Below are 143,172 nucleotides of genomic sequence, written 5' to 3' on the forward strand. Positions count from 1 at the left end.
GGGGCGGGCGGCTGGGGTGATCAGAACTGGGAGGCTGGAGGAAAATATAAAAAGAGGAGGTGAATCTGACAGTGCACGGGGAAGGAGGGAGCCATGGGGTCAAAGATGCAGGCTGGGTCCTGTGGATGCTTCTTGAAGACAGTGTTTAAATTCCCAGTGTTAACTCCCTTCGTGAGTTCATGGTGGGGCTGTGGAGCTGCAGATGATGAAGGACATGGAAATGACATGGGTCTAACCCAGCTCTGGCTTTTTGATGTCACATTAACGAAACCCTATCCCTGGATGAACTCAGCTATCTGCCTTCACTCCTGCAGCTTGCCCCCTCCCACCCCTGTCTGCCTGTGCCACCGCAGAGGTGTTCCCCTCCTGTCTCAAGTATCCCCACCATTTGGTGCTTTCTGCCTCCCCCATGAAAGCTCCCTCCTCCCTCCGGGAGCCTCCCTCCTCCAGGATCAGATGCTCATCCCTGGCAGCTGGTTCTTCCAGTGGCATTGAATTTGAGAGAAGAATTCTTGAAGATCAAAAAGTCTTCAAAACATGGAGAATAGAGCAGTAATGGTAGAACGGTCGGTATTGGAGCTGGGGGCCCTAGTCCACACGGCCTCAGATCACACAGAATCTGTGTGTGTGTGTGTGTGCGCACGCATGCGCGTGCGCATGTGCTGGGGGAGGATTTGCCTATTCTAGTAATGCTGGTCTACCTCCCAGTCTTGTGTGCTCTAAGTCATTAAATCCACTGGAAATTCACAAACACATGCACACTTGGCAATCACTCATGCTACCTTGCGATTTTTCTTTTATTGTTGCCTCCGGAGTTATTTACCTTTTTGAGAGTGGAATTTGTGGGGAAATAACCTCATATTCAGCTAGTGTTTACCTAGTTCCCCTGAACTCTGAACTGGGCTGGGCGTTGTGAGTCTTGCAGGTTTGTTGCGTTTGTTCTGCTTCCCCGGCAAAGGCACGGTGTCCCCTTCTTCAATATGCTCTATTGCCCCAGATGCCATTGCAGAGAATGAAGGGAAACCAGCTGGGCTGTGGTTGGCAGAGATGACTTCTAGAAGGAGGAAGAGCTCAAGCAGACAGTGGGTCTCCTCGAAGGGGAAGGAGGCAGCAGGAGCCTGGTGAGGCCAGGTGAGGCCAGGTATCCCCGGGGAGGTTGAGCATCAGGCCCTCTGGGGCGCAGGAGGGCGGGTGATGGCTGCCCTGGGGGCGATAGGTGAGCCCCTGGGAAGGGATGGGGCAGGAGATGGGACTGGGGGGGAGGAGGAGAGCCCCTTTGCGCTCTCTGCCAACAGTGTCGCCTCTCTGCCGGGAGGGGAGCCCTGGGGGGGCTGGATGGACTGTGACCTTGCACTTCTGTGAGGGACAGTGAGGCTCTGAAAATGCTTCCAGCTGGGCAGTTTTTGTCCCCTCAAGCATCCTTCAGTGGCCCTCAGGGCAGGAAACAAGTGTTTCCCCAGATCAGGACCCAGTAATGCTTCTTGATGGGGTCCTTTCTTGTGATGGATGGAGCTGGGGAGCAGCAGCTTTGAGAAGGGTGCCAGTAGTGGAGGAGGGGGGGTGTCTGTTTCTGAGATATGGGACGTCAGTGGTTTATTTCTTAGATGCTTTTGGTACACATCCTCTCTAGAACCTGACCGATGCTTTAAGAAATGTTGTGATTTAAAAAAGCAATTGTGTGAAAGATGCCGAAACATCTGGCTTAAGCAGGAGGCGGGGCGGGGCGGGGGGTGGGATTCTGGAAGAAGGGAAAGTGGCTGTTGCCCTCCTCCCTCCCCACTCTTGGTCTGGTTCGGTTTAATCTTCACCGTCCTCCCAGGGACAGTTCCTCCGAGTCCAGCAGGCGCCCAGCTGCTAGAATGTTGCTTCTGGGTTGTCCCTTAGCAAGACTGGGGGCTTCCGGACTTACCCTAGGATCACCTTGCTGGGTGACCCTGAGCAGGCCTCCTAACATCTCTGGGCCCCGGTTTAACACCTGGCTTCTCTTCTGGAAGCATCAGTTTTGTCCTTTAGGTACCTTTTAGGCTCTTTCTAATGATCAAGTCTTTGCTTACCACCCTTCAGATTTCCATCAGGGCCTGAAAGAACATAAGGGGAGTCTGAGGTAGTGAAGTCCAGTGGTCAGGCTCTCAAAGGCAGCGGGCCAGGGAGGGAGGGGAAGGGAAAGGGATGCAGCCTCCGCCTGGGCCTCCACCCCACCGATCTGGGTGTGCTGTGAATACCCATCCTTGTTCGAAGGCCTCAGATTTGACTTTCAAAGGGAAAACGCCTGTCCTGATAAAGTGGGCCTTGTTCCATGCAAGTCAGCTTTGTTCGGGCTCCCGGGCTCAGTTCATGTGTCCCGCTGGTGTGAGGAGGACAGAGGCCGGGCAGGGTCTCTGTGGGGCAGATGATCCCTGCTTTGGGAGAGCCAGAGGGTTTCACACACTTGGTGGTGCCCAGCTGTGCCTTCACGCTGTTCCCCGAGTGCCTCCTGGCACTGGCAGGTATCATCACCTCCGTTTTCTCACTGGGATGTGGAAACTGAGGCACAGAAGGTCACGCAGCTCATGCGGGGTCACCCGGGCCACCCAGGGCAGCTCAGTCAGACTTGACCAGGTCTTCTGACTCCTTGTCCCGTGCTCTCTTCTCACAGACTGTTCATGATGGTCACTACACAGCTGGTTCTCTGCCCCTTCGTGTCACCCCTCATGCTCGGATTTATCCCCCTGAAGTGCCAACTACCACCAGTTAGCGTGGAAATGAATTCACTTTGTGCAGGAAGGAAGATCAGGGACTCGGCATGAAAAGTAAGAGGGAAAAAAAATTCCTCCGATAATTTCCGCTACTCCCCATGACACCTCTCCTCTCCCCAAAGTATCAGCATGTTCCTCAGGCCCTTCCTTAAAGGCCCAAAGAAATGAATCTCTAATGGTAAAATTTCTAGCCTCACAGTATGGAGGTGACCCTTGACTCAAACTGCAGAGGTGACCATTTTTCCACCTCCTTATGTAGATGCCAGTCCAGTCTGACATTCCTGGGCCAAGAAATAAAGGGACCTATCTCCAGGCATGTTTCCACCTTGATGGTACTTCCTGCTTCCCAGTGCTCCGTGGGACACTGTGGGGACGTGATTGGGAGAGGTGTTTTAATCATGGAAATGATTTTTTCCTTTCTCACTTTTCATACAGAGGCCCAGCTTTCCGTGCCTGGGCAGAGTGAATCACTGTCCACAGAAACCAGCGACAGTTCGGGCTTTGGGGGACAGGAAGGGATGGCCAGGGATGGCTGCAGCCAGGGCTCGCACCCACTGTCGCCTGCGTGCTGATCCCACGCTGCTGCCTCTGGTGGGCCCTCTCGGGTTCTGGGCCGGCCTCTGGGCAGGGGTGCAAGCCAGCCTGGAGCCTCAGAGGTGGTCTGGCAGCAGAGGCTCAGGCAGGGCAGGGTTAACTGTTTACAACTTCCTGAGCTCTGGCTGCTCCTTCTTGGGGGCTGATTTGAAGGCACCTATTATTCCCATTCTTCTTTTTTTTTTTTTTTTTGCTGTTCATGGGCCTCTCACTGTTGTGGCCTCTCCCGTTGCGGAGCACAGGCTCCAGATGCTCAGGCTCAGCGGCCCTGGCTCTCGGGCCCAGCCTCTCTGCGGCATGTGGGATCCTCCTGGACCAGGGCATGAACCCATGTCCCCTGCATCGGCAGGCAGACTCTCAACCACTGCGCCACCAGGGAAGCCCTATTATTCCCATTCTTCATGGGGTTTTGAATAATGCATTTTTCCTCAGCCCTTAAAAAAAAAAAAGCCCGTGCTTAATGATACTAGAGTAATGACCTTGTGTCACACTTGAGCCACTGGGGCTCTTAATCCACCGCTGCATTCAAATATTATGAAATGTGTTGCCTCTGACATTAGTTAGCAGGAAAAATACCGTGCCAGCGAGGAGGAAGGAGGATCTGTTTTGCGGTCTACCTCGTAGCCTGCAGCAGCCCCAGCAGAACATCCTCTGTCATAACAATGTTGTACGGGCAGGTGACTTTCTGCACGCCTGCTGTGCACCAGGGCCTTACACATGGGCTCTTGTTAATGCTCGAGACAGACCAATGGCGTAGTCACTCGGGATTATAAAAGCACCCACCCGGAGGCAGATTGTGAAAATTCAGTGGGATGTAAAATGCCCATAAGGGTCTTGGAATAGACCAAGTGCTCAGAAAGAGGGATTTCAAATCAGTGCCATCATCGCCATTTACAGAGGAGGAAAGTGAGGCCTAGAGAGACCTCAGGACTCAAAGCCAGGTCCACCTGACTCCAGGGCCCAGACTCACTCATCACCAGTGGGAATAATTATATGTTACAGAGCTGCCCCCCGAACCTGCCCTCGCCCCCCCCCCCACATCTGAACTCCTCATTGGCTATGGGGCCACTTGTAAAGTCATGTGGGCCCTGTGTCCTTCCCCTTCCCCCTCTGGGCCCCATGTCCTTCTCTGACCCCCAATGTCCTCTAGTCTCCGCTGAAGGTCTGGGCACATGCCAGTCCCCTGCCAGGTCCACGTGACCTCCTTCCTCCTGCCAGTTCACACCTCCCTGGCTCCTTGGCTGCCCCTGACCATTTCCCCCTTGCTTGTGGGGTGTGTTCTTTGGGTAATAATTACATGAAATGGCTCACTTGCCAGTTAGATCAGTAAATAAAATAATTCCCCCCAGTCCTAGTAGGTGAAGCTCAGAGTTAATGATTGCCAGGAAAGATTCTTAGGATGCAGATCATCTGAGGAGGTCAAGCTGAGCTTGATGGCTGAGAGGAGGGGTGCACCCAGGGGCTCCTGTGCCCCCCTCCCTGCCCCCTGCCGTCCTCCCATCTCTTGTGTCTGAATTCAGCACCAGCAGGCCTCCCTGTTTGCAGCCAGCCCATTTCCCCGCGCGGGGTCTTTGCTCTAAAGCTCGTCTCCTTTCCCCTCCTCTCTGCCAGAACAAGTACTCCCCCTCATTTGGGGTCCACTTCTAGCGCTGCCTCCCCCCAGGGGCCTTCACTGACTGTGCTGACATCCTTGCTCTGGGCCCCTTCTCTGGGCTCCTCGGGGCCATTGGGCAGGTCTTTTCTGAGTGTTCTCCACCGTGTCAGGGGCAGTGCTTGGTTCTGGGGACCCAGCAGTGGGCAAGGTGGGGTTGGACATGCTCCCAGAGTACCCACACAGCTTGAGGTGTGGCAGGGAGGCCCCGAGGACCTGGCGGCAGTGGGCAGGTGAGGGGCACTGGAACCTGATGAAGTGGGGCTCGGGCAAGGATGAGGTGGAACTTTCCAGGCAGACACGGAGTGAGGGCAAAGGCATCTCGAAGCCGAGGGGGGGGGGGGAATTAGTACAAAGGCATGATCTGGTGGCTGGATGGATGATGCCTCACCTGCAAATGTGTGGCATTCCAGACACCTGGGAATTGCCCAGGTGGGTGTGTCCAGGAGGCTGGTGGTCCCTTGGAGAAGTCTGTTTCCCTCCCTCCTGTCGCTCCCTCATGGTTTCACTACTGGACATGTCTGGTTTCTCAGAAAGAAGGGATTCTCTGTGTGGGCGGCCGTGCTTTCCTATACTCTGCTCATCAGGGACCTGGGGTTGTAGCACCTGCTCACCGAGCGATGTGGATTCGAACCTAAACTCCTTCAGTGCACAATGGATTCTGGGCCACGTGAAGGTGACCGATCCCAGGAGCTCAGGGCAGTTGCTTCCCCCCTGGGCCATGCGCGGGAATCCCCACCGGCGCTTGATACTGGGGATGATTCCCGGGCTCCCGCACTGGGGATTCTGATTGAAAAAGCACGAGGTGGACTCACCCAGTAGGTTCTGCGTTCACGGCCCCTGGGTTATTTGGATGCACGGTTGGGTTTGGGACTTACTGCTAGAGTGTTTTTCCAGGCTCCTGCCTCTGTCCCTAACTTCACCCCGTCCCCAGAGTCAGCACCTCAGACCCCACCTGGACAGTTTCCGGGTGGGGAGCTCAGTGCCCATAGAGCAGCCCTTCCTCGTTGGGGGACAGTGCCTCTGTGGCTTGAGCTGATGCCTGCCTCCCAAAAGCTCCCATCTGGTGGGGGGGCGGGGGTGTCTTGGTTATGTATGGCCTCCTCCAGGCTTCCAGGGCTGCTAACCCAGGATGTGGGAAGGCGTTCACCCTTGCCCGGGGCCCTCACTGGGTCTCTCCGCCTTCCTTCCTCTGTGGTCTGGGCTCCATCTCACAGGCTGACAGCCTTGTCTCAGACTTTAAGCTTCTGATCAGATTAGCAGCTTGGAAGGAGGGTGGAGATAGGATCGTGCCTTCCTCAGCAGCCTGACATTTCCTGTTGTGGGGAGGGGAACGCCAACAGTCAGGGCCTGGTTCACCTTGCATCAACCTGGCAGGGACTCACCCTTTCCCAACTTTGGGGGAGGGAACTGCCTGCTGTACCCACCCTGGAGGCCAACAAGCTGTGTAGCCTAGGCACCCTGGTCCTGATTCTCCACAGCTCAGTGGAGGACCAGCTCAGCTCTCGCCTTGGCCTAGAATCTTAGCGGCCTCACCCTGGCTGTGCTGTAGAGCCACCTGGGCTCCTCCTTCGCTCCCTGATCTTCGGAGGCCTCAGTTAACTGAGTAGTGGGTCCAGGCATCAGTATGTTTTCAAACTCCCTAGGAAAATAGTCCTTTATATTCTTTATCATATCACTTCTTGTAAGTGCTGAATATATTCCTGTTTAGTTTTCTATGTTGTTTTGTAGCCTTAAGAAGTGTTTCAAACATATCTGAATGTATAAAATAAGAGTAAATGCCCTACATGGTGTGATGCTGCATTATATATAAAACTGTGTGCATATATTAAATTTTGTCTCTTGAAAAAAACCTGAAAAAACTCTCTGGGTAGTTTTAAGGTGCATCCAGAGTTGAGAACCACTGGGCTAGGTGCCCAGCACCCACCTGTCCAGCTCCTACAACGTGTGGAAATAGTTTCACTGGAGTAAAACAGCCAGGGCCGTCTTATTATGTATATCACCTAATACTAAAGTACGTCTTTGTATTTTGTTGTTGCTGTTGGAAGATTTTTAATCACAGCTTCAATTTCATTACTTGTGATTGGTCTGTTCATATTTTCTGTTTCTTCCTGGTTCAGTCTTGGAAGGTGATACCTTTCTAAGCATTTGTCCATTTCTTCCAGGTTGTCCACTTTATTGGCATAGAGTTGCTTGTAGTAGTCTCTTAGGATGCTTTGTATTTCTGCGGTGTCTGTTGTAACTTCTCCTTTTTCATTTCTAATTTTATTGATTTGAGTCTTCTCCCTCTTTTTCGTGATGAGTCTGGCTAGTGGTTTATCTTCTCAAAGAACCAGCTTTTAGTTTTATTGATGTTTGCTATTGTTTTCTTTGTTTCTATTTCACTTATTTCTGCTCTGATCTTTATGATTTCTTTCCTTCTGCTAACTTTGGGTTTTGTTTGTTCTTCTTTCTTTAGTTCCTTTGGGTGTAAGGTTAGATTGTTTACTTGAGATTTCTCTTGTTTCTTGAGGTAGGCTTGTATAACTATAAACTTCCCTCTTAGAACTGCTTTTGCTGAATCCCATAGGTTTTGGATCGTCGTGTTTTCATTGTCATTTTTATCTAGGTATTTTTTGATTTCCTCTTTGATTTCTTCAGTGATCTCTTCGTTATTTAGTAACGTATTGTTTAGCCTCCATGTGTTTGTGTTTTTTATGTTTTTTTCCCTGTAATTGATTTCTAATCTCATAGCGTTGTGGTCAGAAAAGATGCTTGATATGATTTCAATTTTCTTAAATTTACTGAGGCTTGATTTGTGACCCAAGATGTGATCTATCCTGGAGAATGTTCCGTGCGCACTTGAGAAGAAAGTGTAATCTGCTGTTTTCGGATGGAATGTCCTGTAAATATCAATTAAATGTATCTGGTCTACTGTGTCATTAAAGCTTCTGTTTCCTTATTTATTTTCATTTTGGATGATCTGTCCATTGGTGTAAGTGAGGTGTTAAAGTCCCCCACTATTACTGTGTTACTGTCGATATCCTCTTTTATAGCTATTAGCAGTTGCCTTATGTATTGAGGTGCTCCTATGTTGGGTGCATATACATTTATAATTGTTATATCTTCTTCTTGGATTGATCCCTTGATCATTATGTAGTGTCCTTCCTTGTCTCTTGTAACATTCTTTATTTTAAAGTCTCTTTTATCTGATATGAGTATAGCTACTCCAGCTTTCTTTTGATTTCCATTTGCATGGAATATCTTTTTCCATCTCCTCACTTTCAGTCTGTATGTGTCCTTAGGTCTGAAGTGGGTCTCTTGTAGGCACCATATAGATGGGTCTTGTTTTTGTATCCATTCAGCAAGCCTGTGCCTTTTGGTTGGAACATTTAATCCATTCACATTTAAGGTAATTATCGATATGTATGTTCCTATTACCATTTCCTTAATTGTTTTGGGTTTGTTTTTGTAGGTCCTTTTTTGTTGTTGTTGTTGGGGTTTTTTTGCTGTACGCGGGCCTCTCACTGTTGTGGCCTCTCCCGTTGCGGAGCACAAGCTCTGGACATGCAGGCTCAGCGGCCATGGTTCACGGGCCCAGCTGCTCCGCGGCATGTGGGATCTTCCCGGACCGGGACACAAACCCGCGTCCCCTGCATCGGCAGGCGGACTCTCAACCACTGCGCCACCAGGGAAGCCCTGTAGGTCCTTTTCTTCTCTTGTGTTTCCCACTTAGAGAAGTTCCTTTACCATTTGTTGTAGAGCTGGTTTGGTGGTGCTGAATTCTCTTAGCTTTTGCTTGTCTGTAAAGCTTTTGATTTCTCCATCGAATCTGAATGAGATCCTTGCTGGGTAGAGTAATCTTGGTTGTAGGTTCTTCCCTTTCATCACTTTAAGTATATCATGCCGCTCCCTTCTGGTTTGTAGAGTTGCTGCTGAGAAATCAACTGTTAACCTTATGGGAGTTCCCTTGTACATTATTTGTCATATTTCCCTTGCTGCTTTCAATAATTTTTCTTTGTCTTTAATGTTTGCTAATTTGATTACTATGTGTCTCGGCTTGTTTCTCCTTGCGTTTATCCTGTATAGGACTCGCTGTGCTTCCTGAACTTGGGTGGCTATTTCCTTTCCCATGTTAGGGAAGTTTTTGACTATAATCTCTTCAAATATTTTCTCGGGTCCTTTCTCTCTCTCTCTTCTCCTTCTGGGACCCCTATAATGCGAATGTTTTTGTGTTTAATGTTGTCCCAGAGGTCTCTTAGGCTGTCTTCATTTCTTTTCATTCTTTTTTCTTTATTCTGTTCCACAGCAGTGAATTCCACCATTCTGTCTTCCAGGTCACTTATCCGTTCTTCTGCCTCAGTTGTTCTGCTATTGATTCCTTCTAGTGTAGTTTTCATTTCAGTTATCGTATTGTTCATCTCTGTTTGTTTGTTCTTTAATTCTTCTATGTCTTTGTTAAACATTTCTTGCATCTTCTTGATCTTTGCCTCCATTGTTTTTTGGAGGTCCTGGATCATCTTCACAATCATTATTCTGAATTCTGTTTCTGGAAGGTTGCCTATCTCCACTTCATTTAGTTATTTTTCTGGGGTTTTATCTTGTTCCTTCATCTGGTACATAGCCCTCTGCCTTTTCATCTTGTCTGTCTTTCTGTGAATGTGGGTTTTGTTCCACAGGCTGCAGGATTGTAGTTCTTCTTGCTTCCGCTCTCCGCCCTCTGGTGGATGAGGCTCTATCTTTGTATTTTATAAGAAGTTATTTAAAAATTTAAATCAGTAAAAGTAAGTATTTAGTAATTTTAAAGACAAAAAATGTGTGACATTTTGGAACCTCAAGTAAATATAAACTTATAAAAACAGACCTTGTAATTCTGGTCTATATTAGCAGATAAACAAAAATGAAGTATTCAAAACATTGAAATCTGCACACTTCAAAAACATAAAATCTGGGGCTTCGCTGGTGGTGCAGTGGTTAAGAATCGCCTGCCAGTGCAGGAGACATGGGTTTGAGCCCTGGTCCGGGAAGATCCCACATGCTGTGGAGCAACTAAGTCCGTGCACCCAACTACTGAGCCTGTGCTGTAGAGCCTATGAGCCACAACTGCTGAGCCCTTGTGCCTAGAGCCCATGCTCCCAACAAGAGAAGCCACCACAATGGCTTGCACACCACAACGAAGAGTAGCCCCCGCTCGCCGCAACCAGAGAAAAGCCCGCGTGTAGCAACGGAGACCCAACGCAGCCAAAGATAAAAATAAAAATAAATTTATAAAAAAAAAAAGATCTTAAAAAAGGGTAGATATATGTATACGTATGACCAATTCACTTTGCTGTACAGCAAGAAACTAACACAACATTGTAAAGCAACTATACTCCAATAAATTTAATTAAAAAAAACAAAACAAACCCCAAAGCATAAAATCTAGTCATGAAAAATGGAAGATGAATTATTTGATCCCTTTTAGAGGAGAATCTTAAAATCAAAGTTAGCAGTATAATTATGTCACAAGTATTTTTTTTCTGTAACATTTTCTAGAAAAAGATTTCCCTGACTCTACCCTAGTTTGGGAATGGTAAGAAGATATATTTGTGAGATAACTTCGAACATTTTCCACTGACAAGGCCTTTTGGCTTTTTTTTTTCTGGGACTGCAGTCTTTTATTTATAAGGAGCCATAGTTTTTGTTTCTAAAGCATTTCTGGTTTGTCCTTAAGTTCTTTAGTTTTATCTTGTTCAGATGGAGATTCTGATGCAATACTTCCTGTGTCAGTTTCAAAACTGTCGTGTTGATATTCCACATGTTAGGAAAGTCTGTGAATAGAGTAATAATTATTCTTGCAACAGCATTTTGCTTTGTCTACTGCTGTGCAATGTCTGAAAAGGACTTAAGACATATTTCACATTTCAGCGCTTTTTTGTTTTTTTTTTTACATTGTGATTGTCTCTTTTAAGAACATACCAAAATTGAGAGATGAGTACAATGAATTTCCATGCCTGGCCTCAACAGTTATCAACTCATGGACAACCTTATTTCACCTATACCCGTACCCATACACCCTGCTCCTGCCAGATTCTTTTGAAGCCGATTCAAGACATCATCTCATCTCTTCTGTGACTACTTCAGTATACATCTCTAAGTGAAAAGGGCCCTTTAAAAAATTTAACCATCATCCTATTATTATATCTTACAAATTGATCATTTCTTGTTATAAAAAATTCTGTGTTCAGGGCTTCCCTGGTGGCGCAGTGGTTGAGAGTCCGCCTGCCGATGCAGGGGACACGGGTTCGTGCCCCGATCCCGGAAGATCCCACATGCCGCGGAGCGGCTGGGCCCGCGAGCCATGGCCGCGGAGCCTGTGTGTCCGGAGCCTGTGCTCCGCAACGGGAGAGGCCACAGCAGTGAGAGGCCCGCGTACAGCAAAAAAAAAAAAAAAAAAAAAAAAAAAAAAATTCTGTGTTCAGATTTTTCCAGTTGTTTCATACATTTTTTTCACAGTTGGTTTGAGATTTCAGATCTTAAAAATTCTGAAATACAGCAGAAACTAACACAACACTGTAAAGCAATTATACTCCAATAAAGATGTTTAAAAAAAATTCCGAAATAAAAATTTTAGACCAAGCAAAAGAGACCATTTTGGCATGGAAGTGCAGGATTCACCAACAGAGCCTGCAACCACTGGGTAGAAGTTTCTAGACAAGTGGGTCAGACCCTGTCTCTAGGTTTCAGAGTGCAGTGGACGGCAGTATCGTTCAGTCATTCAGTAAACATGTGTTCATTCCACAGTGACGCGGGGCCCAGTCCTGCGCTGGGCACCTCGGACAGAGCAGTGAACAAGACAGACTGGGCCAGTCTTGAGGGGAGCCAAAGCTCATTTCACCGTGAGGTTTGCAAAGGGGATGATATAGACCCTTGCAGGTGGTATTGAGCGTAGCCCGGAGCAATGGGTAGAATTCCCTCAAGAAGAGAGTGTGGAGGGAGTGGTGTCTCTCCCCGAGTAATAAACAAGGGCAAAAGCATGGAAGTGTGAAAGCCTGGTGCATGCGAGGAGAGTGATGGGTGGTGGGCGTCGGGGGTGTCTCAAGGCTGGGGACGGGTGAGGCTACTGCGGGCTCGAGGATATGCCTTATAAGGAGCGGGGGCCTCTGGGGCCTTCCAGAAGGGACCCCACAGTTTTGTGGTAGGAGCCTAAGGTGTGGACCATGAGTCTGGGAGCCTTGCAGGAACTCTGAGGAGTTACTTGGAGTTCCTGGCCCTTCGCGGGGCGGGGCCTCCGCGAGACTGGAGCCCCTCCCCTGGGGGCTGCCAGTGTCTGCCTGGACCTCCACGTGCCTCCAGGGCAAGCACGGTGCCCTGCACGCAGAACGGGCTCACTGTGTGTCTACTACTGATGACCTTCCGGCACTCCCAGTGCAGGGCACCCCTGTCCCCCTCCCCCTTCACCATGGCCGGCACATAGGGAGCCCCCTAAGGCCTTCGGCTTGGGGAAAGGTGGTGGCTTTTCCAAAACGTGTCAGCTATTTGGCTTTGGAACCTGGGCCCCAGCGACCCTGAATGGGGGACTGCAAGGCCAGCGTTGCCCCAGGGCCAGCAGGCAGGCGGGGGGCACGTGGAGGAGCCCCTGGGCTGGCTCGCATAGCTAGTTTATCCAAGACTGGCCAACGGTTGGAGGACTCATTCATTTATTTCATTTTAATAGCATTGGCGCTTTGGTAAAAAAAAAAAAAAAAAAGAATGAATAAACAAATAAATAAATAGTTTGTTTGGGGTTTTTTTTGCGGTACGCCGGCCTCTCACTGTTGTGGCCTCTCCCATTGCGGAGCACAGGCTCCAGACGTGCAGGCTCAGCGGCCATGGCTCACGGGCCCAGCTGCTCCGCGGCATGTGGGATCTTCCCAGACCCGGGCACGAACCTGTGTCTCCTGCATCGGCAGGCGGACTCTCAACCACTGCGCCACCAGGGAAGCCCACAAATAAATAAATAGTAATGCACATGCTCATTGTGGGCAAATTCTAATGTTATAGAAAAGTAGAAGCGAGAGAATAAAGCAAATCCCAAGAGCTAAACCCTACCGTCTAGAGAGAACAACTGTGAACACTTTGTGGAATCCTTTCAAACACTTTTCTGTCCATAAATACAAGCACTTAAATGGAACACAGTTTTATATAGATGGCATTACAAGATTTATGCTGTTCCATAACCTGCTTTTTTCATTCAATAGCATGTCACGACACCGTTTCCTGTCCATAACCACAGATCTGTAACATTTTTGTAGCCCACAGTACAATTTACATGGATGTACCATAACTTACCCAGCCAGCTCTCTATTGCCAGAAATTTGGATTGTTTCCAGTTTTTCTCTACAACGTGCTAAAGAGTATCATTCAGCTTTTTTTAGATGTGCGATAATTGCCTCGCAGTAAATATCTAGAATAGCTGGGATAGCTGGAACAAAGGAAAGATTCCTTTCATGCTGCACAGGAGGTCACCATGGCAACCCCACCGCAGCGTGGCGCACCCATTAGCCTAAGCTCCAGCCAGGGAGGTAGGTCAGAGACAAGGGGAAACAATCCATTTTCAAGCAGAATTACAAGCCAACACAGAAGCAGCATGAAGGAGCATTAATGCAGAATTGAGATGGTTTAGGATGCAGGAGTGGTAGACACCTTGGCTTTTCATTCTCACAAGAGCCATCAATACTTTTATTATCCTCATTTAGCTGATAAGAGAAATTCAAGTTGAAGAGGTTAAGTAATCTGCCCGAGGGCTCACAGTAAATGATGGAGCCAGGGTTTGAAAGTGGCCTGCATCCACTCCTCGTAATTCTCGTTACCTGACCTAGGGTCGCCAGCCACCCTCTCTTCCCTTACCATCCCTGAGACTTCCAGTCCTGACTCCGCACCCCTCCAGTGCGTTCATTCCTGCCGCATCAGACGGGGTCCGCACTGAACCTTCATCTGGGCTCTTCCCAGGCTCCGCCCTGGCCACCTGCCACTCCACACCCTATGCCACCTCCACACTGAACTATAGACAGCTCTTTCTTCCTCCATGCCTTGGCTTCTGCTACACCCTCAGCTTAGAATGCTCGCTCCTCCGTGGCTGCTGGGCTCCTGTTTATTCTTTTTCTTTTTTAATAAATTTAGTTATTTTTTATTTTTAATTTTGGCTGCATTGGGTCTTTGTTGCTGTGTGCGGACTTTCTCTAGTTGTGGTGAGTGGGGGCTATTCTTGTTGCGGTGCGCGGGTTTCTCATTGCGGTGGTTTCTATTATTGCAGAGCACGGGCTCGTGCGCAGGCTTCAGTAGTTGTGGCTCGCGAGCGCCAGAGCGCAGGCTCAGTAGTTGTGGCACATGGGCGTAGTGACTCCGTGGCATGTGGGATCTTCCCGGACCAGGGCTCGAACCTGTGTCCCCTACGTTGGCAGGCGGATTCTTAACCACTGCGCCACCAGGGAAGCCCTCCTGTTCATTCTTCGAGGCTTAGCTCAAGCTTCGTTTCTTCAAGAGGTCTTTCCTGACTCCCTAATGTGATGTCTCTTCTCTGTGTTCCCCTGGAAGCATCTGGTTCTAACTACAGTTTGACCATCAGATGTACTTTGTGTCAGTTGTCAGTGCCGAGCTCCTAAAACGTGAGCTCTTAAGGGGTGGAATCATCATATTCGTTTCTCCATCCCCACATCCTACCATAGCCTTGGACACAGAGTGGGTATTCAGTAAATGTATGCTGAGTGAATGAGTAAATAATCAAGCATCTTCCCGTTCACCCTCCATTTCTGCTTCCAGCCCCAGGGACTACTTTAACCCAAGCAGATTGGATGAGCACCCTGCTCACCAGGGGCCGCTCGCTGCTTCCCCGCCTCTCACCTGGCTGGTTCCCCAGTGTTGCCCGACAACAGCTAGCCCCAAGCTCCATCCTCCTTAAGCCCCAGTCACCTCTTTTCCTACCCTTGCCTTGCCAGGGACACTGAGGTACTGGGCGAATCCTTTATATCACTGCCTCTGCCCCACCTCCCCATCCCAACTTTGTTAGTTTTGCCCCATTAGTCCTAGGAACCCTTTTCTCATTCCTTGGGCTCCTCTGCCTGTGGCTCCTCTCCTTGAGAAACCTCAAGTGCTTTGCAAGTCACCTGTCTCTGCCTCCTAAATTGATATGTAGCCTCAACTTCTCCTCCAATATGTGGTCACATTTTTAAATTGCAATCTATGCGAATCCAACTTGACTGAAAACTGCCCTGGTCTTCCTCCCTCCCTTCATGGGTGTCACCATTTCCCAGCCCTTGGGACATAACCCTCTGAGACCCCTGTGATGAGAAACCTGACCCTTATCACCAGGTCTCCAAACGCAGAGCTCCCGGCCAGGCCTGGTTGGCACATGGGGGCTACCGTGAACCTCAGAGGCTTCCCTCGCTTTCCCCATGGGAAGGGACAGCCAGCTGCTGCCATGGGCGAATTTGAACCAGGGCTGTAGATCTTTAGATTTGTCAAGAGAAACTGGAGTCCAGTGAGGTCCCTTGATTTTTTAATATTGGCCTAGGTTTTTTTTTCTTAATAGACTTTTTTTTTTTTTTTTTTTTTGCGTTACACGGGCCTCTCACTGTTGTGGCCTCTCCCGTTGTGGAGCATAGGCTCCGGACGCGCAAGCTCAGCGGCCATGGCTCAGGGGCCCAGCCGCTCCGCGGCATGTGGGATTTCCTGGACCGGGGCACGAACCCGTGTCCCCGGCACCGGCAGGCGGGCTCTCAACCACTGCGCCACCAGGGAAGCCCTAGACTTTTTTTTTTTGAGTGCCGTTTTAGATTTCTAGAAAAACTGTGCAGAAAGTAAAGGGTTCCCAGTGCCCCTTCCCTCCCCCCACAGTTTCTTCTATTATTAATATCTTGCATTAGTGTGGTACATCTGTTACAAGTGATGAACCATATTGACACATGACTGTTAACTAATGTTAGGGTTCACTCTTTGTGTTGTATATTCTGCGGGCCTTCACAAGTGCATACTGTCATGTATCCATCACAGCAGTGTCATGCCATTTAAGTCTGCTTTCCACACTCTCCTCCCACTATGCCCCTCCTTTGCATTGTCTCTACCCAGCCCTGTACGCAGGTCTTCTCACCTCTCTGGATTCCTTGGAGCTCACTATCCCTGATCATGGACAGTTTCCTGTCCCTCTCACCTTTCCATCAGACTGTAAGTTCCCTGAGGCCCTCAGAGAAGGCTAAGAAGTCTAGAAGGCTGAGTCTCCCCAGCGCCTGGGGCAGGGGCTTGAATGCTTTGGGGACTCACTATAGCCTGTGTCAATGCTTGCTTATGGGCCGGGTCTGGGGCTTCCAGGGAAAATGCTTTGGGTGCAGTTGACGACAGGGAGAGGGCAGGGGGCAAGCAACGGAGACTCGGGCAAATCTCAAGTGTCAGTGGCTGCACGGAGGGGAGGGAGAAGAGATGTCCCAGTAAGTCCAGTTTTAGAGAGGGGAACGTTGAGGACAAACACAGCTCTGGGTGGTGGGATGTTTGAATACTTAGCAGGAGTGAGCAGAGGTCTCCAGGGAGCAGGGAAGGAGATGCCCCCAGAGAATGCCCCCCTGCTCCCCCCACCTGTCCCTTCCCCTCCCGCCCAAGCAGCTGCCTCCTGTGGGGAAATGGGTGAGCAAGCAAGTATGGGAAAACAGATCAAAAACACCTCCCTAGGGAAGCTGACCTTCCCCCGACCCCTCACCCCCAGCTGCGATGGCAACCCTGGGGTCCCTCCTACTGGCACCTGCCCAACTCTGCCCCCAGTTAGGCAGAAGAGGACACACACCTCCCACTCCGCTGACGGAGCCCAAAGCAGTAACTTACTGTTCCTGTAACATGCCTCTGGGCCTTTGCACGAGCTGCTCCTCCTGCCAGCTGTGCCCTCTCCAAACTGACGGATCCTCTCTGACCTCTTATGCCCCAAACAAACATCACCTCCTCTGTAAAGTTGACCCTAACTTTCTCCCCAAGCCTGACAGCACCCCATCCTCCCCCAGATGCTTCCACAGAATTGTTTCCATTGTCCACGTAGCATCTAACCCACTGGGTTACTGGTTTGTGCGCCTCCCTTGTTCTGTGTGTGCCTCCCACAAGGCGCAGCTTGTGGTTACACCCTGCATCCCAGCTCTCAGTGGAGTGCCAGCACCTAGCAGCCTCATTTCATGGATAAAAATGGATGGACACATGAATGAATGGACCCCTTCTTTTGGTTTGTTTTTGGGCTGTGCCATGTGGCTTGCAGGATATTGGTTCCCTGACCAGGGATTGAACCCGGGCACAGTGAAGACGCCAAGTCCTAACCACTAGACCGCCAGGGAATTCCCAATGGACCACCTCAGAGTAGAACAGTCAACATGCTTCAACATGCTATTACTGGGTCTCTTCTTTTATATTAAAACAGATCCAGGCCCTGTCTTCAAGGAATCTAAATTGTGGCTGCCTAAACAACCACACCTAAAAGAGAGGGCTTCCCTCTGGTTGAGAGTCCGCCTACCGATGCAGGGGATGCGGGTTCGTGCCCCGGTCCGGGAAGATCCCACATGCCGCGGAGCGGCTGGGCCCGTGAGCCATGGCCGCTGAGCCTGCGCATCTGGAGCCTGTGCTTTGCAACGGGAGAGGCCACAACAGTGAGCGGCCCGCGTACCGCAAAAAAAAAGAATCAGAGAACAATATACAACCGGGCGCTGGGACTGGAGCCCAGGTCTGCCTGAGCCCAGAGTCTGTGATTGCCACTCCCTCACTTCGACTAGAGGTGCTCAGGGAAAGGAGCGAGAGGGGGTGGGCGGCGCGGTCTGGGGAAGGCTCCTTCCTGGAGGAGCCCTGCTGTGGCGATGCTGGAGGCTCAGGGGCGGGCCTGAAACCTAGACAGTGTGGAGAGACCCCAGGAGTTTCAGGGCCTGGGGTCGGAGTGGCCCCGCCCCAGCCTGTGCTCACTCGGGGGCGCCCACAGAGGTAGCGGTACTAGCAGTGCCCTGCTGGGTCCTGGTGGCCTTCCCCTGGCCGGCCCCGGGGAGAGCCGGGTCTGTGTGAGCGGCACACTCCCTGCGCCCGTGGGGTGGGGCTGTGTGTGTAGGCGTTCCCACGTCGGAGGCTGCAGAGCCGGCTCCTCTGGGGAGCACACCTCCTGAGGGCGTGCCCTGCCCAGCCCATGGGGCCAGTTTCCAGGGTGGGGCGGCGGGAGCAGGAACAGCTTTCTGGAAGGAACACGGCCCTCATACACTGACTGGTAGACACACCCAGAGGGTCCAACTGTTTCCTACGGCTTGGAGCCACTCCTGGCCTGCGGAGGGAGGGGGCGGATCCTCGGAGGAGCTGGCGTGCAGCCTTCCAAACATCCATCAAGCTCAGGCCGTCCGGGGGGCTTGTTACAGTATATCAAGGGGGGTGGGCTTCCCTGGTGGTGCAGTGGTTTAGAGTCCGCCTGCCGATGCAGGGGACACGGGTTCGTGCCCCGGTCCAGGTCCGGGAAGATCCCACATGCCGCGGAGCGGCTGGGCCCATGAGCCATGGCCGCTGAGCCTGCGCGTCCAGAGCCTGTGCTCCGCAACGGGAGAGGCCACAGCAGTGAGAGGCCCGCGTACTGCAAAAAAAAAAAAAGGGGGGGGGCGCTTCTGGTCCAGCTGTTCTTCTGTCTAGATACCTGGCAGCCTTGGTCCCCCCTAAACTCCATGGACACGTCACGGTGTGTGTGACTCTAGATGAAAAAAAGCCATAGCCCCCCAAAATCAGTATAGGTGACCTGTGACATTAGAAACTTTTTTGACTGTGACCTTCAAGAAGAAATACCTTTGTGGCTGGGCTGGGCGGTGGAGAGAAGACATGAGGATGTGTTTGTCAAGGGCTACAAATTTTCAGTTATGCAAGATGAATAAATTCTGGATATCTACTGTGCAATACTGAGACTGTAGTTAACAGTACAGTATTGTACACTTGAATTTGCTGAGGGGAGATCTCGTTAAGTGCTCACATCATAAAAAAATATATGGTAACTGAGGTGATGGATATGTTAACTAGCTTTATTGTGGTGATTATTTCATGATGAATATGTAGAGCGAATCAAGTTCTACACCTTGAATATATATAATTTTTAATTGTTAATTATACCTCAATAAAGCTGGAAAAAATAATTAGTAAAAAAAAGAAATACCTTTTATGTTACAACCCAGTACACACATATGGTCATATGTAATACCACAAATATACATAACATACATAACAGAAATATCACAAAATGATACTTATCTGTACTCTATGCAATACGCTGATATTTTCTGTTCTTTTATTTTGCAAACTATTCTATTTTTAAATGCTAGTCATGATCCACGAAATTGATTTTATGATCTACTGACAGGTTGTGACCTTCAGTTTGGAAAACACTGCATTAACAGACTCGGTAATCGTGGTTTTAATTACTAGCGAGCTATCTGGAAGTTGTGTGTATTTTGCTGAGGTGGGCATGTGACCCTGGCCGTGGGCAGGCTGGAGTTCATCCAGCTAAGGAGAGACGCTCTCACTCTCCTGGGATTTGGTTCTCCTCTCCCTGTGTTGGGTTTCGGAACTGGCACTGGGACTGCTGGTCTTTCAAATCCTGTTGTCCACCTATGTATGTGTTCCCACTGTTCTTTACAGACCTCGTTTCATCCTGACCTTGCCAAGCCTACGTTGAGTGACCTCAGACAAGTCATTTCCTATCTGGGGTCTTTATCAATAGAATAGGATTAAGGGTGGTTTTACTAGTCTGTGCTTCTCAAAGAAGGAGGGATTTTGCAGCAGTAAGTTGTATATAATTCCTCTGTATGTATATGTGTGTGTATGCATGCTATGGTCTGAATATTTACATCCCCCCAGAATTCGTATGTTGGAATCCTAACGCTAGTGTGTTGGTATTAGGAGGTGGGGCATTTGGGAGGTAATTAGGCAGAACCTTCATGAATGGGTTTAGTGCCTTTATAAAAGAGGCCCAAGAGAGCCCCCTTGCCCCTTCTGCCATGTGAGGACACAGCACGAAGTTGGGAGTCTGCAACCTGGAAGAGGGCCTTCACCAGAGCCCAGCCATGCTGGTACACTGGTCTTGAACTTCCAGCCTCTAGAACTGTGAGGAATAAATATTCGTTGTTTATAAGTTACCCGGGTAATGGTATTTTGTTATAGCAACCTGTAGGGGCTAAGACAATATGTATATTTATGATTTATACTTTTTCTGGAAGATTTGGAGAAAATAAAATTTTATATTAATACAAACATAGCTAGGTTATGGAGCAGACTGTAAAACTCACAATGCTTTTTTAAAAATATACTTCTTTTTATTGCAGTAAAATATACACAAGATAAACTTTAACATTTTAACTTTTTTTTTTTTTTTTTTTTTTGCGGTAGGCAGGCCTCTCACTGTTGTGGCCTCTCCTGTTGCAGAGCACAGGCTCCGGACGTGCAGGCTCAGCAGCCATGGCTCACGGGCCCAGCCGCTCTGCAGCATGTGGGATCTTCCCGGACCGGGGCACAAACCCGTGTCCCCTGCATCGACAGGCGGACTCCCAACCACTGCCCCACCAGGGAAGCCCTTAACTATTCTTAAGTGTACAATTCAGTGACACAAAGTACATTCACAGTGTTGTGCAACCATCACCACTATCCATTTCCAGAACTTTTTCATCATCCCAAACAGAGACTCTTGTACCCATTAAACAATTACTCCCCATTCCTTCCTCCCCTAGCCTCTGGCAACCACCACTCTACTTTCTCTCTCTATGGATTTGACTTTGTACCGGATATAAGTGAAGTCATACAATATTTGTCCTTTGGTGTCTGGCTTATTTTACTTAGCATGGTTTCAAGGTTCATCCATGTTGTAGCATGTGTCAGAATTTCACTCCATTTTGAGGCTGAATAATATTCCATTGTATGTATATACCACATCTTGCTTATCCATTCATCTGTTGATGGACACTTAGATCGTCTCTACATTTTGACTATTGTAAGTAATGCTGCTATGAACATGGGTGTACAAGCATCTGTTTGGTCCCTGCTTTCTATTCTTTTGCATATATACTGAGGAGTGGAATTGCTGGATCATATGGTAATTCTATGTTTAACCAGTTGAAGAACTACCATACTGTTTTCCACAGCAGTTACACCGTTTGATAATGCCATCAGCAATGCACTATGGTTCCAATTTCTCCATATCCTCATCCACACTTGTTCTTTTCTTTCTTTCTTTCTTTCTTTTTTGTAATAGCCAACCTAATGGGTGTGAAGTGGTATCTCATTGTGGTTTTGATTTGCATTTTCTTAATGACTAGTTGTGCTGAGCATCTTTTTGTGTACTTATTGGCCATTTGTATATTTTCTTTGGAGAAAGGTCTATTCAAGTTCTTTTGAACTGGGTTGTTTGATTTTTGTTGTTGTTGAGTTGTAGGAGCTTTTATATATTCTGGATATTAATCTCTTATCAGATATGTGGTTTGCAAATATCTTCTCCCACTCTGTGGGCTGTCTTATTACTTTCTTTTTTTTATCTGTCAGTATATTTTTTCTTTTTTTTTAAATTAGTTATCCATTTTGTACATATTAGTGTGTACATGTCAATCCCAATCTCCCAATTCATCCCACCACCACCACCCCAACACCGCTTTCCCCCCTTGGTGTCCATATGTTTGTTCTCTACATCTGTGTCTCTATTTCTGCCTTGCAAACTGGTTCATCTGTACCATTTTTCTAGATTCCACATATATGTGTTAATATATGATATTTGTTTTTCTCTCTCTTTTTTCTTTAATAGATGTTTATTGGAGTATAATTGCTTCACAATACCGTGTTAGTTTCTGTTGCACAACAAAGTGAATCGGCCATATGCATACACATGTCCCCATATCCCCTCCCTCTTGCATCTCCCTCCTATTCTCCCTATCCCACCCCTCTAGGTCATCTCAAAGCACCGAGCTGGTCTCCCTGTGCTATGCGGCTGCTTCCCACCAGCCAACTATTTTACATTTGGTAGTGTATATATGTCAATGCTACTCTCACTTCGCCCCAGCTTTGCCCTCCCACCCCATGTCCTCAAGTCCATTCTCTGTGTCTACATCTTTATTCCTGCCCTGCAACTAGGTTCATGGGTACCATTTTTATTTTTAGATTCCATATGTATGTGTTAGCATACAGTATTTGTTTTTCTCTTTCTGACCTATTTCACTCTGTATGAGAGTCTCTGGGTCCAACCACGTCTCTACAAATGACCCACTTTCGTTCCTTTTCAAGGCTGAGCAATATTCCATTGCATTTATGTACCACATCTTATTTATCCATTCATCTGTCAATGGGCTCTTATTGGTTTCTTGATAGTGTCCTTTGATACTCAAAAGATCTTAATTTTCACGTCTGAAGGTGGCGTGGGGCCGCTTCTAGGTTCTGCCTCCCACCCTCTTCCCCAAGGGCATGTTAGTCCTCTGTGGTATTGAGGACTTTTGGTGGTCCTCTGGTACAGTGATGGGATGGAAACTCTGCCCGGTCACCTCCTGGGCTCAGGGCTGTTTTCTGTTTAACATGAAGGACATCTCGACAGGCCTGAAGGAGGCAGAGGGCCTGAAGTGTGACTCAGACCCCGAGCCTCGCCAGCGGCTGCCCTTTAGCCAGCAGCCTCCTGCCACATCCAGGAAGCTGGGGCCTTATCAGGACCAGTCAGCGTTCAGACAGCTCTGGGGCCCACCCAGCCTAGGACGGACCGATGAGTAGGGGCAAAAGGTGACTCTGGTCCCCTCTCCACTTACTCCCCACTGGCTTCTCATGGAACCTGAACTCCTGCTGGTAACCTCACTTCTTTGGGTCAAATGTATGACCTCTTGTCTGAAATGCCCTCGGTGACGTCCATGCATCCGTTGGTAATTTGGACTAGATGGCCTCTCCTGAGCTTCCTGATCTCATGCTTGTAGTTTTCTAAAAGCAAGCAATGGAGAGATTCCCTACCAAACAGCATTCTTTGCCTTTGCTACGTATGCCCAGGAAGGAATTTTATGTTTCCAACATAACATTTTTCAGAAAAGAGGGAGCTGGGTCCATCCAGAGTTTTTCCTATTTAGGGTCACTCTGTTCCTGTATTTTGAACAATGGGCTGTATGGGCTGCTTGAAGGAAGTCACGGTCACCTGAAACTCTCGCCGTCAGTGCTCGTTTGGGATCCTTTCAGAAGACACCTGACATACACAATCAACTTAAAAAGAGAGGGCTTCCCTGGTGGCGCAGTGGTTGAGAGTCTGCCTGCCAATGCAGCGGACACGGGTTCGTGCCCCGGTCCAGGAGGATCCCACATGCCGCGGAGCGGCTGGGCCCGTGAGCCATGGCCGCTGAGCCTGCGCGTCCAGAGCCTGTGCTTTGCAACAGGAGAGGCCACAGCAGTGAGAGGTCCTTGTACCGCCAAAAAAAAAAAAAAAAAGAGGACAAAAAATGTAATACAGATTGAGATTTATTCCCAGGAATCTGGTCTTCCATTTGCAAGTACTGGTTTTGTTGTCAAGGAGCTTTTAATGATCCCTGTAAAAAGCAAGAGTAGTGGATCTGGAGAGAGTAGCTATGCAGACTGACCTGAGCCAATCACTCGTTCACCCTCACTGTATTTCATCAATTACTATGTGCACTTTTTTTTTTTTTAACATGAAAACAGCTCTGAAATCAGGATTCATTTCCAGTCACTGCTGTCTCATGATTATAATTGGCGACAATTTCTTTTCGGTCTTAGTGGTACACGAAGTGGTGGTGTGACTTCCAGCCGAGCACATGTGAAGTTCCTGGAAATACAGTCAGGCACTATCAGTACTTCGAGGTCCACGAGGGCTAGAGGACCCCCAACCTGACTGGCAGGTGGCGCAGCACAGTGGGAGTCTCAGGCTGAGTCCCACCCCCCTGTCCCCTCCCCCCATTCAAATATTTTCCAGCAGGCAGGCACAAAAACATTAAGATGACCTGTTTTGTTGGCAGAAGTCCCTGCAACCTACACTCTTAGGGGCTCTAACGTACCTTTCTTGAAAGTTCGTGTGAGCTGATGTGAGAACTGTGTGGTGGCATGTGTCAGCTGAACTTCTTGTGGGTTCAAGCCCAGAATCCTCCTTATAGGGCTCATCTGGGCTCATTCAGAGGGGAAGCCACTTTGGGGCACCCTCTGCTCATGCAGGAGGGAGGGTGCCTGGGCGACACGTCTCATCAGTGTACATATCTCTAATTCCACTCAGTTCTCCAGTGAGACAGCATCCATCTGGCTAATTAGTAAACCCTCTGGTGTTGATCAAAAATAACCCCAACTGAACCAGAGGTGTGGCCTCTGGAATATGAGCTTCAGGTTTGTCTTTCAAATGCTAATGAGCCACCACCCCAGGGGTATGGGTTAAAACTAACATTTTCACATCACACTGTCTGTGTGAAGTGTTTGAAAGCAAATTGCCTACAGTGTCATAATAGCAAATGAATACTTGTGACTTGGGTACATTTTTAGCAATAGCATTAAACACAGCTTCAAAACGTGTAGCTTTTGAATAACTTAGATGGAAATGAGAATATTTTACTTAAACTGTGTTAGGTGACTCCAAAAAGTGGCTGTGTTATGAAGATGCTGTTGTCAAAGATGCATGCAAAGATTGTGAACACACATTTCTATGAACTAGGAGTGGAAAAACAATATTTTAAAATTAATACTGGGACTTCCCTGGTGGTGTGGTGGTTAGGGATCTGCCGGCCAATGCAGGGGACACGGGTTCGAGCTCTGCTCCGGGATGATCCCACATGCCACGGAGCAACTAAGCCCATGCGCCACAACTACTAAACCTGTGCTCTAGAGCCCACGAGCCACAACTAGTGAGCCCACGAGCCACAACTACTGAACCTGCAAGCCACAACTACTGAAGCCCGCGCGCCTAGAGCCCGAGCTCCGCAACAAGAGAAGCCACTGCAATGAGAAGCCCTCATACCACAATGAAGAGTAACCCCCGCTCACCACAACTAGAAAATGCCGGCGCACAGCAACGAAGACCCAACGCAGCCAAAATAAATAAATAAATAAATTTATTAAAATAAATAAATAGAATTAAATTAATACTATGTTGGATATGGTAAGGGATTCTAAATAGGTATGTATAACTAAATTAATAAATTAATGTGATGAAGAGAGTGTGTACCATTTGCATCCCTAGAAGTTGTATATTTTTTTGGACCCTCTCATTGGGGAAGCAGCCCATCAGTTTATATTCAGCCACCTAATATGTAAACATATTCATTCGGGAGGTGATAAGTTTTGCTGGCTATGTTCTTTAAGGCCTGAGATACACAGTGTGTAGGCTAAAGTTTACTGGGGGAGGGTCCGGGAATATGGATGGAGCACTAGCCTGAAACAGGTAAGAAGTCAGGTGCAAATTTCACCTCTTGTTAATTTCCCTTGGTTAAATCTGCGAGGACTAGCCTGAAACCTCCTGGTGGTGGTTTTGTTGTTGTGATTTGTCTTATTATTATTATTATTTTTTTAGGGCTAAATCAGCAGAACTTGGCAGGTCCCTGAAAGTGTATAACAGCCCATTTTCCTTTTTTTTAAAAAAAGCTGCTTTAAAACATATTTTAAAGTTGTGGATCCTCTTTTAAATGAAATCCTATATGGAACACCAATATACTGTTGAAATATCAGCAAAGCTTCACATTGTGGGTTTTAAAAAATACTTATTTATGTATTTGGCTGTGTTGGGTCTTAGTTGCGGCTCGTGGGATCTTTTCATTGCAGCATGCGAACTCTTAGTTGCGGCATGCATGTGGGACCTAGTTCCCTGACCAGGGATCGAACCCAGGTCCCCTGCATTGGGAGCATGGAGTCTTAGCCACTGGACCACCAGGGAAGTCCCTCACATTGTGTTTTGATTTCAGACTTCTCTGAAGCCTTTTGTTTTATTCAGTCTTATTTCTAGACCTCTGTGAAAAGAGACAACAAACCAAGCTGCAGTTTGAAATACTGGAAATTACACTCTGGTTTTTACAATGTTGGTGAAATTAAGAGCTTTAGCTTGTGATGGCTAAAAAGACCAGTGAGTTCATTTTATGTGCAGTTAATCTGAAATGATTAACAATAGGCATAACATACAAATCATCAGCTATGCTTTAATCACTGCCCATGATCATCCATGGATGTTTCACAGTACTGACAAACATAAAGGTTTACATTTTACATGCAAAATAACAGTGTATTAATGGGAGAGTCCTTATTTCTTTGAATGGTGGAAAAACACCACACAAGAAATCTCCAACCGTTGAAACAGCAAGGTCAAGTTTGGTCTTACCTGTGAGTTTGTCTCAACCTGATTAATTGGCAAAGAGGGTCATTGTTTAGCATCTAGGTTATAAACATCATAGTGAACACTGTATTTTTCATCTTTTCTCAGTAGCAAAGAAAAATTAAGTCCTAGTGCTTTGTGCTAGGACTTAATTCCCCTTAATCAAAGTTACTTCTCTTCTTAAAAGGAAACTTTTGCCTCTTATATTTTCTTCCTCAAAGAGAGGACTTGTGTTATTATATTTTTACTATAATTCAGAAAAATTTCAACCAAGACATTCTTCTGGTTGAAATAGGGGTAGAAGTAACCTTTCTGTTGCTCCTAGTGACTACAGCGTCCACCCCCAAAAAAGTGGTCCCTGGAATGTAACTTAGGGTCCTACAGAATTCAGTTTCGAAGTCTCCAATCTCTCTACGTAGCCTGTAGTCCTCAGATCAAATAACACAACTGCAGAAGCATCCCCATCCCCACCCCAACCTCCCTCCACAGACATCCACGCAAACCGGAAATCAAGTGATAGCATCTTTGGCAAGCCCCCTAACTTTCCAGCACCTCGGTTTTCCTGCCTGCAAAGTATAAAATCAGTTTCATATCTGAAAATGAATAACAATAGCAAGTGTTTGTTGGATCTTTACTTTATGGCAGGCCCTTTACATAGGCTCTCTCTTTTAATCATAACCACCACCCTATGAAGAAAGTAACTGCTGTTATTTCCATTTCACAGATGGGGAAACTAAGGCACAAGGAGTTAAGTTCCTTGCCTGGAATTGCACAGGAAATGGCAAACCAGTCTTTAAACCCATGTGGCTTGAATCCAACCCCGAGGCCCTTAACTGCTCTGCCTTAATTCCTGAGACGGAGTGGTGAAGGTGAAGGAGACCAGGTGGGCAGGCAAGGTGACCAGCACAGGCTTGGCACAGAGTGGGTGATGGTTCCTGTCCTTTGAGGGTGACTTGTCCTGGTTAGTTGGGTGCATATCTGTCTCATCTTTTCCTTTATACATTTCTTGGGGACAAGGACTGTCTTTTCATCTTTTTTAAAATTTTTTCCTGTGCAACATAGGAATACAGTGGTATGGAGGACACCTATTTTCCTCCATTCTGTGTGTCACAAACCTATGCAATTTTTATTTCAGTTAAATTCTCCTTTTCCCTCCAGCTACTGCAACTCACAGGGTGTAATCAGCTCTACATTGAGCCCTTAACCTTATTCGTCACATGATAAAAATGCCGGACACACTGGTTGAATGAAGTGTGTGAATCGTATGCTACTAAGTATTACCCTCCTTTTGTATGTTTCGTTGGGTCATCCTTCCTGGATGGTGTGTGCTGTGAGAGTAGGGACCATTTCTTTCCTTTTTCTTGCCCATGACATTGAAATCCAGGGAGAACCAGGGGACCAAGGTGGGCAAGTCCGTGGAAACCCAACCTTGGTCCCATTATTGCTAGAGGTTTTTCTGATGTGCCTGAGTCTCCCCTGGTAGCAGACCACTGCCTCTCATCCTGCCACCAGGTGAATTAGTGGTACATCTGGGAGTGAAAGTGTCTTGGTGATTTAGATCAGAAAACCAGGAGGACCAAGGTGTGCCAGGCCCACTTACATCAGTGTTGTTCATTTGTTTGCAAAGTATCAACTTTTATTTTTTAACCTGGGTAAAATGTACATGTGCTTTAAAAATTATTTTCTTTATTATTTTGCATTCAGAAATATTTTGTAACTTTTTTTATTGTGGTAAAATATACACAACATAAAATTTATCATTTTTAAGTGCATTTTACGTTTACAGTAGTGAGCAACCATCACCACTACCCATTTCCAGAACTTTTTATCCTTCCAAACAGAAACTCTGTACCCCTTAAACAACAACCCCCGTTCCTCCCTCCCCCACCAGCCTCTATTCTGTCTCTTTGAACTTGCCTATTCCAGGCCCCTCACATAACTGGAATCATACAACATTTGGCCTTTTGTGCCTGGCTTATTTCACCTGGCATAATGTTTTCAAGTTTTCATCCATGTTGTAGCATGCATCAGAACTTCATTCCTTTTGAAGACTGAGTAATATTCCATTGTATGTGTAGACTGCATTTTGCTTATTTGCTAGTTTCTCTGTTCACCTGCTGGTGGACACTTGGGTCGTTTCTGAAGCACTTCTTGGATGGTACACTAACCCAGACGCACCTCGGATTGGGACTTGAACCCACGAGCTCTGACTTAGGAGGGGTCTCGAACCCACTGTCTTTTTTTTTTTTTTTTTTTTTTGTGGGCCTCTCACTGTTGGGGCCTCTCCCGTTGCGGAGCACAGGCTCCGGTCGCGCAGGCTCAGCGACCATGGCTCACGGGACCAGCCGCTCCGCGGCATGTGGGATCTTCCCGGACCGGGGCACAAACCCAAGTCTCCCGCATCGGCAGGCGGACTCTCAACCACTGCGCCACCAGGGAAGCCCCAGCGCTGTAATTTTATGATTGCCCTATTATGATTTAAGTACCTCCCTCTATCACTCTCAGAGTGAATGACTCAGCAGTCTGAGAGTTTCACTATTGTTTTTAAGGAAGCCTGGTTATTTTGCCATCACAAGCAAGGGTATGTTCCTTAGGTAAACAATCTGACAGTCTTGATCCAGCTGGAGTTAGGCTGACACTCACTGGAGTTCTTCACGCTGTATTCTTTCAGTGAAGCAGCTCGGACACCGGCTGGCCAGAGGCATCCGGAGCCATGTCAGAACTTTGAGCGAGGCCTGGTGACAGGGACCGGCTGTCACCCACCAGTCTTCCCAGCTCGGCTTCAAGATGCTGAGCCTGAAGCTCCCCAGGCTGTTCAGCATAGAACAGGTGCCCCAGGTACGTGCTGTTGTTCCGGTGGTTGAGTTCCAGGCTGGGACTAGGGCTTGGCCTCTGCAACATGGCGACTGCTATGTCTTCAACCAGTCTGCCCTGTGTACACCCACTCTCTTCAAGGAGCCCCTCCCAGACTCCCTTGGGGGAATTCGAGCCTCCTGTTTCCCTCACCTACACCAAACCTGGAAACGGAAGTGATCCTAAAACCGTTTAAGTTGTAGCCCTTCCCTGTGACATCTGTATTTTTTCCCGAAGCAGAGTCATTATTGAGACTACTGATTCAAGCTACACAGGTGAAGCTAGCTGCACTTGTCTGAGTGACAGTTTTTTAAGGACACTCCCGTGGGTGCTTGAAAGCAGGCCAGGGGCAGAGTCACCTCAGAGTGTGGCTTTGTGGTTGTCCTCATCCCTTGCAGGAGGCCCAGGCCAGGTGTGTGTTGAGGCGATGAAGAGAGTTATTGATCCGCCTGTGCCTGGGTGCTCAAGGGCAGCTACCCCGAAACACCTGGGATGCATTGGAAATCTGCATTTTTAATAAGCCTTAGGTGAGGTCATGCTGCTTGTGAGCTGTGCCCGTGGTGCACCTCCTCCTTCCCTTGCAAAGTAAACGTCATCTCATTACACCCTTGTTTCGGTGTTATGTTTCCTTCCTCTTTGACTGAACAAGAATAACTTGTTTCATGGATGTTTCATCTGGAGGATGTCACGGAGGGAGGGGAGATCTCCTTTCCACCCAGCCGACCGCCAAGCCCTTACGACTTTCCCCAGAAAAATAAATCCCAAATGATCTCAGCATCATGAATGGAAGGTTAAGAGGAGACAAACCACCAGACCCTCTTCCTAAAAGCCTGTGCGGCTAGGTGATGCCAGCTAGATGGCATTGGGGGAAAATCAGAAGGATGCGGAGCTGTTGAAGGGCAGAGATGAGGATGCGGCAGGTAACAGACACACTGGAAATGAGACCAGGTTCCCACAATGCTGTTGGGCAGGTGGCCCACCTCTGTTCTCACAAGGCTGTAGGCATCTCTTCCTGGTGCACTGCCCCGGTTGGTCCTACTCACAGAGAACTAGTGGCTGTGATTAGCGGGGACACAGTGATCTTTTGATTCATTCACTCATGACATTTTTATTGACTGCCTACTATGTGCAAGGTGTTACTCTGTGCGGGGCCCAGAGAAGAATCACATACAAATTCTGCCCTTAAGGGGCTCTGTGTTGGTTGGGAAGATTTAAAATTGTGCAGGAGCACTTCCGTTGCAAAGTGGATTAGGGTGTGTGCTCAGAGAGGGACAGATGGCTTCAGAAGAGGGATTGGTCACTTCCATCATGGCGGAGGAGGGAATCAGGGATATCTCCACAAAGGGGGCGATCTGTAAGATTGGGTTTGAGGATGGGTAGAATTTGGGAGGCGGGGAGAGCACTCCAAGTGAAGAAATGGCACGAGTAAAGGCCTGGAGCTGGGAAACTAGGGGGCAGGTGTGAGAACTCTTGGGGCGGGGATTATGGGTATCTGCTCGGGTATCTCCCTGGGAGCTTTGGTCAAGGTTGGGTTCAGAGACTGTGCCCAGGAAAGAAGTGAAGGAGAGAGAATGGTCTCACTGGGGACCTTGGGTAAACTGCCAGGATTCTGAATGTATGGGGTTTCTGAGGGTGAGGACCGGACGGCCCCTGAGGGCTGAAGATGAATGTGTCTTCTCTGTCCAGTTTTTCATAAATGATGGAGATGACAATTTTCTTTTTAGTAAAATGGCACTAGTCAGAGGCAGAGAACCAACATTACACCTCACATCCGTTTACTTCAGAACCTTCCTTGGGCTCCTGCATCCGCTACTGGGTTTCCCAGCATCATGCCCAAGGTTCATGTGGCCACGGAGGAAACACAGTGGCTCTGCCTGCCTGGAGGGTAGTTTTATTTGAGGATTTAGTGGGGGAGGGGGAAAGGCATTTTAAAAATATTCAAACAGATGCAAACATATTAAGGAGAAAATGTGTAATTTTCATGAGTATTTAAAATAGGAGACTTCATAGAAATATTAAGTTTACTTTTGGTGGTCTCTGTGGGTTCCAGTACTTGGTCTGCAGAATTACCTTGGGCAGAGTGCCCTTAGTCTCCCTACCTCAGTTTCTGCATCTGTAAAATGGGGTGGTGCTAGAATCTGCTTCCTCGGGTAATGGTGAGGATTAAATGAGGTAACCCATGGGAAGTGCCTGGCATATGGTGAGGTCAGTAATGTTGGCCGTTATTATTATTATCAGTTCTCCTGTGCACTCCGCACTTGGAGGGGTGGAGTGTGTTGGGAGGAGACATTAAGCAGTACCTCCCACAGACTCCCACCCCAGCTCCCTGCCTGGTATTCACAGGCCCAACCCCAACCCACCTTCCCCACTGTTTTTCATCTGTAAACCCTCTTCTCCAGCCACACTGGTGCTCTCTCTAGACTTCCCACCAGATTGGACATTCACTTCTCTTGATCTCTGTTTGAAGAAGGCTTACCTCCCCTGCCCCTCCATCCCCCTTTCTGGCCTCCTTCTCCGTGGAGCTGCAGGTACCCTCTCCCTTCCCTGAGCCCCTTCAGCTGTTGGTTGGCACCTCTGCAGGCTGCCCTATATGGCCACCTCTCCCTTCGTATATCAACCAGCTGTGTGGCCTGGGCCACTTCCCTACCCTCTCTGAGCCTCACCCATCAGAGGAGAGTGGGGCACTGCCTCTTGGCATCCTCAGGGTTCTAATTCTGGTGCTTTCTTCCTAACGGACTACTCACAGGAAAGGACAGTTCTCCCTTCCCGGAGAAGGTAGGACTTGGGTACATACCTCACAATTTCAACTCTCCCTATGTCTAACAACAGACCTGGGTACGTTAGGGAGTTGTGAAAGATGTGAGCAAACAGCTCAAGGAATGGAATAAATATCTAGGTGTTGATTCCTACACAGACCCAACCTAGAGACAAACAGGGAAGTCTAGACAGCAAGTTCATATGGAACATGGCATGACAGTTGGCCAGGAAGCAAGAGTATTTTGTGTCAAATTGAGAATCTTTTGTTAACGGTAGCCTTGGCCCCCAGGCTACAGGTAAACTCACCATATTGTCCTGGAAGCCTTAATTTAGGGGCACAGGCAGGAAGATCCCAGAGATGCTACAAAGCATTTCCCAGCCTGGCGCTGTAGCTCTGCCGCTTACTGTGGGAATTTGGACAAGACTTGTAGCCTCTCCAAGCCTCAGTTTCCTTATCTGTGAAATGGAGATAATATCTGTCTCCCAGAGCTATTGTGAAGATCCAAGAAAAATGAGATAGAGTAGTGGGATAATCATGAAGGAATGGAAGCAGAGCCAGATCAGTGGCTGGGAGTGGTGTTGGGTAGATGGGCTTGGGCACCTGAAACAAGAAGCCATCTCAATAGGCAACTGATTTCTCCAGCCGAGAATTTCTCAAAGTGGGCGCTTGGATCACCACCACGAGAAGACCTGGGAGTTTACGAAAGGGAGTCATGATTGCAGGCTTTTTGTATTGTTCTTGATTTTAATCCAAATGAATGCTTTCAACATTTCATCATTTAATATAATGTTAGCTCTTTCTGTGTGTATGGGTGCGTGTGTGTGTTTGTGTGTGTGGGTGTATGTGTATAAATAACCTTTATCAGGTTAAGAATATTCCTTTCTATCCCTAGTTTTCTAGGATTTTTTTTCCCTCTAATCAGTAATAAATTCTTTTTTCTATCAGTATATCTTTTGAGATGGCCATATATGATTCATTTAAGTTATTAACGTGGTGAATTACATTGATTGATTTACTAATGTTAAACCAACTTTGCATTTATTTATTTATTTTATTTATTCTTTTTATTTTTACTTATTTATTTATTTATTTATTTATTTATTTATTTATTTATTTATTTTGGCCGTACCGCGCAGCATGTGGAATCTTAATTCCCTGACCAGGGATCAAACCTGTGCCCCCTGCAGTGGAAGTGTGGAGTCTTAACCACTGGACCGCCAGGGAAGTCCCCAACCTTGCATTTAAATATTACTTGGTCATGATGGAGTATCTTTTTAATCTGTCACTGAAATCAGCTGATATTTTGTCTAGGATCCTTAAATCTATTTATTGATTTGGCCTGAAATTTTTCCTTCTTATACTGCCCTCCCCTGGACTGGGGATTAAGATGGTGCCAACCACAAATGAGTTGGAGAGTGTTGCCTATTTATTCTATGGAAAATATATGTAATATTTGTATAATATTAGAATTATACATTCCTGACAGCTTGGTAGAATTTACCTGGAAAATTGAGCAGGGCCACCATGTTGCCCACCCAAGGGAGCATCGTTTATCTCTTAGTCTACGTGAATGACAGACTGTGGAATTGTGCAAGGAGCAACTTGATGCTCCAGCTGCATTTTCTCTGTAGAAAGTTTTTTTTATAACAGTTTTGTTGAAATATAATTCACATACCATAAAATTCTCCCTTTAAGAGTATATAGCTCAGTGGGTTTTAGTATGTTGACACACACAAAGTATGTTGTACAAAACCATCACCAAATTGAATTTTAGAACATTAACACTGCAGAAAGAAACTCTGTACCAATTAGCAGACATTTCCCACTGCCCCCACTCGCAGGCCTATGGCAACCACTTATTTACTTTGTCTCTATGGATTTGCCTCTTCTGGATATTTCATATAAATGGGGTCATGCAGTAGGTGGCCTTTTGTGAATGCCTTCTTTCACTTAGCATAGTGTTCTCAAGGTTCATCTGTGCTGTAGCATAGATTAGTACTTCATTTGTTTTTATGGCTGAATAATATTCCATTTATGGATATACCAGTTTGTTTATTCATTCTTCAATTGATGAACACTTAAGTTGTTTCCAATTTTTGGTTATTATGAGTAATGCTATGAACATTTGTGTACAAGTTTTTGTGTGGACATATTTTCAGTTCCCCTAGGTACACACCTAGGAGTGGAATTGCTGGGTCACATGGTAACTGTATGCCTAACTTTTATTTTCATTGTGGCAAAATATACTTAACATAAAATTTACCGTCTTAACCATTTCAAAGTGCACTGTTCTGTGGTATTAAATACATTTACCTTGTTTGGCAACCATCACCACCATTCATCTCCATTCCTTTTATCTTGTAAAACTGAAACTCTGTACCCATTAAATAAGAACTCCCCATTTTCCCCTACCCCAGCCTCTGACAACCACCATTAATACTTTTTGTCTTTATGATTTGACTACGTTAAGTACTTCATATAAGTGGAATTATATAATATTTGTCTTTTTGTGACTGTTTTATTTATTTTACCTAGCACAGTGTCTTCGAGTTTTATCCATATTATAGCATATACCAGAATTTCCTTCATTTTAAAGGCTGAATAATATTCCATTGTATGTACATACCACATTTTGCTTATCCATTCATCCATCAATAAGTACTAGGTTGCTTGTATGTTTTAGCTATTGTGAATAATGCTGCTATGAACACAGGTGTAGAGATATCCCTTCAAGACCCTGCTTTCAATCCTTTTGGGTATGTACCCAGAAGTGGAATTGCTGGATCATTTGGCCATTAAAAAAAAATTGTCTTTTGAAGAACCACCCTGTTGCTTTCCACAGTGGCTGTACCATTTTACATTCCCACTAACAGTTCACAAGTGTTCCAGTTTCTCCACATCTTCACCAACACTTGTTGTTTTCTGTTTTTTTTTATAGTAGCCATCCTAATGGATATGAGGTGATATCTCATTATAGTTTTGATTTGAATTTCCCTAAAGATTAGTTATGTTGAGCATCTTTTCATGTGCTTATTGGCCATTTGTATATCATCTTTGGAGAAATGTCTACTCAAGTCTTTGGCCAATTTTTAAGTTGGGTCATTTGTCTTTTTGTTGTTGAGTGGTAAGTGTTCTTTATATATTTTTGATACAAGTCCCTTATCAGATACATGGTTTGAAAATCTTTTCTACCATTCCGTGTGTTGCATTTTCATGTTATTTATGGTATCCTTGGAAGCACAAAAGTTTTAAAATTTAATATTATCTATTATTTTTCTTTTGTTGCTTGTGCTTTTGATATTATAGCAAAAAAACCTTTGGCTGATCCAAGGTCATGAAGATTTACTCCTATATTTTCTTCTAAGAGTTTTATCCCTAAAATTTAAGTCTATGATCCATTTTTTTTGTGTGTTAGTTATTGCATGTGATGTGAAATAGGGGTCCAACATTATTCTTTTCTTTTTCTCATGTGGGTATCAAGCAGTTCCAGCACCATTTATTGGAAAGACTATTCATTATTTCTTCATTGAATTATCTTGACACCTTTATTGAAAATTGATTGACCATAAATGTGAGGGTTTATTTCTGGATTCTGTTTGTCTCTTCTTATGTCAGTACCACATTGTCTTGATTACTGTGCTTTGTAATGAGTTTTGAAATTGGGAAGTGTAAGTCCTTTAACCTTGATCTTCTTTTTCAAGATTGTTTTGGCTGTTCAGGGTCCCTTGCATTTCCTTATGAATTTTAAGAACTATTTGTCAATTTCTGCAAACAGACAGACCAACAAAAAACCAGGCAGGATTTTGAGAGGGATTGTACTGAATCTGTTGATCAATTTGGGGGGCATTACCATCTTAATTATATTAAGTAAATTAAATCCATGAACATGGGCTGTCTTTCCATTTGTCTAGTTATTCTTTAATTTTTTTCAGTGATGTTTTGTAGTTTTCAGTATACAAGTCTTGTACCATTAAAATGATTTGTTAAATTTATTTCTAAGTATTTTATTGTTTTCGATACTGTTGTAAGTAGAATTGTTTTCTTAAATTCATTTCAGATTGTTATTGCTAGAATATAGAAAACTGAGTTTTGTATATTTATCTTATATCCTGCATGCTTGCTGAATTAATTTATTAGTTCTAATAGTATTTTAATGGATCCTTTAGGAATTCCTGTATGTAAGATCATGTCATCTGCAAATAGAGAGAGTTTTGCTTCTTCCTTTTAATTTAGATGCTTTTTATTTCTTTTTCTTGTCCAGTTGACCTAGCTAGAATCTCCACTACAATGCTGAATACAAGTGGTGAGAGCAGACATCCTGATCATAGGGGAAAAGCATTCCATTAAGTATGTTAGCTGTGGGTTTCTTGTAGATGGTCTTTGTTGGTTTAAAGAAGTTCTATTACTATTTTGTTGAGTATTCTCTTATCATGAAAGAGTATTGGATCTTGTGACATGCTTTTTCTGTGTCTATTGACATGAATACATCATTTTTGTTTTTCTGTTCTCTTCTTGGTTAATCTTGTCAGTTTGTCTTTTTAAAAAAAAAAATTTTGAAAAGAAGATGATTTGGGCTTCGTGGAGCCTCTTTATTATGAATTTTATATCTCTAATGTCTTTTTGTTATTTTTATTATTTTCTTTCTACTTTGGGTTTATTTTGCTGTTACTGCTCTAATTTCTTAAGTTAATCACTCTACCATTGTAATGTAAGCAATTAAATATGTCTATATATATATATATATATATATATATTTCTCTCTAAGCATCGCTTTAACTGCAGTCCACATATGCAGTTCTAATTAAGTTCTAACTTCCATTTTGATTTTTTATGCAACTTAACGATTGCTCAAGGTATCCATACTTGAAATGTGTTAAAATCTTTCCTAAGGGTGTCAGATTTGTGAATTACTCCTTGTAGGTAAGTCAATTTTTGCTTTATATATCTTGAGCCTGTGTTTTTTAGGTCCATCCAAGTTTGTAATTGTATCTTTCCGGTGAAGTAAAGTTCTTATTATTTCTAAAAAGTGATTCTCTTTATATCTAGTAATGCTTTTTGTCTTAGCATCTGTCTGATAGTTGTACGGTGACTCTAGTTTTGTTGTTTTTGTTATATGTCTGGTTTATTTCTTTCCTTACTTTGACTTGTAATCTCTCCCAGTCCTTACATTTTAGTTGTTGCTCATGTAAATGACACATAGTTGGATTTCATCTAGATTGACAGTATTTGTCATTTAAAGGGACGGTTTAGTCTGTTTATATTTGTAATGAGTATTGAAATATTTGCATTTATTTTGATCATCTTATGTGCTTTCTATTTGTCCTGTTTTCTCTGTTGCCCTTCCCTTCCTGCGCTCTTTGAATTGAGTTTTACATTCTTCTTTTTCCTTTTGAACATGCTGTTTTCTCCTGCCCTTGTTTTATAATTAATATACTAGAAATATTCTCTGAATTTATCAGCTTAATTGTTACTCCAGCTATCTTTACATGAATAACTACAGGAAGCAGGAAGGGCTAGGCTATGCTGAGTTTAAACATTACCCCAGATAGCTCAGTGACTTAACAGAGCAAAGGTTTATTTCACCCTCACATTACGTAGCTAAGTGGTCAGTGAGGAACTGTGAAGGGCCCAGGCAGATGGAAGGTCTGCCACCTCACAGATGCTCCATCTGGAATATGTGGCCTTCTAAGTCGCCACAGAAGGGGAAGAGAGGTGTCTTAGGTTGGGTTTCCCAGAAACAGGCTCTGAGACAAAGATATACATGTAGGAAGTTCATGAGGGAGTGTTCTCAGGAACACCTGTAAGGAAGTGGGGGAAGCAGGCTTGGGTAGAAGGAGAAGTTGCATGAGAGGCCTCTGCTGATCACCCAGGGAGCTCTGGAGTGGGGTTGACCCTTCAGAGTTGTCCCCAGTGAGAAAAGAAGGCCAGGACTTTGTATCCATCCTTAGTGGGTTTGTGCTGCCCCTGGACAGTGAGCATAATGTGGTCAAGGTAGCAGCCTTTGGCCAAAAGTGATTCCCAGAGAGGGGTCGTGTCTCAGTTCTGAAAAGGGGAAGAGTTGCATCCCCAGTCCATCATGATGTCTCCTACAAGAAGGCATTGTTCTTCAACTGCCCTGGCCTGGAATTAACTTTAACCAGAAATAGTCAACATGGCCCCAACCTAACGACAAGACAGTCTGAGAAATGTAAGAAAGCACATGTGATATTTGGTGAGCACCAATTGTCTCTACCATGCCTCACTTAACTTCTTGGATCTGAGGACTGGTGACTTGCAACAGTTCTAGACATTTACCAGTTATCTCTTCAAATATCACATCAGAACCATTATATTTCTCCTTCTAGAGAAATATTCATTATGTCTCTTGTTTGCTTTTTCACATCTTCTGTCTCTTAATCTCTCTGGACCGCATCCTGGATACTTTCTTCGGATCTACTTTCAGTTGACTAATTTCCTTGTCAGCTTGGTCTAGTCTGCTATTTATCCTTTCAGTGACTTTTTATTTCAATTATTATTATTTTTAATTTCTAAAAGTTATATTAGGTTCTTTTCAAATCTGCTTGCTTATTCATATTTTTAAGCTCTTTCTTTAAACATATTGAACACAGTTATTTTATATTTCATTATCTGTTCTTTGATCTCTCTTTCTGCTATCTCCTGTTTTTTGCTGTTTCTCATTCATGGCATTTTGTTTCTGGGTGTGTGCATGCTTGTTTTAACGTAGAAATCCTTCAGAGAGGATTTGCATTTGTTTTGTTGCTTACCTGAGGGAACTACAAAACTTTGACCTCTATCTATTTGTAACCACTTTAAATTTTCCACTTGAGAGTTCTTGGACCGCAGTGGTAGTGTGGATTTAGGCCACAAACCCCTGTGAAGATGAACTGATGGTTCTGAATTCTTGACAGAGATTTTTTTTTCAGAGAGACGACTTTTGTAATTGTATTGTTCTGTCTGGTAGGATTTATTTTACATTCACTTATCTTGAAAGTCCTAGCTTTATTGATGAGGTCTCCTATTAGATTCCCTGCCTTTGATGGGCCTTGGATTTCATCTCTCATTTGCAAAGGCTGGCAGCAGATAGATTTATCCAGCATAGAATGTAGGCTTCATCCAGCATTTTAATTGTTTTTGTTGGAAGGATCCTTATGACATCTAATCGACCATCATTCTGTCAGAACCAGATGTTCCCCAGCTATTCTTCCAGGTCCTTCCTGCATCACATGGGTCCAGTGATCCCTTCCTTCTGAAAACTTGTGTAACATCTAGTATATCCATGAAATGTTTGTAGCAATCCTTGGTTCCACTAGGCTGGGTGCAGTGAAGCATCCTGGGCTTTTCAATCTAACAAACTAGGAGTTGCATTTTGGTTCTACTATTTCTTATGAAATAGCAGATGAAGCTCCATCTCACCGAGCTTCAGTTTCCTTATCTGTAAAATGGGCTTGACAATCCCTACCTTTCAGTGCTCTCACGATGATCAAATAAAATCGGGTCTGCCCCTGCCATGTGCTGGATCTGAATCAGGAGAACAAATAGAGGCCACAGACCATATGCCTAAATATGTAAAAGTCACAAATGAAGCTCATAGTTATATAAATTCTACTTTGACAAATATTCCTTCATAATGACAAAAAACAATATGTAAAGCTCTGATTTTTGTATAGCTAATGCCAGCAAAATGTCAAAGACAACTAAACTTAATTATTATTGCACATGTCTGGATATAATGTTGATGGATTAGTGATGTTTAGATGGGCATAACATACATAATTCATAAATTTACATGTTTATTCTATAAAATTTATTTTTCTTGCCTTCATTTCAGCAAAATTTTGAGATGTTGTAATCCACATTATCACATAATTTGTGTTCTGTTAACAGTGATGCCAAAAGAGACCATTATTCTTGAATCACTGTAGTTCTTAGATTTTTTTAAATTTTAATTAATTTCATTTGGGAGAAACTTCTGTTGAGTTTTTATTCAATTCTGCTGGGGCAGAGCAACTGGAATTATCAAAAAATCTTCTTAAAGCCACATTTAGAATCAGGAATGAGTATAAAATTTACATGCCAGGTTCCTATGATAGTTAGAATTAAGCAGGAAAATTATAAAATATTTTAATTTCATATGGATCACCATCTTTTATGTTGCTGTTTTCACTTTCTTAAAACAATATCTAGATCTATATAGTACTTACTTGATTTTTCTTTTTCCAAGAAAAAAATATAAAGAAAACAAAAGAGCATCTTGCTCAGTCAAAATTATACCTCAGTCTGCAATGGCCAGAAAAATAATTTCTGTGGGAATCAACTTCAGGATTGTTTGTATGTGAATCTTCTCTTTCATAGTCCACAGACATTTTTGTTTCCTTATTTGAATTTTATTTTATTGGAATATCATTTTTGTTGCATATTTCATGTGTGGCTCCTTTAGTTTAGAAAAATCCTAGACATATTTAAAATAATAAATATGCATTCTTAATCCCTTTAAAAGTGAAATAGCCAAACTAGATTTTTTTTTGTAAGCTTTTGCTAGCAACATCCCATAACATATATCTGTGGACAGCTCAGGTTCAAACCTAATGTCATTTCCCACCAAAGATGGGATTTGCTCTGTATTTGAGAACCTTCTGTTGTTTCACTGATTTCTTTCAGTCATCTTGCATCTTGCCTAAATTTTACCTAAGTGTTTAATGATATTTATTTGGCATTCCCATTGAAAGAATAAGAGTAGTTTGTGGTCAAATTTGATATGTGTTTCAGGAAGATATCCCATATTGGGGAAGATTCTGTGAATGTCATATATAATCTTTGAATTGTTCCAAAGGAAGGCATCAATTCTCCTAGTAAGAAATTGAAACCATGTGCTGCCATCTCCAGCTCTAAGAATGCTTTTGGATTTTTGGACAAATCCTGACCTTGTATTAGTTTTCTGTTGTTGCCATAACAAATTACCACGAATTTGATGGCTTAAAAAAGAAGATAAATTGATTATCTTACAGTTCTGTAGGTTAGAAATCTCACATGGGTCTCACTAGGCTAAAATCAAAGTGTCGATGGCGGCTCTCTGGGGAGAACCTGTTGCCTTTTCCAGCTTCTGGCAGCCACCTACAGTCCTTGGCTCCTGGCCCACTCCCTCCATCTGCAGAGCCAGCAATGTTGCATCTCTCGACCCTTCTTCATAGTCACATCCCCTTCTACCTCTCCCTTCCACTTTTAAAGGTTTTTTTAAAAAATTACTAATTTAATTTATTTATTTCTGGCTACATTGGGTCTTCGTTGCTGTGCGCGGGCTTTCTCTAGTTGTGGTGAACGGAGGCTACTCTTCGTTGCAGTGCGCGGACTTCTTATTGCGGTGGCTTCTTTTGTTGCGGAGCACGGGCTCTAGGCGCGCCGGCTTCAGTAGTTGTGGCTCGCGGGCTCTAGAGCGCAGGCTCAGTAGTTGTGGCGCACGGAGTTAGTTGCTCCACGGCATGTGGGATCTTCCCGGACCAGGGTTTGAACCCGTGTCCCCTGCATTGGCAGACGGATTCTTAACCACTGCGCCACCAGGGAAGTCCTCTCACTTCCACTTTTTTTTTTTTTTTTTTTGCGTTACGCAGGCCTCTCACTGTTGTGGCCTCTCCTGTTGCGGAGCACAGGCTCCGGACGTGCAGCCTCAGCGGCCATGGCTCATGAGCCCAGCCGCTCCGCGGCATGTGGGATCTTCCCAGACCGGGGCACAAACCCATGTCCCCCGCCTCGGCAGGCGGACTCTCAACCACTGCACCACCAGGGAAGCCCTAGACACTTATTTTTTAAAGAACATCACCCCAGTGTTCTAAATTGACCTTTATCTGTCATTGCTTAATACCAACAATGGTTGGCTATTAATTCAGCCAACTTACGGTTCTAGTAATTGCATGTGGGTTGTGTACCAGTGATGTTTTATGTGTTTTAGATTGAGAACCTAAGGCTTCTCTTTTACCAGGACCAAGCATGGTCCGTCCTGCATGAGACAGTGGCTTGGTGTCTGACCCAGTGTCAGGCACATGGCAGATACTCACTAAATGACGGTTATACTCCATACAGCCATTTGTGGCCTGCTCTCTTCCTCCCCCTTCTATCCATGCCTCTGCCTACCAGCACCTCACCAGACTCCTCGCTGGTCTCTCACTGTCCCCTCCCTTGCTTTTCATGCCTGTGTCTTTGGGTTCATCTTAACATACCTAAAGGGCACCTTCTCTTCTGTGATGAACTACAGATTCTGGACAGGGAGGTGACAGTGCGATGCTGAGGCAGGAACCTGGGCTGGGAAGCTGGAGATAGCTGCAGAATCAGCATGTGCTGGGAGCGTGTTGGAAATGCAGACTCACCCCAGCCCCACCGAACTGCAGTAAGATCCCTAGGTGATCTGCAGACACCTGCAGAAGAAAGTTGGAGAGGCACTGGCTTCGAGACTTTGTCCCCCAACCTTACCACTTGCACTTTGTATTAGCTCGAGCTGCCGTAAAAAGTACCACAGACAGGGTGGCTTAAACAACAGAAATTTATTTTCTCACAGTTCTGGAGGCTGGAAGTCCAAGATCAAGGTGCCGGCAGGGTTGGCTTCTTCTGAGGCTTCTCCTCAGCTTGCAGAGGGCCACCTTCTTGCTGTGTCCTCACATGGTCATCCCTCTGTGCACGCACATCCCTGGTGTCTCCCTCTGTGTCCAGATTTCCTTTTCTCGTGAGGGACCCCAGTTAGATTAGATTAACTGTCTTGTTTTGACTTAGTCACCTCTTTAAAGACTATCTCCAAGTACAGTTGTATTCAGAAGTGCTGGAGGTTAGGGCTTCAACATATGAATTTTGTGGGAGATGCAATTCAGAACAATGACACCACTTTAAAGAAGAAGCAGCTAAGGTTCAGAGAAGTGTGTGACGGTCCACAATCACACTGCAGGCTGAGAGGTGAGAGCTTCATCTCTGACAAGCCCTCTGGAGTGGCAGGTAGGATAGTGTGAGAGACCAGGACACGGAGTCTGATGTCTCAGCTTTGCTCCCACTACTTCTGTGATCTTCGATAAATGCCTTAACATCCACAGACCTTAGTTTCCTTTTCTGTGAAGTGGGGACAGTAAAAGGCTGTCCCTCACGAGGCCGTGAGGATTCAATGAGATCTAGATGGGAAATGCAGATTACCACGCTGAGGCCGGTGGCCTGCTGACCCCTCTCTGACAGCCTCTGTGCTTTGCCTGCCATCAAAATCCTCTCTTATTTACTGCTAGCCAGAATGCCGGATTATTTTCCCCAGGTGATTTGCAGTTTAATAGCTGGAAAAACCAAGGGTTTAAAATGGTCACAGTGGAATTTCAGGCATCAGCTGGCAGGGGCACAGGGCTGTTCTTGGAAGCCGAGTTCGTGACAGGCAGTAAGAGAAAAACCCACTGACGTGCCCTTGCCCTTCCACCTGGCTGCCCGGGGGTTCTCGCTCCTAAATTATAGGCCGTGCGCAATTTGATTTCATTTCATTCTAAATTGCCCAGCCTGCAACCTGGGAGGCAAGGCGGAGTCAAATCAATTCTGCTGTGCAAATATGCCAGCGCCTGCTAACTTTGGGCTGCTTACAAATGAGGCCTAGCTACGGAGTATTAAGGCAATGACCACAGTTTGCCTTTGGGGGGTCAAACTAGGCATGAATGCAAAATTGCTTTCAAGTGTTTTGCTGTTCAGATTTATGTAGCATGCATCCTGTAAGGATCTACTCTATGCAAAGTGCTTTGATAAGGCTGGAGCCGGACAATGGAGAGAACACGTCTCCCTTCCTGTGCCTGGAGGGGCTCAGAGCAGGAGTGGACATAGCAATGCCGCCTCATGAGCGGTGGAGAGGCAGGAGGCAGGAGGCAGAATCACTCTTCTGGGACGGAGGGGCTCCCTTTCTTTTATCCATCCTTTATCCATCTGTCTGTTTTTTTTTCTTTTTGGAGGGGCTGCTTAAAATCCTGCCCCATGTCTGGCGTCAGGATAGCCGGTCAGAGGGAAGCAGGTTCTTTTAATCTGTGCCAACCATGGCCTTGGTGGTAAGGCATTCTCCCCAGGTCTGGGGCTAGATTCTTCAGTGTGGTCAAGTTGTCCAGTTTGTGGACTTCCCAGCCCCTCCGTTCCCCTCTGGCTTTTGACTCTATCAGCATCCTCTCTTGCCTCCCAGAATGCAGGGTCCAAAGAGAGAAGGGCAATAGTCATATCCTGAGTCACCGTGGACAAAATGTGGGAGACTCCCCGCTGCTCTGGATCCCGTCCATCCACCGTCCAGCTGTGGCTGTCACTGCATCTGAGCTGTCCTGCAGCCCCACCCTGCTTCCTCCCTGTGTGTCACCCTCACATGCCCAGGGCTCCGTAGGCCCCTTGTCGTAAGATCTCCTGCTACACGGGATCTGCTGAACTTATTCACATGAAGCAGTGAATAATTAATAACAATTGCTCCTTTCTGGAGTCCTTGCATTTTAACAAGAGGCCAATGCTTTAATAAAAAAAAAAGGCAGCTTCCCTGGTGGCACAGTGATTGAGAATCCGCCTGCCAATGCAGGGGACACGGGTTCGAGCCCTGGTCCAGGAAGATCCCACATGCCGCGGAGCAGCTAAGCCCGTGCACCACAACTACTGAGCCTGCGCTCTAGAGCCTGCGAGCCACAACCACTGAAGCCTACTTGCCACAACTACTGAGTCCATGTGCCTAGAGCCCATGCTCTGCAATGAGAAGCCACCACAATGAGAAGCCCGCGCACTGCAATGAAGAGTAGCCCCTGCTCACCAAAACTAGAGAAAGCCCACACGCAGCAGCAAAGGCCCAACACAGACAAAAATAAAATAAATTTATTTAAAAAAATTTTTTTTTAGGAAGAAAGCAAGAAACGTAACAGGTAGAATGATAGACCTATAGTTTCTGCTGGAGGGCCTTACTCGTGCCTGCCAAGCACGCGCCATCCTCCTCGCTTGAATCAAAGGCTGAAGGCCATCAGCCCGTTTGCCGCCTTGTCAGCAACCCTGGTGGGTGGGCAGCTGCAAGCCGAGATGCCTGCTGCCCATTAGAGAAGCTTGTCCACTAAAAACCGGGGATGTCAGCAGAAATGCACAGTGAATCAAAAACTGGAACAAATTGCTTTAATTAGCTAAAACCCAAACCTAATTCAAACAGTATTTCTTCACTGGACCATGAACCAACTTCATTCTCCCCCTCTCCCTAGTTGACTAGTTTCACCCGGAATTGAACCAAGATGGGAATGTGCTCACCGTCTGGTGAGCAAACGCCCCCCATTTCATAGGTGAGGACACTGAGCCTTGAGAGTTGTGGCCCAGCTCAAGGTCATAGGGCACCTAATGGGCCCAGATTTGACTCTTTACTCTGATATCCCCTTACTAATTTCTCCACTATTCCATGAGACCTGTTGACTCAGAACCTCAAGAGATAGTCCAAGTTATGCCATACATTGTGTATTCTTTAAAAAAAATTTTTTTTTTAAATTTTTGGCTGCATTTGGTCTTTGTTGCTGTGCACGGGCTTTCTCTAGTTGTGTTGTGCCGGGGCTACTCTTCCTTGCAGTGCACAGGCTTCTCGTTTCAGTGGCTTGTCTTTGTTGCGGAGCACAGGCTCTAGGCGTACAGGCTTCAGTTAGTTGTGGCTCACAGGCTCTAGAGCGCAGGCTCAGTAGTTGTGGCACACAGGTTTAGTTGCTCCGTGGCATGGGGGATCTTCCCAGACCAGGGCTCGAACCCGTGTCCCCTGCATTGGCAGGCAGATTCTTAACCACTGTGCCACCAGGGAAGTCCCTACATTGTCTATTCTTGTGGTTTTTGTTTTTGTTTTGATTATTTATTTATTATTTTTTAAACCATTTTTAAAAATTGAAGTATAGTTAATTTACAATGTTGTGTTAGTTTCAGGTGTACAGCAAAGTGATTCAGTTATTATCATATATATTCTTTTTTGGATTCTTTTCCATTATAGGTCATTATAAATATTGTATATTTTTGAATCAAGATCCTCTCTTAAACTAAGAAGTTGGTAACCCAAATGGGAAATGGGTGGTTAGGTAGGAATTCTCGCAGCCTTCCATTCCTCCCACAGCCCTAGAAAATCAGAGGGAAACCTTTAAAATTGATTGTGATTCAATTTACATCACGATTACTAATATTGTCATTGTTATTATTTGCCTCAGTTAATCTACTCATTTTTACTTACCTCTCAAAGGTTATAACAACATTTGGCTAAGTCAGTGGTTCTTAACTGGAGGAGATTTTGCCCCCAGGGGCATTGACGATTTCGGGAGACATTTTTGGTTGTCACATTACTGCTAAACAATGCCTAGGACAGCTCCCCCCCAGCACAAAGAATTGTCTGGCCCCAAATGTCAACAGGGTCAAGATTGAGAAACCCTGATCTGATCAACACAAAAGGGGGAGAAAATCTCCTGCAAATCCTGCTAGTTCAACAAATAAATCTCTTTCCTTTTCCGTGTTTCTCCCAGTCTCCACCCCACTATGTGTACTTAAAATGTCTATAGTTCTAATCATCATGGCAGGAATACAGTTGACATTCCACTTTTTTTCACTTAATATCGCATCCTGAGCTTTTGTCCCTCGTGCTTCATTGTCTCCATAATTACCATTTTTAATGGATGTGATGCAGTCCTCCAAGCAGGTTGACATCCCCTATTTTACCTGACCCGTCCAAGTTCTCATCCAGGATGGTTACTGAGAGCCTTGCCAGGTGGGCTGCATGGGGTGGGGAGCTTGCATGGGCCCTTCTGTGACCAGCCTTCTCCTCCACCTGCAGCGCAGGCTGATGCCATCATAGTTCTCATCGTCAACAGGCCTTTATGAAGCGCCTTGGTGAATATATCCTGGCCCCAGCGGGGAGGGATCTTCCGCAGAGATCATCCTACCAGCCCCTGGCATCCAAGGCTTGTTGGCTTGAACAGGCAGCATATATGTCAACCAACCATGAAGGCATCTGAAGACTGGGCTGTAGGCCCCAGGCAGAGGGTGCAAAAGCAGATTCTTAGGCAATATTCATGACAGGAGTAAGTGCATCTGGAATGCAAAGACAGGCTGGATTCCCAAAGGGAGTCAGGGCCTTGAATCCTCTCCTCCCCCTGACTGCAGGCTTCTGGAAGGACATGGGAGTTTAGAAGTGATGGGAGGGAGGCAGGAGCAGCTTGACAAGGACTTGGGGTTAAGGACTCGGGGTCAAGTGTTCCAGGCTCCAGTGTACAAGTGCACAGCCTGGGAGAAAGCTAGAGACTACCGGAGATGTTCCTCCTGAGACCTTCCCGCCACCCTCTCGTCTCACCTCAGCACCCCTTTCTCTTCCCCCTGCAGGTGTTCCACGAGCAGGGCATCCTCTTCGGCTACCGACATCCACAGAGTTCCGCCATGGCCTGTCTCCTCAGCCTTTTCCAAATGACCAATGAGACCCTCAACATCTGGACGCACTTGCTGCCCTTCTGGTACCTCCCAGCCCCCTTGACCAGCTGCTCATTCAGAGCCTGGGAACTGGGGCTTCTTTAAACACAGCTGGGGTGGAGAGAGCTGAGATTCCGTGATGGGATTTGGGGGACTCCCCCGTGGTGCTGGGAGGCATGGCAGTCTGCTGCTGGGGTGAGCTCTAGGACCCAGATTGTAGTAGGATTCGAGGGGCTCCTGGAAGCTCCCCGGTCTTTCCCTGCTCCCCTGCTTAGGGGCCTGATCTGAGAGGATTGTCTTATTCGTCTTGGAGGCTTTCTGGGTCTTCTGGGAGCCCTGGCTAAAATTCCCTAGCTTGAGTAAGTCACTTAACCTCTCTGGGCTTCGCATTTTCCCATATGCAAACAGGATAGTCTGCGCCTTTCCTGGGGTTGCCCTGAGGGTTAGGGGATGAGGCATTGGAAAAGGCATCGGGCACAGAGCTGTGGGTGCCTGGGACCACAGCAGCTGTGAGGCATTTGGTCAGGTAGCACTTTAATGGAGCCAGCCAAGAGAACGCTCCGGCACGTGCACACGCACAAATGGGAACTGCCAGGAAGGTGAGGAGGGACCTGGTTGAGAAAGGTGGGGACCGAAGACCAGCTTCACATACCTGGTGCCTGTGCAGAGCGAGTGAAGGGTGGAGATGGGGTCATGGTGTACGAGAGCTGGGAGGACCGTGGGAGTCATGCAGGCCACCAGCCGACTCAGCCCACCACTGGCTGACACAGATGCGGCCCAGAGAAAGGAGTGACTTGCTTACATCCCCTGGCAAGTTCTGGCCCAGGTTGGTCTCTGGACTCCCCCTCCCGATCATATTGAGAAGCCAAGAGAGTAGGAAGGACCCCAGGGTGTGCTGCAGGCAGAGAGGGGCCCGAGGACGGCGGCCTGCCTGGCCAGCGGTCAGAGACAGACCCAGGGCAAAATGCAGGGGAAGGCTGCTTGGTGCCAGCAACGTCGCTAGTGGAGAAGAGGGAGAGCTCAGGCTTGGGGTGGGATAGGACCACCTGGAAAGAAGCCCTAGCGCCTGCAGACTGGTCCGCGTGGCAGCAAGATCTGCTCACGGAGGCTGTTCGTTGCTTTTAATGTAAGTAAACTTAAGTAAAAAGTCTAAATGATGATAAATTATAACATTGTAGCAGGGAGTAGAGTCGGAGTCTTCCCCCGGCCCCTCTTTGTCCTCTCTGGAGCCGCCGGGGTGACCTGCTGCTTGTGCATCCTCCCAGAATGCTTTTCTAGAGACTCGAGCATCTGTGACATGTGTGTACACCCAGCACCTGGTTCTTTCCTCCCTTGCTTTTCCCTCAGAGATCTCTGTCTGACCTTCACAGAAGCCTCTCTGGCTTTTGAATAGCTGCGCGGTGTTCCATTTTCTGGATGAACCACAGGTGACTTAGGCTGTTTTGAAGTTTGTGCCACTACAAAGTGCCAGCCTGACCATCCCTGTTTGTGGAGCTTGAGTTGCTGTGTGCAGATCCCGTTGTAGCTGTTTTACAGCTGAGACATGCTGGCAGGGGCGCCCCACTGGGCATGATGCCCCTGTACCGCCAGGCCCTGAGAGTGCAGCACAGAGCAGCAAGGGGGGTTTGGGAGAGCCGGAGAAAGATGCCCCAGGGAAGTGGGACTCGGGAGTAATCCCGAGATGATAAAAGGGTACATTTTGAAAAATGGCAGATAGCTTAAGCTTGATTTCTGCTGGGACAGGAGGGAAAAGATCACAAATGTAGCCAGAGAATTTAGCGATGCTCTTGGGGTTCCTGCGTGAACAGCTTTTAGTCCCTTCCCTGGGAGAGTTTGTGGGCAAGGGGCCTGGCTCTCCAGTAGAGGTTTGTGGAAGCGGGCAGCTCTACAAGCAAGAACCCCACACATGGGTTATAGGTTAGGCAGATCTGACACAGAACTGTGCAGTGTCTCCACGTAAAGAGTCTGGAGGCCCAGGCTTAGCCGAGACTCAGCCGTGGGACCAGGCCCCTCAGAAAAGAGATGGTGATATTAGTGGAGGAATAGCATGGAAGAGGGGGGAGAGAATCGTCCTGTTGTCTTCCAGACTTTCCAGACCCCACAGAGGGGATTGCTTCTCTTTGAGGTGCCCTCCTGCAAGGGGAACTTGGACCAACCACAGGGATGAGGACAAGGCCAAATTTGGATCCCATGAGGAATGGTTGAATGCACTGAGGTTTTTTAATGTGAAGCTCAGAGAGGTGTGAGGGATTATGAAGACAGCCTTGAGATATTTGATGGGTTTGTTTTCTGTTGTGCTGATGGGGAGAACTAGGGCTGATCCAATGGAGAGAGATTCCAGGGAGACAGATGGAGGCTCAGTGAAACTGAGCTGCCTCAAGAGATGGTGAGCTCCCCATCCCTGGAAGCGTGCAAGCTGAAGCTGGGCAAGATGCTGTAAAAGGGATCTGTCACCACATGCGGGGGTGGGGACTGGACCATTGACTATCCTGCATATTTCCAACCAAAAAGGACCCCACACTCACCCTTCCTCGCTCACGGCATGTCACCAAAGCGAGACCATGTAGGAGCCAGTCATCTAAGGGAAATGGAAGGCAGACGACCGTCGGCGGAGGACTATAAGAGGAGCCCCTGTCTTGGAGGTTGAGGGTGTCCCCCTGTGTTCCAGGTTCTTCATGTGGAGGTTTGTGAGCACCCTGTGTGTGATGGACGTCCTGAATGACAGCTACTCCTGGCCTCTGCTCGTGTACATGGGCGCCAGCTGTGTGTACCCCCTCGCATCCAGCTGTGCACACACCTTCAGCTCCATGTCCAGGAATGCCCGGCACATCTGCTACTTCCTGGACTACGGCGCCGTCAACCTCTTCAGCCTGGGTACGTCAGGCCCTGCTCTTGTCTCCTCTTCCCTGGGACTGAACCACCTGCATCTTCCCCTGGGAGGTGGGGTCACCGTGAGGCTCTGGTGGGCTTCCGGAAGAGTCACCGCAATGCCAGTGCCCCTGCCCGGGTGCCTGATGAGTGTTTTATAAGAAACTTGTCCAAAGGCGTGCTGGCAAATATTTAACAACTGGCTCTCTGTGGACGAAAGTCCCGGTCTGTGGTGTTGGCAGGTTTGCTGTGGTGTAAATACTCCTGCCACGGCCGGCTTCAAGCCGCCAACATCACTGAACACAGGGCTGCGGAGATCCATGGTAGGTCCCCATTACATAGCAATTCCTCTGTACAGATACAGCGGGTACATTGACTGAACAGTTGCTACTCCTGTTAATATGATGCATATCATTGTAAGTTTATGTCATTCAATTTTTTTTTATAAATTTTATTTATTTATGTATATATGTATGTATGTATGTATTGGCTGCGTCGGGTCTTCCTTGCTGTGTGCAGGCTTTCTCTAGTTGTGGCGAGTGGGGGCTACTCTTCGTTGTGGTGCGCAGGCTTCTCATTGCAGTGGCTTCTTTTGTTGCGGAGCACACGCTCCAGGCGTGTGGGCTTCAGTAGTTGTGGCACGTGGGCTCAGTAGTTGTGGCCCGTGGGCTCTAGAGCGCAGGCTCAGTAGTTGTGACCCATGGGCTTAGTTGCTCCGCGGCACGTGGGATCTTCCCGGACCAGGGCTCGAACCCGTGCCTCCTGCATTGGCAGGCGGACTCTCAACCACTGCGCCACCAGGGAAGCCCTGTCGTTCAATGTTTGATGACGGCTGTGTTTAGTAATTGGCTTGCGAGTTCCCTGACACTCTCAATCTGCTGTCACAGGCCAGGGTGAGCCAACTCCACTCACCAGTGCTGGTCTCTGTTGTGCCCCGCAGAGAAGGAGGTGGTCACAGACCCCATCGGTCTGGAGGCTTGTAGGGGTTAGAGCTGCAGGGATAGAGTGAGGGGAGGTGGGGGGTTGACACCCTCTCCTCCTGTCTCCTCTCCTCTCCCCCAGTTGTGAGCATCCGTCTGTCCTCTTGCATCCCAGCTCTAGCCGCTTCCTCCCTCCTGGTCCTGCTCCAGGTGTGAAAGCAAAGTCACCGTCTTCCCTTTGCCCAAGAGGTTGTGTGAGGAACCTACCTCCATCCTGTTCTCCCGCCCCTCTCCCTCTCTCTTCACTAGTAACACACACGTGCATACATGCACACCAACACACATACATAGACAAACATAGACACGCATGCACACACACACACACACACACACACACACGAGTCTCTACATGCTCATCAGTCCTCTGTGCTCTGCTGCTCAGTCCCCACCGTTCACTAAAACCTGGTTGCCGAGGCCCCAGCCTCCTCCTGACTCGCAGGCCCCGTGGGCTCCCTCTCCAGCCTTTGATGCAGGGGCACCCCCATGCTCCTCAAAGCTCCCCCGCTTCCTCTGGCCCCTGTTACATCACTCCCTCCTAGTTTTCCTCCCACCCATCCACATGCTCATCCTGGTTGGCCAGTTCCCCTTCCTCCGTCCCCCCGTGGGTGCACAAGCTGGGAGTCCATTCTGGGGCCTCTGCTCTTCCATGGTCGGGCTCCCTGGGAGATCTCCTCTGCACCCACACCATCCCCCAACACCTCTGGGGGACACTCCCAAACCCCATCTCTAGTAAACTGCTCACCCAAGCTCCACACCACATCCAGCCCCGGGACCGAGACTGTCTACATCCTCCCCGCCCCCGCCCTTGCATGTACTCCCCTTCAAGTCAGAAATCTGTGAATAATCAAGTTCCCCCTGCCTCTCACTCCCCACCCATCCCACTTCACCATCCTGTCTAATTGCTTGGCAAACTCAGTTGAGTTTCTCCTACATACTTTTCAAATCGGCCGTGCCCCCATTGGCTTGGCTCAGTCCCTCACACCTTTCCCCTGGGCTTCGCCCAGCTGCCCTGTGGGGTTTCCTCCAGGCCTTCTGACCATGGCACCCCTCCCACTTAAACTTTTCCAGGTTCCCGGTTACCTGAGATGAAGTCCAAACTCTTTAACCCGGCAGCTTCCATCACCCTCGATCGCCTGCCCCAGACTCCTGTATGATAAGGGCAAGCATTTTGGAGGCATCACGGCAGGCTCCATGCCGAGCACCCGACCCACATCCCACATCACCAAGGGGTGGCATAACGCGGGGCTTAGTGGCCTAACTGCACCGCCCCCTAATACTTATATGCTCTTAGGCAAGATACAGTTGGCATAGTATCTTCCTCATAGGAGTGTTATAAAGATTAAATGGGTTTTGTAAGTGAAGCGTGTCGGACAGTGCCTGGCACTTAGTAAGCAACAGAAGGTAGCGATTGCCACGATTACCTATTTAACCCTGACAGCAGGCCCCTGAGGTGGGGACCATCATTACACCCATGCTACAGGTGAGAACACTAAAGGTAAGTTACCCAGGTCACGCAGCTTGTAAATGGCAGAGCCAGGGCCTGGGAGCCTCAGGGCCCCTGCCTGTGGCTTCCTCCAAGTCCCCGGGCCTGGATCCACCTCCACGGAGCTCCGTCTGATTCCTTCATTTCTGCTCTGCACTGGGAACAACTCCCTGAGGACAGCCATGCATCTTTCACATCTGGTTTTCCAGTCCGTAGCCCGGGGGTGTTCAGTAAACCTGGAAGGAAGGTCTAGTCAGTCGAGAGAGCCTGTGGGATCCACCTGGGACTCCCTTGTCTGCAGCCGTCTCCCCTCCTCCCCGACCCCGTGGAAACCCTCAATCCCTGGAGGGTGGTGTTCGCTCAGCTTCCTCCCCGATGTACAGCTGTTCCCCTCCCTCTTGGACCTCCCGCGCACTTTCACTAGGCTTTGACCATCTTAATCCCCTGCTCAAAAACCTTCGGTGGGCCCCCTATTGCCTGAAAGGGGACATTCACTTTCCTTAGTCTGGCATCCAAAGGTGTCTCCTGGTCCTGCTCCCTGGAAAGCCGTCCCTGCCCTCAGGCACCCGTAAGAATCCCCCATCTTCCAAGGATGCTTCCAAGGTCAGCCGCTTGACTGCATGCCTGCCCATCCTGAACGCCCACCTCACCCTGGAACCCGCCAGGAGGCACTCACCAGTTTCCCTTTCCACTGCGGTTTTTGGCAGGGACTGAGTCTCCTTCACTCTTATATCACCCATGAAGCTTGGCCCCAGTCAATACACACAGAGCAGATGCATCCTGGTCCACATGGTAGCTTCCCCATGGTATCAGACTGAGTCAAGAATCTGTCCCCCTGGAGGGAGTTCCTGCTGAAATCTCAGGTAGCCTGCAGGAGTGGGGAGCACTGTACCAGGAGTAGTGTTCCTGGCCCTTTCTGCCTGTATGACCCTGGGCACATCCCTGGGCTTCACTAGATTTCACCAGTCACATGGGATCAAAGGCAGAGGTTGAACTTGCATGGCCTGAGGTTGAGTTCAGCCTTGAACTAGCATTCCAGGGTTCTTTGTGTTTGGATAACAGGTGTCCTTAGGCCTAATCTTAGGCTCTGGGCTGACAGGCCTGCAGCTGTCTCTCCCAAAAGGGACCTCAGCAGGTGAGGGTGCCTGGAGAGGCCATCCGGTCCAGGCTCCTGGACACATCTGTCCCCTTTGAAAAGGACAGTGATCTCCTCTGTTCTTTCAAACAAAAGCTGCAGCAGACAGGTCTCTAAAAGGTCCGTCAGTAACCCTTCTCTCACAGACTCCAAAACCTAAAACAAAACAAAATGCTGAGGCTAGCATCTCACGCCCAGCCTCTCAGCTGGCCAGTCCCCCAGCCCGCTGATATGACACACCTCGCCTCAGCAAGGGCCCTCCCTCATCCCACCCCACCTCCCCTGCAGCCTTGATCGTTCCACAAGGGACACCCATATCATCAGGCAGGTGAGATGTGCACACTCAGAGCAAAGCTGAGCACACTGGGGTGTCATCGTGGACCATAGTTAAAAGCAGGGACTGTTGCTGAACTGCCTGTGTTTGAAGCTTGGCTTTGCTGCTTTCTAGCTGTGTGCCCCTGGGAGGCTTACTAAACCTCTCTGTGCCTCCGTTTCCTCATCTGTAAAATGAGGATAAGTGCAGGATTGATGTCAGAGGGTGGTTGTAAAGTTTACATGAGTTAATGCATGTCAAGCCCTTGGAGCAGCGCTGGGCTCACAGAGCATTCTCATGCTGCGGGGGTGATGCGTGATGGCATGAGCAAGGGAGCAGCGGCAGGACTGCTCATGGTCTGTGGGGATGATGGGGGGCTCAGCCACATGCGGGGGGGTTGGTCTTCCCAAGGAGTCCAGACAGTGCTGAGTCCTGGCTTATTGCCCAAGGCTGGTTTTTCTCCCCAGGCTCGGCCATCGCCTACTCTGCCTATGTGTTCCCGGACGCGCTGGTGAACACCGTCTTCCACGACTACTACGTGGCCCTGGCTGTGCTGAACACCCTCATTAGCACCGGCCTCTCCTGCTATTCCAGGTACTTGGCGGCTCTGTCTCAGGTGGGATGGGGTTGGGGGCGGCACAGAGCACGCAGCTCCCTGGACTGTTGGAGGGGACAGTGGAAAAGACGCTCGGGAACCTGGGACTCAGTTCCAGATGGACTTCCAGTGGCCGGGCAGGACCAGCTTCACAGGCACACGCCTGTGCAGGCACTCAGGGCCCTGTGATCAAGAGGGCTCCCCACTTGGTTTAATTCTCTGCTGTTGTTGTTTCAAAACACTTAATGAGTTTTGAACAAGGGAGGTCTCCCTACTTTCCTTCTGCCCTGGGCTCTACAGGTTATGTAGCTTGTCCTGTTGCTGAACAAGTCACTTACCCTCCTTGAACCTCAGTTTGCTCATCTATAAAATGGGGCCAAGGGAGTTCCCTGGCGGTCCAGTGGTTAGGACTTGGTGTTTTCACTGCTTGGCCCAGGTTCAATCCCTGGTTGGGGAACTAAGATCCTGCAAGCTGTGTGGCGTGGCCAAAAAAAAAAAAAAAAAGTGGGGTCAACACTGCTACCTTGTGAGACAGATGTAAGGATTACAGGTAATGTATCCAGAACCCCTAACACAAGCCTGGCCCATAGGAGGTGCCCCATAAATGGGCCATCTGCTAATAGGGGCAGAGGGGGCCGGCCTCTTGATAGAGGCACACCTTGGAGATACTGCAGGTTCAGTTCCAGACAACCGCAATAAAGCCAACATCACAATAAGGCAAGTCACACAAACTTTTTGGTTTCCCAGTGCATATAAAAGTTATATTTACACTATAGTCTATTAAGTGTGCAATAGCATTATGTCTAAAGAAACAATGTGCACACCTTTATTAAAAAATATGTTATTGGGCTTCCCTGGTGGCGCAGTGGTTGAGAGTCCACCTGCCGATGCAGGGGACACGGGTTTGTGCCCCGGTCCGGGAAGATCCCACATGCCGCAGAGCGGCTGGGCCCGTGAGCCATGGCCGTTGAGCCTGCGCGTCCGGAGCCTGTGCTCTGCAGCGGGAGAGGCGACAACAGTGAGAGGCCCGCGTACCGCAAAAGACAAACAAACAAAAAAAACAAACTTTATTGCTAAAAATGCTATCATCTGACAACACAGTGTTGCCACAAACCTTCAATTTGCAAAAACCACAATAAGGCAAAGTGTAATAAAACAAGATATGCCTGGCTGTGTGGTGGGTGATGGATGATATTCAAATGTCCAACACATCCCCAGGGGAAGACTGGTGGCCATGAGTCATGCCCAGCTCACTGGCTCTTACTCCTTCTATTTTTTTCCTTCCATTCAAGGAAGCTCATTGGAGTATGAGTACAAGAGGCATTTTTTAGGATAACTACTCTAGTTTATTCAGCTCTTGGTAAAAATGAACTACCCGAAATTACTTGGGAAACCTCTGGAATGGTGGTGTTGGGGTAACATCCCTGTGTAGATGGTGCTGGGAGCTGGGGGCCTTTCATGGTGGGTTAGAAGAGCGCCAAGGAAGGCTGGCGGTCACCCCTGGCCATCTGTCCCCCTACCCGCGACTCCACTGAGCCAGTCTGAGTCTTCCAAATAGACTGCTACTGGCCTCATAGAATTCTTATTCCTGGCAGCCACCACCTCTTCCCTCCCTAGGAGAAAACAGGGAGGGAGAGGTATGCTTCTGCAACTTCCCCGCAATGATTTTGGCTCCAGCTTTCTCTGGGTGACACTTTGGTTTTGTGGGATCCAGAGGTAGGCAAGTTCCCCAAACCTGACAGGTTGGTTTTCTTTAAAAACCAAAGGATAGAGCCTTAAACAGCATCGGGGATGCTTTTCCCAACTTGCCTTCCACTTACCTGTCCTGAGGCAGGTGGTGGGAAGCACAGAGCTGCTTGCCATGGGGGTGAGTCTCATTTCCAGGCTCAGTCTCAAGACTGGGCTTTGTGTTGCTTCGTCCCTGGGGTGGGAGTGGGGGGTAAACGCCCCCTTCCCTCTTCCTGGAAATCAGAGCGCCCCTCCAGCTGTGAGGAGATAGGGTCTGCCCAGAGGGTAGAAAACTGAATCAGACATCATGGGGTTATTACTTCCTTCTCCCCCAGTTCCTCAAGGGCTCTGGCGATTAAAAGCTCTTTCTGAAGTGCAACCTCTGTGCCAGGCCAGAGCTGTGAGGGCTGCCACGGATGGGGGAGAGGAGGAGATCGGGTCCCTGCCTTGGGTGAGACAAGGCGTAACATACATAGAAAAGTAACACTGATGCTAAAAACAGCCCAAGAGAGATGAAGCGTGGCCTGGAGGTACAGTGTCTGGATGTGAGGGCTCACCGACAGGCCTGGGCCAAAGACACACCTGGATCAGGTCCTTGGACGAGCCACTGTCCTGCCTGGTTAGCTTCTGTGGGGCTGTGTGGCTCTGCTGTTGCGAACTTAGGATCAGAGGGAGGCAAGCACTGCGGACTGGTGGGGTAGGTGGGCTTCATGGGTGGAAGAAACAGTCCTGCCATTCATGATCCAGAACTGCTTTCCCATGAACTCCCAACGCAAATTCTTGGAACTTTTTTTTTTTTTAATCTTCCTGAATCACCTATAAGCCACGAGGGTATATTGTTTTCTTCTAGCCAGGAGTCCTCCCTGATTGTTCGGGTACAATGAATGGGTCTTTTATTTCTTTATTTGTTTCTTTTTAATTTATTAATTTTGGCTGCATTGGATCTTCGTTGCTGCGCACGGGCTTTCTCTAGTTGTGGCGAGCGGGGGCTACTCTTTGTTGCGGTGCGCGGGCTTCTCATTGCGGCGGCTTCTCTTGTTGCGGAGCTCGGGCTCTAGGCGCGCGGGCTTCAGTAGTTGTGGCTCGTGGGTTCAGTAGCTGCAGCATGCGGGCCCTAGAGCGCGTGGGCTTCAGTAGTTGTGGTGTGCAGGCTCAGTAGTTGTGGCTCGCGGGCTCTAGAGCACAGGCTCAGTAGTTGTGGCGCACGGGCTTAGTTGCTCCGCGGCATGTGGGATCTCCCCTGACCAGGGCTCGAACCCGTGTCCTCTGCATTGGCAGGCGGATTCTTAACCACTGTGCCACCAGGGAAGTCCCTGAATGGGTCTTTTGGATGTGACATGCCTGGCACCTTTAGACAAACTTGTTTGGCAGGGCAGGTTGGCCAGGAATCTCTTGAATGTCCATTTGGGGCTTCTCCCTTGTCAATGAAATGGATTATTTCTGTTTATGGGGCACATCTGTGGCTGTTTCATCCATCCATCTATCCATCCATCTACCTACCTATCCATCTTCCCACCCATCCATCCATCTACCCAACCACCCATTCATCCATCCACCCACTCATCATCCATCCACCCATTCATCCATCCATCCACCCTTCCATCCAGCTACCCACCCATCCACCCATCCACCCATCCATCCATCCATCCATCCATCCATCCATCCATCCATCCATCCATCTATCCACCCACCCATTCATGCATCAATCTACCCACCCAACCATCCATCCTTCCATCAGTGCATCCAACCAACCACTCAACATTCCTTAAACGCCTGCCATGCTCCAAGTGTCATGCTAAGACCTGGGAAAACAGGGATGAGTGAGGCTCAGTCCTTGTCCTCAAAGAGTGCCCCGTGCAGTATGAGAAGCAGACTGCAGACCCTCAAAAAGTCCAGATGGAGTCATCATTTCCTTTAAAGGCCAGAGGAAAAGGCTTTCAGTGTGTAGCATTAGCATTACAGGATATAACATAAGCAAATAATGATAATACAAAATGACACCTGCTTGGATTCCCAGGCTTCTGTGAAGTGGCCTTAGGAATGAGTATTGAGGAAGGTTGAACACTTTAGCTGGAGAGGAGGGAAGGGCATTTTGGACAGAGCCAACAGCCTGGACAAGGGCGAGGGCCTGGAGAGGATGGGATGGCATTGGGAGGCAACAAGGAGCTTCAGAGTTGCCAGAGCCTGTGGGGCTGGAAGGGGGGAGAGAAGCTAGAGGGGGGCTAGAGAGAGGCAGGGGAAATGGAAGCACCTCGTGTGTCCTACAGAGGACTGGCCCTGTCCTCGTGAAGGACAGTAAACTTCCTAAGACGACAATTCTGTGGATTCAGCTCCCGTGCCCTGCGGGGCTTAAGTGGGGACTTGGGGAACAGAAAGGGAGAGAGGGGCAAACGCCACACGCTGAGAGTCAAGGACAGAGTGGATGTCCCCCCGTGGGCCCGTCCGGCCTCCTTCGCATCTGGTCCGCTCTCCTTTCCATGTGTGGGTGGATCCCTGCTCTTACAAGGCCCGTCCCCTTTGTTTTCATTCTCTGTCTTTGTCTTCAGTGTCTGAGGAGTGAGGAAGGGGGCTCGTGTGCGGAGAGAGGCTCTGGCCCTGATTAACTTCAAGAGAAGCAGGTGGAGGAGGGCGAGGGCTGTCTGGGGTCCCGATTTCACAGACTTGCTGTGCTGCCTCTGGCCGATCACGGCCTTTAAACAGGGGCATCTAAGAAGATGTCCCCTGGGTTCCTTCTGGTGTGAGCATTCTATGATGCCCGCTTCAGCGCCTTTTCCAAGATTTCTCTCCTTGCCTTCTTCCCTACCCCCCAAGCCCACGTCTGCCTCCCCCTTCCTGCTCTATCCGTCCGTGGTATGGCCAGGAGTGTGAGAACCACCTCCTTCCCTGAGCAGCAGACCGTGGAGCTCAGGAGTCATGCTTTAGTTATCCACATGCTTCCCAGAGTAGCATGGTCCTAGTGGCGTTCATTCCCTTACGATACATGTCCATTAGGTAAAGTCCACCCAGGGAGACGTGGCCTCCCCCAGCTGTTCTTTCGATCCTTATTATCATGGAATTCAGTTCAAAGGAACACGTTCCAGAAAACTGCTTTCTTGTTCTGCAGCATTTGAGGGGGGGAATGACAGAACGTGTGACCTCTCTGTGGCTCTCGGAGCCAGGTGAGGGTGACAGAGACCCTGCCTGCTCATACCCGCTGACAGCCCGAAAGCCCAGGAAGGTACCACCACTCTCTCAGGAATGGTAGTTACACAGTATTTGCTGTTTACCACGAGTCACTCTGCGCACTTTTCCGTTCATCCATTCAAAGCATCCAACCGTTGATTTTTTGACACATACTTGCTCAGTGAAATGCCTTGTGGTCGGTGCTGTGAGGGAGAGATGAATTTTCATCCTTGGTGGATAGTGAGCTGTGCTCTGACAGCCTTGCCGTGGCAGTGCTGTCGTGGCAGCTCAGAGGGGCATGGGGCAGGCCTGGAAGGGGGTTTGGAGGTCAGAGCTGGAGACAGGAGGCTTAGCAGACAGTGGTTCTCAGATACATCTGGAGGTCAGAGAGCTCAGTCAGATGACAGAGTGCTGCTAGGGCCAGGGGCCAGCACGTGCAAATGTCCACATTCCTGCTGTGTCACCCACACAACAACCAAACTACCATAACACCCGCCCCCAACACACATACAGACACACCTCCGCAACAGTATGATGTTTCCAAAGGCCCACTTCCTTCAAGCACTAGTTCTAGAATTCACCTGCAAATCTTTCCAGCTTTGTTACAACAAGAATTTATCAGGTTTCAGAATAGACTGGTATTGTATCAACCCTCTCTTGCTGGAGGCTTCTCCCAAAATCCAGTGTTTCCTGCCCACCTGGTTCTAGGCAGAGGAGGCCTGGCTCCCTGACTCCCAGCTCTGGGGTGCAGGGATTGCCTTACCAGGCGAGGCTTTGGAGACTTTGGGGTGTGGGGTGCTTTGGAGGATGCTGTGGCTCCCTCCCGTCCCTCTCGGAATCTCTGGCTGTGGCGACACCCTGTGGCCTGATTTGGAATTGCACCTTGGTAGTGGGAGGCCCCCCGTCTCTGTGGCTGCTGGCCCTTCTGCCTCTTATTCTTTGTTGCTGTCTCTCTTCTGTTCTGCTTTTTCTCCTTTTCCCCCCTGTAGACTCGGCTTTGCAGCTGGAGAGGCTGGTTTGTTTGCCCTTGGGGAAGTACTTTATCAGGCCGGGCGAAATGTCTCAAGTCGCAGGAAATCCATGGTTTGGGGGATGGCCCTCGTCAGCCAGAGCCAGCCTTCTTCCTGTGTAAGTGGCCGCAGAAAGAGCGTGCTTTAATAGCGAGTCTCTTTGCACCCAGAGGTGATAGGCGGTGGCAGTGCATGGGGAGGGAGGGAGTAGGCTTGCCGTGGTTGGACAGGGTCTGCCAGCGTGGACTGAGAAGGCCATCGAGATGGGCCCTGGTTCCTGGGGCAGCGGGAGTGTGTTCCGATTGCCTCCTGGGGCAGAGGGGTGTCTGTAAGGTAAGGACAGAGGCTGGGTAGTGGTCAGATGCCTGCTCTGCCTGCACGAGGGGAGACGGTGGGAAGCCAGCCAGATGGCTGTAAATCCTAGCTTTGCCTCTTATTAGCTCCTGTGATTTTAGGCAAATCACCCAGAACTCATCTGGTCCCTCCTGTTCCTATTTTCTGGTACGACGTAGCTACAGGATGGGGATGGGGAGAGGATAGCTCCTATAACACACATTCTTTTTAAAGGCTGCCACTTCGTGAGTGTTACTCTGTGCTGTGCACAGCTGTAAGTTCTTTGCGAGCATCATTTTATCAAACCCTTGCAACAATCCCTTGCAGGGATTCTGTTGTCCCTGTGTTACACATGAGGATTTGGGGGCACACAAGGGTTACATCACCTGCTGGATGACATGGTCACAAAGGGCAGGGACAGGATCAGCCTCAGGGTGTCTGCCAGATCGTGACCCTGTGCAGCCTCACCAATCCCGGGGTTTGTGGTTCCTTCCAAGGCTGGGGTTCTGTTCTGGGGGACGATGAATTGAGGTCCCTTATTTCTCCTCCTCCTTCTTGAACTTCTCTTCCATCTCTGCCCAGTGTCCACAGGGTCAGGAAAGAAGGAGGGACATGCCCATGGGCTGGAGCAAAGTTGGAGCTGATCTCTGGAGGTTATGGGGCTTCTCGGGGTCCACGGTGGCTGCCTCTTACCCAGAACAGGGATCCCCAGGCTGGGCTGCCCTGAGAGCTGGATGGCACACCGCAGCCTGGCGATGTCATGTCCTCAGACACGATTCTCAGCTGGATGCTGGGGATGGAGAGCTGAGCAGACCCAGCTCTGCCCTCGAGGAGAGTTCCCCAACCACTCAGGAGGCAGGTGTGGGTGTCTCTGCCATTTTCCATGCCAAAGGATGTGGGCACAGTGGGGCTTGTAGTCAGGTGACTGCACTGGCTTGTAGGGGACGTGAATAACCTGGAGGGGGAGATGGGCCTGGGCTGCAGGGGCAGCAGACTATGTCTGGTGGAGAAAGGGCAGGCCAGTGGGCTGGGACGGGGTATCTGGGGAGCAGAGGTGAAGAGCAGCGGTGGGACATAGACTCCATCCCCGCTGGAGAGTGTGATGAGGGGCAGAACTGTCGACGGGGGGCTGAGATGGCCCCAGCGCCTCCCTCATCTTACGGGCTGCACTACCCCACGAGCCTCGGCGCCCGGGCTCTGCACACCACCCTTGGGGGTCCTCTGGCCTCGCAGCCCTGTGGGCACCAAGGGAGGATGCATCCCCCACAACACCCTGTGCTGCTGAAGCGGGTACCTGCCCTGCCTCCCGGCCCAGCCTGGGCGTGTGAGCTCTCCCTCGCCCGAGCCCCAGTTCAGGGCCGTGGTTTCACGTGGAGCCTTTCCTTACCCCTCCCCTCCCAGTACCCAGCCTGCCATCTGTGCTGCCCGGCTCCGCACACCCTCAGCTGCTGCCCCTTCCTCAGGCTGGGCCCAAGCCAGCTGAGGCCCCATCGTGTTCCATCCAGGAGGAGCTGCCTATCTTTGCGACAGTCAGCACCACTCATTTTAATGCTGGCTTCATCTGTCTTGGAACCGGAGGCAGGTGGGGGTGATGATGAAAGAGAGAAGGAAGGACCATGCTTACTTAGTTTCCCCAGCCCAGTATCCCTGTGTGTGGTATTAAATATTCCAGAAATCTCTTAAGTAATTAAACACCTAATTGCACCCAGGGCTTCTGCAGGGTAATCAGCTGGCGCCTCTGACTAATTAAGCATCTCAACCTTCGCAGAGGTGCTCGCCCCACAAGCTTCTCAGGATGCTGGGAGATGGTTGCCCCTCCCCGCCCACCCTGAGCTCTTTCCACATCTGAGACTGAGCCGTTCCCATCAGGGTGGGACAAGTGGAGAGCGCTGGGGGAGAAGCTGCTGGCCCTAGGAGGAGCTTGTGCAAAAATGCTTGTCCTTCGTGGGTTACTCGCCCTTGGTTATTTTTAATGTGCATGTGTGTGTTATTTACTGAAACTCTTTTTTCATTCTCATTTCTCGCCCCTTTCCTTCCCTGATTTAGGTTTCTTGAGGTCCAGAAGCCCAGGCTCTGTAAGATGCTTCGTGTCCTGGCCTTCGCTTATCCCTACACCTGGGACTCCCTTCCCATCTTCTCCAGGGTAAGGGCCCGGCTCCAACCCCTCTCTGCCTGTTGGCAGCATCGGGGAATCAATTGTGTCCTGAGCTCTGGGGGTCAGAGCGCCGTCCTGGTCACAGTGGGACACACAGGAGTCGAGCCCCAGGTGCTCCTTTCATGGCACTTGGAGACTAGTTAAGAGACGGCATGAACACAGAGGCCCTGATGACCATAGGAGATGCACCAGTGGCCAGTGCTGACTGGGGGCTCAGGAGCAATCGCAGAGGGCTGGGCAGGGGAGGTAGCCTGGGGTTCAGTAGAGTGACCAGGAGAGCGGGCTCTGGAGGCAAATCTGTAATATTTACTCACTGCAAGACATTGGACGAGTTATCTTCCACCTCTGTGTCTTGATTTCCCTCATCTGTAAAATGGCCTGGTAATAAAACCTCCTTTTGTCAGGCTATGGGGAGGATTGTATGAGACAATGTGTAAAGTGTTAGCTGGTGGTGAGAGTCCAGTAAATGCAGTATTATATATTATCATCAATTAACATAGTAGTAGTAGTGAAGGAAAATATATGAATGAAGGTCTTAAAGGATAGATGGGAATTAGATGGAGAACACAAAGGAAGAGGGTGTAGGAGGAAAGATAAAAGGGGGAAAGTTCGTGCACGTTCAAATCCCAGTCCCACTGCTCACTGGCTGTGTGACCCTAGGCAATGAACATAAGCTCTCTGAGCCTCGGTTTCCTCATCTTTATTTTTTTTTAATTTTTTAATTTTTTATAAATTTATTTTATTTATTTATTTTTGGCTGCGTTGGGTCTTCGTTGCTGTGCGTGGGCTTTCTCTAGTTGCAGTGAGCCAGGGCTGCTCTTTATTGCGCAGGCTTCTTATCGCAGTGGCTTCTCTTGCTGCGGAGCATGGGCTCTAGTTGCCCGGGCTTCAGTAGTTGTGGCACGCAGGCTCAGTAGTTGTGGCTCGCGGGCTCTAGAGCGCAGGCTCAGTAGTTGTGGCACACGGGCTGAGTTGCTCCGCGGCATATGGGATCTTCCTGGACCAGGGCTTGAACCCGTGTCCCCTGCATTGACAGGCGGATTCTTAACCACTGCGCCACCAGGGAATTCCTCCTCATCTTTAAATGAGGCTGACATCCTGTCTTTCACAGGGGGGTAGAGGAGAATAATCAAATAAACAGAACTGATGGGCTCAGCAATGCCAAGCCCAGGCCCAGTGGGTGGCATTCCCCTCCCAGAGGCAGCGTAAGGCTGCCTTACACTGCTGCATGAGGCCAGGATGGCAGGGCCCAGGGATAAAGGAGAGGTGTCGAGCTGGCTTCATTAGCTGAGGCACTGAGCGTGTGCTCCTGCTGAGTTCGTGTGGGCCTGGGGGGGACCCAGAGATAGGAATGCAGCCCATTTCCTTGAATCCTTCTTCAAGGACACAGACCACACACAGGAAACCAGAGCAAAGAACAAGCCGGTCCCACAAGGCCACCAAAGCATACAGCACAAGTTCTTGCTATTATGAGCCCTGGGTGCTCCTGGCACTGCACCAGCCAGTGGGCAGCGGGGGAAGGGAGGGCTTACCCTAAATGGCGATGTGGCTGAGCACACAGGTTCTGGAATCAGCCTGACTTCACTGCTAGTTAGTGGTTTGCAAGTCACCCTCCAGCCCAGTTTCCTCATCTGCAAAATGGGGGGAATAGTGTCTGCCTTGTGGTCATTGTTGAGGCTGTGATGAAGTGATGCACGTAAAAGGCCTGGCCTAGTGTCCTCTGTAGTGGTGGCTGCCGCCGCTGTCTATAACAATCGTACAAAAACCGTACTGAGCTCCACACCAGGGTAATGTCCATAATTAATAGTTTGTGATGATTCAGAAGGCCTTCCAGGGATTTTTAGGCCTTAAAGCCTTAATTAGGAGCATCAATTCAGGGGATGTGCTGGTTAGAAGTGAGTTCAAGTGTGAATAGGCCATGTTTTACTATACTTACGTTTTAGCCCCAGGAAAAATGCAGCGATATATCTAACTGGATTTTTCTTTTCCTTTAATTTTGTCTTCACTTCTGTTGTTTTCCTTTTCTTCCTTTCTTTCTTTCTTCCTTTCTTTCCTTTTTCTTTTTTTGGAATTAAATAATCCAAAGGCTCTCATGAGCATGAGGGGGATTAAACTACAGTTGCCTTGGGTCTCATTTGATCACACTCAGAACAGGAAGCCTGTGAGTTCCGTTTCCAAGCCACAGAACTGGAGAGGGAACAGCCTTGGCCCACAGAGTCCACACATATGCGTGGGGATGTCTGCAGGCCTCCTCTCAAGACCTGACATACGTTCCTACCTTCCTTCCTTCCTTCCTTCCTCTCTCTCTTTCTTTCTTTCCTTCTCTTTTTAAAAATTTTTACTTTATAATGAACATAGTTGATTAACAATGTTGTGTTAGTTTCAGGTATACAACAAAGTGATTCAGTGATACATATACATGTATCTATTCTTTTTCAAATTCTTTTCCCGTTTAGGTTATTATAGAATATTGAGTTCCCTGTGCTATGTAGTATGTCCTTGTTGGTTATCTATTTTAAGACCTGACGTTTCTTTAAATACCTGCAGCTATTCCTCTTCCCCGGGGAGACTGCACAGAACGAAGCCACCTTGTACCACCAGAAGCACATGGCCATGACCCTCCTGGCCTCTTTCCTCTACTCTGCGCATCTGCCGGAGCGCTTGGCTCCTGGACGCTTCGACTACATTGGTGAGTGCCTGGTGGCCCTGATGCCCCTTGCCCTGCTGTCCAGGGAGGGTTCCCATCCCTGACACCAGTGCACACAGTTGCAAAGAGAGGCCGGGGCAGGGAGAGAAGCAATTCTTCAGGAAGTTCTCCAGGCACAGACCAAGGTTAGTGAAATTGTAAGGTGACAGAGGCCAGGATGTACGTAGCCAGTGGACGACCAGGGAGGATGGCGGAGGATGGAGAGGAGGTAGATCTAGGATTCTAAAGCATTTCCAGCAGGTATGGGGACAGGAGAGTCCCATTATTACCTAGAATGTGAAATTCCGTTATTCAATGAACATGTAAGGCAGCCGTAAAGAGGAAGAGGAAAGACAGAGTACAGCTGGCTCTGAGTACCAGCTGGCAGGGGGCTGTGCTGAGGAGAGGAAAGTGTCTTTGCCTCATTCAGGTGGGTACGATGGGGCCAGGAATTGTGGTAGAACAGTGGTTCTCAGGTATGGCCCCTGGACCAGCAGTCTCAGCATCACCTGGGAACACACAAATTCTCAGCTCCCAGCCCCCAGACATCCCGTGTCTCAGAAGCTTGTGTGATTCTCCAGGTGAGCCTGAGCTCATTCAAGTTAGAGAAGCCATGTGGTGGAGAGGAGGTGTCAGAAGCACAGGGGTTTACACCTGCTGGCAAGGTTCCTTCCTCTCTGTCTAGGGAAGTGGGTGGCACTGCGGAACGTGTCTCCTCCACCCTGGCTCTGGGACTGGCTGGAGGAGGGACCCTTGGGCCACTTCTGGTGAGGCTGATGAGTCCTGGGATGAGAGCTCCTTAGCTAAGCTATCAATACCACGGGGATTCAGAGCCTCATCCCCAGGTGGCGGGCAGGAAGCTTGGTTCTCCCGAAGCCCATTTTGTCCATGGGGTTCCATCTTCTGCCCAAGACACATGGCCAGATTTTGCTTTGTTTGCTCTGATTAGAGTTTCATCTCCTTGACTTCTTCTCTCCTGCCAGAAGGGATTACAATGAACAAAATGCTTAGAGGGCAGATTTCAAAAAAGGAGGGAGATGAGAGGGCCAGGGGATTGGAACCTGCCTAAGGAACTGCCCAGCACGTCTACCGCCCCAGCTCCAGCCAGATGAAATAGAGGTGGTAGTGTACGAAGTGTGGGGGTGGGGGTGGTGGGCAGGAAAAACAGCCCTGGGCCTTGTTTTGCCAGCTCTGGCTTCTTAATAACATTTTATTTACTCGCCTCTATCCTGTCCTCTTGGGCCCAGAGCAGAAAGACACTCCTCTAGGGGGAAATTGGCCAGACGGGCAGTTAGTAACAGATCTTTTTTTTTTTTTTTTTTTTTTTTTTTTTTTTTTTTTTCTTTTTGCGGTATGCGGGCCTCTCACTGTTGTGGCCTCTCCCGTTGCGGAGCACAGGCTCCGGATGCGCAGGCCCAGCTGCCATGGCTCACGGGCCCAGCCGCTCCGCGGCATATGGGATCCTCCCAGACCGGGGCACGAACCCGTATCCCCTGCATCGGCAGGCGGACTCTCAACCACTGCGCCACCAGGGAGGCCCGTAACAGATCTTTAACAAAGGGTTTGGAAAGTTCTCCTCCCCTAAATAACAGAGCCAGTCAGATGCTGGGCTCCCTCTCCAATGCCCACAGGAAGTTCCTCCCTATCCCTGCCAGGAGGGATTGTTGACATCGCTCTTCCTGCTGCAGGCACATTTCACACCTGTTCAGTGCTCGTGGTTCTTCTGTCTGTTTATCTCCTGCCCTAACAGAGACAGGCTTGTGCCTCAGGTGGTGAGCACAGCTGGCCACCTCCTTCTGCTTGGCCCTGTGTCCTTGGAGTACACGGCTCTCGCTGGATAAGGAACCACATCGTTGCATCACACACAGATTTGGAAATTGGATACAGCCCAGTAGTATGGCTTGAGTGAGGCAAGGGTGGCTCCTGCAGGCACACGTCCTCCCGGGGGGATGCAGGCTGGGGTGCTGACAGCTCCCTGCCCTAAGGAACTCATTGGCCACCTACTCAACTCTCCTACATCCTCATTCCTGACTCTGCTCTTGCTCAGTTGGGCAGATGGCCAGGCTGTTTCCTTCTGTGGACACATTTATTGAATACTTACTCTGGGTTAAGTCCTGCGGGTACAACACTGAATTCTTTTTTTTTTTTTTTTTTTTTTAACTGAAGGAGAATCTTTAACTCTTGTGTCGTATTAGCTCGGGCTGCCATAACAAAGAACCACAGACTGGGTGGCTGAAACAACAGCAATTTATTTTCCCACGATTCTGGAGGTCAGAAGTCTGAGATCAAGGGGACGGCAGGGTTGGTTTCTTTGGTTTCTTCCAAGTCCTCTCTCCTTGGCTTGCCCATGGCCATCTCCATTTCTCTTCACACGGTCTTTCCTCTGTGTACGTGCATGTCTGCATCCTAATCTCCCCTTCTTAGAAGGACACCAATCAGAGTGGGTCCCACGCTAGTGACCTCATTTTAACTCAATTGTCTCTTAAAAACCTTATGTCCAAATATGATCACATTCTAAGGTACTGGGGGTTGGGACTTTCAACATATGAATTTGGGAGGGGGAGATACAACTCAGCCCATGAAACATGGTTTCTGCAGGCTGTCCCCCAAAGCAATCCCCAGCCCTGGGCAATGGACTCCTTTTCTCACCAGTCACCAAATCAGCACATCCCTGCTCACTCCAGCCACCCTCCACTGGACTCCCACCCTCTGGGGATGCATACATGGTGACTGGGGTCCTGTAAGTTATTGGAGAGGAAGAGCCCCTGGTTGTGTCTGGGATTAACCAGCAGTGGGGCGAGGAGCACCTCGTAAGAGGCCAACAGAAAATTTGGCTGGCTTCTCCTTTGGGATTGAAGTCAGAATCTGAGCTGATCAGTGACAGCTCTCAAGAGGTAACCTTTGGCAGAACTTTTTCATGTGAAAAACAGGACTGGTGGATAAGTTGTTTTAAAAATGGATTTGGTTTGCTCTGATGGCCCTTTTATTTTTCTCATATTACATTTTAAAAATAAATTTTTAAAGTATATATTATATATTACATAATACCCTAATTTCAGGTATATGATTCAATGATTTTTTAGTAAATTTACCACATTGTACAACCATCACCATATATGAGTTTTAGAACATTTTCATCACTCCAGTAAGATCCTCTGTGCCCATGTACTGTTAATCCCAACTCCCACCCCTGCCTGAAGCAACCACTAATCTATTTTCTGTCTCTGCGGATTTCCCTTTTCTGGACATTTGATATAAATGGAATCATACAATATATGGTCTCTTGTATCTGGCTTCTTTCACACCACATAGTGTTTTTAGCATACATGCCATAGCATGTATCAATCCATTCCTTTTCTATTGCTGATCTTGGTGGTCTTTTGTGTGTTTGCTATAGGTCATAGTCACCAGCTGTTTCATGTGTGTGTGATCCTGGCCACACACATGCAGATGGAAGCCATCCTTCTGGACAAGACTCTAAGGAAGGAATGGCTCCTGGCCCACTCCAGGCCCCTGTTGTTCTCTCAGATAGCTGGAGCCATACTTCTGTGCCTCATCTTCAGCCTCAGCAACATAATTTATTTCTCAGCTGCTCTGTATCGGATTCCTGAGCCAGAGTTACATAAAAAAGAAACATAATTCAGATCATAAGCTTTTTGTGCCAAATGTCAACATTAAGCTACAACTTCCTAACCACCATAAGCCAGTGTCATGGTACCAGTTTACAGTGGCCTAAAATATTTATAATGGTTGGTGTCTTGGCATTTTTGAATGGGTTCATGTCAATAAGGTATTGACATGGGGACATTTCTCTGGACGTGCATTGGTTCCATATGTGTGATTTTAAAAGGGGAACATGGATTCAAGTAAGTCCTCATTCAGGCAAATCATTAATATTTCATTTAGTTTTTAATTTATTTAAAGTGAGTTCTCCAATCCTATTTAAACAATTGGATTAAGCATACCTCCCTTGTAGCTTTACTATGAAATAGTTGGATTAACCTTTACTACCCTTGTAGTATTACTCTTGCAGAATGCAGTGTGTTTCATCTGATGAGTTTCATGTAACAAAGCCTCTCCCAAGAGCTCCCACAGTGGGAAGAGAATGAGCTGGAAAGGTCAGTAGGGGAACCTGAGAAAGAGTAAGTTGGGTCTGTGGGAGCCCTGGGGGCTGGGAAGGCATTCCAGAATGAAGAAACCTGATTTGGGGAGTGGTCTTCTTCCTTTCCCCACCTAGTGAAGGGAATGAATAGAAAGAGAGTCCTCTTTTCCTACAAGTACATTCTTTTTCACAATGCAGGGTTCCCATGTCATTATAGATTTGGATTTTCTTAAAAGTCCACAGCCTGTGGCTAAGTGTTATGTGTTCTGTTTTGCTCTGTTTTCTTGTCACCAGTTTGATGGTGCCAAGTATTATGCAGCACAGGTAAAATGTGTTACCCAGTGGGCATTGGCTGAGTCAATCCCAATTGGTTGTGCTTCTCTGTCCCCTTTTAAGCCAATGACATCACGATATTTGGGGAGGTTATACATTTGATGTTGCTTCAGCATTTCATATATGCTGCCGAGTTTAGTGTTCATGTGCAGAGGATGCTAAAGACCTTGCCAAAGGGATGGAAACACTTGGTGAGCTTGTGACAAATGTAGATTCCCCAGGCGAATCAGGAGATGCTGCTTTACTGGTTTAAAATGTTGGTTTCCTGGAGAAGATCTACACTGGAGAAAGTTCCCCAGGTGATTCTGAGTCAGGAGGGCCAGGAGGGCTGTGGGCCAAACTTGCAGAAATGCTGATGTCACAAATTCCAGAAGGTACTGGGCCTATCAGCTTTGTTTTGATTGGTCTAACTTTTAGCAACTCACCACCTAAGAATGTGTCCCCTGCTTTCTACTCTGTGGAGTATTACAAAAACACTGAGTATTTTCTCATCTGTTGCATTACTAATTAAAGTTCACTGTTTCATGATGTTTTCAGAGAGTACAGAAATGCTGACACAAAACAGTTTTTAACAGAAGCCCATCACTCCTGTTGTGCACTTGCTAATGACTTAAGGGGCCATCCATCACAATGCAGGATCCTCTTTTGCTGACTCAGCAGCACCCCCATATCTTAGTATACTGCCTCTATGGTTTACTGGCCCAGACACTCGAATGGCCTTATAAATAAATCATCGTCCAATCTTCTGAGCACAAGTAACAATCTATATTGGATGCGAGTGGTCAAGAAATACGATTTCATTAGTTTTATTATCTGTTTACTTCCTCTGGGGAAGGTAGACTGATAAAATAATCTGGGCTGGTAAATTTTTGGCACATTAATTGCTAGCTGCATGACAAAATTTGTTTTTTTGGCAAGAGGCTGACATTGTTAGTGGAATCTTACTCCAGCAGGGTCTGCGGGCTTCCATTTCATGTTATTGTAACTTCAGTCTTATGGTGGACAAAAGTATAAAGTTTAAATACTCCATTCTAGTAATGCCAAAGGCATGAAGCCTTTTAAATTCTCTTGTTTATAGAGAGTAAAATAAGGTTCTTCATTTAGCTCAGAGGTAGTTGAAAGATAACGGGTGACTAATTTGAAGGACTTTTAGATTATTTAATTTAATCTTTGGTTACGTTGCTTTTTCAGCATGCTTAATGATGAAAATGAAATGTTAAATCAACAAAATAAGACCAGGTGTTTCATAATGTTTTTATAAGTTTGGTAAACTTAGTCCCATTGTATACTTTTGGACAGTGTTACAAATTAAAATTTTATAACAGTTTGCAGTACACTGATTTGGAAGCTTCTAACGTTGAGTGAGAATGGGTTCAAATATATTAATTATCATTAAGTATTATGAAGTCTAATGTGAGTATAGTTTTGCCTAAGCCATTCCGGAAATTAAAAAGTTTGGCAGTGGGTCAGTTGAAACCTCACTGGGAAGATGTCTTTTAATGTAGCAGTTCTCGCATTTCTTTCGTGTCTCAATACACTTTAGAGATGTACCATATTCCCACTGCTGTCTCCAAAGGCAGTGGGGGAGCGACGGGGGAGAGAATTCCTAAAGAGATGTATTTCTTCCCCCTCCTCCTGCTTGAGAAACACTGCTGTAAAATTTGCCAGTCACTTTTGTTGTGATAAAACTCAGATATGTTTGAATGAGGCCATTTAGTCAATTGCCCCAGAGTTTCATTTTCCTTTGCTCAGTTCTTAGAAAGGAACTCTCCCTCTTCTTTCTAAAGACATGAATTTGTCATTGTTGATTAGAATTAGAAGTGGGATGTTTAGAAGCCTTTTGAGTACAAAGTGATTTAAATATTTGGTCTGCTGCAATCTTTCTCAAAGTGTTTTTTGTGGAAGGAACTCAGCTCCCAGGAGATGTTCTGAGGAAGGCAGGGTGGGGAAGAATGCTGTTTTCGGATGCATTGGAGAAAACTTTCCTTTGGATCTGCTGTGTCCCAAATTTGTTGTGGTTATGGTACCCTTTTTATATGAAACACCTATTAATACTGTATAACAACACTTTATAACATATTGTTGAATGCCAGCCTCTGATTTTCCAGTCGACAATCCATTATGGATGAAAAGGCAGAGACCTATGTCCAAACTCAGAGATGTGGGCTTCCCTGGTGGCGCAGTGGTTGAGAGTCCGCCTGCCAATGCAGGGGACACGGGTTCGTGTCCCGGTCCTGGAAGATCCCACATGCCGTGGAGCAGCTGGGCCTGTGAGCCATGGCCGCTGAGCCTGCACATCCGGAGCCTGTGCTCCGCAACAGGAGAGGCCACAACAGTGAGAGGCCCGCGTACGGCAAAAAAACAAAAAACAAAAAAACAAAAACAAACTCAGAGATGTTCTTCCAACTTATACTAATGTCTGGTTTTCTTAAACTGTGTGGAAGAAAAAATAAAATGTATTTATTATAGGAAGGTCCTTCCGTTTCTCACTTGACTTGGTTATATTTCACCTACCCCACTGCAAACATGTTCATTCATCATGAGAAATAGATTCCTGTACGTGTGTTTTGTTAAGTCATTCAGTGAACATTTATTTAGTGCTTGGTATGTATAGAACAAACACCATCCTAGGAGTTGGGGATACAGAAGAGAACAAAACCCAAGCCATCCTTCCCTCATGGACCTGATGTTCTACGTCAGTCAGTAGGACAAGAGATATAGATAAATTCAGATAATGGTAAGTGCTTAGAAAATAAGCCTGGGACTTCCCTAGTGGCGCAGTGGTTAAGAATCCGCCTGCCAATGCAGGGGACACAGGTTTGAGCCCTGGTCCGGGAAGGTCCCACATGCTGTGGAGCAACTAAGCCCACGCACCACAACTACCGAGCCTGTGCTCTAGAGCCCACGAGCCACAACTACTGAAGCCCGTGAGCCACAGCTACTGAAGCCCGCACACCTAGAGCCTGTGCTCCGCAACAAGAGAAGCCCACGCACTGCAATGAAGAGTAGCCCCTGCTGGCTGCAACTAGAGAAAGCCGTGTGAAGCAACAAAGAACCAACACAGCCAAAAATAAATAAATAAATTTATAAAAAAAGAAAAGAAAAGAAGCCTGGTGAGGGACTAGGGAGGGGTGGGGTGGGGCAGCTGAGATAGGATGGGCACTCTGATAAACTGGTATTTGAGGAGAGACTTGATGTGTGAAAAGGAGCCAACTTTGCCAGCATGTGGGGGAGAGTATTTCAGGTCCAGGTAGCTGTAAGTGCAAAGGCCCTAGGGCCAGTAAGCGTTTGTCTTATTGGAAGGATAGAAATCAGGCCACTCATTCCTGAAATGTATAGCTCCAGAAGACATTGGCGTGACTCAGAGAATTATGAAATTTCTCCTGAATGTTCCTCCCGGGAGATTGCCCAAGGGGTTTTCCTATGGCCCCTTGGTATTTGTATGAATTCTTCAGCTCTGTAATAAACGTACTTCAGCAAATGGTTGTCACACACATTCTCTCCGTGCTAAGAAACGGGTTTCTAAAACTGGCTTACATGTTGTCTCCTCCAGAGCATGGAACCACGAGCCTCAAAGAAAATTTAATCTAGCCTTTAAAAAATGTGTGTGATGATATAAAATGCACATGCTCAGGGCCCAGATGCACATATGTAGAAGACTCACCGAGGGTGCTGGGGGTGGGCGTGGTCCTGGAGTTGTGAATTTTTATCAGAAGCCCCAGGTGATTTTTAATACCATAAGGGAGTTTAGGAAGCACTGATACAGTCCAACCATTCTCTCTCTTTTTTTTTTTTTTTGGACATAATTTCATAGTTAGAAAAGTGTTGCTAAATAGTACAAAGAATTCCCAGGTACTTTTCACCCTTCCCCCTTTCAATATTTATATTACTGTCTAACAGTGAGAAACTTGGTTCCCATTATCCACAATGTATTTACTTGCTCAATCCTGGAATGTACAGAATGTCCTTTCAGAACTACTAACCATGTCTTCAAAAAGACCAACTAATTAGAATTCAGTATATGTTTCAAGGTTTTTTTTTTGTCTTGAGCCTGAGGGCATATATTTAGTCTAAATAGTCTAAATACCTTGGGTAAGTGATAGCTCCCCTAATGTGTATGTTATTCATTTGAAGTTCTGTTCAGATCTTTTGTGTGTTTTTTTGTATCAATTGTACACCCTCCCCCAAGCTTGTTGATTTTACTAATTTGTTATTGTTGCTTGAGCATGTAAGGCATTAACATCCAATCATTCATTTTACAGATGGCCTGGGGAGAGAGAGTCACAGGGCCTGGGGATGTGAGATTATGTTGCCAAAGCCACTGAAGCCTTGGGTGTGCTGAGTGGGTTGGATGCTCACAGGCATCCTGTCTCCAGCTTACCACCTTTCCTCAAACACTCTGGGCTTTGGTAATTTCTGGTGCTTGCTGGTTATTAGGTTCCCACAGCTGGATGTGTTTAGCTGGGAGATTGGATTAATTACGGTTTCAAATCTCTGTAGTATCAGCCCCTCTTCAGTGATTTGCATAAGATCCTCCCAGTCCAGTTTGGCAGTTTCTTATAAAGTTAAACTTACGATTACCACAAGATCAGCAATCCCACCCAAGAGAAGTGAAAATATCTATGTCTACATAGATAACTTTACGCAAATAATTATACCAGTTTCATGCATAATCGCCAAAAAGTGGCAACAGCTTAAATGTTCATCAACTAGTGAATGGGTAGATTGTCATACAATGGAATACTAATCAGCAATGAAAAGGGAAAAAGTTATTGACAAATGCAACACATGGATAGAATCTCAAAAGCATTATGCTGAGTTAAAAAAGAGACATTCTGGAAAAGACAGAAATCTAAGGAAGGAAATCAGAAAAGTGGTTGCCAAGGGCTGGGGATAGGGGAAGGTGATTGCGAAGGGTCAGCACAAGGAATTTTCAGTGTGATGGGAATATTATACATTTGATTATGGAAGTGGTTACAGGATGGTGTATGTTTGTCAAATATATACATGGGACAAATAAAAAGGGTGAATTTTATTGCATGTAAATTATACCGCAATAAACCTGATCTTTAAAAAAGCCTCCCAGTTGTACTCTCTATCCCTCTTCTACCCTCACCCTGGTCTGGATCTCTAATTCTAGGGGAAAATGCAAATCTTTTACCAGCTGTGGGGAGTGCTTGACCATTTTTGAACAGAGAAAATGATATAATGAATTGGCATTAAAAATTAAGTCAGTGAGCTTTAATAAGGATATAGATGAGTGAGAAAGAAGAAACTGGCCAATAGAAAAGCTGGGGGTGGCGTATTGTAACTGGGCCCTCCACTGGGGTGTTCTGTGCAGGGATGGGTTCATTCATTCCGTCAAACATGTATGGAACATCTTCATTGCTGGGCACGGGGGATGCAACAGCGCCATCTATTGAGGATGTGGGGATAAGCTGGTAGAGGAGACTAATAAGCAGCGATTGAAAATTGGGATGCGAGCTCCGAAGCAAATTAACAGGTGCAGTGACTGGGGGAGTGCAGGGCACTGTGAATAGAGAACAGAGGTCCAGCATCCAGAGCAGGGTCGTTGGCAGAAGATCTGCTGAGAACTTAGGGTAAGGAGGCATTGTCAGAGGAAGGGAGGGAGGAGAGCTTAACAGCAGAGGGAATGGTGTGTGAGCCCAGTGTGTTCAGGGCACTGAAGGTCATTATGGCTGGAGGGATGCAAGGGGAAATGATAGGTGATGAGCTTGGAGAGGAAGAACCCCAGGGCCTGTTGAGGGTCTCCAGCAATGGGAACTACTGTAGTGTTACAAGCAGGGGAATGATATGATCAGATCTGTGATTTAGTGGTGAGCTGGCTGCAAAATGGAACCAGGATTGGAAGATGGCATCAGGGAAGCCTGTTAGGATACTGTTGCAGTCATCCAGACAAGAGATGGTAGTGGCCGAGGAGACAGAGAGGAGGGGTTTGAAGGTTATTTAGTTGGTAGAATTGTCAAGATTTGGTGATTGGACGTTGGAACAGAAGGAGAGGCAGAATGCAAAGATGGTACCTTGCACTTGGGCTTGGGTGGGTGGATAGATGGTGATGCCATCCACTGAGGGAGAATAGGTTCAGGGGAAGAGATTAGGATGTATTAGGTGTGAGGTGCCTGTGGAGCACCCAGGTGGAGAATTCAGTAGGCTGCTGGACATATGACTCTGGAGCTCAGAAGAGCAAATGTGAGGTCATAGGAATGGTTGGGAGTGCCTGCAGAGAGGGCATAGCTATTGACCACCAGGTGAAAACCCTATGCCACAGTATTTAAGGGAGAAAAAAGAACTCACAAATGAGGCTGAGAAAGAGGGGTTAGAAAGCTAAGAAGAAAAACAAAGGCACAGGAACAGAGGAATTGGAAATTTTTTTAGTGTGTTAAGAGGTCAAGTAAGATAAGGGTGGGGAAGGATCAAATAGATTTAGCATCAATGAGGTGGTGTTCTTGGTGAGAAGAGTTCCAGTGGAAAGACTGAGGCCAAAGCCAGGCTGCAGTGTAATTAAGAGGTAAGTGGCCAGCAGCCCAGCCCAATTCCTAAATAATACAGGCCTCTCATTTGACAACAAATAAAGTTCTAATGGTTCAAAGACTTAAAAAACAAAGCAATAAAAGCACTAGGAAAAAGAAAAGATTAAAAAAATTTATCTTAGAGTGGGGAAGACTTTTTTCTAGTATGGCACAAAACAGAAGCCCCAAAAGAAAAGGCTGATAAATTTGGCTACCTTAAGTTTTTTCTTAAGCTGTCACAAAACAACATAAACTAATTAAAATAAAAACCAAGTTATGAACTATAAAAATCTTTGAACTCAGATTTTGGATGAGGACCAATTTTCTTAATATGTGAAGAGCTTTTACAAATCAATAAGAAAACCCAATAGAACAAGAAGGCAAAGGATATGAACATAGTTCTCAAAGAAGGAAACACAAATGGCTATTGAACATAGGCACAGACACCCAACCTCATTCACCATAAGAGAAGAGAAATTTAAATTGGTGACTTTTTTTCATCTATTAGATCAACAGTCACAGAAAAGTTTGGTAACACTTTGCTATCTGAGAATTGTGGAGAAACAGGTGCTCTCATACATGGCTGGTGGGATTGTGCCTTTGGACAACCTTTATGGAGGGCAATTTGGCAATACCTGTGAAATATTACATACACATATACTCTTTAACACAGCCATCTGTGTAAAATGATGAATTTCCAAGTTTATCCACTGTGTTTGTAACAGCAGAGATTGGAACCATCTTTATGTGGAACATTATGGGCCGAGGATATTAATTATGTGTATCCTTAGTGGTGTCTGGTCCTATAGGAAGTTGAGGAGATGGGACTACAGTTCCATGAGAGAGCACAGATGTAGATGCACATTTGATAGTCATTGGTTTAGGCGCAAAGGTCGAAGTGAGATAGAATCAGTTCATCTTAGAAAAGACTGGTTCTGGAAAGAGCTGGAGGTTTCAGAGAGGGAGATCCCAGGAAGGGTGAAGAAGAGACAGAAAGGAAGCCAAGGTGTTGTGATGCTCTGGAAGCTAGAGAGGGAGTCTGAGACTCTGCGCAGGGTACAGCCCAAGGATAGGACACTCCTGGGCCGGAACGACATTGCTGACGTCTGAATCAACCCTGGATTTGCCCTTCCATTGGACTTCTTGTGCTGTGGGACAACAAACTCTCAGTTTCCTCCTCAGAAAATTCAAGGGGTTGTATTTTCTAATATTTGAGCTCCGCTTCCCGCTCCAGCCCTGAAGCTCAGACACGCAGACAGCCCTTGCCCTTTCTGCGTCGGTCGCCTAGGAGACGAGCGCCTCTCCCCGAGACGCAGGCGTTTCCTGAAGCCCCGCCCCCTTCCCCGCGGGCGGGCGCTGATTGGCCCGTTTGAAATGCGCCGGGCGCGACCTCACCTGGTCCCGGAGCTGCTTCTCCAGGCGTTTCTGAGCGCCACTCCTGAGCTGCCGAGTCCCGGTGCCCGCGTCCTGTCCCTGCGGCCCGCCGTCCTCGCCAGCCCGCCCGACCGAGTCTGACGTCCCGCTCGCACGTCTGGGCAGCGCGGAGCCTGCTGCCATGAAGCCAGCGTGAGTACCGGGCCGCGGAGCCGGCGTCTCCTCACGCCGCAGCAGGCCCCGGGACACGCGGTCGGCACCGAGCCCCGCGTCTCCCGGGCCGCGGCCCTCAAAGTGGAAGGGAGCCCCCATCAGGACCGCCCAGGGGGGGAGCCCGGGCGCGGACACCCCGTCCGGCTCCCCGCCGCCCGGAGTCGGGCGCCCGGCTCGCCGCCCTAGCTTCACTCGGCCCGGAAATGTCTGCCCCAAGTTGGGAGGAGGGGGAAGTTTGGGCGGCAACCCCAGTTCGGGTTAGCCAGGTCGCCCTCCACCTGGCTCCGGGACCGCCGCCTCAACCCTTTCTTAAGTTTCCCTTTCCATCCCCTGCCGCCCGCACCCGCGGGTTGCATTTTGCGGAGTTAGTGCGGGCCGGGGGTCATCTCGCGGGTGCGCCGAGTGTTGTGGCCTGGGGTTGGGGTTGGGTAGGTGGTCTCAGCCCCCGGAGAGCCCCGGCGCCCGAGCGCACTGCGTGATTTTCTTAGCCTAGCGCGGTAGCCTGGGGGCCGCGACCACCCCCGGATGAAGGCCAGTTATTTTGCTCTGTTCTTGGGTCTCAGACAAGCCCCGCCGCCGACACAAAAGCCCACGCCCACATTCCTCACGGGGTCGGTGACATTTGCAGCTCAGCCTAATTCCTTGACTGCTGCTGGGTAACGAAATACTTGTGCAAAGAAGAGGGCTGCCTTTGTAATTAGCACCATCACGTAGCTAGTCGTTTGCAAAGGCAACTTGTTTTCTTCTTAAGAGGCTAAAGTCAGAATCGTTGGGGAAAAATGTTGAGTTTAAGTAAACCTACAGTAATGTTCTACACTTAAAACACGAATTTGCTTGTCTCATCTGGGAAGGGGTTGAAGAAGTATTTTAATAACCTAAAATCCAAGCCAGTAATTTCACTTAGTGTTAAATGTTTTTCTAGTCTATAGATAAATGGGGGAAAGGGGGGAGTGGCATGCTAGAGAAATGGTGAATAAAGCAAAATATCTTTTTCTACTGTCCCTACTTAAGAGAGCATGAAATTGCAGTTTGGGGACCACACTTTGTTTGAGGACAAAGGATGATAGTTTTGAGAATTCAATAATCCCTTGTTCCTTGAAAGGAAAGACAAATCTTGATGAAAGAATGGATTCCTCCATCTGCATTTTTATAATTTATTGAAGTTAATCACTTGTCAGTCTGCCTTGGCAGTGGGCTGTTGGCACAGCGTGTGTGCTTATGTACCTACATAAATGACTTTAGAGATAAGTGTGGTCAACTATCTGTAGATTTTTCAAATTTGTAGTGTCTGTAAAGTTGTTGCTGAAGAAAATAAGCTATTTTACATACAGAACTATAAATAGATATTAAAAAACAGAATTCAACTAGATCTTACCGGCTTTTTTCAATGATTCATGAATCAGGCAGCATCCTATCTAGCACACAGAAAGGTGCTCCTAAGAGCTGTACAAAATGGAAGTTTTTTTATAGGCAGAGGGGGATGGAACAAGGGAATTATACTAGCAATGAGTGGATTGTCTGTGGCAAGGTGAACATCCTTTAGTGGATGGCAGGGGTCTATCAGGCAGATTACCTCACTAGCGCTGACCGGGTAATTCCAGATTGACTGGTTTAAGATTCTACTCCTGGGAGAGGTTGGAACTATAAGTTAGGTATGAAGTCTCAGTTTGGTGATTTGGGGCCTAGCACAAGTGACCCCGTTTTGGGCCTGTTATCTCTATTTTTTAGTAGCAAAAATGTCTCCTAAGCCAAATTTTAATTACTTTTGGGTTATCCATGCCACAAACACTCTTCTACTAAGGAAATTTATTCTTATTCATGTTATTTGGGATATAGTGTTGTGGAACTGCTAAAGAATAATTTTATAAACCCTAGGAAGGTCGGCTCTGTATGAATTACAGGTGAAGTTTTTATATGTTAGTGTTGAACTGAAATGTTTTTGTATCTATGACCAGGAGAACTAAGACACCCAGGAAACCACCAGTGAAAAAAGGATCCCAAACGAGTCTTAAAGACCCCGTTGGGGTAAGGTCTCCTTGTGAATTTGTGTGTGTCTTCTTTCTTCAGTCCTTTTATGTCTTATGCTTATGCTTGGAAGGGATGGAGAAGTGGAAGTGGAGTCAAAGAACATTTAGCTAAAAGGATGATACTAAATTGCTTAGGCTGGTTCCAGCTTTGAAACTTTGTTTCTATGTAGGATACATTAGCCCAGTAAAATGAAGTGTTTGGTTGTCAGTTGCATACTTCCTATAACTAATTATATTTGAAAAGTTAGATAATGAAAAAATATTCTTCAACTATCTTGGAGAATTCTTCATGCAGGCTTGGGAACTTGCTTTTAAAAGCAAATGGCAAATAAAAGAAAGATGGTTTGGTCTGGGGTTTTTAAATTTTCCCTTCATTGGAACCAGGTGCTTTGCATTATAGTGCTGAACAGGTTTTCCTCAACCCTATCACTGATTAAGAAGACCATATTTCGGGCTTCCCTGGTGGCGCAGTGGTTGAGAATCCGCCTGCCAATGCAGGGGACACGGGTTCGAGCCCCGGTCTGGGAAGATCTCACATGACGCGGAGCAACTAAGCCCGTGCGCCACAACTACTGAAGCTTGCGCACCTAGAGCCCGTGCTCCACAACAAGAGAAGCCACTGCAATGAGAAGCCCGTGCACCACAACAAAGAGTAGCCCCCGCTTGCTGCAACTAGAGAAAGCGCGCGCACAGCAACGAAGCCAATGCAGCCAAAAATTAAATAAATAAAAATTTAAAAAAAGACCATATTTCAGATCTCGCACTTTAGTGTATTAAGTGTTAAGCTGGCAAGTTTTAATTGACATCCAATTCCAGACAATCCTAACAGCTTTTCAAATCTCATTGCGTGATATGTTTTTGATTTTTAGAGAGTTTTGATATCATATGCATTTAAAATTCTCATATCTAAAATATCTGTTTGCATTTGACAATCAGCAAATCGGGTAGCAGGGTAGCAGATCTTGGCTTTTACAGCTCTAAGTATATATACTTAAGTTTAGAGGCCAAATGTTTGAATCAATGAATGAATGAATGAATGAAAAGTCAGGTAAAAAGTCAACCTTTGTTCTTTAAGCACCTTCATGTATTTTCAGGTGTACTGCAGGGTACGCCCACTGAGCCTCCCAGAGCAAGAGTGTTGCATAGAGGTGATCAGTAATACAACAGTTCAACTTCATCCTCCTGAGGGTTACAGGCTCAACCGAAATGGAGAATATAAGGAGGTAATTCCTATTGGAAACAGCTGTTTTTAATTGATAGGTTCTTTCCTGAATGGCTTTTCCATGTTTTCCATTTAACAACATTCATGTGTTTCCACTTTATTGAAAGACTTATTTACTTCACTCTAACCACCATATCAAAAGTATCTTTAATTTCTGGGCTGTACAGACACACCTTTGGTATACTGGAGTTAGAAGATTGCTTTTAGATGATTAATTTCTTGTATTGGATAATTATTGCTTTTTAGAGCATATATTAGGGATAGTTTAATGTGGAATGATATCTGATTGTGCTAGGCAGTTACATGTATATATATAGTTTCATGTGTGGGACTGAAATAACATTTAATAGGCATTGTATACTTGTATTGATCTCCTATGAAGTGTTTTTATTTTTAGTAAAATGTTAAACAAAGAGAGTTCAATTCAGTTTGACAAACGTGCTAAGCTGGAGCATAGAAGGAGACTTTAAAAACTGAGTAAGACATGGTCCTTGCCTTTATGGAGCTTACAATTTAGTTGGGAGCACAGATGCTAAGCAAGTGACCCTCATTGGTAAGACAGAGGTGTGTTTAAAGAAATAGACTCTGGGAATGCAGAAAAAAGGATTAATTCAGGGTGTCATCTCTTTCAAGCTGCCTTCACTCTTTTGTGTACACTACTCGAGGGAGATTGCTAGTCAAAAGCCCAGCAGTGGCCTCTTTGCTGCTAGATGTGATAGACACCTCTTTGTCTTCATTATGATCTATTTCTCAGCAGCACTATCCTGTCTTCTGCTCCAATTCTCCATGTTCTGTCTTTCACTGGCCACCGTCTGCAGGCTTCTCCTCCTTTTCCAACCTCTGAATACCAGGTTGGGCTATACCCAGGGCTCTCTTCCCTATCTATACTTTTCCATGGCTTTACATGTTGATGATATGGTAATAATTTTGGAATTTTTATCTCCAGACTAAATCTTTTCTCTAACTCTCAACTTGAACGTCCACTGCTTGGATGTCACACAGGCATGTCCAAAAGAACTCTTGAGTTTTTTCCCCTCTAGATCACTTCCTCCCTTGTTTTTTCTTGTCAGTAAATAGCACCACCACCATCTATTTGCTCAAACCAGACACCCTGTCCTTACCTTTCTCTTGTCCCCCCTCCTATCCCATTCATTAGTAGATCCTATCAGTTCTGCTCCAGTGTGTATCTTGAAACTGTCCTTTCAGTTCTATCTCCACTGCCACTACCCTCGTCTGAGGCCTGTTATTAATTACGGAGACAAGTGCTTCTCAAACTGTGGTGAAGAAGCAGCTTTTTTTATTTTCAGTGCATGGTGACTGATACTTTTGTGCAGCTTTGCCATAAGAAACTGTTAGACAACTGTTAGGCAAAGTTAGACAGCAGAGGACTGGTTTATAATCTGTTCAGAGATAAGCCCCACTGATCACATGCTGGGATGTTGCAGCCGTGTGAAATGGCTACAGAGGTTCTAAGCATTTACCCTCCATCTCTGTAATTACCTACCCCTGGACTGGAGACAGACAGCTCTCAGAGGGGCATTGCCCTATTTATCTATTTTATGTATAGCAGTTTGTATCTGCTAATCCCAAACTCCTAACTTATCCCCCCACCGCTTCCCGTCACCATTTTCCTGTTTAAAACCTAAGGGGGCTTCCCGGGCTTCCCTGGTGGCGCAGTGGTTGAGAGTCTGCCTGCCGATGCAGGGGACACGGGTTCGTGCCCCGGTCCAGGAGGATCCCACGTGCTGCGGAGCGGCTGGGCCCGTGAGCCATGGCCGTTGAGCCTGCACGTCCCTCCGCAACGGGAGAGGCCACAGCAGTGAGAGGCCTGCGTACGGCAAAAAAAAAAAAAACCTTCTAAGGAATAAAGCTTTTAAATGGGCACAATCCTGCTTAATCTTCCTGCTATCTCTCTCTCCACATCACCTCTTAGTACTCATACAATCTTAAATTGCTTGGATAAGCCAGAATCTTGCCTCAGGGCTTTGCCCTTAGCTCTTAGCAGGATGGGTCCTCGTCCTTAGGTTTTAGCTCAAATCACTTCCTCCGAGAGTGTGTCCAGATTACCCCCATCAGCAGTAGCACCCCTCCCACTACTCTCCTGGTCTGTACTCTCTATACTTCCTTGACAGCACTTAACCCAACCTATAGATTTATTTACTTGTTTATTGTCTCTCCCCTGGTGTAATATACACTTCTAGGGGATATGTACCTTATCTGTCCTGTTTGCCAAACACTCAGTAGATATGGATTAAGCATGAAGGAATGGTCTGGGAAGGCTTCATGGAGGAGTAGGCCTTTGAGAATGTAAAATAGTTGAGAACTGACTTAATGAATTTTACTTCTTTATTAGAGTTAGTTTCACGTATGTGTAAATAGTACTAAAGGTTTGGTGGGGATTAAAAGTTCTCAGTGCTTTTTGACAGAAAGCAACACTGGATAATGGAAGAAGTGTTGGAATGGAAATGGCTTTGACACTAATTAGCTTCATGAGCTTGGGCAAGTTCCTTCTTGCCTCAGTTTTCTTCACCTGGAAGAGGGTGGGGATTGTTCATGAGGACTTGGAGGTCATCTTATTGACCTGTCAGTGCTAACCTGTATGTATCTTTTCAGTTCTAAGATTCTTTGTTCTTTCTGTGAACTGTAAAGCTGTTTTACAGGATTGGAATAAAAACTTCTACAAAGGTGAGAGTTAGCTTAGCTGAAGTAGGTGTGTGATCTTTAACAAGTTATAAAATGAGCCATAATAATTGATAGTACCTACATCAGAGGTTGTAAAAATGATGATTCACTAATATGCTAAGGCAGTGCTTGGGACATGGTTAGTGTTAAGTGCAAGTTGTTGTTGTTATGATGATGATGATGTATTTGAGTCCTAATCTATACATATCTCCTTTTGGGGGACAAAACTGCTAATTTTAAAAACATAAGAGTCATGATATTGATATGTGAGCAGGTTGAATTTAAGATAAAACGTTATAAAACAGGGAAAGGGGGCCACGTGACAAAGGCTATAACCCATAATAAATTCTAGTGAATACTCATGCACCAAATAATAGCATTGACATTCATGGAGCAAAAATTGCAAGAAATTCAGGAAGCCTACAGGAACAATTGCAATGTTTACAAACTAATAAAGCTAGAAAATAACAAAAATTGAAAGAATAGAACTCCAGTCCCTGGATGATTAGGGTATTTTAATTTACCTTGAAATATATACCCTAGTCCCCAGTCTTATTTTCCAAGTAGGAGTTTGGTAATATTTCTGATAATATAGATATGCTTTATAATAATAGTCATATTTTGAAAGATTTGATAATTGAAGTATTATTGCTTTTTTAAAGCTCACAGTTTATTTAAAATTTATTTCATAGAAGAACTCAGATGAGGAACTTCTCTGGTGGTCCAGTGGTTGAGACTCCATGCTTCCACTCCAGTGCACCAGGGTTATATCCCTGGCCAGGGAACTAGTATCCTGCATGCCTTGTGGCACAGCCAAAAACAAACAAACAAACAAACAAACTCAGATGAGATTATATTGACAGTTATTTTCTAGTTTTAAAAAAGCAGTACATCAAAACTCTTGGTTTTATACTGCTATGCCATTTTAAATGACACCTTTTTTTTTTTTTTTTTTTTTTTTTTTGTGGTACGCGGGCCTCTCACTGTTGTAGCCTCTCCTGTTGTGGAGCACAGGCTCCGGACGCGAAAGCTCAGTGGCCATGGCTCATGGGCCCAGCCGCTCCGTGGCATGTGGGATCTTCCCGGACCGGGGCACGAACCCGTGTCCCCTGCATCGGCAGGCGGACTCTCAACCACTGCGCCACCAGGGAAGCCCAATGACACCTTTATAAAGAAAAATAGATAGCAGTAAAATAGTATATGAAGTAATGCTTGAGGATTTTCACAAGTCTATGACTGAATCGTTGTAATACCTTTTGAACTCCTTTGTCACTTAATTAAAACAAAATCAGCCTTAGTCTATGGAGCATTAGTAGACAAGACTTTTCTACAGTCTCTTTAGTAGTTATAACTGTAAATGTTTACCAGTTTATAATTGGTATAATTTAAGTATGTCATGAATTTTTTAAAGATTCCAAGTTTAAAGACTATTGGTATTTTTTTTCATGTCTAGATCTAATTGTTCAGAAGTAAACATCTGAATATGTTTAAACAGATATATTTCTAGCCTAGCTATAGTGGAATTCCATTTATGTGCTTTTTATTTTTTTTCTTCTCCACAGACTCAGTATTCATTTAAACAAGTATTTGGCACTCATACCACCCAAAAGGAGCTCTTTGATGTTGTGGCTAATCCCTTGGTAGATGACCTCATTCACGGCAAAAATGGTATGATTCTTGGAGTTTTGTTGAACTTTTCTTTTTCTCCCCCTCTGATAAAACTTTTTTGATACTTAGATATTTGGTTTATGTTCAGCCTTGAACCCATTTAATTTGCCAGAGTAGTGTTAAACCTGCTTTTTTGAGCAGTTATTTTAATTTTTTTAATTTGCTTATTTTTTCAAATTTAATTTTTATTTTGCATTGGAGTATAGTTGATTTACAGTGTTGTTAGTTTCAGGTGTACAGCTAAGTGACTCAGTTATACATATACATATATCCATTCTTTTTCAGATTCTTGTCCCATATAGGTTATTACAGAATATTGAGTAGATTTCCCTGTGCTATACAGTAGGTCCTTGTTGATTATCTATTTTAAATATAGTAGTGTGTATATATCAATCCCAAACTCCCAATTTATCTCTCCCCTTTGGTAACCATAAGTTTGTTTTAGTCTGTGAGTCTGTTTTGTAAATAGGTTCATTTGTATCATTTTTTTTATTTTTTAGATTCTGCATATAAGCAATATCATAAGATACTTGTCTTTTTCTGACTTATTTCACTTAGTATGATAATCTCCAGGTCCATCAATGTTACTGCAAATGGCATTATTTCATTCTTTTTAATGGCTGAGTAATATTCCATTTTATATATGTACCACATCTTCTTTATCCATTCACCTGTCGACGGACATTTAGGTTGTTTCCATGTCTTGGCTATTATAAACAGCGCTGCAATGAACATTGGGGTGCATGCATCCTTTTGAACCATGGTATTCTCTGGATATATGCCCAGGCCTGGGATTGCTGCATCCTATGGTAGCTCTATTTTAAGTTTTTTAAGGAACCTCCATACTGTTCTCCATAGTGGCTATACCAATTTACATTCCCACCACCAGGGTAGGAGGGTTCCCATTTCTCCACACACTCTCCAGCATTTGTTATTTGTAGACTTTTTGATGATGGCCATTCTGACTTGTGTGAGGCGATATCTCATTGTAGTTTTGATTTGTATTTCTCTAATACTAAGCAGTGTTGACCATCTTTTCATGGGTCTCTTGGCCATCTGTATGTCTTCTTTGGAGAAATGTCTGTTTAGGTCTTCTGCCCATTTTTTGATTGGGTCTTTTTTCTTTTGTTTTTTGTGATGTTGCATGAGCTGTTTGTATATGTTGGAAATTAATCCCTTGTCGGTCGCATCATTTGCAAATATTTTCTGCCATTCTGTGGGTTGTCTTTTCATTTTGATTATGGTTTCCTTTTCTGTGCAAAAGCTTTACAGTATAATTAGGTCCCATTTATTTACTTTTGTTTTGGTTTTTATTACTCTAGGAGGTGGATCCAAAAAGATCTTGCTGTGATTTATGTCAAAGAGTGTGCTAAGAGTTTTATAGTATCAGGTCTTACATTTAGGTCTCTAATAATCCATTTTGAGTTTATTTTTGTGTATGGTATTAGAGACTGTTCTAATTTCATTCTTTTACATGTAGCTTGTCCAGTTTTCCCAGCACCACTTATTGAAGAGACTGTCATTTCTCCATTATATATTCTTGTCTCCTTTGTCCTAAATTAATTGACCATAGGTGCGTGGGTTTATTTCTGGGCTTTCTATCCTTTTCCATCGATCTATATTTCTGTTTTTGTGCCAGTACCATACTGTTTTTTTGTGTGGTTTTTTTTTTTTTTTTTTTTGTAGTACGTGGGCCTCTCACTGTTGTGGCCTCTCCCATAGTGGAGCACAGGTTCCGGACACGCAGGCTCAGCAGCCATGGCTCACGGGCCTGGCCGCTCCACGGCATGTGGGATCTTCCCAGACCGGGGCACGAACCTGTGTCCCCTGCATTGGCAGGCGGACTCTCAACCACTGCGCCACTAGGGAAGCCCCATACTGTCTTGATTTCTGTAGTTTTGTAGTATAGTCTGAAGTCAGGGAGCTTGATTCCTCCAGCTCCGTTTTTCTTTCTCAGGATTGCTTTGGCTATTTGGGGTCTTTTGCGTTTCCACACAAATGTAAAAATATTTTTGTTTCTGTTATGTGGAAAATGCCATTGGTTATTTGATAGGGATTGCGTTGAATCTGTAGATTGCCTTGTAGTATAGCCATTTTGACAACATTGATTCTTCCAATCCAAGAACATGGTATATTTTTCCATCAGTTTATGTTATCTTCAATTTCTTTCATCAACATCTTATAGTTTTCTGTGTACAGGTCTTTTGCCTCCTTAGGTAGGTTTATTCCTAGGTATTTTATTCTTTTTGATGCGATGGTAAATGGGATTCTTCTCTTAATTTCTCTTTCTAATCTTTTGTTATTAGTTATAGAAATGCAAGAGATTTCTGTGTATTAATTTTGTATCTTGCAACTTTACCACATTCATTGAACAGCTCTAGTAGTTTTCTGGTAGCATCTTTATGATTTTCTATGTATAATATCATGTCATCTGCAAACAGTGACAGTTTTCTTCTTTTCCAATTTGGATTCCTTTTATTTCTTTTTCTTCTCTGATTGCCATGGCTAGAACTTCAAAACTATGTTGAACAAAAGTGGTGACAGTGAATATCCTTGTGTTGTTCCTGATCTTAGAGGGAATGCTTTAGGCTTTTTACCATTGAGTATGATGTTAGCTGTAGGTTTGTCATACATGACCTTTATTATGTTAAGGTGTGTTCCCTCTATGCCCACTTTCTAGAGAGTTTTTATCATAAATGGGTGTTGATTTTGTCAAAAGCATTTTCTGCATCTATTGAGATGATCAAAGGATTTTTATTCTTCAGTTTGTTAATGTGGTGTATCATACTGATTGATTTGTGGATACTGAAGAATCCTTGAATCCCTGGGATAAATCCCACTTGATTATGGTGTATGATCCTTTTAATGTATTGTTGGATTCAGTTTACTAGTATTTAGTTGAGGATTTTTGCATCTGTATTCATCAGTGATATTGGCCTGTAATTTTCTTTTTTTGTGATATTCTTGTCTGGTTTTAGTATCAGGATGATGGTGGCCTTGTAGAGTGAGTTTGGGAGTATTCCTTCCTATGCAATTTTTTAGAAGAGTTTCAGAAGAATAGGTGTTAACTCTTCTCTAAATGTTGACAGAATTTGCCTGTGAAACCATCTGGTCCTGGACTTTTGTTTGTTGGGAGTGTTTTTTAAAATTTTATTGAAGTGTAGTTGATTTACAATGTTGTGTTAATTTCTTCTGTATGGCAAAGTGATTCAGTTATACATATATATATATTCTTTTTCATATTTTCAATTATGGTTTGTCACAGGATATTGAATATAGTTCCTTGTGCTATACAATAGGACCTTGTTGTTATCCATCCTATATATAATAGGTTGCCTCTGCTAATCCCAAACTCCCACTCCTTCCCTCTCCTACCCCCCCTTCCCTTGGCAACCACAAGTCTGTTCTCTATATTTGTGAGTCTGTTTTTGTTTCATAGATATGTTGATTTGTGTCATATTTAAGATTCCACGTAATAAGTTTTATCATGGTATTTGCCTTTCTAACTTACTTTGCTTACTATTATACCTAGAGTGTGATAATCTCTAGGTCCATCCATGTTGCTGCAAATGGCAGTATTTCATTCTTTTTTATGGCTGAGTAATATTACATTGTATATATGTATCACATCTTCCTTATCCATTCATCTGTCAGTGGACATTTATGTTGTTTCCATGTTTTGGCTATTGTAAACAGCACTGCAATGAACACTGGGGTGCATGTATCCCTTCAAACCATGGTTTTCTCCAGCTATATGCCCAGGAATGGGATTGCTGCATCTTATGGTAGCTCTATTTTTAGTTTTTTAAGGAACCTCCATACTCTTCTCCATAGTGGCTCTACCAACTTACATTCCCACCAACGGGGTAGGAGGGTTTCTCCACACCCTCTCCAGCATTTGCTACTTGTAGACTTTTTATTGATGGCCGTTCTGACTGGTGTGAGGTGGTACCTCATTGTGGTTTTGATTTGCATTTCTCCAATAATTAGCGACATTGAGTATCTTTTCATGTGCCTATTGGCCATCTGTATGTCTTCTTTGGAGAAATGTCTATTTAGGTCTTCTGCCCATTTTTTATTGGGTTGTTTGTTTTTTTGTTATTGTGTTGTATGAGCTGTTTGCATATTTGGGAAATTAAGCCCTTGTTAGTCACATCATTTGCAAATATTTTCTCCCAGTCCGTAAGTTGTCTTTTCATTTTGTTTGTGGTTTCCTTTGCTATGCAAAAGCTTATAAGTTTGGTTAGGTCCCATTTGTTTATTTTTGCTTTTATTTCTATTGCCTTGGGAGACTGACCTAAAAACACATGGGTATGATTTATGTCAGAGAATGTTTTGCCTATTTTCTCTACTAGTTTTATGGTGTCTTGTCTTTTACTTTCTTTTTTATTTTTTTCATATTGGCCACGCCACGCGGCATGCAGGATGGTGCTATCCAGGGATCGAACCTAGGCCTCTGCAGTGAAAGTGCCAAATCCTAACCACTAGGCCACCAGGGAACTCCTGGTGTCTGGTCTTATAAGTAGGTCTTTAAGCCACAGGTGTGTGGGTTTATTTCTGGGCTCTCTCTTCTGTTCCATTGATCTGTATATCTGTTTTTGTGCCAATACCATGCTGTTTTGATCCCTGTAGCCTTGTAGTGAAGTCTGGGAGTGTTAGGCCTCCTGCTTTTTTCTTTTTCCTCAGGATTGCTTTGGCAATTCTGGGTCTTTTATGGTTCCATGTAAATTTTGGTATTATTTGTTCTATTTCTGTGAAAAATACCATTGGTAATTTAATAGGGATCACAAATCTGTAGATTGCTTTGGGTAGTATGGCCATTTTAGCAATATTAATTCTTCCAATCCAAGAGCATGGGATATCTTTCCGTTTCTTTGAATCATCTTTAATTTCCTTTAATAATGTTTTGTAGTTCTCAGCACTAAGTCTTTCACCTCCTTGGTGAGGCTTACTTCTAAGTATTTTATTTTTCTGTGGGAGTTTAAAAGGGACTATTTTATTTATTTATTTAATAAACAATTTATTTATTAATTAATAAACAATAAAAACAAATATTATTTGTTTATTTACATTCCCTTTATGATATTTCATTGTTAGTGTAAAGAAGTGCAACCTATTTCTGTATGTTAATCTTGTATCCTGCTACCTTGCTGGATTCATTTATCAGTTCTAGTGGTTTTAGTGTGGAGTCTTCAGGGTTTTCTACATATATTATCATGTCATTTGCGTATAATGACAATTTTACCTCTTTCCTACAAATTTAAATACCTTTTCTTTTTCTTGTCTGATTGCTGTGGCTAGGACTTCCAATACTATGTTGAAGAGAAGTGGTGAGAGTGGGCATCCTTGTCTTGTTCCATATTTTAGCGGGAAGTCTTTCAGCTTTTCACCATTGAATATTATATTGGCTGTGGGTTTGTCATAAATAGCTTTTATTATGTTGAGATATGTTCCCTCTACCCAGTTTCATAAGGGTTTTTATCACGAGTGAATGTTGAATTTTGTCAAATGCTTTTTCTGCATCTATTGATGATCATGAGGTTTTTTTTCCTTTCTTCTGTTGATGTGGTGTATCTCATTTATTGATTTATGTATGTTGGATCATCCTTGGGACCCTGGGATTAATCCAACGTGGTCATGGTGTGTGACCTTTTTTATGTGTTGTTGGATTCGGTTTGCTGGTATTTTGTTGAGAATTTTTGTGTCTATATTTATCAAAGATAACTGGCCTGTAATTTTTTTTGTGTTACCCTTGTCCAGATTTGGTATCAGGGTGATAGTGGCCTTTTAGAATGAATTTGGGAGTGTTCCTTCCTCTGCAATTTTTTGGAATAGTTTCAGAAGGATAGGTGTTAACTCTTCTCTAAATGTGTGATAGAATTTGCCTATGAAGCCATCTGGTCCTGGACTTTTGTTTGCTGGGAGGTTTTAATCACAGTTTCAGTTTCAGTACTTATGATTGGTCCTTTCATATTTTCTATTTCTTCCTGGTTGAGTCTTGGGTGCTTGTACCTTTCTAAGAATTTGTCCATTTCTTCTAGGTTATCCATTTTATTGGCATACACTTGCTTGTAGTAGTAGTCTCTTATGATCCCTTGTATTTCTGTGGTGTCTGTTGTAACTTCTCGGTTTTCACTTCTGATTTTCTTGATTTGAGCCCTCCCTTTTTTTTGTTGATGAATCTGGCTAAAGGTTTATCAGTCTTGTTTACCTTTTCAAAGAACCAGCTTTTAGTTTCATTGCTCTTTTCTGTTGTTTTCTTCATCTCTATTTCATTTATTTCTGCTCTGATCTTTATGATTTATTTCCTTCTACTCACTTTGGGTTTTGTTTATTCTTTTCTCTAGTTGCTTTAGGTGTAAGGTTAAGTTGTTTGAGATTTTTCTTGTTTCCTGAGGTAAGATTTTATTGCTATAAACTTCCCTGCTAGAACTGCTTTTCCTGCATCACATAGGTTTTTGTCATGTTTTTGTTGTCATTTGTCTCTAGGTGTTTTTTTTTTATTTCTTCAGTGATCCATTGGTTGTTTAGTAACATCTTGTTTAGCTTCCACTTACTTGTTTTTTTTGACAGTTTTTTTTCTTGTGATTGATTTCAAATCTCTTCGTGTTGTGGTCAGAAAAGATTCTTGATATGATTTCAGTTTTCTTAAATTTACTGAGGCTTGTTTTGTCATCCAGCATGTGGTCAGTTCTGGAGAATGTTCCATGTGCACCTGAGAAGAATGTGTATTCTGCTGCTTTTGGATGGAATGTTCTATAAATATCAATTAAGTCCATCTGGTTTAATGTGTCATTTATGGCCCGTGTTTCGTTATTGATTTTCTGTCTGGATGATCTGTTTATTGATGTAAGTGGGCGTTAAAGTCTCCCTATTGTGTTACTGTTGATTTCTCCTTTCATAGCTGTTAGCATTTGCCTTATATATTGAAGTGTTGAGCAGTTATTTTGTTTTCTAATACAAAAAATATTATACGTGGAGGACTTTTAAGATATAGCCAAGTGTGACATTTAATATATAACTGTGACTTGTTACATTGTAGGTCTCCTTTTTACATATGGTGTGACGGGAAGTGGAAAAACTCACACTATGACTGGTTCTCCAGGGGAAGGAGGACTGCTTCCTCGCTGTTTGGACATGCTCTTTAACAGTATAGGGTCGTTTCAAGCTAAACGATATGTAAGTTTAAATTTTTGTATGTTGTGACTCACTAGAGGGCATAGGTGCCAAAATACCTGTGGATACAGTAGTATTAAGGGAGAACTAAGGCATCGGATACCTTTTGGAACTTTAAATATGTTTAAATATTGTTTTTTATTTCTTAAATATATTTCTTACTATTTAAGTCAGTCTAAAAATTATGGTCTGATTTTTGTCCCCACTTTAAGGTTTTTAAATCTAATGATAGGAATAGTATGGAAATACAGTGTGAAGTTGATGCTTTATTAGAACGGCAGAAAAGAGAAGCCACACCCAATCCAAAGACCCCCTCTAGCAAGTAAGTAATTACATTTCTAACACTGGCCTCATGGGAACCCTGTCCAGTGGTTTCCTCAGGCATAGGGAACGGTGAACAGAAGTGGAGAAGTTGGTCTGACAGTTGACTTTAGTGAGGTCAAAGTTGAGAGATGTTCTTAAGTAAGTTTATTTGCTCAGATGTTCTGTTTGGTTCTGAGCACACTGTCCTTGAATCACTGTTTAGGGAAGGTGCCACTCTTGGTGAGAGAGGGTGTAAAAGCCTGTGTTGTGTATCTGGGGAGATATGGGAGAACTGTTGGCCCAACCATGAGTATGAATAAAGTTGCTCTGTGCATTCCTACTTGTAATGGAGGTCATTTATTTACTTACAGTGTGTAAGATGAGACTTTGGGGCTTTTTATTTCTTTTTTCAGACGACAAGTAGATCCAGAGTTTGCAGATATGATAAATGTACAAGAATTCTGCAAAGCAGAAGAGGTTGATGAAGATAGTGTCTACGGTGTATTTGTCTCTTATATTGAAATATATAATAATTACGTATATGATCTATTGGAAGAGGTGCCGTTTGATCCCATAAAGCCTAAGTAAGTAGTGGAGAGAGTCCCTTAGCTGCTTAACCTTGGTGAAGTCACTTCACATCAGTGAGGTTTAGTTTCCTCAGCTATAAATGGGGATAAAACTTACTTTTGTTTTCAAAATGAAATATAACTCATGTCATGCAGTTGGTGCTTGGTAAATAGTTCTGTATATTAACTAGATTTGTAGCTGTATTAGGAAAACCATTGGGTTAAGGCATCTAAGGAGAATATTCACCTTAGACTTTACTTTTGAAAAACTCTTGGCCCTGGGCTATATATATATATATATATATATATATATATATATATACACACATATATTTTTAACATCTTTATTGGAGTATAATTGTTTTACACTGTTGTGTTAGTTTCTGCTGTATAACGTAGTGAATCAGTTATATGTATACCTATGTCCCCATATCTCCTCCCTCTTGCATCTCCCTCCCACCCTCCCTATTCCACCCCTCTAGGTGGTCACAAAGCACCGAGCTGATCTCCCGGTGCTATGCAGCTGCTTCCCACTAGCTATTTTACATTTGGTAGTGTATATATGTCAGTGCAACTCTCTTACTTCATCTCATCTTACACTTCCCCCTCCCCATGTCCTCAAGTCCATTCTCTACGTCTGCGTCTTTATTCCTGTCCTGCCCCTAGGTTCTTCAGAACTTTTTTTTTTAGATTCCATATATATGTGTTAGCATACGGTATTTGTTTTTCTCTTTCTGACTTACTTCACTTTGTATGACAGACTCTAGGTCCATCCACCCCACTACAAATAACTCAACTTTGTTTCTTTTTATGGCTGAGTAATATTCTACTGTATATATGTGGGCCCTGGGCTGTATTTTGACAAGGACCTTAATTGTATAAAGAAGTGTCCCTGTAGATGTGCCCTGGGGCTACCTTTAAGAACCTGACACTTAATGTTGGGAGTTTGTAGCCTCTAATCCGTGTTCTGGTGATCCCCACAGAATGGAGCCTAAAGCTGTTGTCTGCACAGCTAATAGTCACAGACCTTCCATCACTGACCAATAAGAAGTGACATCTGTATTGTCATTCCACCAGAGTTAAAAGACTATTACTTAGATTTCCTTGGGTCTTGCCCTGCTGAGACTGAAGAGCAATTACAATCCGGCATCACAAACTACATCTGTGCCAGAGCTGACTCTGGTATCTTGTTCCTTGATGGTTTTGTTCTTAAGCTAAATGCTTATCTTCAATGCTGTCTTTGTCAGGGCCTCTCAAGACAAATAATATGAAGACCTGTGTTGTATTACTTAACTTTTGTGTATATGACTCAGTGAATATTATTGGAGGAACAGCTAGATTTGGAAAACCATTAGACTGAGAACAGCTGTCTGTATACCCACTTTTATTTATATTAAACAATTTATAGACTAATTACTTTACCATTTGTTTCAAAGTATCAGTTGTATGTACCCATTTTCCTAAACTTTTGTGATGTCATTCACTGCTACCAATCACTTTCATGTCTGCACATGTGCCAAGTTTCTGTTTGATTTGTTCCAAATGAGATTGTTTTCTAAGAAGCCTATCTTGGTTTTGTTATGTAAATGAAGACTGACAAATGTGACTATGCCTTGTAACCTTTCTGGTAACTCCTTGAATGAACTCACAGGGTGCTTATTTGGCAGTGAATTCAGATTTTATTTGTTAGGGTGGTGATTAACCTGCTTTTTTGAGCTGGTTTAAGGTTTAGTTTTTAATACAATGAAGAAATATTAGAAGCAGAGGATTTTTAAGATACGACTCATTGTGACTGTCAGATACTCTGGACTGAACGTGTTGCTGTGAGATGGCTGCTATAGAAACAGTAACTTCTACCTTATTCCTTTGGTAGGTGGAATAGTTGCAGCACGCCCATGAGGAACACAGATTTTGTGTATGTGATGGTGCTCTTTTCTTAAGGAGAAGGGTGCAGTTATACTAGTGGTTGGCATCTGTGGCATGTTTGCATGTAGGTGGTTTTTCATTGGTACTGGGCCGGCTGCTACTTCTAAGCCCCTCCTTGGTCCCTGAGAAATCTGCCATTTGCTGAATAATGGTGGCTGGTAAATGTTTCTACCCCCACCATTCACAAGAGTGAGGCCAAACAGGCAGCACCTTTCCCATCCTCATCCTACCTTAGACTAAAACTTGACCAGCCACTTTGAAAGGATTGCCACTCCTGGTATATACCAAACCCCTTCTGAATTTGTTTTTTGTTGACACTGAAGTCAGAACCAGCTCTATCTGCTGCTCTTTTAAAATTAAGAAAATGCTAGATTTTGAGGCTTAACCTGTGCATGTGATGGTGCTATACTACTCCTTTGATCTCTAATTGTTTAGTAAGTGTTGTTTCATGTGCTTTGTTAGAACAAACTAGAGCAAAGCTTTTAAAACAAAATAGATTCCTGTTATCCTGTTATGTAACTAATCTTTTTACTGTATATCCTTATTCTTATCCAAGTGTAATATGCTTCTGGAGTCTTGCTTAGGCTTATTCCCGTTATAAGAATGGATGTCATGTTGCCTGACATTTTAGTCCTTGTCTTAAGTTGCAATATCAGTATCTCCTAATATAGGAAACCAATGTTTTTTCTTTCCCGTAGACTTCCACAATCTAAGTTGCTTCGTGAAGATAAGAACCATAACATGTACGTTGCTGGATGTATAGAAGTAGAAGTGAAATCTACTGAGGAGGCTTTTGAAGTTTTCTGGAGAGGTTAGAAGCAGAGCTAGAATTACAGATATATACAGTGATAAATATAATCCTGAAAGTTGCTAATCTAATCTGACAATACTTTTTGGTTTGGTAGAAAGTATGTACACTGACTTGGTAGAGATTTGATCAATGATTTCTCTGTCACTGTAGGCCAGAAAAAGCGACGAATTGCTAATACACATTTGAATCGTGAGTCCAGCCGTTCCCATAGCGTGTTCAACATTAAATTAGTTCAGGCTCCCTTGGATGCAGATGGAGACAATGTCTTACAGGTAAAGGTTTAACGTGTGGAGTGTTTTCTTGTTCTGAATCCTTAACTTTGGGAATCAGAGGTAAACCATGGAGGTTTCATTACACTGAATATTGCTCTAGAATTATATGTGTAGGTGATGACATTTAAAAAAAATGTTCCATTAATTAGATAGTATAGTTTTGGGAAACTGGCTATTAAATCTTAGAACCTGGAATTTTGTTGTTAAAAAGGTTTGCAAATCTTTATAAATATCTAATAGAGGAGATAAAACAATGAAAACATTTTATTTTATCTCTGAAGACTCATTTTGTATGTAGAAATTCAGTTAATGGTTTTTAAATGTTAGCAGTTAACTTTCCAGGCTAGGTACAGTTCAGGAGTGGCCAATTCTAAATTGTTCTTCTCTTGGCTGATAGGCCAGTAGGGCCCTCCATCTGCTGATCACTCTTTACTGCTGGGCCTGTCATGCTACAAGGCTTATATCAATTAGTAACAGCATTTGAGCCTGAATATATAAATCATTTAATAACTTTAAGCTATTAAAATGTAATTCCATTCAAAACATATTGTGAAGTTGTGGTATATCACGAAGGTTTTCAGATGGCAGGAGTAGATGGTACAGCATGGTACTAAAGACCACCAGGATTTGAATTCTGATTCCAAGGCATTTACTAGCTTGTCTCACCTAATTGTAATAAACTCCTTGTAATGCTGTGAGGGTTAAAGGAGGTGAGGCATGTAAAGTTTTTAGTCCATTGCCTGGCTTACAGTCAGCACTTGATAAAGGTTAGCTAGAAAATCCTTTTAAGTCAAGTCTCTATACACTTGCTTTCCATTGAATCATATCTAATATTATAGTATCAGTTATGTATCTCTTGACTTTCATTTCTTATAAGTTATTAGAGTATTATGAAATTATTAGACTGTTAAATTATCAAATATCTCATTATACAAATACTTAGCCTTGTTGTAGACTCACTATTTAGCAGACATTTATTGAGCTCCTGCTGAGTGCTAGGCACTGTGCAAGGTGCTGGAGATGAAGTGGTTAAAAGGTAGAATTCCTATTCTTGTGGAGCTTACAGTATAATGTAGAAGACCAGACAATGGGCAAGTAATGTCATGAGGATATTTATCATATGCTTTTAGCAAACTCTTCCCCCAAAACATGTATCCTTCACCCCTACTATACATTTTGTATTGTGCAAACATTGTATTCGTAAGACTTAATTTGATTTGAATATATTTAAAGAACACTGTAAACCAATTATAACTTATGTTACCGGCATTATAATCTTCCCTTCAGGAAAAAGAACAAATCACTATTAGCCAGTTGTCCTTGGTAGATCTTGCTGGAAGTGAAAGAACTAACCGGACAAAAGCAGAAGGGAACAGGTTACGTGAAGCTGGTGAGCAAAGCATAGTACTTAATTATTGCTACAACTTTCAAAAACTTGCCATGCCAGTTTATCGTCACTTATTGATAGGTGGTTTATGCATAACTGTCTTCAATTTGACTAAAAATTTAGAGGCTAAGTGACCAGTGCTTTTTCTTTAGTTATGGTGATTTGGTATTGATTACAACACATTGATTTCTTTAAGAATGAGGAAAAGTGAGTAAAATAAATATAAAATAGGTTATATTCATATTGAAAGTGTCTATTATATCTACGGCTGGCGTGTCAGTACTGGGTCCATTAAATTAAGTGATTGAATAGTTACTCCAACATTCAAAGTGGTAAAAATTGGCTTCTGGAGATAGGAAAAATCTTTGAATACAAAAGCCAGTTGAAAGGAAATCTGTGTGTGTGTTTTTCCCTTTTAATCTGTCATTTAGTACAGCCATTCATGTTATGTTTTATGTTAATAACATTTATAGAGTACTTACTGTGTTATAGGAGTTGAACACAGATATAAAGGATGACACCCTGCCCTAGAGAGCCCATCTAGTACGAGAGAGGCAGGTAACTAGAGTGTCTCAGTAGAGTATGAAGGAAGTGAGCACGAGGTGCTGTGGGAGTACAGAGCAGGGCTGCTCCATCCATTCTGGGGCTGTGTGTGAGAGGGGGGGCTTTGGGGAAGAATGCGTGGAGTTGACACTTAAATTGAAGCGTGAGCTCTTGAAGGATAGAATTAAAGGCATCGTTCCTGAGAGAACATGGCAGTGTCAGGGTAGCTAGAGTGTAGGGTGTGGGTTGGTGAGCCGTGACCACTGAGGCAGGAGGGCAAGGCAAGGTCATTAAGACACTTGACTATCATATTAGAAAGTCTGAATTTTTTCTTGAAGGAATAATGGTGACTACCAATTATTAAGGGACTAGTGTGTGTCATAGTATCTACTATATGTGGGCTTGATTTCTTGATTGTGACTTTTCAGGATTGTATCATACCCAGTTTTCTGATTGGAAGAGGTTAAGTAATTTTCCCAAGGTTAGAGCCTGGTTCAAACCCAGGTTGGTTGAACTTTCAAAACTTGTATCTTTCTGCTGTTACACAGTCAATGAAGGATTAGTTTTAGAAAGACCATTTCCCCAGTGTAGCAGATTAATTTACCAGAGGCAAGTCTAGAGAGATGAAAAGCAGTCAGGAGCCTTTTGCAGTAATGCAGATGAGCAATCGTGTCACCTGGAGGCAAAGGTCAGCCAAAACTAAGAGCTAGTTCGGAAGTAGGCCCATCTGGATGTGGAGAGGAAGGAAGAGAAGAGGGTAAATCAAGGAAGATCTTGATTGAGGAGAAGTAGCTTGAGGTGCAGGTATGGGCAGTTAAGAGTTTTGTGTTGGATATATTCAATTTATTCAAGTGTAAGTGCCTAGTAATTGGATGCAGACAGGTACATGGATTTGGAAGAGAGATTTGACTTGAGGTTTATAGGTTTAGGTTTTGCCAATAAAAGCATGATTTAAGCAATGGGGAAGATAAGATTATTCGAGGACAGGGCCTTGAGGACAACAAATCCTTGAGATGATTAATTTAGAGAGACTGGGAAGGAGAGAGTGGAGGGATAGCTAGGTGACTTGAGGGAGTATGGGATGACTAAACACACACACACACACACACACACACACTCTCTCTCTCTCTCTCTCTCTCTCTCTCTCTCTCTATATATATATATACATCTTTATAAGAAGACAGAGCATCCGGAATCCAGATCACAAGAGGAAGGATTAACCTTGATGGGAAAAGAGGTTTAGCTGGATTGGGAGGAAAGTAGAAACCTGAGGGTTCTGATGCTTTGGGGAGAAAAACAGAAAGGACGATCAGTGTTGATATGGATGGGGAACAGGTGTGACATGGTTAGGGAGTGAGAACTAGAAGAAGAGGATATTGTGCCTGGGGCACAGTTTAGCCTCAGGTTTCTAGAGGTGCTGCAGTTCTGAGTGACAAGGTTCAGGGCCTGGTTACAGTGGTAAAGAGAGAAAGATCTACTGGACTTGAGGAGGCTGGGGCCCTCCAATGGCAGGTCAGAGTGACCTTCCTCTTAGATCCTGAAGTTGACCCAGGAGCTGGCATGTATGGGGAACATTTATTTGAAGGCAGCATTAAGAAACTGGGAAAATGTTGCTGGCCTCCCTCTACTCACCATCCTTATAAAATGTCAGGCTTTAGAAAACAAGCAACTTTTATTCACAAGACTACAGGGCTGCAGGGGAAGCACCACCCTTCTGGGAAATAAAAGTAAGGCTGCAGGGCTTTGCACCATGGGATGGGGTAGAGCTTGTGGACACTACTCAGAATGATATTTTAGAATGTATAACATAAAATACAGGATTAAAAAGGAAACCAATTAGACTGAAATGTGTTTTTTAAAGTATTCTTAAAACCTGTCATATAGTAATTTATGTGCTTTATTAAGGCCTTAAATAAAATCCCAACAGCATGTCTAATAACTGCATAATTTCAAAGTATCTTGAGATCAGCAAAAAACCATAGTGTTATAAAAGTATCTGACTTCTACTGATTAAAAATCACAGGTGGTAGTACTACCACCAATGTAGGTTTTTGGCCTACATTCATAATGGAAGAAATGGCTAAATTTCAGAGATCAATAGAAATAAGGATGTAATTTATTTCCCATCCATGTATGCAGACTCCCTGAAGTGTACCCATGGACAAAACAGACCCCAGGTTAGGAACCCCTGGCATTAGGGAAAGAGGTGAATGGATCATTCTGTGAGAGGCCTGAGGATGAGGGAAGTCTGTTAACAGGAATATCGATTTTGGAGACACAACGTAAGAAAAGGAGGAAGGGCAGTGGGAGGTGGGGTCAAGAAAACTAAAGCACGCATCATGGAATATCACGGAGGTGCAGATGAGCTCTGTGGTTTTGTTTTTTTAATTTTTATTTATTTTTGGATGCACTGGGTCTTCATTGCTGCGCGCGGGTTTTCTCTAGTTGTGGCTCGTGGGCTCTAGAGCGCAGGCTCAGCAGTTGTGGCGCGTGGGCTTAGTTGCTCCACGGCATGTGGGATCTTCCCGGACCAGGGCTCGAACCCGTGTCCCCTGCATTGGCAGGGGGATTCTGAACCACTGCACCACCAGGGAAGCCTAAGCTCTGTGTTTTGAGAGGCGGCTAAGAATGAAAGCATGGTAGAGTCAGCTGACCTTAAGGTTTCAGGATGAAAAAATTCTCAGGTACTTCTGGGGTCTATGCAGGTGAGCTCTCCTGTGCTGTTGGCTTGATAGATCTGTCAGACTTGCCTTGACTGAGAAATTCAAATGAGTGGCCAGGACTAACAAGTATGCTGCCTAAGAAACCCTTGTTTAGATATTGAGGGAACAGATTTAGTTGGCTCTTAAGATACTTGACTGGTAGAAACAGGAGCTCCTCCTGGTGCAGGGGAGACTTCAGTGTCCGGATGGAGCCAACTGGAGCCTGAAATGGTCATGCTTTAGAGAAAATATTTTATTATGAGGATATTAAACATCTGTATCTAATATACTCTTTCACATCACAGTATTTAAGATTTGGAAGAAACTTTATGGGTCATGAAGCATAATGTTGCATTCAGTGGAGGGTCTTTATGATACAGTCCCTGAAGGACGGTACTCACCCTCTCCTGCAACACTGCCAGATAAGGATAGCTCTTTAAGTTGAGCCACTAAAATCTGTCATTTGTAATTTCCATCTAATAGTGCTATGAAGTAGGGATTTCACAGGCAAACAGACCACACTCTAGCTACTCAATTGTCGTCTTCAAATGTCTTCTGTGTACATTTTTCTGTCAGGTAACATTAATCAGTCACTAATGACGCTAAGAACGTGTATGGAGGTCCTGAGAGAGAACCAAATGTATGGAACTAACAAGGTAAGCAGCAGCCTTTGAACATTTGTATAGTTTTGTTTGTGTGCATTTTCTGCCTTATGTATTTGGATTTGAATATATTTATAGATGGTTCCATATCGAGATTCAAAGTTAACCCATCTGTTCAAGAACTACTTTGATGGCGAAGGGAAAGTACGCCTGATCGTGTGTGTGAATCCAAAGGCCGAAGATTATGAAGAAAGCTTGGTAATTTTAATGCCTTTATAAAGTCTGACTTTCTACAGAGAAAACAACCATTTGGATGTGAAGAATAACATTTTGAACATTTTTTAAACTGATACAGAACCATTAGTTACAGAAGTGAACTAATGACCAATCTATTACCGTTTCATTTACTAATTTCTTTAGAAAGACTTGGATATGCTTATTTGTTTAAAAAAACAAACCCCATTTATTTTGTGTCTTAGCAAGTCATGAGATTTGCAGAAGTGACCCAAGAAGTTGAAGTAGCAAGACCAACAGACAAGGCAATATGTGGTTTAACGCCGGGAAGGCGATACAGAAACCAGGCCCGGGGAGGTCCTGTTGGAGATGGTATGAGCTGCTGTTATGTCATTTGCCCACTGATGAGTCTGTCTGTCTGTCTGTCTCTCTTTTTTTTTTTTTGCGGTACGCGGGCTCTCACTGTTGTGCCCTTTCCCGTTGTGGAGCACAGGCTCCGGACGCGCAGGCTCAGCGGCCATGGCTCCCGGGCCTAGCCGCTCCGCGGCATGTGGGATCTTGCCGGACCGGACCAGGGCACGAACCCGTGTCCCCTGCATCGGTAGGCGGACTCTCAACCACTGCGCCACCAGGGAAGCCCCAATGTCTCTCTCTTTTTAAAAAAAAAATCTGTTTCACATAAGAAAACTGTTTACTTCCTTTCCCCTCGAAAACCAAGTGCAAAAAAAATTCTGAATCAAAGTATGTGACATTTCTTTTATTATATACCTTTTTTTCATTTTTCCTTCTTTATAACACATTTTTAAGGAAGTATTATGACAGCCCAACAAGGTACAATGTTGACTGGGGATCTTATCACAGTGTTAAAACTTGTTTGAGTAACTTTTTTCCTGTGTAACTAACTTTTTATTTTTAATAACTCAATACAGAACTGCTGGTTTCAGAAGTGGTTTTGCAGAGTTTTCCACCTTTGCCATCCTGCGAAATTTTGGATATCAATGACAAGCAGACTCTTCCCAGGCTGATTGAAGCACTAGAGAAACAACATCACCTACGACAAATGATGACTGATGAGTTTCACAAACAGGGTAAGGGCAAAACTGCAGTCATTTTAACACCAGAAATTTGCAGGGAATTGAGTTCTTTGTTGGGATAGAATTTTCAAGGAACGGTTATTTTGTCTCTGAACTTAGTAGTCCCCAAGGCATCATTTTATATTCCAAGAAATTAAAGCAAAAGAGAAAAGTGGGTATGAGTTTCTCCCTTTCAGAAATCAATAGTGATGATCAAAGGGATAACAGCTACTTTTTAGTTCCTACTAGTTACTTATTTGCAAGGCATTTAACATGTATTACATTATAATAACTATCTTTGAGAAAATCACTTAATCCTTTATTTCTAGTTTCCATCCGCAAAATGGGGATTGTAATTGCTCCTACATCAGGGTGCTGTAAGGATAAATGAGATAATGTGTGAAAATCATGTAGGACAGGAACAGCTTGGTACATAGTAAGTGCTCAGTGAATGTACTTGCACTTATCATCTTCATAAGAAAAATGTGAGATAAGTGGTATTTAAATCCTCATTTTGAAGTGAGGAAATGTGCTCAGAAAAAATGCCCACATCACATAAAAGTTGATTTCTTTGGTTATTTTCAAATCGGAGTAACCTTGGCCTGCATGCTCTTGTTTCAGCTATTACTTTTAAAGCTTTGTTGCAAGAATTTGACAATGCTGTTTTAAATAAAGAAAACTACATTCAAGGAAAACTAAATGAAAAGGAAAAGGTGATCTCAGGACAGAAATCGGAAATTGAACGACTGGATAAGAAAAACAAAACTTTAGAATACAAGGTTGGCTTTGGTATTATCATGGATGTATATTTAGCACTGGTCTCTGACTTAGCCGTTCTGCTATACTGGCCAGCAGCTGCTGCTTACTGGGAGTTATCATTTGGTTATTTACTAATCTTCATCCCATCCCCAAAAAGAGGAAATATGAGTGAAAAGCATAAAAGGGGTAATACACTCTTTAATTTTATGAAATAAACTTTAGCAATCGAAGAGAATGTTCTACAGTTTAGCTTTGATTATAGCTTGCTTTTTGATTTACTAATGTGTAATGTTTGTTCTCTCATTCACTGAGGATCATTTAGAGAGTACACATTCATTCTAGAGAGAAGCTAATCTCAACCGATATAGTGCTCTCTATTCTGAAAGTAGCCTAAAAATTAAATTTTAGGCCTTAATTTTCAGGAAAAGTAATTTTCACATGAAATCAGTTATAACTTCATCTTTCAGTGAGGAACTTGTTTAAAAGTTCTCATTTCTAGGAATGGAGGTGGGAATTCAGATGAAATTTTAGAAGAAAATGCCTTCTCCATGATTTTTCTTTCCATAACTATCCTTGCATAAGATTATGAGAGAGATTTTTGTGTGTGTGTGTGGTATGCGGGCCTCTCCCGTTGCGGAGCACAGGCTCCGGACGCGCAGGCTCAGTGGCCATGGCTCATGGGCCCAGCCGCTCCACGGCATGTGGGATCTTCCCAGACCGGGGCACGAACCCGTGTCCCCTGCATCGGCAGGCGGACTCCCAACCACTGCGCCACCAGGGAAGCCCGAGAGAGATTATTTTAAACCTACTTGAAATGTTTACATACCAAATGCTGAACATAATGGTCTACTTTCCCAGGTTGAGATTTTAGAGAAAACAACGACTATCTATGAAGAAGACAAGCGCAATCTGCAACAGGAGCTGGAAACCCAGAATCAGAAACTTCAGCAACAGTTTTCTGACAAGCGCAGACTAGAAGCCAGGCTGCAAGGCATGGTGACAGAAACAACCATGAAGTGGGAGAAAGAATGTGTGAGTGTCATTCATACAGTGCTCACGTCAGGGATGATTCATCTCTAATTGGAGCATTCTGAATCCCTTGTACTTCGGGTAGGGTTTTAGTGGTGGTGGCCACAGCAGCCCCTATTCAGTTCCTCTTCCTTCCTTCCTTCCTCTGCCCTTACAAGTCACAACAAATTAGTAAGCATTATGAAGAACTGGAGAACTCTCATCTTTAGGAAGTAAAGCGTTCAGGTAAACTAGTGCATTTGTTTGCTATAACTGAATTAGAATATTTATCACCATATATAATCTTCAGGAGCGTCGAGTGGCAGCCAAACAGCTGGAGATGCAAAATAAACTCTGGGTGAAAGATGAAAAACTGAAACAACTGAAGGCTATTGTTACTGAACCCAAAGCTGAAAGGCCAGAGAGACCCTCTCGGGAGCGCGATCGAGAAAAAGCTACTCAAAGACCTGTTTCTCCATCACCAGTACCTGTAAGTTATTTGTAGTTGTGTAGTAACTTAGTAGTACTAGAGAAGGTTTGTTCAGATTAGGTGACTATTTCTGTGAGAATCAATTTTTTGTTTTATATTATTGTATTTCTCAAATTTCTATTTATAAATATTTTCAAATTTAGTATAAACACAAATTTAGTATAAAAATTAGTAATTTAGTACAAAAATTATGTCTTCCTGTGCTAATATTAAAGTAATGAATTGTTTCATTTTTTCAAGTCTTGCTCATTAATTTCTCTTCAATTTTTTTAGCCTTCTAGTAACTATATTGCTCAGATTTCCAACGGCCAGCAACTCATGAGCCAGCCACAGCTACATAGGGGCTCTAACTCTTGCAGCAGCATTTCTGTAGCTTCCTGTATTTCGGAATGGGAGCAGAAAATTCCTTCGTACAACACACCTCTCAATGTCACATCTATTGCAAGGCGTAGGCAGCAGGAGCCAGGACAAAGTAAAACTTGTATCGTGTCAGACAGAAGGCGAGGGATGTACCGGACTGAAGGCAGGGAGGTGGTTCCTTCACTCAGAAATGAGATAGAAATAGAAGAGGATCACTGCAGCAGGGTCAGTGCCAGTATTATTTTAAAGCATTGTAGCAATAGATTTTAATCTTCTGTGTTTTTTTAACTAACTTGGTTCAGAAAGTTCAATGGAAAGATGGGTGAGCGCTAATATAAACAAGGTCTAATTTTTCTGTTAGTTTGAAAGATCAAATCACCCTGAAACTGAGGCCTAGCTCTTCACCTGAAAAAGCCTAAACCCATTTGGCACAGAAATACTGCCTCCTGTTCAGTGAAAGCAAGTCAGTGGGGCACATCCCAGAGTCACATGTGCTTTTCAGCTGCATAAACTGATGAGCATCCACAAAGTCAGTGACTGAGTGTCTTAGAGCACATTTTCCATTTCTGATTTTGGTTTCTCTTCCCCAAATTAGACTTTTTGCTGTTTTCGAACTTTCATTTTTAAAATTGCTTTCCCAGACTTTTATTTTGAAAAATAGATTTGTAAATATTTTTTTTCTTGAACCTTTGACAGTAAGTCATAGACTTCGTGTCCTACATAACCACAATCTTCATCACACCTAAGATGTTAACCCTGAAACAGTTCATGTTTACATTTCCCCAGTTGTCCCAATAATGGCTTTTCTTTTTTCAAACCTTGGTCCTATCAAGGTGAATACATTCTATGTGGTTATTATCTCTCTTTAATCTCGTTCAATATAAAATAGTCCATCCTCCCCTTTTTTGATTTTCATGACATTGACTATTTTTTGAAGAGCCCAGGCCAGCTGTTTTATAACTGCTGAAGAAAGGTTTCCACCTCCAATACATTGCGTTTAATCTCAAGGCCTTTATTTCAATTTACAAGGGCTCTGCCTCATTCAAGGGTGTTTAAACAAATTCGTGTCTATATTTTCTTCTTAAGGATTAAGGTAAAGTTTTCCTTTGAATCTGAGTAAGTGGACAAAGTTAATATTGTGAATTTACATTTAGTAAAATTTTAATATATCTCTTTAAGAATTTTTCTTCTAAACAACTTAATCTTACAGTAAATATTTGCTTTAGATTTTCTTGTGGTATAATTTAGGGTGCAGAAAAATTTCATTCAGGTGGCCTGCATTCCTGATTATTAAGGGATGATGATGAATTACAAGGTATTTACCAAGGCAACGGATAATTCTAAAGTCGCTTAAGTTCTTTACTTTGCAGATTTTGCTTTAAACCTTTTTAGGGAGCAAATCATGGTGGCTGGTCTTTCTGATCAACTCTAATAAATCCCCCTTATTTCATGCAAGTCTATAGACTGAAAACTATTCAAGGCCTACTTATGCCTGGTCAACATTTATGTAATATCTAATTTGGCTATGAGATATTTAAGAGGATTTACTAGAGGTCCTTTAACTTCTTCATTTGAAATCAAAATCTCTTTAGAAGTGCAGCAGAGAAAAGTTTAGGCTAGTGTCTATGCATCTGGGTTTGTTGGTCAAAAATCAGGTCAGGTGGACTGAATTTATAATACTTCAGTGAGGAAGAAATTTAAAATATCATTTATTTCATAAACAATAGAAGAATGTAAGGACTGTTGTCTTTCCAAAGCTTGTTTCAGAATGTATTTATTGCTAAGTGTGTTTGAGAAATCTGTCACCTTTGCTAAATGGTAGGACATGAGAGCCACATTCTTCCTTTACAACATTAAGCTATTTTAAGAATGGGAAGTTTCCTGCTTGTTGTGAGGTTTGGGCATCCAGAGTGGCAAACTCTATTGCCCATGTTTTAGTATCATGATTTGTCACTAGTGCTTCATTTGTTTCTTGTACAGGGAAAAACACTTCAGTTCTCCGCATACGCATTTTAAATTAGATGTTCATACTTGACCAGCTTTGAAGGATTGGGGCTGTGGCAGACTGTTTCATTTCCTTTCCGTTTTGTAAACAGAAAGATGTTTGCAAAGTTACAAAGAAACTATTAACTATGTTCTGTATGTGATTTTTTTCCCCCCCTTAGGCTGAATGTGCTAAATTTAACTGTCCTAAAGTTATGTAACATTTTACTGCAAGCATCTAGTTTTTCATTGTATGATAGAGGCTGATTTGACAGTATATTCTTTATCTAGTTCTTGGAACCTTTATGAAACGTTTGGGGGAAAAGGTATGTTTTAGCCATTATTGTTTTTGAACTTTTCAAAAAGTTGTGTTTTGAGATTTTTAACAGTACTCAGAAGTATTTTATTTACATTCTTTTAATCATTTTATACACAAGGTTTTCATTATACCTTATGTTCTTTAGCAGTCTGTAGTCTACAGCTCCATCAGCTTCGGGGAGGGTCCTGTTTTGTAACAGCAGTATTTTCTCTCTTGTTTAGAGGCTTATGATATATTTAGGGCTTCTGCTGGTCTTTCTGAAGCTTTTAACTTAGTCATGGACCTAACAGATTACCTCACAATAGCAGGCACAAATACTGGTTTTTGATTAAGAATGCAAAATGAATTACTTGTCCTGAATACCACCTATGCAGGAAAGACGAGCGGCATTACCAGAACTTTTCCTTCCATTCTTTGTTGAAAGGGAAGCTCCCTAGTAGAATATATAATACATATACACAAGCTGGTGTTAAGAGATGTTCGTTGGTTTTAAATACAAAGAGAACATTTAAATTGCTTGAGTAACGTTTAGCTTTTGCAAAGGTTCATGCATTTGTTTTGACATTGTCACCAACTAATGTAGCCCAAACTGCTGCACTTCTGCTTGCATGCTTAAATTAATTCTGGGTTATGCTTGTCTCTTGATTCCTCTTTCAACCTGATCAGAATGCACCACCAATTCGTCTGCGACACAGACGATCACGCTCTGCGGGAGACAGATGGGTAGATCATAAGCCTGCCTCTAACCTGCAAACTGAAACAGTCATGCAGCCACAAGTCCCTCATGCCATCACTGTATCTGTTGCAAATGAAAAGGCACTAGCTAAGTGTGAGAAGTACATGCTGACCCACCAGGAACTAGCCTCCGATGGGGAGATTGAAACTAAGCTAATTAAGGTAAAAAATTTACACAAGAGAAGGTCAGCTTAACAAAAAACCATTTACTCTTCCTGTGTGTCAACACAGGCAGTGTCAACTGGAACTTAAATGGGTATTGATAAAACCCTTTTGTTTGTTAGAAAACTAAAGTAACGACTTAGATTATGACTCTGCTAAATTAGAACTAAATCTGCTACTTTGTCAAATGAGGCTTAGAGTCTCAGGTTTGTTAGAGGAACTCCAGATGTATTACGTACTTTTAATTAATATGTATTTTGTTTTAACCCCTACTTAAGAAGTAAACCAAACAAAGAACTCCTACCTTTGATTGTACTGTCACTTGAGGGAATTCCCTGGCAGTCTGTGGTTAGGACTCTGTGCTTTCACTGCCGAGGGCCTGAGTTCGATCCCTGGACCAGGAACTAAGATCCCACAAGCTGTACAGTGCAGCAAAACAAAAACAACTGTACTGTTATTTGAATATGAGAGGAGGGGTACATCCAGAGAAGAAAGTATACTGCCTTCTAACGTTTAGAAGTTTCTGACAGATTTCTTGATCTCTAGTGTAGTTTTTAAATTATAGGTTGAATAAAAAGGAATGTTATTTTCTGCAATTAAGAATGCTACTAATTATATTACATTGGACTTCTTTAGTGAGAGATATGTACACAAATCTTTAAAGTATTTTAACGGTACAGACCCAGCAGTCCAAGCACCATCTGGTTTTGTGGATGGGAGTTTCCATAAAACAGCAGAGTCTTCAATTTAATTTGAAATATATATGTATGTTTACCCTTTGGATGTATAAAAAGTGTAATGGTGACCTTTTCTCTTGGCTGTAGGGTGATGTTTATAAAACAAGGGGTGGTGGACAATCCGTCCAGTTTACTGAAATTGAGACTTTGAAACAAGAATCACCAACTGGGTGAGTGATCATCAAATTCCTTTCTTTAGAGGGCTGTCATTTTCTTAGCTGCTCATTCTTGAGGAACTGACTAGCCTGTAAAATGTATCAATTCTCTGAAGGAGTATATATGGTATTTCCCTATTTCTAATATATTTCCTGTTCTTAGATACAAAAAATAACTGTTGCATTCTATTTTCCCTTTTTCTGTAGTCGAAAACGAAAATCTTCCACAGGAGCACCTGCCCCACCAGATGGAACAGAGTCTGAATGGACCGACGTAGAAACAAGGGTAGGAGTAAAAAATATTTGCTAGGGATGTCATATTTTAAGCCCTACCAGCTGTAGCTTTTCATGCTCTTTGAAACAAACAACTAAGGTCTGATCCCACATGGCCAATGCAGCCTGTAGGCCTGTCCCCAGCACATCTGAGAAGGTATTTGTATTTCTGCCCTGGTTTTACTGGAGCTCTTCAGCTCAAAGCCCGTTTTTAGTGTAGAGGGGTAAGGCCCAAGAATCAAGTCAGAGAGTATCACCCTAGAATAACAAGAATGCCCATCAAACTGATGGGAATCTTCTCAGGAGAAGAACTTCCCTGTGGAACTGTTATTCCTGAGGAGAGAGTGACATAATAAAAGATCATGGGAAGGTGGGGGTCAGCCGGCCAAGCTCTAGCCTTTGCCACTTTCTTCTTCCTGATAGAAAATGAGGAGATTTACCTGAATGATCTCTGAAGACCCTTCCACCTCACAATTTTTGTGGCACATCAAATAAATTTCAAGTACCTGATTAGTATTTTAACATATGTATCTGCGCTGGACTAGAAAGCAATGTTGGATTTCACCTTGGTTGAATCTGTCTAAATAGATCTGTTTAATAGACTGCAGAGAGGAGCTGATCTTTCCTCTCTGTGGTTTTTCTCTCAGTGTTCTGTGGCTGTAGAGATGAGAGCAGGGTCTCAGCTGGGGCCTGGGTATCAGCACCATGCACAACCCAAGTGAGTACTGACCACGTGTGGCCTTTCTCTGTGTTTTCCCTCCCCACCACCCACTTTTTTTTTTTTTTTAAAGAGGACCTATGTGGTTTTTGTTTGCCCATTGGAATATCTGGGCCCTGCTGGCAGACGACGCTAGGCAGTAGCAGTGCTGAGAACCGGGGCCGGGGGGCGGTGGGGGCGCTGAATAAGAGCAATTAGAGCTGTAAGAACATTCGCTCTTGTTCTTTTTGCCTGTGCTCATAAAGTTTTCAGAGGCTGAACTGAGATCACCTATAAGGAGGGGAGGCTGGAGTCAGGGATGGCAGCTCCTCGTGTAATTCATTCTTTCCTAATCCCCCTCTTTTTACAGCAAAAAGTGTTCGCTAAAATAAAACGGAATGGCAGAATTTATGGCCCATTTTTCTCCCCATATTAATCAAACCCACTGCTTTTCAAATATCTACCTATACAGGTCCATGTGTCCATTTTTGACACACGTATTCCTTAGGCAGTTTGGAAAATCAATGCAACAGGATAAAGATGGAAAGTTCTGTTTTTTAAATTTAATACTAGATAAGCATATTTTATAAGTTATTTGCTTTCTTAGAGGGACTTTTAACTCTTCCCATGATAAAACAGGAATTCTCTCAAAGCCCTCCTAGAGATTTATTGCAAAATTCAGCACTAAATGCTGGTTTTCATTTTTTTTCATTTTAGGCGCAAGAAGCCATGAATTGACAGTCCCAATAACAAAAGAACATTTTCATTTGTGTTGATTTCTCCAAAGCAATGCCAGAAGGAGTCTTCTGAATGAATCATCTTGTAGAACTCCAGCTTTGTTGAATACCACAGACCTCAGATATGCCATCATACACTGGCCTACATAAAGATTCCCCTATGGCTCCAAAGATATCTAGGATTCTACAAACTTTTTATATTATACACCTTGCCGTATTTAATATTAATAGCAGAGAAAGACCCCTCTTTCTCATGCCATATGAACTTTTTTATAATGCTATTTTTTTGTATATTTCTTGTATACTTATAAACTAATTCATGCATGTATTTGTTTTAGGTGATTAAGGAAAATATATATCTAGGTCATGCTTTGCTTTTTATTGTGACTTTTCTACTTCTTGTCTGAATATTTAAGGGTTTTTAAAAAAAACAAATGCTGCTATTGATTAGCTGCAAGAATGCACTTTAGACGTATTTGACAATTCAAACCTCCAAAATAAATAAAGATGTCAGAGACTGGCCAATACTAAAACCATTTTAGGAAGGTGTTCTGAATTTTGTATATATGTACTTTCTGACATTTAGCTATACCAAAAGAATTGAAATAAAAAGCACTAAAATACAAGGTTGTGTGATAGTAATTTAACACTTAGTCCCAGAACCTAGCATTGTGCCTTGCTGGCACATTTGTGGGATGAACTAAAAGAAAGCACTAGAAATTTCTCTCACCACATTGAGGATACTTGTTTCAGCATGCAAAGGAACAGCTTCAAAAGGGGCTATTTCCTCTGTTGAAAACCAGGAACATTCTCCCAGCCCACTGGGTGTACTGCAGCCCCTGGGCAATCCTTCACACACAGACTGTGTTTGATTTGGAATCTTCCTTTTACTTCATTCAACTTAGGGTTTCAAGACCAGCACTCAGTCTCCAGGTATGAAAATTTGAAATTACTGATATTACACCCAACTCACATGCATAGATAAAAGGTAGAGGAGCAAGTGCTGGCAGCAGCATGGCGGTGTGAGTTGTAAATAAAAGGGAACAAAAGGAACAACTAATGGGTCATTCATAACTGAACAAAAGTATCTGTACATTACACCAGAACATCCAAAAGATTTCCACCGATAAGCGCTTCAGAACGTAGGTGGATGGACCTTGGAGGGGGCTGCAGATCCAAGGGAGCGCCTCAGCCCCACTCGCTGTGGGCGCGGTGGGAAGCTAGACTGGGAGTGCAGCACCGGGTGGACAGGAGGTCCAGCCAGCCCGACAGAGAACCAGGCACACTGTGGGGAGCGGAACGGAGACCAGTTTGGAGGCAGAGGAAGAGCAGGAGCACACTGGGTGTCCACTGCCAGGGACAGCAGCCACCTCCCTCACAGAGGTCTCTAAGGGACTGCCTGGCTGGTCACAGCTGGAGGAACCTGTTTCTCTCCAGCAGCACGAATTCCTCAGGAGCGACCTCCCTGACTAGTGGAAGTGGAAAGAGGGAGACAAGAACAAAGGGCACTGAAGTATCTCACTCCCTGCCCTCTGCCTCAGATTTCAGCAGGAGGTCCATGCATGGCCCTCTGGGGGCTCCCTGCAGTGGAGGATCTCCCTGCCAGGCTGTGGGCAACCACAGGTGCTGAGCCCACACTTGCCCACTCTGCTGCCAGCTTTTTTACAGGCACTCCCTAGCACAGCCCCAGAGCCGGCTCAGGTAGAGAAACCGAAAACTTGAGCTATGGTGCCACCTTCTGGAGAATAAAAGCAAGGTTTCTAATTGCCAGTGTTGAACAAAGTAAGCAACTAATAAAAGAAACGTGTGCTACTTCAAACTCAATGGCAGGGGCACATTTTACCAAGCACTATGAAAAATCACGGTGATATGGTATCACAATGAGAAAAATAATAATTCTTCAGCAACTGAACCCAAAGGCACAATACGGTGATCTGATAAAGAAGTAAAAACAGCTGTGATGAAGGATTTATTTGCTGAGCTACAAGAAAACTCAGGCAATTCAAGAATATAGAAATAAAGTTACTGAATGTAAGGTGTTGTTTACCAAATATACTGAAATTTTTAAAAAGAACCAAATTCTGGAGCTGAAGAATTCAATGAATGACATCAAGAATGTATAGAAAGCTTAGGAAATAAGGCAGATGAGATCTGGGAAAGAATCTGCAACACAGAGGGTAGAAATTTAGAAATGACTCAGGAGGAGAGAGAACTAAGATTTTTAAAAAGTGAAGAAAACCTACAAGAACTCTCATATATGACGACAAAATAAATGTAAGAATAACGGTCTACCAGAAGGAGCAGAGAGGGAGAGGGGAGCAGAGAGTGTGTATTTAAAAAAATAATAGCTGAGAATCTCCCAAGCCTGGGGAGGGAATTGGATATAAAAGTCCAAGAAGGTAACAGGACACCCTATTATCTCAATGCAAAAAGACCTTCTCCAAAACACTATAATGAAACTGTCAAAAATCAAAGAAAAAAAAAGAAAAAATCTTAAAGGCATCCAGGGATTAAAAAAAAAGTAGCCTACAAAGGAATCCCCATAAGGCTATCAGTGGATTTCCCAGCAGAAATTCTATAGGCCAGGAAAGAGTGGAATGACATATTCAAAGTGTTGAGGATAAGTACGGCCAGCCAAGAATACTTTATCCAGCAAAGTTAACCTATGAAGGAGAAATAAAGGCTTTCCCAGACAAACAAAACCTGCCATGCAGGAAATGCTGAAAGGAGTTCTTCAGCTGAAACAGAATGATGCTAATTAGTGACATAAAAACAAATGAAAGAACACGTAAAAAGAGGTAAATTGGGACACCAAAAGTATAAAAGGGGAGGAATAAAAAGGGTTGAATCTTTATAGGCGAATGAAAACAAGGTGCTATCAACAGCATGAAAAGGACTATTTTACCTATGAGATATATTATAAGCCACAAGGTAACCACAAAACAAAAATCTAGAGGCATGAAACATTAAAAAAAAAAAGCGGGAGTGGGGGGAAGACTGAGCAAATCACTAAGGAAAACCACCACTTTACAAAGGTAGACAGAAACAACAAAGAAAGGAGACAGAAGGGAGTGATATCAATAATCACTCCAAATATATGATATCACTTATATGCAGAATCTAAAAAAAAAAAAAAGGATACAAATGAACCTATTCACAAAACAGAAACAGACTAACAGACTAAGAAAATAAACTTCTGGTTACCAAAGGTTACCAAAGGGGAGGGATAAGTTGGCAGTTTGGGATTGACGCATTCATGCTGCTATATTTAAAATATTTAAAATGAAAAGACAACCCACAGAATGGGGTTTGTAAATGATGCTACCGACAAGGGATTAATCTCCAAAATATACAAACAGCTCACGCAGCTCAATATCAAAAAAAAAAAAACCCAAAACAACCCAATCAAAAACAACCCAGATCTAAATAGACATTTCTCCCAAGAAGACATACAGATGGCCAAAAAGCACATGAAAAGATGCTCAACATCACTAATTATTATTAGAGAAATGCAAATCAAAACTACGAGACATCACCTCACATTGGTCAGAATAGCCATCATAAAAAAATCTACAAATAATATATGCCGGAGAGGGTGTAGAGAAAAGGGGACCCTCCTACACTGTTGGTGGAAATGTAAACTGGTACAGCCACTATGGAGAACAGTATGGAGGTTCCTTAAAAAACTAAAAATAGAACTACTGTATGACCCAGCAATCCCATGCCCAGGCACCTACCCAAAGAAAACCATAATTTGAAAACATACGTGCACCCCAGTGTTCATTGTAGCACTATTTACAATAGCCAGGATATGGAAGAAACCTAAATGTCCATCAACAGAGGAATGGATAAAGAAGATGTGTACATATATACAATGGAATATTACTCAGCCATAGAAAAGAACAAAATAATGCCATCTGCAGCAACATGGATGGACCTAGAGATTGTCATACTGAGTAAAGTAAGTCAGACAGAGAAAGGGACTTCCCTGATGCAGGGGGCCCAGGTGTGATCCCTGGTCAGGGAACTAGATCTCTCATGTGTGTCGCAACTAAGAGTTCACATGCCACAACTAAGCATCTACATGCTGCCATTAAGAAGTCAGCATGCCGCAACTAAGAAGTAAGCATGCCGCAACTGAGAGCCCACATGCCGCAACTAAGACCCAGTGCAGCCTAAATAAATAAATATTTTTTAGAAAACCCAGAAAGACAAATATCAGATGATATCCCTTATATGCAGAATCTAAAAAAAAAAAAAAATGATACAAATGAACCTATTTACAAAACAGAAAGACTCCCAGACTCAGAAAACAAATTTATGGTCACCAAAGGGGAGGGATAAATTGGGAGTTTGGGATTGACATATACACACTACTATATTTAAAATAGATAACAACAAGGACCTATTGTATAGCACAGGGAACTCTGCTCAGTGTTCTGTAATAACCTAAATGGGAAAAGAATTTGAAAAAGGATATATATATGTATAACTGAACTACTTTGCTGTACATCTGAAACTAACATGACATTCTTAATCAACTACCCTCCAATATAATATAAATTAAAAAAAGACTAAATCAGGAAGAAATAGAAAATATGAACAGACCAATAATAGCCAACTAGATTAAGTCTGTAGTCATAAACTTCCCAACTGAGAAAACCCCAGGACCAGATGGCTACACTGGCGAATTCTATCAAACATTCAAAGAATAATCAACATCAATCCTTCCCAAACTCTTACAAAAATTTGAGAAGGTAATACTTCCAAACTGATTCTATTGATATGAGGCCAGCATTACCCTGAAGCCAAAGCCAGATAAGGACACCACAAGAAATGAAAACGATAGATCAATACCCCTGATGAACATAGGAACAAAAAGTCTCAACAAAGTATCAGCAAACTGAATTCAAGAACTCTTAAGGATTGTACACCATGACCAAGAGGGATTTATGCCTTGTATGCAAGGATGGTTCAACATATGCAAATCAATAAACATAATATATATTCATAAAATGAAAGATAAAAGTCACGTGATCATCTCAATAGATGCAGAAAAAACATTTGACAAAATACAACATCCTTTCATGATAAAAAACCTTTAGCAGGTTGGGTATAGAAGGAACATACCTAAACATGATAAAGGTCATGTATAACAAATGCAAACCTAACATTATACTCAATGGAGAAAGACTGAAAGCTTTTCTTCTAAGATCAGGAATAAGACAAGGATGTCCACTCTCACCATTCTTATTCAATATAGTATTGGAAGCCCTAGCTAGTGTAACTAGGCAAGACAAAGAAATAAAAGGCATCCAAATTGGAGAAGAATAAGTTACTCTTCCTGTATATAGAAATGAAGGTGATATGATCCTGTATAAAGATAATCCCAAAGACTCTACTAAAAAACTGTTGGAACTAATCAATGATGTCAGTAAAGTTGCAGGATACAACATCAACATACAGAAATTAGTTGCATTTCTATACGCTAAGGAGAAAACATATGAAAAAGAAATGAAACTATCCCATTTGCAATAGCATCGAAACAATAACATACTTAGGAGTAATTTTCTTTTCTTTTTTTAAAATTTTTTTGGTTGTGCCTCGTGGCATGTGGGATCTTAGTTCCCTGAGCAGGAATCAAACCCACACCCCCTGCAGTGGAAGTGCACAGTCTTAACCACTGGACTACCAGGTAAGTCCCAGGAATAAATTTAATCAAGGAAGTGAAAGATATGTACAACAAAAATTATAAGATTGCTGAAAGAAATCAAAGACACAATAGAAAAATATCTGTACTCATGGATAAGAATTAATACTGCTAAAATGTCTATAATATTCAAAAGCATCTATAGATTCAATGCAATCCCCATAAAATATCAACAGTATTCTTCACAGAAATAGAAAAAAAATCCTAAAATTTGTATGGAGCCACAAAAGACCCCAAATAGCCAAAGTAATCCTGAAGAAGAAGAACAAAGCTGGAGGTATCACACACTTCCTGATTTCAAACTGTACTACAAAGCTACAGTAATAAAAACAGTATGGTACTGGCATAAAAATAGACACATAGACCAAGAACAGAATAAAGGGCCCAGAATTAACCCCAGCCTATATGGTCAACTAATATTCAACAAGGGAACCAAGAGCACCCAAAGTGGAGAAGACAGTTTCTTCAACAAATGGTGCTAAGAAACTGGATTAACATATGCCTAGCACTGAAATTAAACCCATACCTTACACCACTCACAAAAATTAACTCAAAATGTATCACAGACTCAAACATAAGATCTGACACTATAAAACTCCTAGAATGAAACATAGGGAAGAAGTTTCTCAACATTGGTTTTGGCATTGATTTTTTTGGATATGACAACAAAAGTACAAACAACAAAAGCAAAAATCAACAATCAACAAATGGGAGTACATCAAGCTTAAAAGCTTTTGCATAGTAAGGTACAATTAACAAAATGAAAAGGCAACCTACAAAATGAGAGAAAATTTTTACAAACTGTGTATTAGATAAAGGGTTAATATCCAAAATATATTTTAAAAAACTCATACAACTCAACATCAGAAAAACAAACAAAAACCCCCAATCTAATTAAAAAGTGAGTAGAAGAACTAAACAGACATTTTTTCAAAGAATACTTCCAAATGGCCAATGGGTTCATGAAAAGATGCTCAATATCACTAATCATCAGGGAAATGTGAATTAAAATCACAGTGAGCTATCACCTCATGCCTGTTAGAATGGCAATCATCAAGAAGACAAGAGATAACAAGTGCTGGCAAGGATGTGAAGAAAAGGGAACCCTGATGCACTGTCAGTGGGAACGTAAATGGTGTAGGCACTATGGAAAACAGTATGGAGGTTCCTCAAAAAATTAAAAGTAGAACCACCATATGATCCAGACATCAAAGATAAATAATACATAAGTACTTCTTGGTATCTATCTGAAGGCAACGAAAATGCTACCTTGAAAAGATATCTACACCCCTATGTTCACTGCAGCATTATTTACAATAGCCAAGACATGGAAACAACCTAAGTGTCCACCAACGAATGAATGGACAAAGAAAATATGTTATATATAATAACAATGGAATATTATTCAACTATAAAAAGGAATAAAATCTTGCCATTTGAGACAACATGGATAAACCCTGAGCACATTTTGCTAAGCGAGATAAGTTAGATAAGTACTGTCTGATGTCACTTATATGTGAAATTTTAAAAAGCCTAACTTGTAAAACTTGAGAGTAATATGGTGGTTACGGAGGACAGGAAAGATGTTAAGTTTACTTGCAATAAGTATAAATAAGCCCTAGAAATATAATGCACAGTACAGTGAATATAGACAACAATACTGTATTATAAACATCAAACTTCCTAAGAGACTAGAACTTGATTATTCCAACTAGTAAAAAGAAAGAATAATTATGAAATGTGATAGAGGTGCTAAGTATTGCTACAATGGCAATATTATAATATATAAATGATCTAACTATACATTATAAGGTGTTGAACACCTTAAAATTACACAATGTTATATGTCAAATATATTTCAATAAAAAATGAAAAGTAGATTTTTGCAATTGTTAAAAAAAAGAAAGCACTAGATAATATAAAATAATTTGCCACTGAATTAACAAATTCAACGAATTGCCTGACAACCATAATATATATGTATTAAGTATGCTCTTCTAGACATTTCAACAAAAAACAAGGTTTGGGGACAACATAATTAGAAGTACTATTGAACATCATGGCGAAATATCCATTCTTATCTGGGTGAACATACATTTTTCTTGAAGCTAGTTTTTTTTTTTCTGAGGCTGAACCTTTTTATTACTAAAATTATAGTTTACCTGTTTTTTATTAATAGTGAAGGCATGATATTACTCCTAGCCAAACGCAGATTCAAAGGTTAAGGAAAAAGACAAAATCTACTTTCTTGTCACTAATAGTATAGTAGTAAGCAGTGTCATAGGTGTGTTTCTAGAATGCTTCAGAGCACCTCTCTCAATAGATGCTACTGTATTTCATCTTTCTATTTCTTGACTATTTTAATTTTTTTTAAATATCCTATTGCTTAGTCTTTTGAAATACTTTTTTTTTTTGGTCATACCATGTGGCTTTTGGGATCTCAGTTCCCTGACCAGGGATCAAACCCGGGTCCCCAGCAGAAGTGTGGAGTCCTAACCACTGGACTGCCAGGGAATTCCTGTGAAATACATCTTAACAGGAAGTTTTTACTATGATACGGGAACGTGGGGTAGTAGAATTTGTCTGAACAGTATGTTGAATCTAGTAAGCCCCTGAACTACACAAAATAAAGGGAAATGCAGGGGCAGTTGATGTTTTGCTTAAATAGTTCTCTTAAATAGTCATGAAGAATAGCTGTGGTTAATTGGGTGCTCAGTCTCTGATGCCCTGTAAAGGTGTTATTTATCATTTACAGGTGAAGAAATAGATGGAAAGAGTTAATGACCTGCTCAAGGACCCCCCAAAGTCATAAATGATGGAGCTGATTTTTAAACCCAAGTCTGACATCAAAGCTGTTAACTACTTTGTTAATGACTGACTCATTTTTATAGTTTAACTAAAAATTTCTTAGCCCTAGTCAATTTTACCTGATAATTTTTGATGTTTTACAAAACAGGACTAGTTTTTAGTCTTTTCTTATTGGTTTGTAGAACTTTATATATCCTTTGGGTACTATGGGCCTCATATCTTCTCCCAATCTGACTTTCTTTTCCCACTTTGGTTACAGTATTTTTTTAAAAAAAACTTAAGGGACTTCCCTGGTGGACTTCCCTCCACTCTCCCAATGTAGGGGGCCCAGGTTCAATCCCTGGTCGGGGAACTAGATCCCGCATGCTGCAACTAAGAGCCAGCATGCTGCGACAAAGATCCTACATGCCGCAACTAAGACCCTGTGCAGCCAAATAAATAAATAAATAAAAACTTAATTTTTAGAAAAGTTTAAGACTTACAGAATAATTGTGAGGATAGTATAGAGTTCCCACATATCTCACAGCTAGGTGTTCCTACTTTTTTTCTTTTTAATGATATCTTTATTGAAAAAATTTTGAAGTTTATTGAAAAAGTCATTAATTTTAACAATCTCTTTATATTCTCTATTTGATGAGACACTGTCAACACTTCTTCCTTTGTTTCTTTAAGCATGGTTTCCTTTGGTTCTTTGAACATATTTATAATGGCTACTTTAAGGTCTTTATTAAATCTAATATGTGATTGTTCTCATTGGCAGTTTTTGTTGCCTGCTATTTCCCCAAACATGTAGGTTTTCCTTTCTTTGTATGTCTTGCATTCTTTTTTTTCCCTTTGGAAACTAGACATTTTAGGTAATATAGCAAGACTAGGTATTGGTTCTCTGGCTTTTTGCTTACTTGTTTAGTGATTGGCTTGATGAGTTTAGTGAAGTCTGTTTTCTCCCCACATTGCGAAACATCTAATGTTGCTCTTAGATGGAGCAGCCTTGAGCACGCTCAGTCACTCTGGGATGGCAGTGATTTTGGCAGGGCTCTCTGTTTCTTTCCCTGGCCACAACCAGTGGTTAAGCCCCACTGATTGACAAGCTGCCCCTATTTTTTAACACACCAATATGATATATTTGTTACAATTAATAAACCAATATTGATATATTAACTAAAGTCCATATTGTATTTAGATTTCCTTAGTTTTAACCTAATATCTTTTGTCTTTCCCAAAATTCCATGCAGGAAACCATATTACATTTAGTCATTGTGTTTCCTTAGGCTCTTCTTGGCTGTGACAGTTTTTCAGACTTGGTTTTTTCAGACTTTTGGCTTTTATTGGGTTGGCCAAAAAGTGCCTTTGGTTTTCAAGTAAAAATAAAAGACACATTTTTCATTTCCACCAAGAACTTTATCCAGTGAGAAATCTCCAGCATAAAACTTCGCAAACCACTTTTAACGTGTTCGGTCAGTCACAGCACCTTCTCCATACACTGCACAAATCTTTTTTTGCATTTCAGTTGTGTTTTTAGCTTTCTTGAAATAATAAAGCCTAATATGCCAATAATGTTGCTTTTTTATTCCATCTTCAATATTAAAATGACTATACAAAAATTCACCAATTTTGGTAAATCTTTTTTTAAATGCATGCTGATATTTCAACTGTCACATACAATCTAACAAAATTGTTTCGAATGAAGTTAAAGACAACTAAGTGCTACTAGAGCCATCTTACGGAAAAAAACTAATGAACCTTTTGGCCAACCAAATAGTTTTCAATTTTAATGTTATCAAACACATCAATCTTTTCCTTTCTGTTCTGTGCCTAATGAAAATTTTCATCCATTGATATCACCGAAAAACTCCTATGTTTTCCTCTAAAATTTTATAGTTTTGCTTTTTACATTATGTACGGTATGAGGAGGGAATTAAAAACATTCTTTCCCCACTCCCATACAGATAGAAAACTAGTTGTCCCACTGCTGGTTTTTGAAAAGGTACTCTTCCCCCTAACCACCTCTTTCCGATTTATAAAGCCATACCTCTGACCTTACCAAGTTCTCTTACAAATAGAGTGTACGTCTGGGTTCTCTGTTCTCATGGTCTGTTTATTTGTATGTCAATAACACTTTTAATTCATTCCATATGTATTTATTTGAGTACCTCCTACGTGCCAGGCACTGTTTTAGGAATAAGAAATGCAGCAGTAAACCAGTTTGTGCCCTCAGTGAAACTTACATTAAAGTTAATCCTCCCTTATAACTTAGAAAGTTATTAATGGCCTTTGATTCTTCCATTAAAATTAAAGGTCAATTTGTCAAATTCCACTGAAAAGCATAATGGAATTTTGACTGAAATTACACAATTTGGAGAGAATTACCCACTTTAAGATCCTTCCAGACTTCCCTGGTGGCACAGTGGTTAAGAATCCTCCTGCTGGGCCTCCCTGGTGGCGCAGTGGTTGAGAGTCCGCCTGCCGATGCAGGGGATACGGGTTCGTGCCCCGGTCTGGGAGGATCCCATATGCCGCGGAGCGGCTGGGCCCGTGAGCCATGGCCGCTGGGCCTGCGCGTCCGGAGCCTGTGCTCCGCAACGGGAGAGGCCACAACAGTGAGAGGCCCGCATACCGCAAAAAGAAAAAAAAAAAAAAAAAAAAAAGAATCCTCCTGCTAATGCAGGGGACACGGGTTCGAGCCCTGGTCTGGGAAGATCTCACATGCCACGGAGCAACTATGCCATGCACCACAACTACTGAACCTGTACTATAAAGCCTGAGAGCCACAACTACTGAATCCCTCACGCCTAGAGACCATGCTCCGCAACGAGAAGCCACCACAACGAGAAGCCACCACAACGAGAAACACGTGCACCGCAACAAAGAGTAGCCCCCACTCGCAGCAACTAGAGAAAACCTGCGCACAGCAACCAGGACCCAATGCAGCCAAAAATAAATAATTAAAAAAAAAAAAAAGATCCTTCCATCTGTGAATATATCACTCTTTTTAGTTTACCTTTGATGTTGTTCCATAAAATTTTATGACTTTTAAAATGATGGTCATCCACATCTTGTTAGATTTATTCCTAGAAACCATGACTTGAATTGCTATTGTATGAGGTATATATATATATATATTTTTTGCGGTATGTGGGCCTCTCACTGTTGTGGCCTCTCCCGTTGCGGAGCACAGGCTCCGGACGCGCAGGCCCAATGGCCATGGCTCACGGGCCCAGCCGCTCCGCGGCATGTGGGATTTTCCCAGACCGGGGCACAAACCCGTGTCCCCTGCATCGGCAGGCGGACTCTCAACCACTGCGCCACCAGGGAAGCCCCTGTATGAGGTATATTTTTAAATATTGTATCTTCTAACTGACTTCTGCTGAGTACAGGAATGCTGCTGAGTTTTGTATATTAATCTTGAATCTAGTAACCTTGCCAAACTACTTATTAATCTGAACTGTTTGTCTATTGAACCTCTTGGAACTTCTCGGTAAACAATCATATCATCTATGAATAATGAAGTTTACGACTTTCCAATTTTAATACCTTATCTTACAGAGATGGCTAAACTCTAAAATAGTAATTGGAACAGAAGCAGAGAAAGCAGGCATCATTTTTTGTTCCTGATTTTAAGGAGTTTGTTTCTAAAGTTTCATCGTTAAGTATGATGTTTGCTGTACATTTTTGGTAGATACCTTAGGATATGGAAGTTACCTTCTATCCCAGCTTTCTACGATCCATGGGAATAGTTACTTAATTTTATCAAGTGATTTTTCTGAGTCTATAAGAAGTTCATGTAGATTTTCCTCTTTAATTTGTTAATGAATTATTTTTAATAGACTTCATTATGTTGAACTATCCTGTTTAGTCATGATATACCGTAGTTTTACATACAGTACAGATTCAGTTCATTAACTGTTTTGGCTTTGTTCCCCCCAGTTTAATTGAGATATAACTGACATTAATATTTTATTTTGGAATGCGTTTACATTCATAACTGAGACGAGCCTATAATTTACCTTTCTCGCACTCTAAGGTTCAGGTTTTGTTACTACGGTTATAAAACAACTTGTGGAACAAAATATTAATTTAATTCAAAAAGTATTTCTTAGGGACTTCCCTGGTGGGGCAGTGGTTAAGAATCCGCCTGCCAATGCAAGGGACACGGGTTCGAGCCCTGGTCTGGGAGGATCCCAACTAAGCCCGTGCACCACAACTACTCAGCCTGTGCTCTAGATCCCGCGAGCCACAACTACTGAGCCGGTGCGCCACAACTACTAAAGCCTGCATGCCTAGAGCCCGTGCTCCGCAACAAGGGAAGCCACCGCAATGAGAAGCCCATGCAGCGCAACAAAAAAGTAGACCCCACTCGCCGCAATTAGAGAAAGCCCATGCGCAGCAATGAAGACCCAACGCAGCCAAAAATAATTAAATAAAATAAATTCATATATATATTAAAAAAGTATTTGTTACACAGATGGCCAATAGGCACATGAAAAGAAGTTCAACATTGCTAATTATTACAGAAATGCATATCAAAATTACAATAAGGTACCACATCACATGGTCAGAATGACCATCATTAGAAAGTCTACAAATAACAAATGCTGGATGTGGATGTGGAGCAAAGGTAACCCTCCTACACTGCCTGTGGGAATGTAAGTTGGTGCAGCCACTACAGAAAACAGTATGAAAGTTCCTCAGAAAACTAAAAATAGAATTACCATATGATCCATCAATGCCACTCCTGGGCATATATCCAGACAAAACTGTAATTCAAAAAGATACATGCACCCTGGGACTTCCCTGGTAGTCCAGTGCTTAAGAACCCACCTTCTAATGCAGGGGACATGGGTTCAATCCCTGCTTGGGGAACTAAGAGCCCACACGCCACGGAGCAACTAAGACTATGCGCACCGAAACTACTGAGCGCAACAAGCCACAACTAGAGAGCCTGCGTGGCGCAACTACAGAGCCCATGTGCTCTGAAGCCTGCACACCACAACTACAGAGCCCACGTGCTCTGGTGGCGCCTGCACGCCACAATTAGAGAGCCCACGTGCCGCAACTACTGAGCCCACATGCCACAACTAGAGAGAAGCCCGTGTGCTGCAATGAAAGATCCCCCATGCTGCAGTGAAGATCCCATGCAACAAAGATCCGACGCAGCCAAAAATAAATAAATAAATAAGTAAATAAATATTTTTTTGAAAAACAGAGAATATCAGAAGTCAAAGAAGCTATTAGAGACTATTGGGATATTAGAAGACTCAAGAGACAACTGGAGGGCTTCCCTGGTGGCGCAGTGGTTGAGAGTCTGCCTGCCGATGCAGGGGACACAGGTTCATGCCCTGATCTGGGAAGATCTCACATGCTGCGGAGCAGCTGGGCCCGTGAGCCATGGCCGCTGAGCCTGTGTGTCCGGAGCCTGTGCTCCGCAACGGGAGAGGCCACAACAGTGAGAGGCCCGCATACCGCAAAAAAAACCCAACAAAACAAAAAGAGACAACTGGAAATGGTTCCCACCAGTCAGAAACAAGATAATTAGAGCATCAAAAAGAATGGCAACTGTAATGTACTAAAATAAATAAAATATATATTTAAGAAAAAAATAACTTCTCCCTTTGATTAAAAGAAAAAAAAAAGATACATGCACCCCTATGTTCATAGCAGCACTATTCACAATAGCCAAGGCATGGAAACAATCTAAATGTCCATCAACAGATGAATGGATAAAGAAGATGTAGTACATATACACAATGGAATATTACTCAGCCATAAAAAAGAAAGAAACAATGCCACTGGTAGCAATATGATGCAACTAGAGATTATCATACTAAGTGAAGTAACTCGAAAGAGAGAGGACAGACAGCAGAAGCAAGAAGAACTACAATTCTACAGCCTGTAGAAGGAAAAGCACATTCACAGAAAAACAGACAAAATGAAAAGGCAGAGGACTTTGTACCAGATGAAGGAACAAGATAAAACCCCAGAAAAACAACTAAATGAAGTGGAGATAGGTAACATTCCAGAAAAAGAATTCAGAATAATGATAGTGAAGATGATCCAGGACCTTGGAAAAAGAATGGAGGCAAAGATCAAGAAGATGCAAGAAATGTTTAACAAAGACCTAGAAGAATTAAAGAACAAACACCCAGAAGAGTTAAAGAACAAACAAACAGAGATGAAAATACAATAACTGAAATGAAAAATACACTAGAAGGAATCAATAGCAGAATAACTGAGGCAGAAGAACGGATAAGTGACCTGGAAGACAGAATGGTGGAATTCACTGCTGCAGAACAGAATAAAGAAAAAAGAATGAAAAGAAATGAAGACAGCCTAAGAGACCTCTGGGACAACATTAAACGCAACAACATTCGCATTATACGGGTCCCAGAAGGAGAAGAGACAGAAAAAGGACCTGAGAAAATATTTGAAGAGATAATAGTGGAAAACTTCCCTAACATGGGAAAGGAAATAGCCACCCAAGTCCAGGAAGCGCAGAGAGTTCCAGGCAGGATAAACCCAAGGAGAAACACGCTGAGACACACAGTAATCAAATGGACAAAAATTAAAGACAAAGAAAAATTACTGAAAGCAACAAGGGAAAAATGACAAATAATATACAAGGGAACTCCCATAAGGTTAACAGCTGATTTCTCAGCAGAAACTCTACAAGCCAGAAGGGAGTGGCATGATATATTTAAAGTGAAGAAAGGGAAGAACCTACAACCAAGATTACCCGGCAAGGATCTCATTCACATTCAATGGAGAAATCAAAAGCTTTACAGACAAGCAAAAGCTAAGAGATTTCAGCACCACCAAACCAGCTCTACAACAAATGCTAAAGGAACTTCTCTAAGTGGGAAACACAAGAGAAGAAAAGGACCTACAAAACCAAACCCAAAACAATTAAGAAAATGGTCATAGGAACATACATATCGATAATTACCTTAAACGTGAATGGATTAAATGCTCCAACCAAAAGACACAGGCTTGCTGAATGGATACAAAAACAAGACCCAGACCATGGCGGTCGGAAAGAACAAGCGCCTTATGAAAGGCGGTAAAAAGGGAGCCAAGAAGAAGGTGGTTGACGCATTTTCTAAGAAAGATTGGTATGATGTGAAATCACCAGCTATGTTCAATATAAGAAATATTGGGAAAACACTAGTCACGAGAACTCAAGGAACCAAAATTGCATCTGATGGCCTCAAGGGTAGTGTGTTTGAAGTGAGCCTTGCTGATCTGCAGAATGATGAAGTTGCATTTAGAAAATTCAAGCTTATTACTGAGGACGTTCAGGGCAAAAACTGCCTGACTAATTTCCATGGCATGGATCTTACCCGTGACAAAATGTGCTCCATGGTCAAAAAATGGCAGACCATGATTGAAGCTCACGTTGATGTCAAGACTACCGATGGTTATTTGCTTCGTCTCTTCTGTGTGGGTTTTACTAAAAAACGCAACAATCAGATTCGGAAGACCTCTTATGCCCAGCACCAGCAGGTCCGCCAGATCCGTAAGAAGATGATGGAAATCATGACCCGAGAGGTGCAGACAAATGACTTGAAAGAGGTGGTCAATAAATTGATTCCAGACAGCATTGGAAAAGACATAGAAAAGGCCTGCCAGTCTATTTATCCACTCCATGTCTTTGTTAGAAAAGTAAAAATGCTGAAGAAGCCCAAGTTTGAATTGGGAAAACTCATGGAGTTACATGGTGAAGGTAGTAGTTCTGGAAAAGCTACTGGGGACGAGACAGGTGCTAAAGTTGAACGAGCTGATGGATATGAACCACCAGTCCAGGAATCTGTTTAAAAATCAAACTTTTAATGGTGACAAATAAAAGACCTCATTTGTGATACTTAAAAAAAAAAAAAAAACAGGGCTTCCCTGGTGGCGCAGTGGTTGGGACTCCGCCTGCCGATGCAGGGGACGCGGGTTCGTGCCCCGGTCCGGGAGGATCCCACGTGCCGCGGAGCGGCTGGGCCCGTGAGCCATGGCCGCTGAGCCTGCGCGTCCGGAGCCTGTGCTCCGCAGTGGGAGGGGCCACATCAGTGAGAGGCCCGCGAACTGCAAAAAAAAAAAAAAAAAAAAAAAAACAAGACCCATATATATGCTGTCTACAAGAGACCCACTTCAGACCTAGGGACACATACAGACTGAGAGTGAGGGGGTGGAAAAAGATATTCCATGCAAATGGAAATCAAAAGAAAGCTGGAGTAGCAATACTCATATCATATAAAAATAAACTTTAAAATAAAGAATGTTACAAGAGGACATAGGGGAAGATGGCGGAAGGGTAAAACGCAGAGATCACCTTCCTCCTCACAGATACACCAGAAATACATCTACACGTGGAACAACTCCTAAAGAACACCTACTGAACGCTGGCAGAAGACCTCAGACCTCCCAAAAGGCAAGAAACTCCCCACGTACCTGGGTAGGGCAAAACAAAAAAGAATAAACACAGACAAAAGAATAGGGACGGGACCTGCACCAGTGGGAGGGAGCCGTGAAGGAGGAAAGGTTTCCACACACTAGGAAGCCCCTTTGCGGGTGGAGACTGCGGGTGGTGGAGGGGGAAACTTTGGAGCCGCGGAGGAGAGCGCAGCAACAGGGGTGCGGAGGGCAAAGTGGAGAGATTCCCACACAGAGGGTCGGTGCCAACCAGCACTCACCAGCCAGAGAGGTTTGTATGCTCAGCCGCCGGGGCGGGCAGGGTCTGGGAGCTGAGGCTCGGGCTTCGGAGGTCTGATGCAGGGAGAGGACTAGGGCTGGCAGCGTGAACACAGCCTGAAGGGGTTAGTGCACCACGGCTAGCTGGGAGGGAGTCCGGGGAAATGTCTGGACCTGCCGAAGAGGCAAGAGACTTTTTCTTCCCTCTTTGTTTCCTGGTGCTCGAGGAGAGGGGATTAAGAGCACTGCTTCAAGGAGCTCCTGAGACAGGCGTGAGCCGCAGCTATCAGCATGGACACCAGAGACGGGCATGAGACAATAAGGCTGCTGCTGCCGCCACCAAGAAGTCTGTGTGCGAGCACAGGTCACTATCCACACCTCCCTTCCGGGGAGCCTGTGCAGCCACTGCCAGGGTCTCATGATACAGGGACAATGTCCCTGGGAGAACGCACAGCGCGCCTCAGGCTGGTGCAACGCCCTCTGCCACCGCAGGCTCCTTCCACCCGGCCTGAGTGAGCAAACGCCCTCTGGCGACCTACACGCAGAGGCGGGGCCAAATCCAAAGCTGAGCCCCGGGAGCTGTGCAAACAAAGAAGAGAAAGGGAAATCTCTCCCAGCAGCCTCAGAAGCAGCGGATTAAAGTTCCACAATCAACTTGATGTACCTTGCATCTGTGGAATACATCAATAGACAACGAATCATCCCAAATTGAGGAGGTGGACTTTGAGAGCAAGATTTATTATTTTTTCCCCTTTTCCTCTTTTTGTGAGTGTGTATGTGTATGCTTCTGTGTGAGATTTTGTCTGTATAGCTTTGCTTTCACCATTTGTCCTAGGGGTCTATCCGTCCGTGGTTTTTGTTTTTGTTTGTTTCTTTTTTCTTTTTAAAAATTTTTTTCTTAATAATTATTTTTTATTTTAATAACTTTATTTTATTTTATCCTCTTTCGCTCTTTCTTTCTTTCCTTTCTCCCTTTCTCCCTCCCTCCCTCCCTCCCTCCCTCCCTCCCTCCCTCCCTTCTTCTTTCTTTCTTTCTTTCTTTCTTTCTTTCTTTCTTTCTTTCTTTCTTTCTTTCTTTCTTTCTTTCTTTCTTTCTTTCTTTCTTTCTTTCTTCTTTTTCTCCCTTTTATTCTGAGCCGTGTGGATGAAAGGCTCTTGGTGCTGCAGCCAGGAGTCAGTGCTGTGCCTCTGAGGTGGGAGAGCCAACTTCAGGACACTGGTCCACAAGAGACCTCCCAGTTCCATGTAATATCAAACGGCGAAAATCTCCCAGAGATCTCCATCTCAACACCAACACCCAGCTTCACTCAACGACCAGTAAGCTACAGTGCTGGACACCCTATGCCAAACAACTAGCAAAACAGGAACACAACCCCACCCATTAGCAGAGAGGCTGCCTAAAATCATAATAAGTCCACAGACACCCCAAAACACACCACTAGACGTGGACCTGCCCACCAGAAAGACAAGATCCAGCCTCATCCACCAGAACACAGGCACTAGTCCCCTCCACCAGGAAGCCTACACAACCCACTGAACCAACTTTAGCCACTGGGGACAGACACCAAAAACAACAGGGACTACGAATCTGCAGCCTGTAAAAAGGAGACCCCAAACACAGTAAGATAAGCAAAATGAGAAGACAGAAAAACACACAGCAGATGAAGGAGCAAGGTAAAAACCCACCAGACCTAACAAATGAAGAGGAAATAGGCAGCCTACCTGAAAAATAATTCAGAATAATGATAGTAAACATGATCCAAAATCTTGGAAATAGAATAGAGAAAATGCAAGAAACATTTAACAAGGACCTAGAAGAACTAAAGATGAAACAAGCAACGATAAACAACACAATAAATGAAATTAAAAATACTCTAGGGCTTCCCTGGTGGCGCAGTGGTTGAGAGTCCGCCTGCCGATGCAGGGGACATGGGTTCGTGCCCCGGTCCGGGAAGATCCCACATGCCATGGAGCAGCTGGGCTGGTGAGCCATGGCCGCTGATCCTGCGCGTCCGGAGCCTGCGCTCCGCAACGGGAGAGGCCACAACAGTGAGAGGCCCGCGTACCGCAAAACAAACAAACAAACAAACAACTCATACAACTCAATAACAAAAAACAAACAATCAAATTAAAAAACAGGCAGATCTGAATAGATATTTTTTCAAATAAGACATACAGATGGGCAACAGGTACTTGAAAAGGTGCTCAACATCACTAATAATCAGGGAGAAACAAACTTAAACCACAATGAGCTATCACCTCCCACCTGTTAAGAATGGCTATCATCAACAAGAGCTAACAAGTGTTGGTGAAGATGTGGAGAAAGGGAACCCTTACGCACTGCTGGTGGGAATGTAAATTGGTGCAGGTGCTACGGAAAACAGTACGGAGGTTCCTTCGAAAATTAAAACTACTATAATCTGTCCCACGCCCCAACCCACAGCACTGGATTCCGAACACGGCCCAGGCAGGTGTGGCAGTGCCCCCTTGTCATGAAGCGGCCTGCGTGGCCATGGAACCCCATGGCTCCCTGTCAGGACAGTGTGGCATTGCCAGCCAACTCTAGATATAGTGTACCAGGTAGTGCCCCATCCACTTGCCCCACTGCTGGGCAGGAGATGCACTTGTTTGGGGTTTACCGTGTCTGGGCACAAACAGCTCCTCTTAAACCGCCACCCGAGGGCACAGCAGGACAATGGCCTCTGCCCTGTGCCCCTCATTCTCCGACTCCCTCAGTGGCCCAGAGGCTGCCTCCCACTGGGCTCTCTGGCTGCATCTCCACACCTTGTTGGGGAGCGCCTTCTCACTTGGCCTGTTCCCGCTAGTTGCAAAGAGCTGCACAGATCAGTCCCCATCAAGTTTGTACAGTCCGTGTAACTCTCCCCCACAAACCCACCCACTTCGGTGCTGGCTGGGACTGGACTGGGTCCGCCATGCCAGCCCTTTTGGACGTAACTCCTGTAGTGTCTGCTTTGACCCCCGCCCCAGTCTCTGCTCCCTGGGTCCCCTGTCCTCTGGACTGGAAATTAAGGAAGGCTGCATGGAGGAAGCAGCTGCTCTCACTATTCAGTGTAAGTGGGAGGGTGTCTTGGCAGAGAGGGGTACTTCCCTACGTACAGGCTTACCAGTAGCCCTGGCCCACTGGGACAGCTTCGATGCAGGAGGGTGGGGTGCGGGGCCTCCTCGCCAGTCTGGGCTCCCTTCCAGGCACTTGCCTGCTGCATTAGAAGCTACTGTTTGGGCCCGCGCTGCACTCCCTTCTGCTCTTCAGCAGTCCTGCCTCCATGCCCACTCGTGCACTTGGCTGCTTCAGCACTCACGCCCAGTGCTGTAATACTTGTGGCTCTGGATGGACTGTGAGCCCCTAGGGCAGGGTTCCATCACTCAACCTTGTGTCCCCGCTACACATCGATGCTATTAAACATGAGCTTGATCCATGGGGGGAAAAAAATCCAGAAATTCTACTTCTGAGTATTTACTAGAAGACAACGAAAAACACTAACTTGAAAAGATACCCGCACTCCCATGTTCACTGCAGCATAATTTACAATCTCCAATGCATGGAAACTACCTAAGTGTCCACCAACGAATGAATGGATAAAGAAAATGTGATGGAATACTACTCAGCAAAAAAAGAATAAACTCTTGCCATTTGAGACAACATAGGTGGAACTTGAGAGTGTTATGCTAAGTGAAATAAGTCAGAGAAAGGCAAATACCGTATGACCTCATTATATGTGGAATCTAAACAAACAGACAAAAAACAAAAAAAACAAAAAGAAGCTCATAGATACAGGAAACAGATTTGTGGATGCCCGAGGTGGGGATGCGGGGCTGAGTGAAACTGGTGAAGGGGGATCAAAGCTACAAATTTCCAGTTATAAAATAAATAAGTCATGGGGATGTAAGGTACAGCATGGTGACTACTGTTAATAATGTACCACACGCTGAAAAGTTGCTTACAGAGTAGACCTCATCACACACAAATAAATTTGTTCTCCATGTATGATTGATGGATGTTAACTAGACTTACTATGATGATCACTTCCCAATATAAACAAATATCGAATATTATGTTGTACACCTGAAACTAATATATCAATTATACCTCAATTAAAAAAAAATCTAAAGAAAACCTCTCAGCATGAACCCAACACCAGTTTCATTAGCTTCAAAGGACACAAAAAGGCAATACAGGGCTTCCCTGGTGGCGCAGTGGTTGAGAGTCCGCCTGCCGATGCAGGGGACACGGGTTTGTGCCCCGGTCCGGGAAGATCCCACATGCCGCAGAGCGGCTGGGCCCGTGAGCCATGGCCGCTGAGCCTGCGCGTCCGGAGCCTGTGCTCCGCAACGGGAGAGGCCACAACAGTGAGAGGCCCGCGTACCGCAAAAAAAAAAAAAAAAAAAAAAGGCAATACAGCACCTAGCCAGACAGCCGTTACATCAAGAGGTCTTTTAACATCACAAGTACAGTTTCAAGGCGTTTACATCCAACCACGGGGTCCCTTATTTAAAAAAAAATGAAGCTGAAGTGTAAAGTTCCCCTATATTCCTAATATATCTTTTATGCTTTGGGGGAAAAAAAAAAGACAAAATTTACTCATAATCCCCAGACCCATCCCTCTCTGCACACACAAGAAGGAAGCACTGAATTTAGGTTCCTAGATTCCAAATCCAGGCTCGGCCTCGTAGTAACTGCGGAATCTTGTGTAGTTACCGGGCCTACACCTTAGTTTCGCCACCCACAAAATGGAGATAATAGTACTTACCTCTTATGCTGGGTGAGGATTAAGTGAATCCTTGCAGAGTGTGGCTCAGTGCCTGGGTCACAGTAGGCGCTCAAGTGCCTCTGCTACAGTAACGTTGCAGGTTTCTCATTTTCTCCTATATTCACTTAGTATTTTATCCGAGAAGCTGCGCTAAGCACAGGGACCTCCAGGTTAAAACCTATTTCCTGCTCTTCAGCAGGTCACTGCCTGCTTAAACACTCTCACAGGGCTACAGCAGGTGGGAGTGATACCTATTTATCTAGGTAACTTTTTGCTAAAAATATTTTTACTGTTCACAAGCTCTGAGTTTTTACCCAAGCCACGGGAATTGGCGTCTGCAAACACCTAGCAACTTTTTGAACCCGCAAACGCGCGAGATAACGTGTTTGCGCAGGCGTCTTTGGTGTGTTGTCGCGATAGGCTCTAGTCACGCCTCTTCCGGCAGGCTCGGGCGCCGATTGGTCCGCGTGGCAGGTATAAGGGGCTGCGCGAAGGCGGGCACTTCCTTTTCCTCAGCTTCCGCTAAGGTGCTTGGTCCTTCCGAGGAAGCTAAGGCCGCGTTGGGGTGAGGCCCTCACTTCATCCGGCGACTAGCACCGCGCCCGGCAGACCCTGCCTAGCCCTCTCCCGCACCATGGCCTCCGTCTCGGAGCTCGCCTGCATCTACTCGGCCCTCATCCTGCACGACGATGAGGTGACGGTCACGGTGAGTGCGAGCCTGGGCCGGTGGCGGGGCGCAGGTTACCCGCCCTCACAGGCGTCCGGGGCGGACTCTTATGGCCGGAGCCGCGGCCATCGACACCCCGACGGAGGGGGACGGGCGCCCATCGGGTGGTCCCCTGTGAGGGCGGCCTGGGGCCTCGGCCACGTGCCCGCCCCGGAGGGAGTGGCTTTCACTTGGCGGCGGCGCGCTCGGGCTTTGACAACCTGTATTTAGAGTAATTTGTGCAACACGTGGGCAGCCTCATCCGCAGCTAGAAAATGCCCCAGGACGCTTTATACCTCCATTTGGTGTGATTTCCTTTCTTGCTCTTGAGAAGACTCCCTGGGGCCTGGCTGCGTGGTGTGGAGGCTCTGCTGCACCTCTGGCCTTGCCTCACAACTTAAAATAGCTGCGTGACTTGGGCAAGTCCCAGCCTGTGAAGTGGCAGCGATGAACTCGAGGCCGTGCAAAGTACCTGGCACACAAGAGCAGAGGCTTTTTAAATTTTTTTTGTCTTTAGAGTGGAAGAGTCGTCTTAAATTAGCATACATGCGATGCCGATAGAATATTTGAACTGGGTAAACGTAGTTTTGTACCCACGTTAAGAGTGATTTGCTTTCAATTTACAGTATTTCGGAGACATTTACGAAAGCTAAACTTCGCTGTCTGATGGATTGCCGTTTTTATTTGTTTTAGGAGGATAAGATCAATGCCCTCATTAAAGCAGCCGGTGTAAATGTTGAACCTTTCTGGCCAGGCTTGTTTGCAAAGGTAAGGTGATGGTGGCAATAATTTGGAGAAGCAAATTTTGGAAGACGAGTAAATCAGGTGCTCATGCTAAACTCCAGAAGTGCCAGAATTCCACTGGACTTGTCCAAGTATGAGCAATAATTTCCTCACATTTCTACCTCTGGGAGCGAATTAAGGTTTTGCTTTGTCATGTCTTTGTCTCTTTTTCTTGGTCTCAGACTCTGCTTTCTCTTTCCTTCTGTTCTAAAATCATGAGGAAAATATATTAACCAGGTCATTCCTTCATAAAAGGGTCACCCAGGAGGTAATATCACCTGTGCTGTTCCAAGTAAATCCTGCCAGCATGGTGATGGCCTTTTATTGACCACTTATTCTGTGTTGGAATATAAAAGACTAATGAAAACCGGGTTCCTACCCAAGGAACTTAGCACTGGCTACCTTCCATTGTGTAGGTAACTTAATCTCTGGCAAGTGAAACTGATAGCCTCTAACTATTCATCTTGTGTCCTTCAACCTTGAGACTTGAAAGATTGGACACATTGTTCGTAAATCATCTTCAGTGAATTCCCTTGGGAAAAGTCCTAGAACTACGTAGTATAAAAAAATTGAATTCACTCTAAGGAGGAGACATGAACTGTGGAAAGCATCCTGGTTTGAATGTTTAAGGAAGCTTGAAATTTCTCCTAGCAAGTTAAGCCAGCATTTTGGTGCTGGAACAAAAGGACAGGACTAAGCATTTACCTATATATGCATATGTATTGCAGGCTTTGGCCAATGTCAACATCGGGAGCCTCATCTGCAATGTGGGGGCAGGTGGACCTGCCCCAGCACCTGGTGCTACACCAGCAGGAGGTCCCGCCCCCTCCACCACTGCTGCCCCAGGTAGGAAACTTGGTATCAGAGTGTGGAGATTAGAAGTATTATAGGCAAAATTGTTCTTCATTTGCTAAGAGTAGATGATGTATAGAAATCTTAAAACCAGAGGCATAGTTTGATGAGGGAAATCTAGGGTATTTTTGACCACGAAAGTTGAAGGGCCTGGAGCTCTTTGGAGTTTTAGAGAGGTAACTGACTATTTTTTCTTTTGTTTTTAGCTGAGGAGAAGAAAGTGGAAGCAAAGAAAGAAGAATCTGAAGAGTCTGATGATGACATGGGCTTTGGTCTTTTTGACTAAACCTCTTTAGTAGCACGTTCAATAAAAAGCTGAGTTCTTTGCTGCTGTTTGTCTTACTGATAGTTCTGGGGATGTGTTGTGTAAAGATGAACTTTGCTTTCAGTGGTCTCTTCCTGAAGAAGCTGGGTGCAGCATTGAGAACTGCATGGAGAGGCAGGAGGAGAAAGGTTAGAGCAGACACCTTGTCCAGACTACCCGCATGACTTCATGATTACAGGCTCCGTCCTCTAGACCTGAATAAGAGTCACTGTTGGGGGTGATCCAGGCCTCAGATTTTTGAAAAACTAACAAATGAAGTAGCTTTGCGGGGAGAGGTGATTGAATGGTGATGTGAAGTGGAAATTGGTTTGGTTTTCAAAATGCCAGGGCCACCCTAGGACTTGGATTTATATCACATGATTCTTGTGTATTCAGAGCATGTTAGGTGCCAGGCACTTGGGACATCTGTGCAATTAATAGATGGGGACATGGGATTGAGGAGTTGAGCAGGACTTTCTGGCCCCGACTGCCCTCACTCCAGCGTATAGGACCATTTGTACATGTTACTATAGCCATTTGGGCAAGTGGCTGGTGTATCTTGTAAAATTGGACATCCAAGATACATCTCTGGTAATGTTTAAAGCAGTGCTGAAAAATAAAAATCTCAAAGGTCCGTCAAATAAGTGGCCCTCAAGTTATCAGTGGTGGAAACTACAGATACGGAGGAATTCTTACAGGGTGAGATTTAAAAGCAAGTCTTAGTAAATAACATATATATAGTTACCCTTTTTGTAAAGCTCAAATTTTTAAAGAGATTAAGGCATTCATATCTGATAAAAAAGATAAGGTAGGGTAAATTAGGGCCTGAGGTGGCTGGGGTACAATGAGAACACAATTTAGATATGGAAAAGGGCATTGCGGAGCACTAAAGAATGTGTCATAAAGGTGATCTACATCCATGTGGTAAGTGCCTACTTTTCCTCACTTTCCTCATCCATAGCTCACCTAAATGAAGGTCACCACTGTGCTAATCTCAGGCGTACAATAATCCCATGCTGGTAAGACCCCATGTCAGGTGGGTAAGTAGAAGCTCAGGTTTTCATGCCTTTGGTTACGAAGTAGTAAGTGTCTGGAAGGACTAAAGCCAGGCAATGACTGCAAAGCCTACTTTAACTGCATCTCTCCCCATGCTCCTGCCCCTTAGCTTTCTTCTCTGTAGTGCTGAGAGTACATCCTCTAGAGTTCTGAGATAACGGGTTTCTTACATTTAGCATTCAAGAAGGGAACACCCACGTCTAATTTAGCTGAAATATTTTTTGGACGGGTTAAAGAGAATACAAGGTAAAGGAAAGCACAGCATCTAAAACAGCTGAAAATTAGTGGTAAATTGGGATATTATAAATTTAAGTTAGCCAAACCAAACAATATAATCACAAATGTTCACTCTAGCAAGACTCATGTTAACATGGCCTAATGGATGGCCCAGCTTTTTAAAAGAAACCTTTAATATAGTAAAAACCTAATACAGCTAAAAAACCTTCCCAAAGAATGATCTGATAATCAAATTAGGGGACCCACATCCACATGTAGGAATGCCAGTCTTTTATTCATTTGATATCAGTAGTAAAACTTGTCCAGTTCCACCCACCTTTCAGTTCTCTGAGCCTCAATTTCCGCTTTGCAAAATGGAAATCATATCTACTTCATGTTAGAGAATGAACAAAGTAATGCTTGCTGGCATGTGGATATTATTTTCCTTCTGCATAAGGCCCAAGGAGCACAGCTGGCATCCCTGGTTTCTAGAATCCCAGGTGCAACCTTGTGCTCCCCAAGCCCCCTCCCTGCCGATCCTGCCCAATCATGGTTTCTTTACTATGACCCTTGAGGGCTGCGTACCTGCTTGGTTTCTTAGAACTAGTTTCACACTTCTGATGTTCACCAAGCATACTTGTTACTTTTTAAACAGTTCCTTGTTCTTAAAATTCGATTCACATCTGTGGCTACTGAAAGCATACCTAGGTCCATGGCCAGCTCACTCACCCCTCTAATAATCCTGCATTAGCAGGAAGCCAGCATTAGGTATATGGGCTCTAATCCTCATGTTCTGAAGAATCTTGGGAACAGACATGTTCATTGACAAACCACCTAAGAAAACTTTTTAAAAGTTCTCAGGGGCTTCCCTGGTGGTGCAGTGGTTAAGAATCTGCCTGCCAAGGCAGGGGACATGGGTTCGAGCCCTGGTCCAGGAAGATCTCACGTCACGGAGCCCCTGTGCCACAACTACTGAGCCTGTGCTCTAGAGCCTGCAAGTCACAACTGAGCCCGTGTGTCACAACGACTGAAGTCCACGTGCCTAGAGACCGTGCTCTGCAACAAGAGAGGCCACAGCAATGAGAAGCCTGTGCTCGCCGCAACTAGAGAAAAGCCCACGCATAGCAACAAAGACCCAACGCAGCCAAAAATAAACCAAAATTTAAAAAAATTATTTTAAAAAGTCCACAGAATATGTTGGACAATGGGATAGGTTTAAAAAAAAATCCGAAGTGCCTATCAACTGTTTTACTCTAATTGTTTTTTTGTTGTTGTTCTTTCTTCTCAGCTAAAAATGGTAAGGAGAGATCCATACGTGAAATGTGAAGTTTTAAAACCACCTTTTGGAAAAGAAAAACCAATTGAAAGAATTCAAAATATTTATGCAACAAGACCACTTGGTATATTGTTACAACTTCAAATAAAATGTGTCAGATCCTTTCTCTCCCATAATTGGAAGGGGCATATACAGTAAAATTCTGAGGGAACAGTGTGACCAGGTGATCATTGTTTTGGCTGGGTAGCACTTTATAATTTAGAAGTAACTTTCACACATTCTCCCATTCTGAACTTTACATGTCAGGATAACTTGATTAGCCCTGTTTATATATCAAGACCCCATTGTTGGGAGGGCTTGAGAGCTCTGTCGAGTTCACACAGCTAGTGCAGGGCCTGCCACCTCAGTTGTCTCAAATCAGAATTGCTTCTACCAGACCTGGTGTCCCCTCCATACACGTGCTACGTAAGGTACAGTGACCAGCCCTTGATTGTTTTCTCTGTCACTTTGCAAGCCACTTCTCTCTCATCTCCTTATCTTTGCAATCAAGGCTGGACACTTCAGCTTGACATAGACGGGCTGCTTTTAAGAGAAGACTGACGTTTCTAGTTCTGAAATAGCCAGGAGATGCTCCTCAAAGTCAGAACACAGACACCACAGAGCATGCATCATGGAACCTGGACTGTTCAGGTCAGATTCAGCTATCTTATGGAACACTAATGTCAGGACACAGGCTCAGGGGCCATCACATAGTTTCACAGGATTGCTCAAATAGTTATGAGCTTCCAAAGAATCCTCCAAGTTCTACTCAATTTAACTCACTGAAACTTCCACTCCTCTTACTTGTATACTTTGAGGGTTATTATGATGTCCAATTAAGGTAAGAAACGTCTGTCTTTCACCTTCCAGATCTTTGCACTTGGCTATATCCCCCATCTCCCTGGGTCATCTACTACCTACCCCAGTTAATTCTACTCCTGGCCTCAGGAAGCCCACCCCAGGCTATGTTAAATCTCTGCCTTAAGTTCCCTATATACCACTTCTTAAAAGTAAATGTGTAATTGTGCATTTTTGACAGTTTGTTCAATATCTTCCTGGCTCCATGCACTGAGTTCGGGGATCAGGGCTGTGTTGCTCACCTGCATCCCCAGTACTTATCACAACGCCTGGCTTATTGTTGGCATTACTATTATATTTATCAGAGCCAAACCCTCTCCTTTCACACGGAAGGTAATCAGTGCCCAGACAGAAGGAGGACCTTGCTCAGCAGCAGTGACTGGCCAAGCCAGAAGTGGAACCCAAGTCTCTGGACTAGCGGATGCCCTTTCCACTGCAGCAGGCCTGCCCCCTACCACAAGCCTCGTTAAGTCAATTCACACTTAGTACGCACCTGCTAGGTTGCCAGGTACAAATGTAGGTGTTCAGGCCCTGAGATGGGAACCCACGGACCCACATGAGGACTGAAGGCGCAAGACGCTGGTACCCGGTCTGGCTTTACACATTCCATAATCCTAAATCCGCAAGACCCGGGTCCGCGGACTCAAACGAGAGCGTCCCGGCATTCCCCCAGGTGATGCCAGAGCCACGCCTTATTGATGAGCGTGGAATTCTCAGCAGGTAGGACAGCAGAAGCAAGGAGTGGCGCCCCGCAGCCCGCAAACTTCCGTCTGGACATTGTGACCTGTCATCTCCCCCATCACGTCTACATCGCCTAGCATGAGGGGAGAATATGCAGGAAAACTTGGAGACTGAGACCAGGCGACCGGGTGAAGTGTTCTCAGCTCTCCTCAGCCGTACATTCCGGAGAAATCACGCTCCTCAAAACTGGCACTGACGCCTGGGCTTCGGACACCCGCGCTCAAGTTCTTATAGTGCGCCTCTCGCCAATCAACGTCCGCGCTGGGAGGAAGGGGCGGGACGGGAGGCGGGGTTAGAAGCCGAGTGTGGCCAAGGGAAGCGAACTCCTCAATTGCACTGAGGCATAATGACCGCTAGGGGCGAGCGCGCCTCGGGGCTTTTGCGCGTGCCCGTTACCATCTATCCAGCTAGTAAAAGTTTTTAAGTCTGGTTTGGCGGCGGCATCGCAGTCGCGGGCGCCAGTGAGTGGATCAAGGCAACTAATCTGTTGTGAAACCTCTAGGTCAGGAGATTCCTGCTCTATCATTAACCAACAGGAATGGGATGGGGCATATTTGTAAATTGGGAATAACGAGCCCGTTCCTGCCATAATGCTGTTTCTTTGAGGGGTGGGGAGCAACAATAGATTTCGGCGCTTGGACATTACTAATTAATATCACGGAGTTAGCTCCCTGTTCTTTTTTTTTTTTTTTTTTTTTTTTTTTTTTTTTTTTGCGGTATGCGGGCCTCTCACTGTTGTGGCCTCCCCCGCTGCGGAGCACAGGCTCCGGATGCGCAGGCCCAGCGGCCATGGCTCACGGGCCCAGCCGCTCCGCGGCACATGGGATCCTCCCAGACCGGGGCACGAACCCGCATCCCCTGCATCGGCAGGCGGACTCTCAACCACTGCGCCACCAGGGAGGCCCCCCTGTTCTTTTATATTGGGGGCAGTGGATCCTGCCTGTTCCCAGCACCTTGGTTTCCAGAAAGCGGTTTTTTGCCCAGAGAAAGAAGCGGGAAGATTTGTTTTACTTTTGACTGCTTATCATTAGCTGAGTCATCTGGGAAGCTGTTAAACAAAACGAAATAAAACAAAATACCCGAATGAAACAAACAACAACTAAATAGCTTCCTGGGCCCCTCCACAGGTCGATGAACCAGGACCTCCCAGAAGGCGGCAGGGAGTCTGCATTTTAACTAGCTCTCCTGAGGAATTTGATGAGTAGGGTTGGGAACTCCTGGTTTAGGGCAAACCCACCTCCTCAGCAGTGCCTGCCATGTAGGTGGTGCATAATAAGCATTGTTTGAAAGAATGACTGTGTACACCTGAAACTAACCCAACATTGTAAGTCAACTATAAAATAAAAATTAAAAACAAAACACAAAGGACAATTAATAACTGTCTTCAGATACTGAAGGAAGATTTAACAGTTGAATTATAAACCATGTTGTCAACACTTGGAAGATGGACCGTTGCTTTCAGTGAAAATGACTACAACTTTTTAAGCAGTGTAATTGGGTTCCATCTCTCAGAATTTAAAGTGCCCTTACCTTCCACTCAGGAATTTCACTTATAGGAATCCATCCAAAAATACATGTACAATTTCACTAAAGCATTATTTGTAAGAGGGGGAAAAAAAGTGCATGAGAGGAGGCTTTCATGTAGCCATTAACAGGAGTGCTGCTACTGAAAGATATCTATGACACCTTGTTAAGGGAAAAAGGCAAATTACAGACTATTATACATAATGTGACCCCAAAAGATTCACATGCATATGTTTATATGTGTAAATAAAATTTCTGGAAGGATTCAAAAGTAACAACAGTGATTACCTCTGAAAGGAGAGATTGGACAGGGCAGGAGAGAGATTTTTTTCCATTTCAGTTTATCCTTTTCCATATTGCTTGCATTTAAAAAATCCATGACCATGCATTACTTTTAATAACTCTTAAGTCCGGTTTAGTAATGGCAATGTGGTCTCTGACGCTGGTGAGTGGATTAAAGCAACTAATCTGTTGTGAAACCTCAATGTCAGGAGCATCCAGCACTTTCATTAGCCAGCAGGAATATGGGACATATTTGTAAATGGGGAATAATGACCCTGTTCTTGCTGTAGGGCTGTTTGAGAGTTGGGGAGCAACAGTGAACGTTATTATTAATTTTTCAAAAATTGGAGGGGCTTTCATATGAAAGAGAAGCTCACTTTATTCCAAGGAGGTATGGAGGGAAGAACTCTGACCAATTTTGAGAGCGTTTTAGCTCAAAATAGGGAAAAACTTTGCTGGGCATTAGGCAGAGGCTGGGATAAATAAGACAATAAATCTGTTTACGGAATGAGTGTGGACTAGATACGTCTTCCATCGGTGAGATCCCATCAGTCTCTTGGGATAGAGGGTTAAGGCCTCTGATGTCAGACTACCTGGGTTGACTCAAATCCCACTCTGCCACTAAATAAGGCTGTGTGACCTTAGGAGAACTGTCTAACCTCTCTGTGCCTCCGT

General features: G+C 44.4%; 4 protein-coding genes and 1 long non-coding RNA gene across 12 annotated transcripts; 4 read left to right on the forward strand and 1 right to left on the reverse strand.

The window, feature by feature from the left end:
* The first annotated feature begins 992 nt into the window (after positions 1-992).
* Positions 993-73,000, forward strand: PAQR5 (progestin and adipoQ receptor family member 5). 3 transcript variants are annotated; one of them, XM_082618500.1, is made up of 9 exons: positions 993-1,131; positions 2,636-2,789; positions 28,929-29,095; positions 47,211-47,338; positions 49,963-50,168; positions 54,541-54,667; positions 62,948-63,044; positions 65,604-65,745; positions 69,140-73,000. In XM_082618500.1, the coding sequence occupies exons 3-9, from the start codon at positions 29,045-29,047 to the stop codon at positions 69,379-69,381; spliced, it is 993 nt and encodes a 330-aa protein (XP_082474626.1). In that variant the 5' UTR covers positions 993-1,131; positions 2,636-2,789; positions 28,929-29,044; the 3' UTR covers positions 69,382-73,000. The 3 variants fall into 3 exon arrangements, with proteins under 3 accessions (XP_082474626.1, XP_082474627.1, XP_082474628.1); XM_082618501.1 differs by lacking the exon at positions 2,636-2,789; XM_082618502.1 differs by lacking the exons at positions 993-1,131; positions 2,636-2,789 and adding an exon at positions 27,078-27,140.
* Positions 73,001-78,117: 5,117 nt separating this feature from the next.
* On the forward strand, positions 78,118-112,514 carry KIF23 (kinesin family member 23; the record flags this gene model as incomplete). 6 transcript variants are annotated; one of them, XM_082618494.1, is made up of 24 exons in its annotated part: positions 78,118-78,273; positions 80,250-80,319; positions 81,416-81,544; positions 85,788-85,893; positions 92,936-93,072; positions 93,282-93,391; positions 93,786-93,956; positions 95,812-95,853; positions 96,563-96,675; positions 96,826-96,947; positions 98,235-98,337; positions 102,156-102,235; positions 102,320-102,439; positions 102,661-102,787; positions 103,345-103,503; positions 104,110-104,267; positions 105,106-105,279; positions 105,566-105,745; positions 106,019-106,330; positions 109,074-109,304; positions 110,129-110,211; positions 110,404-110,482; positions 111,117-111,187; positions 111,884-112,514. In XM_082618494.1, exons 1-24 carry the CDS (start codon positions 78,263-78,265, stop codon positions 111,897-111,899), a joined length of 2,904 nt encoding a protein of 967 aa, XP_082474620.1. In that variant the 5' UTR covers positions 78,118-78,262. The 6 variants fall into 6 exon arrangements, with proteins under 6 accessions (XP_082474620.1, XP_082474621.1, XP_082474622.1 ...); XM_082618495.1 differs by lacking the exon at positions 95,812-95,853; XM_082618497.1 differs by lacking the exon at positions 106,019-106,330 and having other exon boundaries at positions 78,119-78,273.
* On the reverse strand, positions 103,158-134,234 carry LOC309802723. The gene is made up of 3 exons (XR_014293861.1): positions 133,861-134,234; positions 109,609-109,723; positions 103,158-103,466 (listed from the first exon to the last, which is right to left on the reverse strand). It is a non-coding gene; the product is annotated as an uncharacterized lncRNA (long non-coding RNA).
* On the forward strand, positions 127,417-128,293 carry LOC309803106 (small ribosomal subunit protein eS1-like). The gene has a single exon (XM_082619016.1). The coding sequence runs from the start codon at positions 127,439-127,441 to the stop codon at positions 128,228-128,230; it is 792 nt and encodes a 263-aa protein (XP_082475142.1). The 5' UTR covers positions 127,417-127,438; the 3' UTR covers positions 128,231-128,293.
* A 135-nt stretch (positions 134,235-134,369) lies between the features above and the next one.
* Positions 134,370-136,527, forward strand: RPLP1 (ribosomal protein lateral stalk subunit P1). Its single transcript, XM_082618878.1, has 4 exons — positions 134,370-134,566; positions 135,260-135,334; positions 136,078-136,195; positions 136,408-136,527. Exons 1-4 carry the CDS (start codon positions 134,495-134,497, stop codon positions 136,485-136,487), a joined length of 345 nt encoding a protein of 114 aa, XP_082475004.1. The 5' UTR covers positions 134,370-134,494; the 3' UTR covers positions 136,488-136,527.
* Positions 136,528-143,172: the final 6,645 nt, after the last annotated feature.

Source organism: Mesoplodon mirus (assembly GCF_964341445.2).
Source record: "Mesoplodon mirus genome assembly, chromosome: 4".
Lineage (NCBI taxonomy): Eukaryota > Metazoa > Chordata > Mammalia > Artiodactyla > Ziphiidae > Mesoplodon > Mesoplodon mirus.

What these genes read in the sequence shown, in the direction of transcription:
- PAQR5 (XM_082618500.1), top strand. Translation starts at nt 29,045, where the DNA reads ATGCTGAGCCTGAAGCTCCCCAGGCTGTTCAGCATAGAACAGGTGCCC. An exon ending in GCATAGAACAGGTGCCCCAG is followed by an intron (nt 29,096 to 47,210) that starts GTACGTGCTGTT and finishes TTCCCCCTGCAG; the next exon opens with GTGTTCCACGAGCAGGGCAT. An exon ending in CGTCAACCTCTTCAGCCTGG is followed by an intron (nt 50,169 to 54,540) that starts GTACGTCAGGCC and finishes TTTTCTCCCCAG; the next exon opens with GCTCGGCCATCGCCTACTCT.
- LOC309803106 (XM_082619016.1), top strand. Translation starts at nt 127,439, where the DNA reads ATGGCGGTCGGAAAGAACAAGCGCCTTATGAAAGGCGGTAAAAAGGGA.
- RPLP1 (XM_082618878.1), top strand. Translation starts at nt 134,495, where the DNA reads ATGGCCTCCGTCTCGGAGCTCGCCTGCATCTACTCGGCCCTCATCCTG. An exon ending in ACGATGAGGTGACGGTCACG is followed by an intron (nt 134,567 to 135,259) that starts GTGAGTGCGAGC and finishes TATTTGTTTTAG; the next exon opens with GAGGATAAGATCAATGCCCT. An exon ending in CTCCACCACTGCTGCCCCAG is followed by an intron (nt 136,196 to 136,407) that starts GTAGGAAACTTG and finishes TTTTGTTTTTAG; the next exon opens with CTGAGGAGAAGAAAGTGGAA.